Source organism: Nyctereutes procyonoides, unplaced genomic scaffold (assembly GCF_905146905.1).
Source record: "Nyctereutes procyonoides isolate TBG_1078 unplaced genomic scaffold, NYPRO_anot_genome, whole genome shotgun sequence".
NCBI lineage: Eukaryota > Metazoa > Chordata > Mammalia > Carnivora > Canidae > Nyctereutes > Nyctereutes procyonoides.
In genome coordinates, this window is record NW_026575140.1 from 81,104,222 (window position 1) to 81,248,400 (window position 144,179).

The following is a 144,179-nucleotide window of genomic DNA, read 5'->3' on the forward strand; positions in this document are numbered from 1 at the left end:
ACAGCAGCAACATAATAATAATGATAGCAGGGAGGTGGGTGTGAATCTCACTCTATTAAATTCAAATAAAGCTGACTCCTTAATGGGACCCTGTCTCCACCCCGGAGCCCCACCAGAGTCTTCGAGGCTTACATGGTACGAAAAATAGAGAGATGCTCCTAACCCCGGGCCCGTCGTGGTTGCTGCTGACCTTTCACTGGCCGAACTCCGAGGACTTTCCATTTCTCTGTCCTTGGAGGGCACCGGCCTGGCCTCTCGAGGGTCATCCTCTTCCAGGGACCCAGTGACCTCTGACCTGTCCCCACACTCAGGGAAGTCTCTTCCACTGCCACCCAAGGCACGCTCCTTCGTCCTTCTTACCACTACCGCTTCCACAGAGAACACCTAACACAGATTTTTGGTGAGTCCGTGCCTCGAAAAAAAATTAAAAACATTCACTTTGGTGCCAAGCAGCTTTTGCGTCTGCCCTGCAAACATCCTCCAGGCAACACAGAACTGATGACCTGGCTAAAGCTTCATCTGTTTTATTTTTGCAGAAGTCTGGCAAATTGAAGACACCCTTATATCTCATCCCCGAAATGTTTTAAGAAAAGTAGAAAAAAGTAGAAACGTTATCTTCCATAAGCACAAAACCACTATCTTGCAAAACCAGAACTGATAACCTTTGTCTAGTGTTTGTCTCATAAAGAATCAGCCTCATTTGCAGGGAAGACCTGAGACCTGGAGCAGGGAAGGAGCGCGCTCGGCGTCCCTTGGCCGGTGGGCCGCGGAGCTGGGATCTTGAACGCTGACCCGGTCACGGCCCTGCTCTTCCCCCCACACCCCATGTTTGCACAGTGATTTCTGCTGTGCACTGTCCCCTCCAGACCCCCTCCTCCAGCTCTTAAACAGCTCTGAGGAGCTGTAGGGCCGGTGTGACCACCTCATGTCCAGCAGCCGGCGAGGCTGAGGCCGGAGAAACAGGGTGGCCTGCCCCTGGTGGCGTGGGGGGCTGGCAGTGAAGGTGTCTGGGAGTGGGTGCAGCAGACGGAAGGAGGGCCAGCCACCAGTCGGAGCTGGCACGGACACCAGGCCCCCTCCCAGGCCCCCACCGCCACACCCCGGCCGCGTGCCCCCTGCCTCCCCTGCCTCCCCTCATCTGTTGGTCTCCCTTTCTTCAACCCCCCCCATCTAGACCCTCATTCATTTCCTCTCCAAAGAGCAGTTACCAAAGTGACTAAGCGGTGACCCCCGCTGGACCCCCTGTCCCTGGGGCCCCCCTCCTCCTCTCGGCCAGGAACACAGCGGGAGCCGTGTAGGCCGCGGAGCCTCTGGCCGTTTCCTCTCCAGCCCTCGGCTCATGTCCTACCGAGGTCCCCGAGGGCCTGTGGCTGGCCTCGGACAAGGCACACATGGACGCACATGGAAAAGCCATTTGTTTCCAGAAGCATCTGCTTCCCCTGCTCCAGCCCAGCTGTTCCCATTCTGGCCCGTTCCGCTCCCCCCGAGCCTGGGCCTTCAGAGCCAGGACTCAACGTGGTCTCAACAGGCCGGAGGACTCGCCAGGCGCCACTGCTCCTAGTGACGTAGAAGTTTCTCAGAAAGCGAGGCAGCGGCCCGGAAGCCTGAGTGCTCGTGGTCGCCGGCCCACCGTCCCCTCGAGAGGCCCCGGGAGCCCCATGGAGCCTCCAGGTCCTCTCAGAATACCGAGTTCTGTCCAGCCGCCTTCCTGGGCCCGGTGAGGACCCGGGAACGCAGAAATAAACGTCAACCGGACGGATACACAAAACTCCAGCGCGGTACATAACTGAGAGAGACTGAGTCTCCCTGTTGGAGAATCTTCCACAGGCCCCTGGCCAGCCCTGAGGGGACAGTCGAGGTGAGGACCAGCAGGAGAATGCCCCAAAGGGGTGCACCTACAGGAGCGTGGGGGAAATCAGGGAGAGAACCTGAGCCAGCTGGTAAAATGCGGACGGCAGTACCGCCTCGCGGGGCGTGGAGAACACCGAGCACACACAGCACATGCCTGGCCATAAATGGAAACTCGTATTATTATTTCGGTAGAGAATAAAAGGACTGGACGTGCTGCTCCAAATTCCAAATGACTTTCATTTGGAAGGAGGTGATGAATAATTTTGCAAAGTTTTGGTGCAAGAACTCAACCCTGACAACAGAAGCGTCAGGGAAGCAGATTCTAGTTCACCCTAAACAGAAAGAGGGCAAGAAGGAACACTCATTGAGTGTGTACTATGTGCTTACAAGGTGCTGGATATGTGGGGTTGGATCTTATCTGTCCAACAACTTGAAGGTGTCCTTGGATTTTGGATGAGCAGATAAGGAGGCGCAGGGTGTGTTGCTTGCCCGAGGTCATGCAGCTACTGCAGTGCCCACCCCCAGTGTTGGTCCACGAGAGGGGTTGACGGGCCGTCTCTCCAGAAGGCTGCAGAGCAGCCTCCTCTGCTATAAGGCAGATCTCACCCACCTGGAGCCCTCAGCCTGGTTCTCCAAAATTTCAGCTCAAACAACTCAAGACTCTGGATCCCCAAGTCCATCCTTGTAACCTCTTCTCTTCCGAGTTGAGCTGAGAGAACAGTCCAGAGTTGGCCCCTCGTCGCTCCTGACTCCACGCCATCCCCTCTTCTTCCCTCCAGGGTCTCCCAAAGCAATGATGCTGGTGTTGATGTGGGACCCAGGTAGGCTGTCGATGGAAGCCTCCACACTGAGGAGGCCTGCATCCACCTGAGCAGGAGGGGAAGATGGGAAGCAAGCGCCAAAACCTGGGAGGCCACAGCCTCACCTGGCCCTGGGCATAGGCGCTGAGCATGCCTCAAGCAAAGCACAGCACCAGGTTACCTTGGCTCGGCGGATGCTCCTTGGAAAACAGGGGTAGGGAGAAAGGGAAGTGCCCGGCCATATACAGCAAGTGCTTTGCACTTAATAGGTGCTCAAGAAATGTTTGTTGAATAAATTGTTGACATTCTTCAAGTCAAGGTGCATAAATACTTTTTTAATCGCCAGGAGCTATCTATGTATAGCCTCATTTCTCCTCAGGAAAAAATTATATAAATGAGGAAACCGAGGCTCAGAGGGGCTAAGTTACATGCTAAGATCACAGGATAATGAAGAGGCAAAGCTGTGGTCTGACCTCTGTACTTTCCTGTCTTACGAAAGTGGAAGACCTGGCCTCTCCTGGCCCCTGAGCTCCCACAGCATCAGAGACAGGAGGCCTGGATCTGCTCTCCCATTCTGGTCATGGCTCCTCTTCCCTTCCAGGCAGGACCGCAGCCCTGCCCTGGTGGTGGGGAGCACGGGTTAATTTTATGTGTCAACTTCACTGGGCCATGCGGCGGCCAGATATTTGGTCAAACATTATTCTGAGTGTGTCTGTGAAGGTGTTTCTAGATGAGATTAACATGTGAATGGGTGGGACTGAGCAAAGCAGATTGCTCCCCACTCCACCATGTGGGTGGGCCTCATCCAATCAGTTGAGGCCTGGATAGAACAAAAAGGTTGACCCCTCCCCCTAAATAGGAGAAAACCCATCCTGCCTGACTGCTTTGAGCTGAGACATCAGTCTTTTTCTGCCTTTGGACTTGGACTGAAGCATCAGCTCCTCTGGGCTCTCAAGCTTGCCAGTCTTCAAACTGGAACTTACATCACAGCCCCTGCTGGGTCTCCAGCTTGCTGACTGCAGATCTGGGGTCTTGCTAGCCCCCAGGAGCCCATTTCTTAAAATAAACCTCTTTTTCTATATGCACACACATCCATCCAGTTCTATTTCTCTGGAGAATCCTAATACACCTTCTTCCCTGATTATCCCTTCAAGAGTCTCCCTTACTAAAGAGACAGAGTGGGTGGAGGAGCACTACCCATATCTCCTGTGATCCTCATGGGCCTGGGGGAGAAAAGGCTGACTGCAGGGCCCAGTTCCACAAGCCCAAGAGGTTAACGTCAAGGCCAGCATAAAATCTCCCTGCAAGACCGAGTATCCTTTAAAGTTCCCAATTCACCCTGCCCGAGTGCTCATGTTGTCTCCAAAGACGGGCTGCTGCCCACCCTGAGGTGTAAGGCAGTGCCAGATGCCCATCCTTGGCTCCCAAAGGAACATTAAGACATTCCCAGTTTGGGAAGGGGAGATCAAAATGACAGGTCAGTAGGGTCAAGAAAACATGCCATTCCCACCACGTGGGAGCCTGGATCCCAAGGACCATCTGCCATTCTGCTTGAGAAGCCAAGTTAGGATAGGAATAAGGTCGTGACCCCGTGAAGGGCATGGAAGGGTCTTGGCCATGGTTGAATGAGAGTGAGACAGGGGTCCGTCCACCATCCTGTAGGCCAAGTAAGAAACCAAGAGGGCCATGGTGAGCACCTCTGGGCCAGGAGGAGCCTGTGGACACTCAGCTCTGACAACTCCTGTCCTGGCTGAGCCCTGATGAATCCGACACCAGACATCAGATCCCCCCAGCTCACTGGGGTCCGGAAATCTCACCCTACACCCTACCCCAGCAGCAGAGGATGGAAAACTGACCTCACGTCAGGCTGTCAGGGCGCAACAGGAGAGCTGGTCTCCGTTCCAGCACCAGGTCCATGCGTCGTACCTCAGATCTGCCTGGGAGTGTGAAGGATGGCGCACCAACTCCACGTGGGGCCTTGTTCACTGAGTGTGCGCGTGTGTGTGTGTGTGTCTGTGAGGGAGAGAATTTTACCAAGCATGCGAAGAAGTATATAAAACACAAATGTACAGCTTGGTGAGCTGCAACCCTTACCCAGGTCAAGAAACAGGACATTACTAGCACCCGAGAAGCCCCCCATATGCTAATAATATAAAGTTTTCACTTAATACTCACAACAATTTTTACAAGAAAGAAGGTGTTACTATCCCCATTTATCTGCGAAGGAACGAAAGCTCAGAGAGGTTCAGAAACTTCCTGAAGTTTCACAGCCCGTCGGTCAAACCCGAACTCTGGCGCTGTGTCTGACTCCCGAGCTCCTTCCACCTTCTACCAGCTTTTCCCAACAAAACACGAGCAAAACACAAGAGGGGACGGAGGGCATTCGAAGGCATGTTTGAATCTCCTTGTCCCTGAGGCCTGGGGGACCGTGCATGCTGGGCAGGTGGTTCAATTCAATGAGTTTGGGGTCATTTTCGACTCTATGATCAGTTTTATACTATTTCTATATTTATACTATCATTACAATAAAAGTGCAGGGAGCTTGGGGTCCCCTAGATCTGCCCCAGCCACATCTTGCCCTCCCCAGCTCTGCATTATGGATGGAGTGAATCATCTGGTAAATAATTCACTTGTCGTCGGGCCAGTGAGGGTAACAGGAGAGCGGGGGTTGAGGGGGGCAGGGGGCAGAAGGCCAAGGCTGGCAACCCGAGCCAGACCCCCAATCCTTCCAGGGCTGGGCTTTGCTCTGGAGAGAAAGTGCCCGAGCGTCAGGCAGGAGCCCCGATGGGCAGCCACCCAGGGAGACGAGGCCATGGTGGGTCAGAGGGCTCCGCACAGACGGCTCAGCGTCCTGCTGCTGACGCCCCTCTGCCTTCTGCACGGAGGGGCCGCAGGTGAGTGATGCCCAGACCACGTCCCCATACCCCGTTGTTTCTCCCTTTTTCTTCCTCAGGATCCCCCTTTAACACTTGTGTGGCCATTCGATGAAGTCCACCAACTCTGCTTCTCTGCTAGACCTTGACCAGCCCACCCTGAGTCACCTGTGCCAGGCGGGGGAGGCAGGGCCGGAAGACAGAGAACATTCTGGGTTACCCTCAGAAGTCTGGGGTTATCCTGACCAGGCCACTGTCGGGTGGTAAGCATGGAGTGACACGGTCAGATCTGGGCTTCCAAATGTTCCCTCGAGGGTGGATGGTCTGCAGGTGGCTGAGAGCAGTGGGAGACCAGTAGTCTCGGTGGGAGAGGCTGGTAGCTTGGGCCAGAGCAGGGTCCACAGGCTTGGGGGTGAAGGGTTTTGCTTCTGGATCAATGAAACGGCAGAATTTCGCCCTTGGTCCCTCCCCTCCAGCTCCATGCCTGGGTCCCCTTCTGTCCCTGGAGAAGCTGGCAGCAGCGGGAAGAGTCTGTTATTGGGAGCGAGGCTCCCCCAGCTCTACCACCTACCCTGTGGTTCTAGAAGGAGTGACTTCCCGCTCAGTCTCAGGGGGCGCTATTACTGTCAGCGTGCGGGTGGACCCGTACCCCACGGGCAGGGCCTCGCACAGAGGAAGAACTCATGTCAGACCCCCGGGGAGACCGAGCGCCCCCTGAGAGCAGGGATGGGCCTCCTCCCGTGTCATCGCCACCCTGTGCCCGGGACGCAGCAGGCAGCGCCTAATGACCGGCCGACGACTGAAGGCTGGATGGGCGGGTGGCAGGCCGCGGTCACCGTCCCTTCGGGCAGTGGGTCTGGAATCCCCTGGAAGCCTCACACAGACACCCACAGAGCCGGAGCTGCTGGTGGCCGTGTGGATGTCCCAGTCCCGGGCTGATCAGCAGATTGGCTTCTGGACACCCGTTGACAGCACAGATGCCCGGGCTGACGCCCTGGGGACCCCGACTCCCGTCTGGGATGAGGCCCAGGGATGCATACTTGTATCGAGCCTCCACGGCGGTCTGATGGCTCAGGGGGTGGAAACCTCAGCTCCGGGCGGTTCCCAGATCACAGTCAAGGATCCCCCCGGGCTGTCTGCTGCGAGGGCACAGCCAGACAGGAAACCCCAAAGCTCGCTCAGAAACTGGCCTGCCGGGGCCCCTGGGGGACCCAGCGGTTGAGCGTTTGCCTTCGGCCCGGGGCATGACCCCGGGGTACCAGGATTGAGTCCCGCATCAGGCTCCCTGCATGGAGCCTGCCTCTCCCTCTGCCTGTGTCTCTGTCTCTCTGTCTCTCTGTCTCTCTGTGTCTCTCATGAATAAATAAGAACATCCTAAAAAGAAAACCCCACCAACTGTCCTGTCCCCACCATCTCCAGGGAAAAGTAGCAGGGACCCAAGGAGGGGCAGGAGGAGAGCCCAGCACCGCCCAGATGTCCTGCATCACTGCTCTGTCCCCAGGGCAGCCCCAGTGGCCCCAGCGAGCCCCTGACAGAGGCCACGCGGTTCAGGGAGTGCGGGGGACTCTGTGGAGCTGGCCTGGGGCTCTGGCCCCGGCCTCTGCAGGTCTCCTGGAGCTTCACCCCCCTGGGCTCACTGAGGCCCGGCCTGTGGCCGTCACCCATGGAGCGGAGTCCACAGTGGAGGCCGGGGCCTGGGCTCTGGGGGCCGTGAGTCTGCAGAACAGCAGCCTGGTGCTGCGGGAGCTGTGGGAGGCCGCCTGACCACCCCTGGACCAGGCCCTGCGCACGGCGGGCCCGCTGCATGCCTGCTCCCGCCCCCCCGGGCCGCGCTGGGCAAGGGGCCTGCCACGGACCGGCCCCCCTGAGTGGCTCTGCTTGCCATTTGCCTCTATTTGCACGTGTCTCCCATTGCAGCAGGCTGGGTCCACGACCAGGGAGTGGGAAGACCTGGAATCACAAGGAGGGGACGGTGGGGGCTGGGGGGGGGCGGGGCAGGCCAACCCGCAGCAGCCGGTGAGGGCAGGGTTGGGGGTGTGACAGCTGCAGGGCCCCTCCTTCCCCTGGCCAGTGCCCCTATGGAAGCCCCAGGTGAGGCTGAGTGACCCGTTCCCAGTGGAGGGGACCTCCGTGGCTGCCACATGTGCAGTACGGGAGGGCACAGAGCCCGTGACATTCGCCTGGTGACATTAGGCGCCTCAGGGCCCCTAGGAGGACCTGGTGGAGGTGTCAGACCAATGGCTTCAGCTGGACTCAGTCAATAGGACGCACCTGGGCTGGTATGTATGCAGTGCCCACAACGCGGTCAACCAGCTGAGCAGTGATGGGACCTTTCTTGATGTCATCTGTGAGTCAGACTCGGGGGCTGGCACCTCCCTACCCATCTGTACGTGGCCTCCTGACACCCCCAGGGCCCCCAGGACTGTCCCAGCCCTCTGAGTGGCGCCAAGAGGCCAGGACAGCAGGCCACTGTACCCCCTGGTACCAGATACAGACCTAGTACAGGGGCTGTAACCTTTTCCAGGTACGAGCCCCTTTTCCCAGGAAAATGAGCATGCATTCAAAGTTACAACTTAGCCCCTAATGACGGTAAAAGGGGTGACCTGCAGAGCCTGCCTTTGGACTAAGCCGGAAGGCCTCTCAGGAATGAGCGGAACCCTGAGGGACCCTGAGGAAACCGGGAGGAGGGACACAGTAGGGAGAGAGGGCAGCAAGTTGGCCCCATGTCGGAGGCTGAGAGTTTGGAGTTGAAAATCAGAAGTTTGTCTTTAAAGCACAGAGACCAAACACAGATCACTTCTCAGAACTTGCAAGGAACTCCAAAACTAGCAACAGGAGGAAGTAGCAACCAATACAAAAGCGGACAAAAGACCAGAATAGTTAGTAAAGAGAACAAATAAAGCTAATGAACTTCTGCAAATTAAAAAAAAAAATTAAAGATGAAACTAGAAGTTTGTGCGAAGAAAAAAAAAAGAAGTTTGTGCGAAGGAACAAGACTAGGATGGTCTAGAGCTGCCCTGTCCAACGTGGCTGCCATCTGCGTGGCTCCAAGCCCTGGAGATTCGCCAGAACTGAGCAGGTGTGCTCAACCTACCAAATGCACACTGGATTTTGAAGACTGTCTAAAAATATATATATTTATAATAACTCATCAATGATTTTTTATTATACACAAATAATATGCTGGATGTATTTGGTTAAATACAAAATATTATTACAATTATTAAAACCCATTGGTGCTTTTCGGTTGGGTGGGTTTAGTTATTTTTCCTTTTTAAGATTTGGCTGCAAGGGGATCCCTGTGTGCTTCAGCGGTTTAGCGCCTGCCTTTGGCCTGGGGCGCGATCCTGGAGACCCGGGATCGAATCCCATGTTGGGCTCCCGGCATGGAGCCTGCTTCTCCCTCCTCCTGTGTCTCTGCCTCTCTCTCTATGTCTATAATAAATAAATAAATAAATAAATAAATAAATAAATAAATACCTTTGAGAAAAAAAAGATTCGGCTGCGGGCCAATTCTAAAAGATCTGTGGCTCACATATATCTCTTGGACGAGGCAGGGCTAGAGGATTTAAAAAGCCAGGACTAGTGATGTCTGTCCTGGTGGTGGGGGTTGGTCGGGGATTTGCAAACTCAGGACCATGGAGGAGACAGATGAGCAGCTCTTGGGAAAAACGGAGGAGCAGGAGCAGAATGGAAGCAGGCAGAGAATTGTCCTTTCTGGGAATCAGAAAGAGGGGACGCAGGAGAGAAGGGAAGACAGTGTGACCCCAAGAAGTGAGAGGGGCTGGCTCTGGGATCCCCCTCCGGGGCGCCTTCACGCCCTGTTTCCGCCCTCCCCCATCTCGAGGGCCAACTGTGCCAGGCCCAAGAAGCCCCTCGATCCTGGGCAAACCGGGAAGGTCGGCGCCCTACCTCTCTGCCGCCGTCCCCCCAACTCAGGGCCCCGGGGAGCCTCCCACGGCCTAGGCTGGTTGCCCCCATGGCCCCTGAACACCCACCTGGCCTCAGGCCCGAGTTCCTTGGGGGCCTCGCCCAGTGCTTGACACAGTCGGTACGTGATACACGCCTGGCGGACGGTGGGCAAGTCCAGCGAAGATTCTATGAGCGAGCGGAGGGGTGAGGACGGGACAGGGGCGAGTCTTCCTCGCTTGCAGATGGTCCAGTCCGGTGACCACCACGGAGCGGGGCGAGGAGAGAGGTGACCCTGAGCTGCCAGGCCGCATCCAGCCCCCCGAGTCACTAGGTGCGGCTCGTGACCACACTCCGGTCCACAGCGGGCCTCCGTCATCGCCTGCGCCAGCCGCGCCCACGCGGGCCTGTACACCTGCCGCCCCGCAGCAGCCGCCTGGACACCCGCGCCCAGACACCAGGCTCACCGTCCACCGGGAGTGCGTGGGGAGGGCCACGGCCCCTGGGCCGCATCCCCAAGGGGTCCTTCCCGTGGCCTTGGGGACTGAACTAAGGCACAGAGTAAGCTGGGGAGTGACCGAGAGGCAAAGGGCCCAGTGGCAAAGAGATTGGGTGATGAGGAGCCTCCCCGGGCAGGGGCTTCCATGGGCCCCTAGGACTCCTCGGGGATGCCGAACCCCGGCTCACCCCCTCCACCTCTGCCTCCTGACCCGACAGCTCAGCTCTTTGCTCACCAGCCCCCCAAAGGAATCCATCCTTCCCCGCCCACCCACTTCTCCTACCCCTCACCCTGTGGCCTCCAGCCCCCAGCTGGCCCGGGGGTGCTGCGGTGCGCTGGCCGTGAAGTCTCCCTCCAACCCCATCCTCACCCATTTCTCCACCCAGATCCCCCTGAGGGCCAGCCCTCTTGAACTGTGCCCCCCACCCTTGGGGCTGTGATTTTGGTCTGCACCTGGCCCGGGGGGCTTTCAACTGCCCAGCTGCCGTGGGAAGGGCCCCAGGGAACTGGCCCTACTGCTCTCAGCAACGTCACCTGGAGTCACCAGCCGCCCGGCTCCCCAGCGGCAGTGTGTTCACCTGCACTGGCCAGCACCCGGCCCTGGCGCTGCCCACCCTCTGCAGGATCACGCTGTGTGAGAGGACTCGGGACACAGCCGGGCTCTGATGGTCCAGGCCGAGGTGTGGGTGGGGGCCCTGGGACCTGGGGTGGGGCTCCGGATCACAAACTCCAAGACTGGCTGTGGAACAAGGAGGTGGGCCGCACTCAGCTCAGACCCTCCCTCCCAACGCCTCCTCGCTCCAGCCGGGTCTCCAGCCACACCGCCCTGGCCCCTGCAGGTCGGGCTTGGAGCCCTGTGACAACCTCCTGTCTCCCAGCTCCTAGGGTCAGCAGGCTGTCATCGACCTTACACTACCACTGCCCTCTTGCTTTTAGCCTTCTCTCTGCTTTGTAAACTCCTATCCACCCCCCAAGACCAAGTTTGAATGCCATCCTATCTTCAAAGTCCTCCTCCCTGAGGCCCCAGAGTTTGTCTTTCTACCTATACTCTGGCATTTATCAAATTATATTGTAATAGTTTGCTTGGCATCTGTTCCCACAATTTCTCTGGCATGTGGTTAGCCCTCCGTAAATGGTGAATGAATGAATGAATGAATGAGTCACTGAAGCAATGAGGGAATGAGTGAGTGAAGCAATAGATGAAGGAAGGAGGGGTGCCTGGGTGGCTCAGTCAGTAAAGCATCTGACTCTTGGTTTCAACTCAGGTCATGATCTCAGGGTCATGACCTGAGCCCCATGGCAGGAGTCTGCTTGATATTCTCTCCCTCTCCCTCCGCCCCTCCCACTTGTGCTCTCTCTCTCTCTCTTTCTCTAAAATAGGTAAATAAATAAAATCTTTAAAAAACAATAAGGGAAGGAAGGAAGGAAGGTAGGAAAGAAGGAAGGAAGGAAGGAGTCCTCCTATAGGGCCATGCTGAGCCATTATTCCCTGTCTAGGGGACCCCCCCGCCCCGGAGCCCTACCTGCTGGACCACAGCCACTGTGGGAGACCAGTTCATCATGCTGAGCTGTGAGTGGCCTGGAGGCGAGCCCCCTGCCATGCTGAGCTGGCAGGATGGACAGCAGCAGCCCCTCACTGGCCGGCCGTCCATCTGCTGCAGGCCCAGGAAGACCTGGCTGGCTGAGAGTTCACCTGTCGGGGTACTCACCCCCTCAGTGTCCCTGACCCCCACTGCCAGCTCCAGCTGGGTGAGTGGGGGCTGCTGGCTTAGTTCTGAGGGCTGAGGTGGGACAGCAGCCCTTTGGAACCCGGATGAGGGGCTCTGGCGGCTGTCTGTGCTGGAATGCAAAGTGAGTCAGGAGACGGAGTCATCTCATCTCCTAAGGATCCAAGGTTTTTTTGATCCATGAAATTAGGGGGTTTGGTCTGGGTCTGTGTTGTCCAATAAAAATATAATGTGAGCCATTTATATCATTTAAAATTTTCTAGTAGCCACATGTGAAAAAATAAAACAAGAGAAACGTTTGATTGAATTCAATATATCCAATACATTATTACCTTGATGTATAATAACAGAACATTATGAATGAGGTATCCTATTCTACTGTCCTCAAAATCTGCTGTAGTTACAGCACATGTCGACGTGAGCTGGCCACATGCAAGCCTTCTAGGGTCACATGTGGCCAGGGCGACCGCTGTGGGACAGCTCCTGTCCAGCTGGCCAGGGATTCCGTCTCCTTCATTTGCATCAATCTGCATGAGAGATGCCTGATTATTATTCCTGACCTGCATCCACGGTTCTGGTGTCAGAGGCCTCTGCCTCTCTCACTGCCTGTAGGGTTTGGGTCCGGTTTCTTTCTCTCTCCATCCGGCCCTGTCAGTCCTATTTATCGCCAACTCAAGAAAAAAGGTAATAATTTAAGTGAAAGACAGGAGAAAAGCTCACAGAGGAGCCGCCCCTATGACGGTTCCCACGAAATGATTTCCCTTTGGTCTCGGGGGCTGGGTGGCAGCCTGCACGGCCCAGGCCCTCCACTGGGAGTACTTCCCTCCCTCCCTCCCTCCAGTCTCGGCGCTGGAAATTCCATCCTAGGAGAGTCACTGACACCCGAAACTCTGGGTCTTTGGGACTCAGTCCATAAAAAGAGCACCTGCTCTGGGGCCAGCCTGGGTCCCCGGGGGGCAAGGAACTGGAGGGCCATTAGGGAAGAGGGGGCCGCTCGGCAGGTGCCGGCAGGGAGGCGCTGGACACAGAGGTGAGTAGGGCAGGGGCGCACCTGTGGGCGGGGGGGGGGCAAGGGGCAGGCAGGCGCACCGGCACCCTCGGGAGATCTGGAGCCGACTGGGTGGGCATCCGCCCTCACCTCCTCTCTCCCTCCTCATCCCGGCCACCTCGGGGACCCCCCCCCAGCCTCCCCAGCAGCCGGGGCGCGGGGGGCCCCCCAAGCCTTGCCCTCTGCGTCCCCGCAGAAGCCCCGCAGCTGGCGGTGGCCCAGCCCAGGGGCCGGTGCCGGGAGGCGGAGAGGCCAGGCTGGGGTGCGCCCTCCTGGGGGACACGCCGCCCGCCCGGCTCCTCTGGCAGGGACCCCGGCGGCGGCTCCTCCTCGGCACCAGGCGCTGACCCCGCGTGCCCCGGGGGAGCCCACCCACGGCGAGCGCCCGAGCGCCCTGCGGGAGGTGCCGCGTGGGTCCAGGGCGCGGGCGCGGGGCCCCCGGGGCGCCGACAGAGCGAGTGTAGACGCGAAGGCAGCGGGCTGGCGGGCACGGGAGTCGGGGCACTCCTGGGTGCAGCCTAAGGGCCCCGTGCTGTGGGCAGGGCAGGCTCTCCGCCTCGCGCAGGGACCGGACGGGGTAGCGCCGTCGGGACCCCCCCCCGGGACGCCCCCTGCCGCGCGTCCACAGGACCCAGGCACCCCCGTGGCGGGGTGGGGTGCAGGTGCCGGGGCGTCCGTCCTCCGCCAGCGTCTCCATCCGCCGCCCACCTGCGGGCGCCCCTGCGGCAGGTGCGGTGCAGGTGCCCAGGGCGAGCCCGGGAGCCGGGGCTGGGAGGCGGCGGCTGGGGACCTCGCGCCGCACGGCAGGGCCCCCCAAAGCTGGGGGGCTTGGACCCCGGCGCCCGCTGCGCCTTACGCGTCCTGGCCTGACACCCCTCAGAGGTGCAGGTGCAGGCCGCGCACGGACTCAGCCTTTCTCTGCAAAACCGACCCACCCGGTTCCTCGTCCTCTTTTATCATTTTTTAAAATATTTTATTTATTTATTCACGACAGACACACACACAGAGAGAGAGAGAGGCAGAGACACAGGCAGAGGGAGAAGCAGGCTCCCTGCGGGGGGCAGGACTGGGGACTCCATCCCAGGACCCCGGGATCACACCCTGACCCAAAGGCAGACGCTCTGAGCCTGAGCCACCCACGAGTCCCTTCCTTTCCTCCTCCCGGGGAGTCCCTTATCCCCCCTTTGCCTCCCCCCCCCACTGTCCGCCCGTCTCTCTCCTCCCCCCGGCCCCGTGCGCTCTGCTGCTGTCTTGACCTTTCCTCTCTGGGAGGCTCTGGAGGCCCCAGGCCTAGGGTCGGGGCCACAGGGGGTGGGACGTGGTGCTGGTGATCAAGGAAGAGCAGGGGCCCAGCTCTGTGCCTCAGTGTCACCCCCCCCCCCGGGGGGGGGCACAGGTGGGCTCTCAGCTCCCCGCTGCTCTCCCTCCATCCGGCAACTCCTTGTCTCAGGGCGTTCTTCCCTTCAGCCCCAAGCTGCCGAGATAACTGCCCTGCCACCTTCTGGGCTAGAAATGGGGGGCTTGGCTGGGGCCTCGAGAGCTCGAGAGCAGAGGCATGCCGAGCACCTCTTTCCTTGGGAAAGACTTGACCTTGGTCGCTGTGGGGCCATCTTGCTCTTGACTCCCACTGCAGGGCCTTGCCTGCTCGCTGCCCGCTGAGCCCTTGTTTCAAGTTCAGTAGTGGCTCCAAAGCCATGTAACCAGCACTGTCCCCTTAGCGGAGCCCCCCTTCAGCGCCTATCCGGAAGTGCTGGGTGCAGCGGGCACAGGAGTGGTGGTGGCAACGGTGGCTTCCCTCCTGGTGTTCCAGCATGCTGCCCAGCACCCCGAGACTTTGCCCTGTGAGTAGTAGCCAAAGGGCTGGGTTGCTGGATTCCAAAGGGGGCCAGGTCTACACCTATCCAAGGAGAGATGCAGACTCTCCTGGGCAAGGCATCTGGGCTCTTCCTTAACTGTGACCTCTTCCCAGTGCTAGCTGTCCATCCGGGCTCCAACTCTCAACTGCAGGCATCTGGGGCCATCCCCTCTGGGTGCTAGGGTCTCCAGTGGGGAGCCTATGGGGGAAGGGAGGGTTATTGTTGCCAGATCTATGGTGGGTCACTCAAGTAATGTGCCTTCTTTTCTTCTTCCAGGCCTTGGTCAGTTGCTTGTTCCCATTTGAGTGGAGAACCCCAGTCATTCTGGGGGTCGGGATTCTCCAGTAACTGGAAAGGCGGGCTGGGGAAGTGTGGCTATCATTGACTTCTCTCCCATTTCACCCTCAGGGAGCAAAGTCACCAATACAGGGATTCAAGGGAAGGCCTGGAGGCACCAGCAGGTCAGCACAGTTTTATCCCAAAAATCACCCATATGTTAAGGGGAGCAGTCCTGAGTTCCAGGCACTATACTCAGTGTCTTGTCCTGTGAACAACCCAGGACACGCCCGAGGCGTCTGTCTCCTTTGCATGTGTCTGTTCTTTATAGGCCTTGAACCACCACCCACCACCCCAGGCTCAGATCCTGCACAAGAACCCACAGATGCCCTAGTTAATGTCACCATCACTGTGACCACGACCTCATGAGGCCCCAACAGGCATGCATAGAGGGGACAGGCAGGAGATGGAAAGATCCTTCTGTCACACTTGGCCTTAAGGCCAAGATGGCCAAGACACCGGCCCTCCCTCCCTGCCCCTTAACACCCAGCCTTCCCCACGAGGACAAGGTAAATGGCCTGGTTACAGGAGAAGTCCTGGCCCAGCTTGGGGAAGAGGGAGGTGGAAGGATAAGGAAGACACACAACTGGAGAAAAGACTAGTGGGTGTCCAAGGCCAAGGGAGGACGGTTCTGGAAACGGTGCCTGGTGCAGTATGAGCGAAGTGGCCGCTTCCACACAGAGTCCGTGAACTGAGCAGTTGCTAAATAAATCCTACTCGATGCTGTCACTAGTAGAGGGTTATTTCAATTGCAACTCCCACAGGGAGAGGCTGACCCCAGGGTGGGCTGGATCGCAGGTTCTCCTACCACAGGAAGCTAGGAGGTGGGAAGGAAGACATGGAGGTATGTGCTCCCTTCGTTCCACTGTAGCAAGAAACGTGCTCTTCTAGGAAATCTCAAATTCCTTTCTGAAGAGCACAAGCTTCAATTATGGGACCAGCCTAATCAGAGGGGCAGGGGAGCCAGGTGCTCATCCCTGGGCCTTTGTCTTTTACCTCTGGTGTAGGAGTGTCACTGCGTCTGCAGTGGTCAGAGGGACACACAGTTACTAGCCTCCAGGAGTCTGTGCCAACATGACAGAGCAGAGGTGTTCCAGATGCAGCTTCTTGCCACCAGGCTGGGGAGCTGGCTGACAGGGGACCGGGGCTGTTCCAGAGTCATACTGTCAGCTGCCAGCATGACTCACTGGCTCCAGAGTGTGAGTGTGAGTGTGTGTGTGTGCATGTGTGTGTGTGTCTGAAATCTGGGTGACACACAAATGAATGCTTGTTCAACTGACTAGAAGAGTCAGGACTCAGAGCTGCCTCGGCGGGGGACTCGGATGAGAAGCAAGAGCAAGACAGCCAGGGGACGAGCTTGCCAGGACTAAGTGGCGCCTGAAAGGAGATGGGAATCGGACAGAAACTGAAGTTGCTTCTTAGGTTCTCACAGATTTAGACTTTATTAGAGAAGGGATTTCAAGTTCTCTCAAGGCTCTCAGGACTGGAGCTAAGGTTTAAGGGAGGCTTATTTCAACACGGGAAATAAAATATAACGAGGCCCCACCCCGCCCCATGCCAAAGACCCTGTTGGCTTTCTGGTCAAAGCAGCCTTGGTCGGTTTGATTAGGTTTTTTTTTTAGGGCTGCTTCTTGAGGAGGCTAAATGCCTGCCCAGGAGTTCCCACAGATGCAGCGCCAAGCTAATGGTAAACCCAGACAGCGGGCGAGAAGGGCCCCCCCTCCCCACACTCCCCAGCCCTCCCCCCTTCCTTCCCGAGGGGCTCGGCTGCTTGGACACAGCCTCCCCACGAGACACTTGCTGCCCTACGGCCTGGCCTGTTCCTTCAGGGCCTGGATCTCTGCGGTCCGAACAGAGGGGATTAACTCACTTGGCTCTGGGACGTGCACTGGGGATGTCCAGGGGAGGATGAGGATGGAGATTCCAGAGTTTCAGAGTAAGACGAGCACCCGCCCCGACCACAAGCTATCAGCAGCTTTATACAAACAGGGAGTTATCCGAGGATCCCCATCTTCACGTGCTACTCTCCAGGAAAGCAGCGAGCTCTTTTAATATAAAGTCACATCAACCAGATAAAACCCGTCAACGCTACATCATTTAGAATATGTACAGTTCCAAACATGTTACAACTTAAAGGAAAATAAAACATACTTTTCAATAGGATACAAAAACATGCATCTCAAAGCCATTACTTTAAAAACAAAACGAAACAAAAAACAGAGCAACACAGGTGAAACCCAAAACCATGAAGTCAAGGCCCTGGCACTAGGGCATCCGGAGGGAGGCCTCTGGGACGGGGTGGGCCCCACGCGGACGCACTGGTCTTCGCAGACTCGCTCCAGGGAAGCCAAACCCAGAAGGAAATGCTTTTGCAAAAGCCCACACTCCAGGAGGGATGAGACACGGCGAGTTAGCGGACATCCTTACGGCCCCTGTCACCAGACTACGTGTGCGCAGCGGGACGAAGGACGCAGCAGAGGCTGCCACGGGGCAAGGGGTGGGGACAGCGCGATGCTAAAACCCAGAACCACAGAGAATCCTCAGAGGAGGGCACGATGGGGCCTGGCCAGTGAGGTGCCCACGCAGCCCAGGGAGGATGGCGTCCCCAGGCGGGGTGGGGGCGAGGGCTGGCACAGGGAGACACGGGGACCTGGCCAGGCGCCTAGGACAGAGGGCCGCTTCCCGCGCTGGGGGCCGGGGTGCAGCCTGGACGGCTTCCCTCGCAGGAGCGAACCGCGCGCCTTCAAAAGCGGTGCAGAGAAGGGGAAGGAGGCTCGATTCCGGCTCCAGATAAATCAAGTGGAAATGCAGGCTCTGTGGTGGCGGCTGCTTCGCAGACTTGTCGGGAGGGTTAAGGAGCAGCGGAGACCACAGCAGTCACTCCACAAATGCTGGTGCCCTCGCCCACCCTGTCCCGTGTCCTCTGACCTCCCGGGGAAGCGACATCGGGCAGGACTGTGGGCGGGTGGCTGTGTAGGTCATACACGTTCAGAGCAACTCCAGGTTAGGGAGAATGCACAACTCCTAAACGGTCAGGCAATTATATATATATATTTATATATTTATATTTATATTTATAGGTCTCAATATATAAAGGCATTTTTTATAAATAAAATACAATAAAAGGGATAACACTTAAAACAGCGTTACTAATCACATAAATAAAGCAGTCCACAACGAGATTGCCCTAAAGGAAAGGCGTCTTCTCTTCCTAGTGGACAAATCCCATATTCAAACTCGATCTTTAAAAGCAGTTTATGACCTAAGGCTCATGCTAATACACCTCTGTTTCCTGAATCAGAATGACTGCCCACAAACATCTACCCCCTAGTTTTCTAAACCTCCCTTTGTGACAGCATGGCTGTATCTTGGTTGGCAAAACACAGGATATGTTTTCAGAGTCTGTGCCCTAGGACTCCGTCCTTTGCTAGTCACAAAAGTATAGGGATGCAGCTGTTCCCTCCAAAAGCTAAATTGCATCTACACCACATGAAGGATAAATCCAGTATACTCGAAGTATGGACATCTGAAATGAGAACTTGATTCTACTACAACATTCCTAATACCTGACCCGGAAATTATATTCACTACATCCTACTCGAAGGCCTTCTTGCATAGTGACCCAGCTCAAACAGCATATTTCACTAACAGCTCTATTCATAAGATACGTAGACATATATAAGGGAATACGGATGCGTTTACAGACGGTTGATTAACATAGTATTCTAGTCTATTTCACTGCAATTTCTGGGAAACTGAACTTTTTTCATTTAGGCTGAAGCTGCTTGACTCTTCATGAAGAGAATCACGAGCAATGATCCACTGAGGCTTGACTGAAGCTATTAAAATAGCTATTAAATAGGAGTAGTGTGTTTTGGGTTTTTTTTTTTGGTGGGATTTTTTTCTTTTTTAGAAGTGGAGAAGAAAAGCCTTCCAAAGGCAGCTGCAAATGTCCTTGTCACTCAGAGGGAGCCGTAACTGTGATTTACGGGCTCTGCTCGCCAAAGCTTCAGGTGCGTGTTTACAATGATGACATTCTGAAACAAGTCAGGAAGTTTCAAACCATACCCCTTTCCCACCAAACTAAATCTTTTCTGACACTCACATCTTCCAAGTATTGCCCATGTTGGAAGCTTGAAAAATAACTATCGGGTGGCAGGATACTGGGAGCATGATGTGAGTCTCTCTTTCCAAGTCGCCACCTTAAATTCATTTTTGTTCCTACTCTTAGAAATAGTCAAAAAGAGCCCTATAGTGACAATATAATAAACCAATCTAATTTTAACGCCGTGGGACTAGAGGGCTATCTTTTTCTCTCCAGCCTCGTTCCCTGTCTGTACATGGCAATAACCCCACAGATCTTAACTTCAACCATGTTCATAACACCGTCTGTGACGTTACTTGTGCCTAGACAACTGAACATCATTTGTGCCCATGTGCAGACAGTCAACAGATCACCTGTCACTTTTGTGGAAGACACTCATAAAATTCATAAGACACCTGCTATTACAAATACTAGGTTAACAACTGAGCGTGACTTCCAATGTTCTCAGAAAGTCTGATCACACAATACATCATCAAAAGACAGCTTTCCATCTGAAAACTTCAGTTTCCTCTTAGCCAAATTGGCCAATAGGCTGGATCCTTGCAGAAGGAGCTCTTACAGTCACAGAGGTTCTCGGAAACATGGAACGATCCCACCGCTCTCAGATGATTGAAAACTACGCAAAACTAGGTTGGTTCCTACTCAGGGAGGGGTTGAGAAGAGGGAAATTTTAAGGCATAAATAATATAAAAGGGCACACATTTTAAGATACATTCATAGGACATCACTACTACAAAAAATAAATAATGATTTTCTCTGATTGGAACTCCTGTCCTTCACACAGTCCATCCCCGGGCCTGTTTTGTGCAGTTACTGGCTTGAAGTGGGAACATGACTGGTCATTTGCATACTCTTGGGTTTCTTAGTGTCACTGAAGGACCCCTGCAGGGCTGTCTAAAGGAATGCCAGGAGGAGACCAAGTGGCCTTGTCAGTACAGTCCTTGGACACGTGTGGCAAAATAAGAGGATTCCAACTCAAAATTTTGTTCTCTGTTTCTGAATGGATGCAGCTGTCTCCTGAAAAACACAGAGATTTGGGAGCATTATGAAATCAGAAAGATGGATTTTTACAAAACAGTCTCACAACATTACTTTGAGCAATAAAGAAAGAATAATGGGCAAAGACAGAGCCCTATAGATACATTGAGTTTGACTTTGAGAAAGTAGGTTTCAAAGACTCAAAATAAGGTTGAGCTCTCATGAATAGTTGTACAATTCATCTGAGGGGTTTAAGCAAACCCCTTAAAATCCCACAAATAACCACTTTAAGGAAAGGCTATAACCCCAGAAGCACCTCAAATAATAAAAGAGGCCCACAATCACAAAATACATTCTTCCAGCAATTCTACTGTTGAAGCACAAACCAAATCAAAGCCTATTTGGATTTATTCTCCAAAATGTAATGGTATTATCAGCCTGAGATGAAGGATGTAACAGAATTTCACAGAATTCCTTAATATAGTCATCTTTTTTGAAGTACCCAATACCCCCACCCAGTATTTAAGAAATACGTCAGTTGATCACAGAATGTTCTGAAAGCAACTTCCCTCACATAGGTCTCAGCTAACTGAACACTAGCTAGAAACTTAAGATTTATTAAGGTATCCTGGGGGGCACCTGGGTGGCTCAGCCGGTTAAGCATCTGCCTTGAGCTCAGGTCATGACCCCAGGGTCCTGGGATTGAGACCTGCATCGGACTCCCTGCTCAGCGGGAGCCTACTTCTTCTCCCTCTGCCCCTCCCCCCTGCTCATGCTCTTGAGTGCACACGAGCTTTCTCTCAACTAAATAAAATCTTTAGAAATATACACACACATATATACATAATATATATATGGTCTCCCAGTACCTCTATTGAACTCTACTGTATCTTCTGTGTACTCAGAGTTGATCTCATGTCTATTGTCCTGACAGCAAGTATGCTCAGCTGGTCTTGGTGCCATGTCGTCTTTGAAGCTCTCCTCGGGTGACTGGCCACAGTCAGGGACTGTGGAAGCCAGACATGCAAGCATCTTCATGTGAGTGAGGGGCTTCATTTCCAAACCTTCCTGGGGATAAGGTACTACCGCTGGGACTGCAGGAAGGGGGCTGCTGCTGAAAGTGCTGTTAGTTTTGGTGAAACACCTACAAAATACAACCAAAAGAAACAGAACTGTGTCTAAAGGGGTCAATAATTAAAACATGCCTATTTTGAAATACCATTTAGTATTTTGTAATCATAGGTTCTTAAGAAAGATTAGTGCTTAAAAGTAAGGAAAGGACTATGATTTGAAATATCAAGAGCTCAAAATTACAGTTAAAATGGACTATAGCAGGAGAGTTCACCACTTAAGAATAAAACCGTACATAGGGTGCCTGGGTGGCGCAATTGGTTAAGCGTCAGACTCTTGGTTTCAGCTCAGGTCATGATCTCAGGATTGTGAGATTGAGCCCTGCGCCCAGCTCCATGCTGGGTGTAGAGTCTGCTTAGGACTCTTTCTCCTTCCCCCTCTGCTCCTCAGCTCCCTCTGATAAATAAATAAATCTTAAAAAAAAAAAAAAAAGAAAAGAAAAGAAAACGGTATGTGAGGACCTATCTCACAGGCTTCCTTTGCCTCAGTCCACTGTCTTAAGTTGTCTTCCATTTCATAATTAACTGCTTTCTGAATATAGCCCACAGAAGAAAAAGGCCATTGACCACTGGAAGGAAGGGGGGAGAAAAAGAGGAAGAAGAGAACAGAAAGCTAAGAAACGTATGGTCACATAAGAGGACTAATCTTATGAAAGCCAACAGACACCACTTTGAAATCAGATAATATGCTCCCTCTCACCCTTGAGAAAAACACTACATGGATCAGACATTCAAAATCCAGGGTTCGTTTATTTAAAATTTTTTTCAGGGATCCCTGGGTGGCGCAGCGGTTTGGCGCCTGCCTTTGGCCCAGGGCGCGATCCTGGAGACCCGGGATCGAATCCCACGTCAGGCTCCCGGTGCATGGAGCCTGCTTCTCCCTCTGCCTGTGTCTCTGCCTCTCTCTCTCTCTCTGTGTGTGACTATCATAATTAAAAAAAAAATTTAAAAAAAAAAAATTTTTTTCTTTGCAGAATTAGTTGCTAGAATTTATTAGCACTGAGCATTTCAATCCTGCCCTACTTTTACTTCCTGCCCTTATCTAAGATATGTGTTTTCTTTTTTTTCTTTCTGTTCTTCATATTGGATCATTTCTATTGATCTTCTAGTTCACCGATTCTTTCTTCTGTTGTCTCTGACCCGTTCTTAAGCTCATTCAGTAAATTTGCCATTCCAGTTAATTGTACTTTTCAGCTTTGGATTTCCATTTGGACTTTTTTATAGTTTCTATTTCTTGGCTGCAATTCTTTATATATGAATTGTATTTATCTCCTTTAGGTATCTGAACATATTTATAATAACTGCCTTATGTTACTGCCTGCTAATTGTGGTATCTGTGTCACCTCAGGGTCTGTTTCTATTGACATTTTTTTTCACATGTATCACATTTTCCTATTTCTTCACTTGTATAGGTTTTTGTTTTTGTTTTTACTGGTTTTCCCTCTAATTTTCTGGTTGTTCATGAACTCCATCTTCTGACACCTTCTGTTTGGGTCCTTGATCCGAGATTGAAGAATGCCCTCCAGCAAAAATCCATGAACGAATGCCAGACATTGTCTTTCAAGGTTAGCTTTATTCAGTTTCTGCCTGCTTTTGGTTATTCTCCAAACTTTCAAATGGTCCAGATTTCATCATTATTACCTGTGGATGATTGAGCTATTCTATCATTAACAGAAACTGGAATTACAAAAATGTATTTTTTATTTATATAATTACAAGAAGAGTCTCAGGAAGATATTTTATTTGGTTTTGATTTGGGCATGCTAGGTAGAAAAGATATAGCAGTGACTGCTAGTATGATGGAGCTACACAATATCAGGGAATAAAGATAAGAATTCTTTGTATTTCCACCTTTTTAACATGGAATGAATGGTGCCTCATTTCTGAGGCACATGAAAATCAGTGCCAGTAAAAGGAAGTCCATGCAACTGTTACTAGCATCTTTGTTGGTTCAAGTTATTAGAAATACCGAATGCTAGGCAAGAAGAAAGATCTGAACCTGAAAGAGAAAAAGATAATCTGTTAGTAAACCAGATCCTTAATTTAAATAAGTCCAATATTAGTTTAAAATAGAGAAATATACTTACTATACATTTAGTGGAATTCAGATACTTGTCACCTGAAATGAAAACAAAGGAGGTGAAGAATTTGTATAGAATAGTTGGAGTACAGAATTTATAGGACTATATTTTAAGTTTCAATAATACAGAAGAAGTATATACCTGATTAAAATAAAACCTAACCATTCCTATGCATGTCTTCAGTCAATAAAAAAGGAAGGAAGCACTATTATAGAAGGAAGTTTGCTGAAGGCAGAGACAGAGCACTGGGCAGGATAGATCATGATTACAGGAGAGTACAGCATTCCTTATTTGTTCCATTCTCCATTTTATTCAACTCTGAATTTTAAAAAATGTTTTAATGTTAATGCTTTTTTAATGTTAATGCTCTCCTTTGCCAGCACCCTAATGCTGGCAAAGGGGAGCACTAATCTCCTGACAGCCATTTAATAATGTCTGTGTTACTGGGCTCTTTCCTTCTTGGATTTTGTCAGGTCTCTTCCATTGTCCCTATACCCAGGAAACCTGAGATTCCCCATGAATGCATTCAATTCATGGGAATCAAATACAAACTCTAAGTAAGGTATTTACCCAAAATGTGGGGCATGGTCAGAGGCAAAAACAAAACAAAACAAACAAAACAAAACAAAACAAAACCAAAAAACCCACTAAAAACCCCACTTTTCTGAATTCAGATACTACTAATGAAACTTTAATAGATATTATCCATTTATTTAAATAACCTTACCTAGAAGAACCTTTTATCCTAAAAGCATTTGCTGAACAACTTCTAAATGTCAGACACTGTGGCAGACACTAAAAATATAAAGGTAAATACAGCAGATTTCTAGCTTCCAGTCAAGTGGAGGAGACAGACAAGTAAACAAATGGTTACAGTGTGATGCAGTGTTATATAAGAAGATATAAAGGGCGCTGTCAGCACTCACCTGGGAGATGGGTAGTACATGTGTGGCTAATGAGAAAGAGCACTTCTCATGTGACCAGCTAGAGGCCAGTGTCTATTCTTTCCTACTAGTTCAGACTCAACTGACTTATAGCCAAGGAAATTACATTAGGTAGCAATTATAGAGTTAGAGAATAAAAAGGATTCTGATTTCCCAGAACCAGAAATATCTCTGGTCAGGAGAATCTATATGGCTACCATGATTTGTTAGAAATAACTTTTAAATTAAATTAAATTAAAAATTAAATTGCTGGTTTCTGGCTATGACTGATCAGTTTATATCAAGACAGCTCTCCTCCCAAGGACAACTAAAAAGGATGGAGACATTTTTATTTTACATCTGTTGAAGTGATCTGAGGGCAACTACCAAAGCAAGCAGTTGAATAGCTGAGATTCCAAAGAGAAGGTAAATGCAAACCTAAGTTTCAACATCACTTTTTCTCTTGCGGCATTTGCCCATTTCAGTGCAAAAAGAAAAGGCTGAGACGTCAAGCTGAAGGTGGTGGCTGCAAAGCTAAGGAGCCGAGCAGGACTCCTGGTACTTTCATGGTGCTCAGAAGCTAGAAATTGGCATTCAGAGCCTCCTAAAGAGAAAAGACTTTCGGTGGGACCCTTGAAGGCTTAAGCTATAAAAATAATGGTGAAGCAGAAACAAGACAACGCTTTTACAGATGCTGAAACTCAGCAGTAAAACAGCTCTGTCCCTGATTGGGTGAAAGTGATCTGCCCCTTGCCAAATTGCCTGCTAAAAGCAACCCTTTCTGGAGGAAGAAAACCTCCTCCAGAGCCTCTTGTAGTTTTTATATGCAATTTCCAGAATTCATAAAAAATTACCAGGCATATCAAGAGAAAGGAACTAGAGAAAAATAAATGATGCATATACTAAGTTAGAAGACAAAAACTTTGAAAGAGCTGTATGCATATATTCAAGAAAACAGATGATAAGACAAAGAATTTTAGTAGAGACCTAGACTCTAGTAATAATTAATATTTGGGATTTCTACACTAAAAAGTAGAATAACTGAAATTTAGAACTGCATACATGGGGTAAAGAGCTAACTGGGCACAGTTGAACAGCGGTCTGCTGCACATGAAGCAGGAAATGCACAACATTTAGACTGCAGTACAGAGACAAAAAGGATGGGAAACATAGATAGAAGCTTAAAAGACATATGAGGCATCACGAAAAGCTCAGAAATATATATAGTTGGGAGTCTCTGTGAAGGAGAGAAAATGAAATGGGACAGAAGCCATATTTGGAGACATAAGGGCTAAGAATTTGCTAAAACTGATGAAAGTGCCAGCACAGATTCAAGAAGTCCGATGAACCCCAAGCAGAATAAATACAAATACTATTACACTTTTGAATGTGATTAAACTGTTGAAAGCAAAATACAATGTGAAAATCATGAAAGCAGTCAGAAGAAACAGATATTATTACTCTGAAAGGGAACAATGCTAGCTGCACAGATGATTCTTCACCAGAAATGACAGAAGCAACAGTGCAGTGTCATTAAAGTACCAAAGAAAGTAACTGCCAGCCTAGAATTCAATAAACAGTAAAAAGGATCCTTCAAAAAGGAAGATGAACTGAAGACATTTTAGACCAAAACACTGGGAGGAAAATCTGTCACCCTTAGACCTGTACTATATGAAACATCAGAGACAGTTTTTCAAGTTGAAGGAAATGATTACCAGTACACTCAAAAAAAGAAATACAGAAAGGAAAACAAGGAAAAAAGATGGTGTTGGGAATTCTGAATAAATATTGACTTCAAAAAGCAGTAACTGTAATGTCTTAGGGGATTTTAAATATTTGTAGAATGAAAACCCCTGACAAAAATAACACAAAACCCTAGAGAAGGAATGGAGTTAAGATGGTTTAGAAGTGGTAAAAGTAGTAACGTATACGGGATTCTCATTAAAGTCATAATCTCCAGCACCAAGCACACAGTTCATGGCACACAGCAGGACCTCGAAAATGCTGAACTAATAAATGTTAAAACATTAGATTTTTTAAATACCCTTTTTCCTAAGCTGGTAAATTCATTATAGTAGGGGTAAGGGAGCAATGACTAAACTAACTGGAAAATACCTCGTAATACCTTGTTAATACCCAGTACAAAGGTAAGACATGTCCATTAAAGTGAGAATGAAGAGATACACTTACCCCTGAAGATTCCTGTATCACTATCGTTGTTATTTCTGTCCTTGTTCAACACTGGCTCTGTTGTCCGGGTTTTCTTTTATCTGTTGGTTTCAAACTTGTCTGATTTAAACTTCAATCCCTTGAGGACAGTCAATGACTGTCGTCAGTGTCAAAGCTCTTAAAATAGTGAGACACACAGCTCGCACAGTCAGGTCCTCAAAAAAAAAAAAATTCCTAATGGTGATGGTGTAAAACAAACTAACTGAGCGTCTGGCTTGCTGCCACATTTCTCTGCAAGAATCTAGGACCACAGAGCTCCTAGAAACCCAAAAGACCAAAAAGTGTTGTCAGGTCAGAAAGAAGAAAGTTTTCATTTAAAAGAAGCAAAGTTCAACTATAGGAAAAAAATAATTATAATACTTGCCAGAATTAGAAAAACAAGGAAGTTCCCTAAAAACAAAATATCATAAATTAATGATTTGTTTAGGGCGATAGAAGATGAATGAAATTTCATAATGTTAACATAAAATAACGAAGACTCACCGAATGATAGTAAGAAGCCTTCAAGTCTTCTCTTTCTTTCCTTTTAGTTTCTTTTTTTCTGCTCATTTCTTTCATTCAAAGCCAAGGATGAGATTTTAAAATGAGGTGTGAGGGCAGCCTAACAGTTTGAGTGTAAGGCACCCCTGCAAGGCAGCAGTGGTGACTTACATGCGTGGGGCAGGAATGAAGAGGCGGCCAAGACAGAGGAGCATGGCCAACCGTGATGGATGATAACCTGGCTCTCTGCACTGGAGTCAACACACAGATGAAATACACAGATGTTTTAAAAGAAATGACACGTATTTAATAAGAAAAAAAAGGTACGAGTGTACTATTCCCATTTCTTTGATATCTATTTTTTAGATAACTTGAAACAGATGACAGCAGCTGTTTACTGCTGTTCTGAATCGTGATTCTCTCCATTAACAGAATGGTGTTGACCGTAAGATCACACTTTGAGTTAGATTACCCGCTTTTCAACAGGATAAACCAAACTGATTTAAAATTTTCTAGTATATCAAATCCTAACTCCTAATCATCAGGAATTTAGATAACCACATGCAAATAATTTTGTTCTCTGCCAGGTACCTACATGTGTTGTGGTATAAAAATGGCTTCAGCTTGCAGATTACATGTTAAGATACAAGCACAGCGGACAAAGTATATTAAAAAAAAAAAAAGAAAGAAAGAAAGAAAGAAAAAAGAAATAGGGGCACCTGAGTGGTTCAGTGGGTTAAGTGTCTCAGGTCACGATCCTAGAATCCTGGGATCGAGCCCCATGTCAGGGTCCCTGCTCAGTGGGGAGCATGCTTCTCCCTCTGCCCCTCCCCCCTGCTCATGTTCTCTCTCTCTCCCCTTCACTCACTCTCTCAAATACATAAATACAAATGTTTATAAAAAAATAAAATGTAGAGAAATAGAATACCTGTTCTGAGGAGAATCAGGAATATAGCATGTGAAAACAATTTTACTGATTAACACTTGAACTAAAATTTCTAAAGCTGTCAGGGAATCACACGAAAAATATCTGTATACATGTAAACCTCAATGACCCAAATCTACACACAGTGAGAGACGGAAGAGGTCAGATGAGTATATCTGCAAATACATGACATTCATCAAGATGCTCTCACAGTGCACATTTTACAGTTCATGCAGCCACAAAGAGTTTGTAATTTCACTGCCTCGGGCTTCTCAAATAACCCTTCAATTACAGTTATTATTGGCTTAAGGTAGAGTGAAAGTTTTCACTGAGTTGTCTCTGGCTCAATGAAACTACTTTTCTTAATTTTAAGTTTAAAAACATTGAGTAAATAGAACTCTGGGCATCTTGCCATGTACAAAAATGTGTGCTAAAACGAATTCAGGTGGTCTGGGACCTGTTAGTTTACTAAGATACCATTCAGTTAACAGGACAGACCTGACAAACCTGTAAGAGAGAAAAATGACTATTCTAGTGTCGTAAGAATAATATTCTTTAACCAACCATCTGAATAGCACACACTGGGAAGTCAGAGATTGGAGTAGTGGCATAGGACTGTGCTTGCATGAATATGTTGCTTTAGTATTTGACTAAATGTATTTTGGACTTCCCAGTAAAACTATCTAGGACCTCTGAAATATCTCCTAGCCAAGTGTTCCATTTCTGTTTACACAGTTGGGTATTTGTTCAGCTACATAGAGAATTGCTCCGATTAGACACTTGTGTAAATTAGTTTTCTTCTTTTGATTGTCCCCAGAGGGCAAAGACTCACTATCCATCACTCTCTTGGGTGTGTGATACTTATGCTCATGAGGCTGTTCTTGAGACTTCTGAAACAGTCACATCTTGGTGGTGGTTTAATGTTCAGCTCATTTCTGTTTCCTCTTGCCTCAGTGTCTCTGTCATTTTGCTGACCCAGCCCTTATTTCTGGAGGTTCATCAGTTACGCAACAGAACCTGAGGACACTCCTCCAGGGCCATGGCTGTCCTCCATTCTCATGGTATATTCTTCATCGGATGCAATGACCCCAGTCTCAGAGTGGGAGTTGCCCCTTGGGAATTAGTTTACTGGTAATTGTCACATAATAGGTGACAACAAATGAGTGCATTCCTGAATGTGACAAGCGCACATGCACGCTCTCTTACAGATAAAAGACTAAAAAACACTACCCTAACCACCGGATTCCCTGACAACAGGCCCTCTTTTCTCCATCTTAGAAGTACAAAAAACAGAACTTCCCCAAAAGGAAGGTACTGATCAATTTTAAAAATTAGACATAGTGTTTTGAAATTTTTTCCTTAGGGAATTAGGCAAGATTACCAGAGCTGGAAAAGAAACCAAGTCTTAGGTTTTGTGTGTTTTCTGCCTTTGGTTTTTATGGCTAGTTCTCAAGTAGCTACGTGATCAGCAACAGGAGATGGATGAAGTCATAACAAATTCACTTGCTAGGGGAAAGAATTTAGACGTACTCAACAAGTAGTCATTTTCATACTTAACAAACCAGCTGGGTAGCTCAACTCGCAGGCCAGAAAGAGCAAGTACTATAATGAAATGTTTGCATGCTCATCTCTACACACTATTTTTATCTACATAGATCCGACTGATGTGGAAGGTTCCAAGTTGGTGAAAGAGTGTCCCCAAGCGCAGTAACACACAGGCTTTCCAGGTCCTCATCAGGCAAAACTTTGGAGATCATTCATAGTATCTGTGCTTCCTAGGCACTAAGTAATTTTATTCCTCCTTTTGACCATCAGTGAGGTATAGCTTGCACTATTTTCCCCAGATGGATTATATATGCATTTTTCCAAGTTGATTTTTACTTAGCAACTTCCTGCCCACTTCCAATCTCTCTAGGACCCTTCATTTCTTGTTCCTTCCTGATGGGACCTCTCAGTTCATGGGTCTGTTTATTCCATCAGTGTCCTCTACTCTTTTACAAATTATCAAGACTGATGGTAAACAGGTGGGATTTAACGTCAATCCTTTCCCATTAAACTAGCCAAGTAACTGACAATCTCCAGCTGATTACATATCCAGAACTGCGCCACTGCCTCTTAAATTGAGGAGAGGGGGAGAGGAGGAGGATGGAAAGCTTTTGATTTATTTCATTAAAATCTGTTACATTCTTGAGATGCATGAGTATTTCTCAATTAAGTCTTTAGTGTAGGGCTCCCCACAAAGCTGCATTATGTATGCCTCCTTCTAGCTGTCATGGTGAGCTAGTACATAACACTCTTAAAACGTGAAAAGGAAAACAAAACAAAACGTGAAAAGGGTTCAAATTAACTGAATACGGTTGAAGCAGGCAGTCATTTACAACATGCCACAAAAGTGCTAGAATCGAACAGAACTCCATAGATTGCTGGAGTGCACATTCCCCTCTCTTCCTTGTTCTCAAATTTTCACACCAGTACTCCAATTTAGATGATAAAGATGTTTTCTCTCCAGATAGTTATTATTGCAACAGAGGGATGATAAAAGGGGTCTAAGGCTGGCACTGACTTGTTCCTTAAGAGCCCACTCCCCAAAATACATTTAAGTTTAAACCCAAGAAGGCAGGGCAGGACACTGTGCTAGTAAGACTGTGTGGGGCACAGGCCCCAAGCAAGACTGCCTCAGTTCCTCAGTTCTCAGGCATCTGTGGAAGATGACAGCCACCCAGGGTAAAGGTGAGTTTAATAAGGTGTCTAACAGGATGACTCCCGGGACACCTGGGTGGCTCAGTGGTTGAGCGTCTGCCTTTGGATCAGGGAGTGATCCCAGGGTCCCGGGATCGAGACCCACACTGGGATCCCTGCAGGGAGCCTGCTTCTCCCTCTGCCTATGTCTCTGTCTCTCTCTATGTGTCTCTCATGAATAAATAAAATCTTTTTATAAATAAGTGTATATATATATATATATATATATATATATAGAGAGAGAGAGAGAGAGAGAGAGAGAGAAATAAGTATTTATTTGAAAGAGGGAGAGAGTGAGCACAAGGCGGCAGGTAGTGGGGAGGTGGGCGCAGAGTGAGAGGGATAAGTAGACACCCCACTGAGCAGGGAGCTCAATGTGGGACTGGATCCCAGGATCCTGACCTGAACTGAAGGCAGATGCTTACTGACTGAGCCACCTAGGTGCCCTTAAGTTCCTTGTCTCTATGACTATGACCATGGCAATTACCTTGCCATCCATGCTTGAAATATTTTATTCATTTTTAACTTTCCTTTTTTTCTAGATTCCTATCAGTCAATGGCCAAATCTCCAAGACCGATCACTTCTGTCTTTTTTTTTTTTTTAATTGGCACTTCCTAAATCTCTCAAACCCATCTACTTCTCTCTACCTCTCCTGCAATCATCCTAGCACACAGTTTCTCCTCTGGACTACTGCAATTAGCCATGTCACTGGTCTCCTGTGCTAATTTATTCTCCAACCTCCATCCAGAATGTTCTAGCACAATGCTGTGCTACTTAAAAATCTCTTGCTGACTCACCATGGCTCTCTATGACCCGCTTTCAATCATATTTCACCTCTGACCCCTTTCCTTGCAAGGTTCCTAAATACTCCCACTCTAGGGGCACCCCAGTGGCTTAGTTGATTAAGAATCCAACTCCTGAATTCAGCTCAGGTCATGATCTTAGGGTCATGGGATTGAGCCCCATGTCAGGCTCCAAGTTCAGCAGGAAGTTTGCTTGAGATTGTGTCTCTCCCTCTGCTCCTTCCCCACCCCTCTCTAATAAATACACAAATTAAAAAAAAAAAAAGATTCTCACACTGGAGCCTCCCTTGTCCCTTCCTTTCTACATCCATTCCTTGCACAGAAGTAAGGTCTTCATTATATTTTTTTTTCTTTAAATCTTTTTTTTTAATTTTTTATTTATTTATTTATGATAGTCACAGAGAGAGAGAGAGGCAGAGACATAGGCAGAGGGAGAAGCAGGCTCCATGCACCAGCAGCCCGACATGGGATTCAATCCCGGGTCTCCAGGATCGTGCCCTGGGCCAAAGGCAGGTGCTGAACCGCTGCGCCACCCAGGGATCCCAGGTCTTCATTATAGAAACCATCAAACTGGTTTCCTACCTGCAACCCCACCTGTGTACAGCTACCACTAATCAAGTCTAAACACATCTCTTGGAAATACGGCTCCCCTTCTCAAATATCTTCCAGAGAAATATGATGCAATTATTAGTCCATTGTTTTTCAACATTTAACCAATATCCCCCACTTTTGATTAATGTAAAAAAAAAATCTCATATCCCTCCCTGCACCTTTACTATTGAAACAATAAGGATCTTTTCCATTCCTTAAATGTAAAACTACAAGATTCAATGTGCTTCCTTAAGCCCTACTCACTGTACTTGGAGCTCTGTTGTGAATCACTACGATTAAACTATGGGCTCTCTGCAGGTGGGACCTGGGTCAGCACCCTGTATATGGCAGGCGCCCAACAAATGTTTATTAAATAAACTATTAAACCATGACATTCAGGGTCATCCATGACATAAACTCTGTCCAGCTTTCCAATTTATATCCTGCTACCCTATTCTTGAACTTCACTAGCCCAATTATTCCAGTGGTTCTTAAAACATCGTCCCATGACCAGCAGCTGCAGCATGAGTGGGAATTCATTGGAAATGCAAACACTCAGGCCCCACCCTGTACCTACTGAATCAGAAACTCTAAGGGTAGAGCCCTGTAATCTGTGTTTTCACAAGCACCTAATTGATTCTAATGTATGTTGAAGTGTGATAACCATTGAACCACACTATCAGCATACCTTGGGGATAATGAGGTTCACTTCCAGATCACTGCAATAAAGCAAATATCACAATAGAGGAAGTCAAATGAACTGGCTGGTTTCCCAGTGCATATGAAAACTTATGTAAAAAAAAAAAAAGAAAACTTACGTTAACATTATACTATAGTCTATGAAGTGTGTAATAGCATTATGTCTAAAGAAACATGTACATACTTTGATTAAAAAATACATTATTGCTAAAAAATGCTAACCATCATCCGAGCTGATAGTGAGTCATAATCACTGATCAGATCCCTATAAACAGATATAATAATGAAAAAGTTTGGAATATTGCAAGAATTACCAAAATGGGACAGAGACAGAAAGTGAGCAAATTCTGTTGGAGAATGGGCGCTCATAGACATGCTTGGTGCAGGGCTGCCACAATCCTTTGATATTTGAAAAAACACGATACCTGCAAAGTGCAATTAAAGCGGAGCACAACAAAACGAGGTATGCCTGTCTTCACCCGTAGGTAAACCCTCATGTAACTTAATTGAAATTATGCCTCTTTTTGTGTATTCATTAGTTTGGCATTAGGAAATGCAAATTTATTCTTAGTAATGTCAATATTCTAAAAGTGTAAATTGACTAAAATTGTGCATATCCTGGGAGTAAATCATGTGTCATCTACCTCAGCATTCAAAGATTACAGATTTTGCCATTTGGGGGTCTTGAGGAAAGACACCTGTTTTCAATTTCAAAGTGAAAAGAGTTAGACACTTTACATTTAATGATGCCAATTTTCCAGAGATGAAGGCAGGTACTTACTGATACTTATCGGGCCAATCATTAAGTATCAAAATCACATAATGGCTCCTGGGAGCCAGGTGTGATGTCTGGCTAACCTTGGAGGCAATGCAGACAAGCCAAGACTTGCCCTAAACAGGTAGACTCTCATGCAGGAAAAAGTCAGTTTAAGCCAGGGAGAAACAGAAGCTGGGTTTCTCAAGCTAAAGAGAATGCACCTATGTTCCCAGATAAAAGTAAAAGCCCCAAACATAAAATGCAAGAAGTCATCGACTTGAAAAATTAACAGAAATACAACTTTCCATTTCCTTAAAGGAAAAAAAACCCTGTGTAACAAAAGCCCCCAATACTATACACATATATTCACTCACACACACTCATACATACACACACACAAACACACATATACACAAATGGCCATGATCGTATATGCAAGATGATAGATACTGGTTATATAAGTTCTTTTAAGGAAATGGGATGTATTTTTGGTACCACAATGATAACTTCATCATAAAGACGTGATTAGCAGCAAATTATCAAAATCTATCATCAGAGTATGTCGGGATGATTTTTACATTTCCTAGGGCAATTTTCCATTTTTCAGATCAGGATATAGCCACAGAGAGATTATATAACTTTCTCAAGATCACAGATTCAAGCAATGGCAAAGCCTCTTTCTACTTATTCTTAGGCCAGAGGGGCCCTTATAACATCTAACACCAGCGTTGATGGAGATCAGCTGATGGTCACAAGAACCACAAAGGAAAATACATGATATTTTTAGGTGATACCATTTGTTTTAATTAAGTCTATTTGATTACTTACCAGGTGTATGAAGCATCTTTAGCATGTTCCTAACAAACAGTGATAAAGTCTACAACCGGCTCAGGACAAAAATACGACTTCCATGTTATAAATATCTTAAAATTTAGCTAGGGTCAGAAAGAATTTTTAGAAATGTAATGAACAATCTTAGTATACAAAATAGGTGGATGGCTCTTGCTAACACAGACCCCCCTAAGAGGGGCTAAATAAACGATATAGACAAATCTCCAGTAAGTTTTATTGCTTTTGCTCTGCAACTCTCAAAACACATGTTGAAAAATGTACTGTTAATTCTATAGTTAACCTGGCTATTTCCAAGTTCTGGTTTTGATAACCTCCAGACACAACACTTAGCCTTGTCATTAATTAAAAAAAATATAGGTCCCACCCCATTTCAATAATGAAATAGCCAAACCCCTGTCCATACTCATTATTTTATGCACTAACTCTAACACAATTTTTAAATAGTAGAGTTTTAGAGCTGGGGAGGGCTTCTGAGACCATGTAACCCGATACCATTGTTACCAGAAAAAAAGAACTAAAGTTTCTGATGGATACAACTTTAATACAACAGAAAATCTGAAAATCTTTTGGAGTTACTATATATATAGAGGCAGCCTGAAAGCTTCCTGGATATTGTCAAAATTTAAGTGGAACATGATACTCCACATATTTCTATCTTGTTTGAAATACTGTGAGTACATATGGCTCTTATGGTATTTTAAAAACTCCTCAAATTAGAAGAAAGTGGGGGGGGGGAGTGAGATTCTGCTACTTAATTATCACAAGGATTTAAGAATAATAAAAAAAAGTACCATAATCCGGTAAGAAAATTTCAGTAATATTACTATATATACATTCCTTTATCCACAGGACTTGCCCCCTAACATTCAAAGTGCTCTTATTCATAACACGGAGCAGAAAAGAACAGGTGAGAAAAGATAAAATCTGTATACAGAGAATGGCTCTCTTTTAAGTACTTCATAAGCATCAAACCTTTTAATACCATCTCAGTGAGAAATGACATCTTTAATATTGTCCATCCACCTAAAGACACCAAGGCCCAGAAAGCTAAAAATTGTAAGGCAGGGGGCGCCTGGGTGGCTCAGTTGGTTAAGCATCTGCCTTCAGCAAGGGTCCTGATCCTGGGGTCCTGGGATAGAGTCCCATGTCAGGCTCCCTGCTCGTGGGGAGCCTGCTTCTTCCTCTCCTCCCTGCTCATGCTCTCCCTCTCACTCAAAAAAATAAAATCTTAAAAAATTGTAAAGCGGGGCCAAAAAAATGGTAATGACCTTACACTTCAGTCTCCATATTCTTTTTTTTTTTAATAAATTTTTATTTATTTATGATAGTCACACACACAGAGAGAGACAGAGGCAGAGACACAGGCAGAGGGAGAAGCAGGCTCCATGCACCGGGAGCCCGATGTGGGATTTGATCCTGGGTCTCCAGGATCGCGCTCTGGGTCAAAGGCAGGCGCCAAACCGCTGTGCCACCCAGGGATCCCAGTCTCCATATTCTGAGATTTATGTCTTTTAAAATTTCAAGAAAGTCCTTTGGTGAAGGTGGGGTGGGGAGATAGTAAGAGTCCTACCAGGCTGTGTTCCCAACAACCTGAGCAAATACAGGGCCCCGTACCTGTTGTTGTTTCTACAGTTTCGACAGTTAACGCACTCCAACGGGTCTGTCTGCGGCACTGCTGTGTACATTCCACCACCCTGGTCAGGAAGGGAGCAAAAGGAAAAAGAAAAATACACGTCGTGAAGATATCACACACCAGTCACCCAACAGCCCCCAGTGGAAGAGCCAGGCCAGGGAGAAATGGGCTACACGGCCTATTTTAACCATCCCCTGAACAATGCTGTGCTGGTCGCTATTTACCAATATTCACAATTGAGTTCTGCACAATGTTAAAACCATACTCTACACACTAACTGCCATGCTTTCGCTCCACATATTTTCTTCCTGGAAGGAGCCACAGAAATGGAGAAATTTACTCACTTCCCTTTCAGGCGTTCAAATCTCCTGGGCCCCAAATACACACTGTACATTAGAACCTCCTGTCCATTTTTACTTTTCTAGCAGTCATGGAAGAATTTTACATGATGCCAGTTGGAGAAATGGGGTGGAAATCTGTTTGAATGATGTCACAAGATAAACCCATCTTCATTTTCCTGTAATTATTTCGATTAGGTCTGTTCACTTGACTACACTAAGTTTTAAAACATGTTATATTTTTCCAGATGGAGTAGATTCTCAGCCAGCAATGACTTGGAGGGGAGGATTAATATTTTGATGTTGCTTTTGGCGGAGACTGCCCAGCAATTAAGAAAAATGCCTGGATTAACACATACCTCACTGTAAAATGCTTGCTTGACATATACAATGGCAAGAGTTCTTCAAAACTCATGTTCAGAATTGAACCAGCCTTTTGGTCAGAGGAAAAATTCTGCTTTCAGAGGAAAAACAGCAGAATCGAATTTGATAAGCGGGGGAGAGGTTGTCACACTGCACCCAAGCCCAGAGCAGCTCTTCAAGGTTAAGGAAAGTTCAGGCAATTGTTTTTCCCAGAATACTTTCCATTTCCATTCATCTCATAACAACAGCCAGAATCTAAGCAAACCAAAAGCACTGAAAATGTCTCTCAACATTCCTGATCCAACTAGCAACAGGAATTTTTAAGGAAACATTGAGAGAAAGAAGATCCTCTGTGACGTTCAGTCTGTGAGCATAAGCTCCAAAGCTTCACAAAATGAAGTTAACCTACGGGGTAATATGCTTACTTGAATCACTAAACACATCAAAGTGTTTTCAATGATTCTTTTAAGATCGCCAGTATTTTTTAAATTTCTCCATTTCCTCCCACCCAGAAAAGACAAGTAAGAAAACTAGTGAGTATAAACCACAGACGATAACCTCTAAAATTGTACACCTAAAAAGGGCAACTATTATTTAAATAGCAATTCTTTGTTCAAAAAACCCCAAACTGCTGTGTCCAAATCCTCGATCAAATGTCAGATTTATTTTTTTCTTCTTATGGAAACAGCAAGTGCTACTCAAACCTTAAGCTCTCTCCTTTAGTTTCTTGGACAATGTCAGTAGTTTGGACTAGGAATGGTGACAAAAACAGTTTAGAAAGTCTGAATATAAGCCATGTCCTTCCACATAAAATAATGAAATCATTATTCTCTTTTGGTAATGAGACACACTCAAGCAAATCAGGTATTTTTCTACAAAACACTAAGACTAGATCATATGAAATCCCATCAGATGTCCAGCTTTAAGATACAAATATATATTCTAGTTTTTTTCTCCAAATGTAATATTTTTAAATAAATCTTTGTTGAAGTTGAGGATGAAAAAACTCTAAACTTCTAATTTTAGCACCTTGTGGGTTACGGCAAATTTATCTGTAATTAGAACAATGATAAAAACCTCAGCGAGCGCTTAATATGATCAACTAAACATATCACCTATTTGATTGAGAAATAATGTGGATGCATATCCAAACAGCATCATAAATCAAACTTCCTAATGCACAGAACCTCTTTAACCAGCAGAAATGTAAAATATGCTAGTCATTTTATTCCCATTTCAAAAATTAAACTATATCACCGAGTTATCTCTGAAACAAAGTATTTTTCAAGGCCTATCCTGTAGTTAAGAAATACTAGTATCATAAAAGACAAAAATCTTACAGGCCACAACCGTACCACACATTGGATACAACAAACAAAAGAAACTCACTATGGGGCAGAAGTCACAATCTGGTGGCCTGTGGACTTGTTCCATGTGGCCTACACAATGCTTTCAAAAATTGGAATTCATTGCCAATGTGTATAAAATCTGGCAATTTTTCCTAGATTTACAAGATGTTTTGAAAAATCAGAAAACCTGGTAACCCCAGGCCCTCCATTCTGCGTGCCAACAACTGGAGTGAGTTGCAGCTCTCCAGATTGCTATTGCCTCCACTGCTTCTGTCTCATTCTCAACTTGCTTTCCTCAGTTTCATGATCTGCCTGACTCCTCTAGGCATATGAGTTTTCAGACTTTGCTCTAAATAAAGCAAATTTAAGGTATTGGGTCCACTCTACACCCAATGGTATTTCCAATTCTCAAGAATAACTTCCAGCCAGTTTGTTACCAGTATTCCACTTTCACTGTGAAATAATTTTAAAATTTAAACCAAATTGATGATCACCTGATAACAGAAAGCTCAGCAAGATTACTCTACATGAAGGGGTTGCCAGTAATACATACTATTTCCAGTTCAACAAACCCATGAGGTTTCTATGTTGACAAAGGCCAAGCAAGTAGGCCAGCCCTGTTCTTGCTCTCTGGCACCACGGGCACAGGGAGGCCTTATCTATCATTACGTCTCTTACATTTACTAGGTGACGAGGATGTTCAAAATCCATATGCATCCTGGTTAGTGAGCCTGTGTGCCCTGAGTAAAGCCCTCCATTTAAGCTTCCATTCATGATTCCATTGACTCCATTAGGGATCTTATGGTGAAGATGGGAGCAGCCATTGCTGAGACCTCCATTGCTTATGAGGCTTCCATGAACATTCCCATTTATCCGGTTTGTGCCAGGCAGAGTAGTGTATTCTACCATCTGCCCATTAATATCTGACCCCTGGTAGAGATATCCTGGAGGGTCATACTCTGTTAAGAGAGAAAAAAAAAAAAAAGAAAAAGTAAGATAATGAAAAAGACAATCTTCTTACATAGGCAGTTTTATTAATAAACCCCTAAGCAACTACAAATACACTAAAATGAAATGCCTTAAATGTGTTCACTTAAAGTCGAATTATGAGATATGCTTTAAGAAAGTTATTGCTCTTTCCTTATGTGAAGATAGCTAGGAACTCTGAGTTAATTAAGGCTTTGTTAATGGGAAGAGAAATTAACCAGAGAGAAATTACTCAAGAGAATTAATAAATCATGCAAGTTGAAACTATCTAAGTACTGGCAGCACTAAGAAAAAGTATTTAAACTCCCACACACTTCAAAGTGCCGAGAGAACAACAACAACAAAAGGCAAACTTTAGGTAGGATATTTTAAATAGTAATAAATAGCACTTTTTTTTTTTTTTACACAACACTTTCAAATGAAAGGATGCAGTTGTGTATACATTCACTGACTATCAGCTCCTTGGTTAATACAGCCCATGTGAAAGGTGTGGGGTACTGAAGGCCAAAGGCTAATTACTCCATTTCCGTATGTTAAAAGCACTTAAATAGTTGCCTCAATGTCCAATTTCCAGAGGCACACTTGCTAGATATACTTAGAAAAAAAGTGTAATAGCCCTGAGAAAATATAGCACCTAAGTTGTACAGGACTTGTTGGCAGAGTTTTGTTAAATTCTTCAAAGGTATTAGAGCATGTCAAGACTAGATTAGGTGTCCTTCTTCCTATTACTGAACTTCTTGCACAGGTGAGTTATTGTCAGTATATCTGCTTATCTTTTCCATTAAACTATAAGCTGACAGGGCAGGGACCAGGTTTACATTTTTTTACCATTGCATCCCCACTGTCTAACATAGTGCCAGGCACATCAAAGATAGTCCATGAGTAGCTTCTGAATAAATGACTGAATGAATATTCTACCCTAGATTTCCATCTTTGAACACAAGACCAAGTCACAAAGGAAAATGACCTTTGCCAGATAAATCTTGCTCAGAAAAGGAGAGCAACACTTTTCTTTTAATGATTCATCACACACTCACACAATTAAAGTCAATGACATTGAAACCATTTAGGAAAAGACCCAATCAAATGATCTCCAACCCTTTCAGCCTGGCACCACCACCAACACCATCTCTCTCCATATCTCCTAGAAAGCACCAATTCAGTAAAAATAAATCACCTTCGCGCCCCCCGCTCCCCCGCCCCGGGCTGTTAGCTTTGATTCTCTTATTCTGGGGTCAAAGGGGAAACCAAAAAACCTTCTCCCACTAAAGACTAATGATTCCCCTATCTTATAATAGCTGGGAGAACAAGAAAGGGAGGGAGGGAAGGTCAGAGAAAAAGAGGGAAGAGGGGTTCATCATCTGTTTTCATGCAGCACCATCACTGACAGCACCAGCATTCCATTACTAGAGACACTTAGTGGGGAAAGGTGCCAGTCTGGAGCCGTACTGACTTCGGGTACTGAAGCAGGACCATGGTACCTTAATGTGTGTCATTCAGTCACAGTAACTTAGACAAGTATTCCTTTCTCCCTCATTTCCAGCCTTTTCTATTCCTGTTGACAAGACTCGTACCAGTACGAAGGTGTTCTTGCAACAATTCCCAAGCTCATGCTTCAAGAACTCATGCTCTTTGGTGGTCTGACAAAGCCAGAGTTTCCCAGCACTAAGCCAGCTATTTACTTAAGAGACCTGCCTGGTTTTGGCTTTGTTGTTTATTTCTACTGGGCGATTTAATGTGATGCTCCACTTATTCTGGTTGACAGCTAGAACAGTCTTAAAGTCACCTCCCCTGAATGAAGAGTATCTAATGTGTTTTATACCATGACACTAACACACGGAAGTCTTAGAGATCAATATAACAATATTTTCCTACTCATCTTCACAAAAAGACAAGGAAATATTTATGAATGGCTTACTCTGTATGGTGTTTTGCTGGCGGTTCTTCCACAGGCACATTGCAATGAAAACCATGAGAATGAGGACCATCACACCTAACACACAGCCAACTATCAGATACAACATATCGCTGCTCCTGGCGGGGCTGGTGGCAGGCCCAACATTTCGTCCACTTCCTGAAGAACTTGGAGGGGTACTCAAGTCTTTGACAGGATACTCAGAAGCTCCAGGAACACGTTTCACTAGTTGACATATAAAAGAAAACATGATGTCAGAGTGAATACAGACTCTATGAAATGGTTTACTCTCTGAAGGAGGTCTGGTTAGGAATACAAGCCAGTCTGTTTACACTTGTTACTGAGATGATCTGACCACCAATGAGTCACAAAGAGGACTCAAAAGTTTAAAAATCTGATGTGCCAAAGTCTTAGTCCACAAATTCTAGAGAAATCATAAAATCAGAGAAACAAATACCCTTGGTCTAACCCAAACTGCTACATGATAACCTGCTCAGTTGTCCCTGTAGAAGATTCCCAATATTTCAACTTACGGATGAGACAAAAACTCCTTTCTATGTGACGTACTTTGAGCTGAGTGAGATTCAAAATTAGAAATGTATGCCTCTTTTATGTGATTGATATTAAAGGTATGACTTTGGGCCATTCAAATAATTATATACAATTCCAAAAACCTCACACTTAATATTAAGTAGTCCAAAACCAAAAACCTTTGGAGTCCATGTAAATGCAGTTCTTCTACCTAATTCACTGATATTCTGGAAAATAGTGACCACAAAAGCTAATAACAGATGCGACTCAAGCCCCATTTTCTTTATCCTCGAATAACATGTTCTTCATGCTTTAAATGCCAAAGCAGCAGAGCATAGCGGCGGATAGCCCCATCTCTGGAAGCAGACTGCCCAGGTATACATTCGGTTCCACCACTTATAATTAGCTGTATGACTTAAACCTCCAGGAACCAGGGTCTGCATGTGGGAACTAGAGATAAGACTAAAAAGTTCTATCGTAAGGCTGTAATGAAGAATAAATGAGTTAATCATGTAAAGCACTTAGAACAGAGCTTGGCACATGGCAGTGCTCAACCAATTTTGTTACTGTTAGGTATTATATCATATTTCCTGTTATGGCTCTTAACAACCCACTGGAGCAGAGTGATCCGTAAAAAATTCTACTTCAATAAACATTATGTTGGGGTTCAACTTTCTAGCACCTTTATGCAGAATAGAGTTAGGAATCCACAAAGAAGAGCCCACTTTTCAAAGGGAAGAGGTCTTCAACACTGAAAAGTGGATAAATACTTGGCAGAGACTCAAGGAAATTCCTACTTCAGGTGGTATTTTGGATTAGATAATTCCAAGGTCCCTGCCAATTCTAAAGAAAACAAATGACTTTCTGAGGCAACGCGGATGCTGCAGATCATACATTAAAGATCACGATGACCCGTGGGGAAGTCCGTCAGGTTTATTCGCTCTTCATTTACTCTTTATTTATTCATAATTCTACCAAGCTTGCTGATCTTGCTAGCCTCTGCTAAAGCTAAAAATTTCTGTGGTGGATGGTGAGTGAGGCAGATGCATCAACATCAACAGGGAGAGAAAGCTAACTCTAGGGAGAAGGAGAGGAGGAGAAAGAGGAAAAACAGAAGGAAGAGGAGGAAGAAGAAGAGACTTAAGAACATGAAACAAGACTGGTGCAATGAGATACAAAGAGAAGCCAAAGAACTAAAGAAAAACGATGACAGGCTATGATCTGTTAGGGCACGGGGAAATGGGTGGCCTCAACACCTCTGTCATTCCCGGAAAACCTTATTGAATTACTAAAGATAAGACAATCATTGTTCCTAACAAGAACCTGGACTCATTTCTTTAAAAACAGAAATGGTGTATCCTACAATCTCTTTCCACAGGCTGGAAATTGTGTAATATCTTTTAGAAAATCATCCAATATGAATGGTTAGGTATTTTCTTTTTTTTTTTAATTTTTTTTTAATTTATTTATGATAGTCACACAGAAAGAGAGAGAGAGAGAGAGAGAGAGAGAGAGAGAGGCAGAGACACAGGCAGAGGGAGAAGCAGGCTCCATGCACCGGGAGCCCGACGTGGGATTCGATCCCAGGTCTCCAGGATCGCGCCCTGGGCCAAAGGCAGGTGCCAAACCGCTGTGCCACCCAGGGATCCCCTGGTTAGGTATTTTCATCTGTCAGTGACCTGGAAGTCTGTAGGTAGAACCTTTTATTTCCCAGTCAATTAATGAGGCATACTATCACAGACACGGCTAGCCTCCAACGCTATTTAAACAATACAGTTACTACACTGCTGGCTGTGTTTTGTGTTTTGCCTGGCTAGATTCTTAAAGGTCTTGGGGGCAGAGACGATAAATTTCATTTTTATTTAATTTTGCCCCAAGTATCACGACACTCTAGAGGCAAGTAAGAAACGCCCATTAACAAAGCAGTGACTAGTACAAAAAGCCCCTCAAATACATACTAACCAAAGTAAATCTAAAGGTCTGTGCATATGTATGCTTAAATGTGGATTTAATAGGCGGGTTTTGCAGCAGAAAGACACATGACTTAGTGTTAAAGATGAAACTATGTCTTGTCTTTATAATTCAGTTTTTCTGAGCCCTAGTTTCTTCATTTTTAAATCGGCACATAAAATCACCTGGAGCCTGGCCCACTCAGCAGGCTCTTCGTCCCATGCTCCTCAGAGGCCCAAATTCATTCAGCTGTCCACTCGAACCCCACACAACTCGAGCAGCTCCTCACCAATCATTCCATTCTAGGGAATGGTCTGGACTGAGTGCTACCCACTGAGACTAATGGGGGTGGGGGACCAGTGAGGACTCTGGGAAATTTTCTCATGTTCTTAAAAACAGACAGAAGTCGGGGATCCCTGGGTGGCTCAGCGGTTTAGTGCCTGCCTTTGGCCCAGGGCATGATCCTGGAGTCCCGGGATCGAGTCCCACATCAGGCTCCAGGCCCGGAGCCCGCTTCTCCCTCCTCCTGTGTCTCTGCCTCTCTCTCTCTCATTAATTAATTAATTAATTAATTAACTAATTAATTTAAAAAAACAGACAGAAGTCAAAAACAGTCACTTTTTCTGTCAAATTTAACTGAGACGGGACACGAGTTTGTAAATAGCCACATTAGCTGTTTCTATTATTCACATGTACTATCGCCACCTTTAAAAACAGAAGATACTTTACAGTCCATCTACGCACGTAGGCAGAGTTGAGAATTCCAATTTAGCATTAGTGCACTGCGGATTCTGAACTTAACCACCACACTTAAGCAGTAGACAGTGCTATGCATAACTGTCACCAGAAAGTTTCCACTTTAAGCGTACGAAGCACTTTTCCTTAAAATTATATTGTTGTTTTCCAATATTCTAATTCCCGCGCCAATCTCAGAAATTATTCAGCAAATACTTCTACACTCTTCGTAAAGAGAAAAAAGAAGGTAAGTGACTTACTTGGTGTCACATGGGAATTCATGACTACGATCCATGCCTACATAAAGTATGTTTAAGACAAGTGCTCTAGCCAACTTATTATATTTTCTGTTGGGACAGTCTTAATGCCTGCACCTAGGAAATGGTCCAGAGCAGATGCTTCCTTAGGGAAACATATCAAGAGTCAGAAGGAATAATGCAGAGTTTGAAATTCCAGTACCGTCTGGGGAAAAAGGAAGAGCTCCCATTTGTCTCCTACCTTTAGTTTCACAGATCATCACATTACTAAACTCGCTTTCTCCCCCTTCATTGAAGCATTGCATTTTAATATCGTAGGAGGTTTCTGGCTGCAGATGACCAATCATGTGCCACTGCTTTGAACCTAGAAAGGAAAAATAAAAGAGGAGCTTTACATAGCGTACGACCTGAAGGGTCATCTCAAAACGAGGCTGGAACAGCACATATCACTGTAGAGTCAGTCTGTGCAATGAAAACATCCTTAATAGAAGTATTTTGGTAATGCACCACAGATAAATAGCATTTCGGTTACATGCCAGGAAACAAAGGACATGAGGTACAATGATTGGAAGCTGAACCTGTGCATTGGTAGTAATACTGTTTCGTTATAAATAAATAATATGAATAATTAGTGGTGAGTCTTTTATAAAACATGTTAATTTTATGCATAGGTGAAATAAAAAAAAAAACCCTCAAATCCTCTGATGTTCCATTTTAGTCTAGCGAGTCAATCCAGTCTGTCCACCCACCAGAAAGGAATACTTTAAGTGAGATCAGCAAATGGTGCCTTACCCAGGACAAGTGACCATGTAGTTACAAGACAGGTCTTACAGAAACTCTCAATCCTGGGGCACCTGGGGGCCTGGGTGGTTCAGTGGATGAGCATCTGCCTTTGGCTCAGGTCATGATCCCAGCATCCTGGGGTGGAGTCCCACATGAGGGTCCCCCAGGGAGCCTGCTTCTCCCTCTGCCTGTGTCTCTGCCTCTCTCTGTGTGTCTCTCATGAATAAATAAATAAAACCTTAAAAAAAAGAAAAGAAAACTCTCAATCCCACTGGACTGGACATGGTATGAATGGACAGATAAGCACATGCCTGAATAAATGGTTGAGAATAATCAAAAAGCAACTTCCCCTAGTAGTAGGGGAAGCTCTGGGTTCCTGCTCCCACTACTTCTTTTCCTTTGAGTCGGGGTCCCCAAGCCACACAAGTATCTCTAACAGAATGATTCTGTTGTCCATGGCCCACAGCCAATGGTTTCATTTAGAAACACTCTTCAAGCGCACATTCCCATATAAATTGCCCCCCATTTTTACCTCCATGAGCATGTGACGCCTTTAATAAACAGGACACTTCTGCCAGATTCAATTAGCTCTACAAGTACCTCTAATCCCTCTCAGAAAACACCTCTTCAAACTGTTTCCACAGTTCCTTAGAAGCTCAGCTATACCACCTACTGATTTAAGAATTAATTGAAGGGTGCGGAAAAACAAAACCAAACCAAGCATCCAAGTCAGGTCTACTCAGAGGACAGGACTAAGAGTACTAGGTTCCCTTCTAATTCAACACGGACAAAAATACTCCAAACTGGACACACAACCCCTTTGGCAGGTCAGCACCACAAAACCCCTCATTCATAAAGACCCACAGTTTACATGGAAGAGAATCTGCTTGTTCTAGGATCAAGGGACTCTGAAAGGCTCAAGAAGGGAAGAAATCTATGCCCCCTTTATGAGTGTAAAGAGGACCCTACAATAAAGTTGACTCAAACCTTGATTCAAAGACTGAAATAGATTTCTAAATTCCACAAACTTTCTCAAAGACTTCCATTTTCTCCGCTGTCCTTGGGTCTTTCTTCACCCAGCCCTACGCTCACCTACCTATAAACATTTGCCCAAATAATTACCACACTGCAGTTGAAGTTTTCCTTTCAAAGCTCTAGTCAAAACAGAATTACACCACGCTTCTGATATGTTACAATAAAAGAAAATTGTTAAAAGGACACAAATCTGGTTAAATTAATATTCCACTGTTAGGGTGATTCTTCGGAGGGCTAAGTGACAGTAAGTAGGAAAAGAGGGGAAAAAAGTCTTTACTGATCATTGATGAGTAAGACAACTAAGTGTATTATCAGGTTGAAAGTCAACCAACCAGCATATCCTTTGTTTGCTTAAACGGTAATTTTTTTTCTCAAAGGATATTTTAGAAAAGGCAAGAAACAAAACACAGGCTTAAAGATTAGGATTCCTGATACTCTGATTTATTTGAGACTCAACTTAACTTTATAAGATAAAAATATTCATCACACAGGCACTGGTATGCTGGAGACATTTACGGTTTGTCCCAATGTGGAACTTAATATAATTGCTCTTAGCATATTCTTTAACACTGTAATCAAGTTTCAGATTTTTTTTTCCAAAAGCTTAAACAATTCTGAGTCAATACACATAAGTAACCTAAAACTTCACTTTAAAGAAAACGTTACGTGCTAAGGGTAAATACTTTTGTTCCTTGGTTTGGGAGAACAGGCCAATAGTTTAAGACCGCCACAAAAAGAATTTCAAATGCATAAACTTGAAAATAAGGAATAAGCAAATTACACAGCACAGTGAAGCCCACTTAAACATCTAACTGCTCCGTCTACTGAGTTTATAAACAAGTTCTCTGTGAACCAGAAGGCAAAACTCACATTTGCAGACACTACTACTAGATACAAAAGCTCCTGTAAAGTAATTTCCCAGCTCCACAGGCGATATTCACATCACACAAGCTTGCAAAAGTTCAAAGATTTAACTAGAGAATATCCTTTAAAAACTGGTCACCGGTGGCTCTTTCTAGAGAGTAGAGCCAGGAGAGGTAGGGAAAAGAGTGACACATAAAGCGAAACAGAAAAAGGTCTTCACTTTACTAACATTTACCTGTTTAGCACTATTTTACAGCAAATGTTTAAACTCTGTCAAAAGACTTAAAAAAGGGACGCCTGGGTGGCTCAGCAGTTGAGGGTCTGCCTTCGGCCCGAGGCATGATCCTGGAGTCCCGGGATCGAGTCCCACATCGGGCTCCCTACATGGAGCCTGCTTCTTTCTCTGCATATGTCTCTGCCTCTCTCTCTCTGTGTCTCTCATGAATAAATAAAATCTTTTTTTTTTAAATAAAATCTTTAAAAAAAAAAAAGATTAAAAAATAAAAGTCTAATAGCCCCACTTTCCTAACCCAGCTAAACTCGAATAAAGACCCAGGTAGGACTCCAATATAGTGAACAGTTACTAACAATTCTTACCATTTCTTCTTTTGAATAGCCTTTCTAGAAAGTGAAATATGCATATGGAAAAGTACCCATAACCAAACAGTTCACGGAAGTTCACCAACTGAACATATTTCAAGAAAGGAAATATTAACTGGCATCCCAAAAGTCCTCCCCATGCTTCTTTTGGTCACTTCTCCCTCAAGATAGTTACTATCTTAACTTCAGAGAATAGTCTGGCTACTAACAAGTCTCTTACCTCATTTCCTCAGTTCCTCATGTTTAAAGCAGATTTTAGAAACTAATCTGTTTCCTACTTTTCCAGATTAAGAAAAATAATCATTCTTTTATTCAGAAAATATTTACTGAGCACCTACCTAATGTGCCATGTATTAAAACTCAGATGATAACCTTTTACTACTTTACAAAAGTAATTCCACTGGATAAACATTAAAAGGAATGCCACAATATTTAAGGAAACCTGATATCGCACATTTAAATGAATTTATTATATGACTACATATAACAAAAACAATATGCAGTATTTGATGTCAAGAAATCGTAGGAAAATAACCTTGGCCTAGGGCCATTCTCCGACATGATCCATTTAGGATGTTAACAGTTCAAAGAATCAGAACCTTGGAGTGCAAAAAGGCCTTGGAAAGAGCCTTCCTCCCAAAGCAAGAATCCCTTTCAAGCTATCACTGAGCAATAAGCATCCAGCTTTTCCCAAAAAATTAGGGAATTTTTTATTTTGTCAGAGAGCCTTTGTTAAAAATGCTGTTGGAGGGATCTTCCTTACACCACATCCTTTTGGCTGTCCCTCTCCAACTGGCTGAGTTCCTCCTCCACGTAACAGTCATTATATATTCGAAGACAGCTGTCACATTGCTGGCTCATCGTCCTTTTTCCAGTCTGATTATCCCCAGACATTCCATGATTCTTTCTGGACTCCAAGCATTCCTTCCTTCAATAAATACTTAACACTGTACCACTATAGGGGCTTGGGGATACGGCACTGGGAGCAAAGGCTCCTGGCCTACAAAGAGGCTAACGTTTACTGGGGGAGACCAACTAAGTAAATAATTTCATGTATCCACACACATACACATAAACACACACTCCTTACATATCAACCATTCATGAACTCCACGGGAGAACCATAAAGGTCACAGTTAGGAATTACACCAAGGGTATCTCACATACAGCAGTGGAGGTTCTCCGAGGAAGTAACATTTAAGCACAGAACAGAAAAGTAGAGTCCCTGAATCAAACACTGGGAGAGGAGCAGAGGAGGCAGCTGGAATTGCCATGTGTCATAGTCCCAAGGCAGGAGAGATCTTGGTACACACAAGGAAACTCAGAGCCAGTGGGTCACGGAAGACACAGAGAGAGGGGACAGGTGCGTTAGACCAGCAGCGGGTGTAGGCAGGGGCCAGCCTGACCATCTGGAGCCTTCAGACTACATGCAAAGTTGTGGATTAGAATTTAACTGCAGGGGAAAGGTGGTTACAACACCCTTCACTATCTTAGCTGGCTTTTACTCTACGTATACAGCATCTCTAAAAGCAGATAACCTGCCCAAGATGCAATTGTTCTAGTACAGACTTCAATGGAACTGGGACTGAGACATTGTTTTTTAAATATCTAGCTAGAAGTTGCAAGTGGCTTTGATACTCTAGCAGTTGCAGTGGCTACTATTCATTTAAAAAAAAAAAAAAAACAGGAAACAAAATTTTTTTTTTCAGATAAACTACTGACAAATCTTATCTCCCTCAGACTCATAACTGTTTCTCTAACCAAAATATCAGATGCTTCATATATTAAATGGGAAAAGACTTTCTTTGGGAAAAAGTCAAAGTAATAGTGTACATAACATCTCATGCTTTATCTATCTTAAGCTGGGATGATGTTTTCCATAATATTTATAAACCCTCTCCAACCAAAGCTTTTTACGGGGGACTCCAGATTGTCAGGGGGACTTACCTTCCACCACATCCCTCTTGTAATCACTGTCATTATCACTATCTGTTGGCCGGTAGTAGATATAAAATCCTTGAATGGGAGTGTTATTGTTACTTGATGGAATGTACTAAAAAAGAGAAGTGCAGACTTGTCAAAGACAAAAATAAATGTAACTTTCACAGCAATGAAGATTCATTTATCTGTGTGGCTTCATTTTGCAAACATCTTTGATGGCCATTTTCAATTTAATTGGAAGGTAGTCAAAGGTATCAAGAGCATTTAGTTTACTGTCAGGGCTGAGCAAAAATAGAGTATATTTTACAAGGTTCAAAGGCATAAAAGGATATTTGGTATAAAATAAATTAGATCTTGAAAGGGCAATTAAGTTAACACCTAGATGAGAGCGGAGGAGACAAGTTTATTTTTAATCCTGCCCCCCTTACCACATGTGCTTTTAGACAAATATCTGTGCCCTTCAATTTTCCTTCACTTAAAAGTTAAAAACATGATGTGATGAGCACTGGGTGTTATACGCAACTGATGAATTACTGAACACTATATCTGAAACTAAGAATGTACTAAATGTTGGCGAACTGAATTAAAAAAAGTTAAAAACATTTGCTATTCAGGGGCACCTGGGTGGCTCAGTCGGTTAAGCGTCTGCCTTTGCCTCAGGTCATGATCCTGGGGTCCTGAAATCAAGCCCTGCATGGGGCTCCCTACTCAGCGGGGAGCCTGTTCTCCTTCTCCTTGCTGCTCCCCTGCTTGTGCTCTCTCTCTCTCTCAAATAAATAAAATCTTTAAAAAAATTGTTCTTCATAATATCATGTCATCAGAATAGTAAATCAATTCTTAACACGGCCAAACACTTGAAAGTCAAAAACTTTTGACTCTTGCTAATCATAATACCATCTCATGAGAATAGTAAATCGATCGTCAACATGACCAAACTAGAAAATTGTCTCCTTTAGAGAAGACGTCCCACTTACCGTCCACTTGAGCATGATCTGAGTATCACTGACAGCTTCGGTGTATGCGATGTGAGGTCCAGTTACGGGACGGTTAGAAAAACGATTGGGGAACCCAGCCACTTGATAAGGACGAGACGCTGAACTGCGGAAACTCTCACCATAATGGTTGATAGCGATGACCCTAAATTTGTACGTTGACCCTTTTGAGGGAGGAAAAAAAAAACAGTTTTTAAAAAACTGCAATACAGCGACTGAAGGTCCAATATTCAAAATATGACAACTGTGCTCAAGTATCTACACTAACAAACATGTGCTCTGAGGCCTACATGGTAATCAGATTCCAACCCACTTGCCAGCTTCTGCCAACTGGCAGCGCCTGTCCAATATGCTCCGATCCAGATCCCAAGAGCTTATGCATAGCCACCGGGAGACAATGCCATGAAGGATTAATGGTGTCTGTCATCGAAGGGGCGGGTAGAGAACAGGAAAGAGCACGTGTGCTTTTTTCACTATCATCTTCTAAAGTCATAACCATCAAATACAGTATTAGTTAAAGTATCTGTGCTCGAGACTAGGTTCTTTGCCCTTTGAAAGAAACAACTGAAGCGAAGTTTAATAGGGCGAATACACTTATGAAGGGACACTGTGTGGATGACAGCAGATGTCACTCCAATTTCACAAGAATAGGACAAGAGGGAGCAGATTTAAACTACAACAGAAGGTATTTATTTGTATTACATATTTAGAACTTTTTTTAAAAAAAACTAAGGGTTGTGAGTTTCTGAAGTTCTGAATCTAAAGAATAAATTAGACTTCTACAGCACGTTTCCTGATGGCTCAGAAATAAGCACTGGGCTTCTGAAGACCATGTTTTCTGCCTATAAAATGCTATTTAGCTTCACCCATATTTAAAACTTGTCACCTTCTTCCAACTATACCTACAGGCTACTAGGCTCATGTTACCTGTTTAGACAAACACAGGCATTTATCACTAAATACATCTAAAAGCCCATAAGCAAAATGGTCATGAAACCTAAACAAATAAAATCAATGAGAGTATGTTTATGGTTACTGCTTTTCTCTTGTTATGGTTTAACTTCTGGCATACAGCCTCAAGATATTGGGGTGGTGGCAGGGATGGGGGGTTCCTTCTGCTAAAACAAAACTTACAAAGCAAAGAAGCATTAAGTGTTCTCTCATTTCCATAGACCTAAGTAGGATTCATCATTAGATCAAACAGTTTTAGTCAAATAACAAGCAGTTTTCCTCTTAAAACATGGAATCATAGCAAAATACCTACACATGCATACACATGAAGATGTCACTACAATGCCATTTCTACTTATTGGCAGTTAAAAAGAATCCAAACCCCAGGAACATAGGATGGGTTAAGTAAAGTATACTATATAGATATATAGTTATGAAAAACTGAATTTCTGAAGAATTTCTAACATCATTGGAGAGTGCATATGATATAGGGAAAATTAGGTCAAGAGACATTTTGGCATGATCCTGGTTTGTATTAAAAAATCAATAAAGGGGGACGCTTGGGTGGCTCAGCAGTTTAGCACCTCCTTTAGGCCCAGGGCATGATCCTAGAGTCCCAGGATCGAGTCCCACATCGGGCTCCCTGCATGGAGCCTTCTTCTCCCTCTGCCTGTGTCTCTGTCTCTCTCTCTCTGTGTCTCTCATGAATAAATAAATAAAATCTTGAAAAAAAAATCTATAAAGGCCACAAAAAAATATACCAAAGGGTAAACAATACTTAATTCTGAATGGATGGGTGGGTTTAGGGTGACTTCTCTTCTTTCTAGTTTCTCTGTTTTCAAATTTACACACAATAGGCTTGCATTACTCTAACAATTGGAAGAATAAAACATCATTAACAAATATGCACCTAAAGTCATATAGATGGCATAGATGGCAAAAAAGGAAATGTGTGAATATTACTACCGGGCTCTAAGCTACGAACTTCCACAGAAAGTTTGGAAGGAGGGATATCTTCAGCTGCCACCAGCCAATCACTAGTCCTCATCCGTTTGTATTCAACCTTGAAGGCAGTGATTGGAGAACCCCCGTTGGCCCGAGGAATCCAAGTGACGTAGACGGAGGTCTCCGATGCCGTGGAGATGGTCGGCCGATCAGGTGCCTCTGGAACTAAGCATGGAAATATCCACTCCAATAACCCATGGTGTCAGAAATAATAACTCAAATAACCCAAATAATAAACTCAAAGGGATAAATCCCAAGTACCATTTTATTAAAGGTTTATCACCAAACTTATTGCCAGGGTTAATAGTATTATGACTATCTTCTCGTCCTGTGTTCAAAGCTAATGGGCAATGAAATGGCCAAAAACGGAAAATAAAAGGAAGGAAAAGCAAAGTCGTCTATAAACTTGATAATTAGCTCTAAAAACTGAAAGTTAAACGATAACAGGAATAGTGACCATGCTACTTTGGATTCATAGCCCAACAGTGTATAAGTAATTATTACTTGGTGCTTCAAGTCTGATTGTGGTTATAATTTACAGTAAATTTTCACAATTAGGTATTATTTTATTTAAATGTTCTTTTTATCTGTCCAAGCTACACAAAGCACATTCAGCAAGCAGTCTACAGATTATTAGCTATTATTATCATATTGTATCTTAACATACCTCAAGGCTACAGGAATGCTACTCAAAAAAAAAAAAAAAAACAACTGCATGCAATAGAGATAAAATTTGAGGAATAAATCAACAGGGATATTAATGGGAAGAGAGGATGCTGTGCGGGATGAATGCAGCAATATGAACTATGTAGTTAAAGAAAAGTGCTATCAGCAATTAGATGATCCACTTGATCATCCACACAAACTTTAGAAAAAGGGGGTGAGAGAATCAATGTCTAGCACTTTCAGTTCGCACTACCAAGGGTAGGGGATGTCCTGGCCCACACTAGACTTCGGTGGCAGGTAGAAACATCAGGAGTAAGTCCATCTGCCATTTAAACCATGTACCTAACTCTTCTTGCTGACCAAGCCATCTTGTGGTTATAGGTGGCTTCCCACTTGGTTCCTATAAGGAAAGAATGCTGAGAGAAACAATCTGGTGTGTGTGACAGTTACAGTACAAATGAGAACTCATCATGCTGGTTTACATTAATCCTCTATGAATTTTGTAGAAGTGAGCTGGGTCAAGAGACTATCTTTTGGCTGGCTAACAATCCAGTGTCCAGAGCTTAAGGAAGTGGACCAGCTCTGGGCCATGGTTACACTACTTGGCTGAAGTTGCTAAGGGAGCCCTGTGTGTCCAGCCTGTGCCACCCTCCTTAAGCAAGACTACTCTGTCTCAACATCTCTTTAACCTGAACAGAAATACATAGGAAAGAACGTAATAATGTTGCAGATGGTAGAAATGGAGAAATGGAGAAAACGGTGGCATTTTAAAAACAAATTGCATAATGGATAAAAAGAGGAAAGTAGTCAAAGCAGGCAACTTTTGAGTGATACTTACTGTATTCCTTTCGAGTTAGAAAGCAATGAAAACAGAATGAACAGAACTGTTAGTGAATCTCTTTTTTTGGTACTAGACCACCAAAACTTCCTCCTATTGATTCACAGAAGGTTAAAAACTCATCGAAGACCACCAGAGATCAAACAGAAAAAGGTTATTAGGGAAAAGAATCTCTGTAGAGAAGAATCTTCAAGATCTAAAAGAAAGAGCACGGGACAGTTAAGGAATAAAAGAAAGACTGGCTGGAGTTTAAAAATCGAAATGTGAATAGCAGTTGCACATCTGCTGGATGACCTCAGGCTAAGCTGTACAACCTTCTCGAGTCTCAATTGCCTAATTTGGAAAATTGATAGCTATCTTCCTCAGAGGGTTGTCTCGAATATTCAAGAAATCACTTCTCGTGGCTATCTCTGCCTGGTTAACTCCAAACTCCTGGCTTCTAGAATGGAATCCATAACCTGCACCTAAAAATCTTGATCATTCATCTTGGTACATGGTCCCTGGTTGCCGGAGCCCGAGTCTCCACCTTTCTCCCTCTCCTTCAGTGTGCATTCAGTTCCCTTTATCTGTCACCTATGTCCTCCTCGATCCACAGGGGCACTCCTCACATTATTTCTCTAGCCTCATCTTTGGCCATTCACCCTTTCCCCCTCCTTAAAGCTCTTTAGGGTTCTTCATATCTTTCAGGGAAAGATTGAAATTTTAAGTATATCATACAAGGTACCCACCTGCCCTGCTCCCACTCCCCACAGCTACCAGTCAAACCATCAATTCTCTAACCTCCACATCTCTAAATGAAATACAACATATCGATCATTCATCTCTTTGCACAGGAGCTGTCTCTCCCTAGAACTTCTTTTCCTGTTCCTTCATCCATTCTTGTCTTCATAGCTTAGCTAAGGGAGCCTCTCTTACCACCACCTGCCTCCCCCACATATTCCTCTTGTGAATCTCAGGCATAATTAATCAAAATCATTGCTACGGGTTAATTTGTCTATATTACCCCCATACTGTCATTGACTCATTGCCTAGATCATCCGCTATGCTATAAACCTCCTGAAGACAAGATTTATTTTACCTCTGCTGCAACAGCATTTAGTCCGTATCTACCAGAGTATGTTAAACAAATCATAAGGTTTTCTTTTCAGATGGCAGCTTTATTCATACAAAGCTGATACTTGAGCACCTGGGTGGCTCAATCGGTTAAGGGTCTGCCTTTGGCTCAGGTCATGATCCCTGGGTCCTGGGATTGAGTTCCACATCAGGCTCCCTGCTCAGCAGGGAGTCTGCTTCTCTCTCTGATCCTCCCCCTTCTTGTGCTCTCTCCTTCTCTTACTCTGTCAAATAAACAAATGAAATCTTTAAAAAAAAATTTTTAAAAAAAAGCTGATAACAATGTAAAAAATCTGCTTAAGGTAGGTGAACTATTCCTCAGAAGTGAAAGTATTCAAGCAGAAGAGGCTCGTGATATTGAAGAAGCAGAGGGATTCTAGAGGGTGTTCAAATGTCATGACTTGCTTTTGTCAGAAACCACTTCATGAATGACTATAAAAATAGGGAAGAGAAGCTTGAACATTCTAAGAGCTCAGCAATGAAATTTTAAGCCCTCCCTAGATGTCCTGCTAACACATATTAACACAGTCACAGGAAGTACATTATGTTGTAATTGCAGAATTGTTAAGTATGAAATTTAAATACTAAAGAGAAGTCTTTTGAAACCTGTATTGCTATGACATGGAAACACCATACAGTTGAGGGACCCCTGGTGACTCAGTTGGTCAAGCATCCAACTCTTGGTTTAAGCTCAGGTTATGTATGATCTGAGGGTTATGAGACTGAGCCTTTTGTGGGGCTCCACACTCAACGGAGAATCTGCTTGTCCTGCTCTCTCCTACTCTGCCCTTCACCTTCTCTAAAATAAATACATCTTTAAAAAATAAAAATTAAAGAAATTAAAAATGAAAACCATACAATTGGCAAAGTACAACAATAAAATAGAGTATGACATTGACAAGATACAGCCATAAAACAGAATATGATATGTAATCGTTTGTTTAAGAAACTAAACCCCCCCCCCAAAAAAAAAAACTAAACCTAAAAGAAACCAAAAACTAAACCTTACTATACATACCACCATACATTTTGGTAAGTCACCAAAAAAAAAAAAAAAAAAGTCAGACTTTCAAAATATAAATTTGGTTTCCTCGCCAGAGAGGAAACAGAAAAATCTTTTTTATGAGTGATAAAACCTAAGTACCAGAACATTTTGAACCTGAGTTTATTACCGTAAACACCAATCATGACACTGAGTTACCGAGATTTGAATATAGGGCATTAAAAAAAAATGGTTGAGATTGGACCTGGAAGATCTATATGATAGGCTATAATCTGAATGACAAACACCTTCTTCCACTCCATCCCCCCAATAATTTGAAACATGTCAGTTACATTTGTAAACAAACAAAATCAATAAAATGAAGATTCTCCACTCTACCTCCACTATGCCTGGATGAATCTGTAAGCACCACTCCAAAGTTGTCCACAGTCTCTGAAACAACAGGGCGCCTAGGGATGCCCATGGGTGGAGAGGATGCCTGGGTGTTTTTTGATGAGGTTGTTTTTTCTAAAAAAGTTAGAAGACATATACTCATATACTGCAACATAAACTTCTGTGTATATGCAGAGTAAGAAAAACTACAAAACTCAACTGGTATATAGGTATAAGAACTTCTCTATTACAGAGGCTAGCTAAATTTAACACCTACGTTGTAAATACTTAGTTTGAGGAACTGACCTTAAAAATCACTTTGTCTTTTTCAGTAGCTTTAAGGAAAAATGAAAATGGGTCTTTCTTCATCAAGGTAATTTTAATTTACACACAGAATAAACACCACATGTTAAAAAAGCCAAATGACGAGAGTAAAGGCTTTCAAACTATTCACCCATTTTTCTTCTTACTGTACCTATTTCTTAATTCTAAAAAATAAAATTCATGCTTAAAGAGCTTCTGTTTCTTTATGGGGAAATTATTATGTTGAGTTTTAAAATCCCAAGAGGCAAAAAGTGAAAATGGGTATTATCATAAAACTGAAATACTTGCCTATTAGTCAGTATTTATAGATCAGATTCTACAAACAACTGCGGAATGATCATGCAAATTAACCCGAAATACAGTTCAAGTAAGAAATACTCATTATTTTTCTAGCTACACTCAGTAATTAGCATGAAAGGGTCTTTTCCAAAAGCCAATAAATAAATTTCTTCTTGATCATACCTTTTTATTTTCATACCATACTAAAATAGTCTTCCACCCAAGTCCCCTCTCTGCTCACTGATCTTTTTGTCCATTTCTGGCCAAGCTATAATGGCATCTTTTCAATCAAGCCTACCCTCAACAAGTTACCCCACAGAAAGAACATCCCTTTTTTGTACTTCTCTGACATTTTCTAAGTCTTTTACTTGTATATTTTGGCTTCTTTGCTGACACCTTTGCCCTATTCCAGTCTATCTTTACCCTACAGCCAGTCTCCCGTTGAAGCATACAGTAGATAGTGTCACAACTCAGCTCAAACTTTCCAATGCTTTCGGCTCAGAAACTGCTTTATTTGCTGGATTAACTGTATTTTACTCTCAAAGTCAATGTCCTTGCAGGGTGGGCAAGGCACTATGTGGTCTGGCCACTCTGTCATCTCCCTGAGCTTTCTCCCTACAGCCTCCTCACTTTGCTTCTTTCATAATGGCACCTTCAGTGTTCCTAGGGTACACCAAGCACACTCCACCCTGGGGTCTCTGCACCTGCTACTCTCTCAGCAGGGATGTTCTTTCCCCAGATAGCCACATGGCTTTCCACTTCATCCTTGACATTCTGTTCCACTGTTGACTGCTGAGGACTTCTCTGGCCACCTTGCTTAAATTGTGACAACTGCTACTCCCAAATACTTCTTATATCCACTCCCTAACTTATTTCTCTTATCAGTGCTCATAACTTTTTACTGTACTTCTAACTTAGGGGTAAGTCTCTCCCAACTAGAATATAAGCTCCATGAGTTATATCTATTTTGCAAGGGCAAGGAGTTTTGTCTATTTTGTTTATTGCCTAGCACACAGAAGGCATCCTGTAAATATTAGAGGAACTGAAGTCTTGCCTTATGGTTGGTATTTATTTATGTGTCTTACCCTTCTTGGCAAAGCAAAAGCACCATTAGGATGGATCCTGTCTTGATCATCTTTGTTTTCCCTGCATTACCTACTCTAATGCCTTACATACATACCATGAATTCCCCAAAATATTTATTGAACATTGATGGGATGGAATAATACAACATGCATGGCCAAAAAAAGCACTACAATAAAAATTTTAAATGAAATTATATATAAGAATCTCCATGACCCAAAAGGACATTTACTAATAAAGGGACATCAAACCAGCCAGCTCACTCCTCTTAAGGAAGATTATACTCACCTTTGCTCGTTCGGAAGGTAAGCATGGCAGGTTGCCCTTCACCTGCTGCACTTCTTGCTACCATCAAAACTTCATAGAGACTAGATGGCTCCAGTTCTGTTAAATGGAGCTCATTTTCACTTCCTGGAACTCGAACCGTGTGCCAGCTTCCCACCAGGCCAACTCCATCATCTAGCTACTCCAGAGAAAAGCCATTAAAACAAAATAGGTTAAGAGCAGAGGAACCTTCCATTCAAATCTAAGAAAATCTTCAATTCTAGATAAATTTTGGTATGGAATAAAGCTCTGGAAGTAAAAAAGGAGTAATATTTAATCTAAGGAGATGTGTAGCAAGAACTTAGGAATTTTCAGGAATAAAAAGACTCCTATCTCTGCTATTTTTAGCACTAATTTATAGCCTAAAGTGAGTTATCTCATCTCCCAGAGTTTGCTTCCTTTACTAGTAAAGGAAACAATACTCCTTTCTTACTGGGCTAATAAGAGCATAAAACAAGTATATAATAATCTGTATTAATTATAATACATAATAAATTAGAATATGTATGCATATTTGAATTACATAATTATGCATTATGTATTTCCAGCATTCTTCATGTCTCGACACTTTGCACATGCACTAGAGGAAATAAATTTTAAAAAGATCCAATATGCTATGTCTTAGTTAATGGAAACCAGAGAACGACATCACATGGAAGTTTTTGTGTTGGTAAGAATCCCAGTGAAAATTTCTTCATCCAGAATCATCAGGTTAGAAACAGTGAATAAACTTTCAAATATCACCATGTTAGTTTTTCCAGATATTAAAAATATTACTATTAAATGATGGGTACCAAAATGTCTTGGACAAAGAAAAAGTATTTTAAATATGAGAGCATCTTTTGTTCATTTACTAGTCTCATTAAACAGAGGAGATTTTCTCATTTTGCTTTAATATAAGCCTCTGGAGGGAAACACTGAAAAATCAACCGAGAGGATTAAGAGTAAACCAATAAATCACCAAACAATGTAAGATCCAAATACAATGAAGAAGACAACTTGAAATCAAAATAATTGTCAGAGATTATGCCTGAGGACTTTGTTCAGTGTTTCTAATAAGAAACTGCTTTATTTGCTAGATGAACTGTATTTTACTCTCTCAGAAAGGGAAGGGATGACTTTTTAAAAAGTAGGCTCTAGAGCTTTACACCCAACGGGTTAAAATGTTTGATAAGAAATGTCAAGGGGCGCCTGGGTGGCTGAGTCGGTTGGGCATCTGCCTTCGGCTCAAGCCATGATCTCTGGGTCCTGGGATCAAGCCCAGCAGGGAGTCTGCTTCTCTTTCTCTCTCTCTGTCTCTCAAATAAACAAATAGAATCTTAAAAAAAAAAAAAAGAAAAGAAAAAGAAAGAAAGAAAAAGAAAAGAAATGTCAAGAAGTCACTGGGTTCTTGGAATTTCTATTTTGGGAGAAATTATATATACTACATTCTTACTGCTTATATTTTTAAGACTGGTAACTCCAGCATGATTGCTAGGATGGCTCCCCCAAAGTCACAGCCCTGGAACACTGCTATTCTATTTCCTGCTGCTCCATAAATGTCAAAGATAATAAGCACATGTTATACACACAATGTCAAGGTGTGTGAAGAGAAAGCTGATAAATGAGAGGACATTACCTTTCGATACTTCACGAAATAGGCATTGATGGGCAGCCCACCATCCTTCCCCGCCCTCCAGACCAGGTTGTACGTATCGGATGTGTAGGTCTGGGGAGGGCTCAGAATGATGGGGGCATCAGGGACGGAGGCACCACTCGCATTTTTCTCTGGTGCCGAGTCCACCGCACTGGAGCGTTCCTTCACTGGAAACGAGCTCAATAGTCCAGCTTCTGTATTATCTCCTTTATCATTCTGAGGAGGATCAGAAGGTGTAACTGTTTCTGCTTTTGTGTTTGTTTCAAAAGGAACTGCAGAAGAGGGGAGAAAGAGAAAGAGAGAAGAGAGAGCTTGAGGAAATTCATCATCTCAGTGCCTTCTACACAGCGATGGAACTGCCCGTGTGGATACGGAGAATCTGAGCCCTGGAACTGAAAACAGGTAACACTTCAATTTGTAATTCATGGAAACATCTAACCTCCAGGAGCAACCTCTTATTGAAAAAGAAGATGTGGTATCTATATACAATGGAATATTACTGAGCCATCAGAAAGGATGAATACCTACCATTTATATCAACATGGATGGAACTGGAGAGTATTACGCTGAGAGAAATAAGTCAATTGGAGAAGGACAATCATCATATGGTCTCACTCATACGTGGAATATAAGGAATAGTGAATGGGACCATAAGGGAAAGGAGGAGAACTGAGTGGGAAAAGTTAGAGAGGGAGACAAACCATGAGAGACTCCTAACTCTGGGAAATGAGCAAAGAGTTGCAGATGGGGAAGTGGGCGGGGGGATGGGGTAACTGGGTGATGGGCACTGAGGAGGGCACTTGATGGGATGAGCACTGGGTGTGACACTAGATTTTGGCACACTGAATTTAAATAAAAGGAAAAATCAATTATATGATGCAGTAGCTTAGCGATCTGAAGGATGTTATTTTTCCTCGCTCTACACTAGTCTTCCCTTTTACAATAATTTGCTAGTTTAACTTCCAAGTTAAACTTGGAACTTAGATTTTAAGTTGGAGAACACACAGGCTTAACTCCAGTTTGTGATGAAGCGATACATTCCCTTGGGAAGGCAAAAGTAAGACTGTGTTCTTCCAGCCTTGAGTCTTAAGAAGGCCTGGTACTTCTACTTCAGTGTTGCCGCATACAGACATCCCAGCTAGCCATGTAGAGAGACTACATGGGTGTGGGGGGATGGAGGGAAGGAAGGGCAGGCAGGTGGTGATTCCAGCCTTCACAAAAGCACCACACATGGGAGTAAAGCCACTTTGGCTGTTCTAGCCCCAGGTGCCAACTGATCACAACAGCATAAGAGACTCAAAGCAAGGCCAGCAGAATTGCCTAGCTGCATCCAGTTAGCCCACAGAACTGCAAGAGATAATAGAGGGGTTGCTGGAGGGGAGCCTGGGTGGCTCAGTCAGTTTAGCATCCAACTCTGGCTTTCAGCTCAGGTCATGATCTCAGGGACACAATCTCAGGCCTGAGATCAAGCCCTCCATTGGGCTCCACACTCAGCGGGAAGTCTGCCTCTCTCTCCCTGCCCCTCCTCCTGCCTATGCGCTCTCTTGCTCTTGCTCTCTCTAAAATAAACAAACCTTTCAAAAAAATAAACAAAAGGGGGCTGTTGGATAACTAAAATACTTATCCCACAAGCAAAACAATTTATATTCAACAAGAGGAAAGAAATGAAACAAGACTAGCAAAGATAAAAGAAGAGTTTACTTATTTCCAAAGTAAGCCCTCTTTCTGGATAGAATTGAAGGTCGGCTTAAGAAACTGCCAACCTAGTATATTTTTTTTTTTTAAAAAAGAAACAAATAAGAGGGAAAAAAGGAAAGAAATTGTCAATCTAAAGAAAAATAAAACAAGCTGACAGTCTTAATACTAAAAGCATTCAGAACACAAGAGAAGGGAAAAATACTTTTTTTTGCACTGAAAAAATAAATAGCTTGCGTAAATCCTCAGTAAATGTACTGAGCACATATTACGTGCCAAGCATTGTGCTAGACACTTAATGAATATGATCGCATTAAATTCTCAAAACAACTTTCTTAGGTAGATAGTAATACTCCCACTTTTGCAGATGAAGAAATCAGGGTTCTGGGAGATGGTGACAACAGCTAGCAGAAGAACATGAGCGGTGCTGCTGTCAAAAATGAGAGAGCGGTCCATGAAAACAAGTATGCCGCCAGTACCATGAAACCTAAGCACTGACAGCTTGATTTCTCTAAAGTGCTATTCACACTGGCAACAAAAAGGTCTCCTATTTTTGACCACGTCTGTGGAAGGGTTGTGTGTGGGGGGGAGGGGGGGGAGCAGAGGAAACAATGCAAAAGTGTTTCTTCTGCACAATGAGGTCAGATTCCTGGTTAAAAATAAATTCAAAAAAAAAAAGGTGGGTGTGTTTTTAGGACAATCACTGCAGTTTAGGGGAGAAGCAACAAAAGACACAGCCAACAGTATAAGGTCAGTTCTCTGTTTAAAAAAGAAAAGGTGTCCCAGATGCGTCCTTCCCATTAAAGAAAACAAAAAGGCATGAGAAAATAGTATAGGAGAAAACTAATTAAGTTCACTGAGACCAACTGCAAAATATTGCTCCTGGAGCAGCCGTGTTTACCTAGTGAGTCAGAACGTGGGCTGGCTGTGAAGGGTGTGAGCTGGTGCCTGCTGCCACGGACAGATGGACTCAAGGAAGTGCTGGTAATTAGCTGTGGCTCAGGGTAGTGGAGAATGACCTTTTTATCATTAGCAGTTTCATGGATCCTCTGGGCCGGTTACCACTGGAAAGTGGTATGTGGCTGCACAAGAGTTTAAAGACCAGATGCCTCAATTTATACAGAGGCATGAGACAAATTCATGCTACAGCCAGGGTCTAACCGTACCAGGGTCAAAATCCTACTTCTGCTATTCAGGATGCAATGAGACTTCTCTGTAACTTTTATTAAGAAGGGGATTCAAGGGATGCCTGGGTGGCTCAGTGGTTGAGTGTCTGCCTTCAGCCAAGGGCATGATCCCAGGGTCCTGGGATCGAGTCCCACATCAGGCTCCCTGTGAAAAGTCTGCTTCTCCCTCTGCCTATGTCTCTGCCTCTCTCTGTGTTTCTCATGAATATGTAAAATCTTGAAGAAGAAGAAGAAGAAGAAGAAGAAGAAGAAGAAGAAGAAGAAGAAGAATGGGATTCAATTCCTTTCCCTCTATTTTCAATGCTATATCTTGAGTGCTCACAAGATACGAGACACAATGTATGAGACCTAGGTGCTTCTTTCAAAAGTTTGTTTAATATACATTATTTCAACTCATCTTCAAAACAACTCTGTGAGTGAGCATTTTTAAAGGTAGAATGCTTTTTGAGATGAAAAAGAGATTGATAAAACTCTGCTTTTTTAAGTGCTCTAACTATGGCAATGAGCTTAATGACTCGGAGTCGAAACTAATTAAACAAGGAATATAACCAAACTTGTCAAAGCCATTCCCACTGTGACCACTTATAGCAGTCACCCCTCCCAGACTATCCCAGGCCAACTCCCATTATAGTGCTGAAGAGTTACAACCCACTCTACAAATATTTGTACATCCAAGACCTCAAAACCCAAGGTCTCTGGAAAGAAAAAAGGAGGGGAGGGGAGTAGTCATCTCTCTCTTTGACCTTGCTTACTCCCCTCCTCACAAAAAAAAAACAAGGTAAATAGCTCTCAGTATGCTAGAAATTTAATAGGGCTCAGACTCCTGTAAAAAGAAGTGGGTTGTTACGTATTGTGAGCTTCAATAAACTTGCCTGCATCTTAATAATTATAGACCATGCAAAAGAGGAAATGCAGGACCACTGAGATAGGATGTAGGTAATGGGGTTACTTACTATACACGAAAATGGTATTAATCAAGATTTATAGAATTTATAAAGATTTATAAAATCCTGCAGGGGGGCAGATCTTAAAGATCTAAAAAGTTCTAACCTAAACAAGTTAGCTTATGTATCTTCTAAAAGATTCAGATCTTTCATAGATCTGAAGTTAGACAAAATACCTAGTTCCATCAGCTATGACTATCACATCTATCCCTCCTGCTATGCTATACGTACAGGAAGCAATCACTTCAGCCAAAAACTAACCAAGCACTGCCTGGGTTACACCTGTCTTACAGTTAACAATTTTGAGTAGAGTCACTCTTATTTTTGCTTGGCAGAGTGGATATATAAACACACTCATGGGGCCGCCTGGGTGGCTCAGTTAAACATCTGCCTTCAGCTCAGGTCATGATCTCCAGGTCTGGGATGGAGCCCCCCACATCAGGCTCCCTGCTTAGCAGAAAGTCTGCTCCTCACTCCCTCTCTCTCTCCACCCCCTTCCCCATCACTCATTCTCATTCTAATAAGTAAAATCTTAAATACATAAATTATAAAATAAACACACACAGGTGTACATACACACACACATTTACACATATGTATAAATTTATACAACACTCACCCACCTTCTTTATTTGAGGATTCATTTTTTTTAAAGATTTTACTTACTTGTTTGAGAGAGTTTTAAAGTACCGGTATGTAGAGTATCAATATTATTAAAAGTAATTCAAATTTTACTTAATTCAAATTCAAACCTTATGTCAGTATTTATTTATTAAAGATTTATTTATTTATTTATTCTTTTGAGAGAGAGAGAGAGAGCGCGCAAGCGTGCGCACAGCAGAAGGGGCAAAAGGAGAGGAAGAAGCAGGCTCCCCACCGAGTGGAGATCCCAATATGGGGCTCGATCCCAAGATCACGACCTGAGGCAAAGTCAGATGCTCAACCACCCAGGCGCCCCTGTTTGAGGATTCTTCAGATGACCAAAATCAGTATTTCTTCCTTCCCTAACCACTACATGGGATAAATTATCATTAGATAATAATTATATAGTAATAATTATAACCTAATACTTAGAATTTACTGAAGGATTTCTATGCCAGACACCAATCTAAACACTTCACACATATTAATTCCTTAAATTCTCACATCTATCTGGTGAGTAAGGCCTTCACTATCCCTGTTACGCAGATGGACGAACAAGCACAGACGAGTTCCATGGTTTGCCCCAGGTCTCAAAGCTCCTAAGTGGCAGAGCCAGGAGTCTAACCCCACCTACCTGCTTAACCGCCACATCATTCCCACCTCTAGCATTCAGAGTAGCACAAGAATATAAATGGAAGTCCTTGGCCTTCCCCACTTCTCGTCTGACCTTCAGCTTCATCTAGAGCTAGAGTGTCCTTGTGTACATATGAATAGAAACATGTGTACACATCCAACCTCTGTCCACTTCACCTTCACTCCTATGCAAAAAACCACCCCTTGGCTACTCTTCTGGCTTAAGGATACCGGCACACCAGGGGTGTGCCCTACACTCTGGAGGATAGGCCAGGGAGAAAGAGCTGTGTGGAACTAGACTGTGAACTAATTAAAGCAAGGGATTCCAAAAACTCAGTCCTGCTATATAGAAAGAGGAACATGGGCTCCAGGCTCTGGGTAAGCACAACCCCTTAACCCCATGGACTATGTGACCTGTGGGATCTAAGGACCCAGGCAGAAGAAAGCCACATGAAGCCTTCTAAGGCAGCAGCCCAAGGCGTGGACCTCAGTTGCCAAAACTAAGCACAATTCTGCTCTATGATTCTCCACCTCTTGCATGACAAATAAGGTGACAGTCTCTAATCAACTACCTGCTGGGGAATGCTGCTCTAAATACTCACTGACATAAGGTCTGAATTCGAATTTGAATTCATTTGAATAATACTGATACTCTATATATTAGTACTTCAAAAACTGCATAAAACTTTTAAGATATCCTCACCAAGAATCAGGAGAATATCAAGAATTAATGTTATACATTCCATTAGAAAAATAACTTGGTGAGAGGTACTGTTAGCACCGTGATTCTACTTTCTCAATGAAAACCAACTCTTTAGACTTTGGATTCTGTACCTATTAAAGGCTCACCCGAAAAATGTCTGCAACGACCACTTTCAGTAGCTTAGAAAACCAAAAGCATTAATCATGAAAAGAGGTCATAACTTGGGCTTGCTCCCACATGAGAGCTGTCCACAGGACAACTACAACCCTAACAAAAAGATCAAAAACGGACATTAAGGTTCATCTGGGTCTTGTTAAGGCCAAATACCAAACACTAGAGTTCTATATTCCACTATCGTCAGGAAACCATATATATATTTAGAGACTGCTGGACTCATGAAAATAACATACTGCAAAGCACTTCCTCCCCTACTATCAGAGGAAGCTAATCACCTGAGAAAAAGAACTAATGGCAACTCACCAACTGTGAGGACTGCCTCTGACTGTGTGGTGCCATGTTCATTTGTGGCTTCGCAGGTGTATTTCCCAGCATACTCCTGAGTGACAGCCTGAATATACAGAGAGCTTGAGCCAGCTCGGGACATGATGAAGTAGACAGGCTCCAGGTCAAAGCCCCCAGGCCGTAAGTGTGATTTCCGGGATTTAGATCTAAGCACTTGCGATGGATGGCTGGTTATCAGCCCATGCCGGTCATACCAACGCATGATGGGGACTGGCACTCCGATGGCATTGCAGGACAAAGTAACAAAGTCTCCATCTACCACCCTTGCACTTGCTGGTGCTGTAATTATAACTGGCTTGAGTCCACTGTCTATTAAAAAAGTAATTCACAAACACAAAAAAATAAGAACATTGTTGTATCCATAGTGCAAAAGTATATAAACTCATTTTATTGCATAACTGTTCTCAATGTCATGTCCAAGTAGCAGTCTTACAGGCATCTTTTATCCATGTGTTCCTTAACAGTGTTTTTTTTTAATTGAAGTATAATCGACATAAAACCTTAGCTGCAGGTACGCATCATGATTCAACATATACACACACACACACACACACAATTGGTGAAATGAGCCCCACCATAAATCTAGTTACGCTCTAAACAATGTTTTACGTGCACAACAGTACAAAGAACACGTTCATTCATTGAAAGAACAGTGTTTGCATAGTCACATGCAAACAGGGAGACAATAATGATAGTAATAATTTAAAAAAGAAATAACTCCTCGTTAGCTCCCTTCTCAACTTTTAGCAAGTAAAACTGTCCACAGAAAGAATTCAGGGCAGCCCAGGTGGCTCAGTGGCTTAGCACCGCCTTCAGCCCAGGGCATGAACCTGGAGATCTGGGATCAAGTTCCACGTTGGGCTTCCTGCTTGGAGCCTGGTTCTCCCTCTGCCTGTGTCTCTGCCTCTCTCTCTCTCTCTCTCTCTCTCTCTCTCTCTGTGTGTGTGTGTGTGTGTGTCTCATGAATAAATAAAATCTTTAAAAACAAAAGAAAAGAAAGTAGAATTCATCATTGTAGACTCCTAGACATTTCCTACTTAGACTTCTCGTCCTTCAAGAAAAAAAGGAATGCATATAAAGGAATGTGTTGAGAGCTTTCCAATATGAATTCTATACACATCTGACCACTATAAGTATAGAACAAAACCCCAGACTTTAAACATGGAAACAACGTGAAGTAGCACAAAACAAAATAATACTCCTTCACAAAAAATAGTTAATTCCAGGGAAAACATCTGATTACAAAAATCCTAGGAGAGAACCCCGTTCTGAGTAAAAGCTGATGAACGTATTTCTTTTTTCTTTTGTTAAATTTTATTTATTTATCCATGAGAGATACAAGGAGAGAGAGGCAAAGACAAAAGCAGATGGATAAGCAGGCTCCCTTGCGGGGAACCTGATGTGGAACTCGATCCCAAGACCCCGGGATCACAACCTAAGCCAAAGGCAGATGCTCAACCACGGAGCCACCCAGGTGCCCGAAGAATGTATCTCTTACCATATACACGAACAATACCTTGTCTCCAAACTACAGTGACACCAATTCTCTTTCCTTTTGGCCCCCAAATATTCATTGCCTTGAGTTATTTTTTTAAGATTTATCAATTTATTTCAGAGAGAGAGAGAGCGCACACACACACAAGGGGGAGGAGCAGAGGGAGAAGGAGCGAGAAACTCAAACAGATTCCACACTGAGTGCAGAGCTGGACACGGGACTCAATCTCATGACTCATGAGATCACGACCTGAGTTGAACCAAGAGTTGGGCACTTAACTGCCAGGTGCCCCTGGAACTATTTTTAAGTGCACCTACAAAGGAATATTGATTACAAATGGCATTTACTCCACCCTTTTCTTCCTCTTGTCCTACTTCCTACATTCGATAAAAATAACATTTCGTATGATTAGATTTCTAAATTTTTGCCAGTCTAACAAATGTAAGATGCTGTCTCACTGGTCATAACCTGCACTTCCCTGAGTACTAACAAAGTTGAACATCTTTTTACCTGGGTCACTGGTATTTTTCCTCTTCTGTGAAACGCCTTTTGTACATTTTTCCATGGGGTCATTTATCTATTTTGTAATGGTCCAGAGTTCTTTGCATATTCCAGATACCGTTTTTTTATTATTCTATACGTTACTAGTATCTTCTCATGGTATATTGCGTTTCTTTTCATTTGTAAAGGTATCCTTTAAATAACAAGGATGTTCTGATTTCAATGTAGTCGTAACAATCTTTTTTTAAAAATGAGCCCCAAATGTCTTCAGTTTTGAAACCCAATCAGATAGATACTTTCCTACATTTTCTATAAAAATTCTGCCATCTTTGGATGTCAAATTAGCTCAGTTGGTTAAGTAGTCAACTCTTGATTTTGGCTAAGGTCATGATCTCAGAGTCATGAAATCAAATGCCACAACAGGCTCCGTGCTCAGCAAAGTCAGCTTGGGGTTCTCTCTCCTCTCCCTCTGCCCCTCCCCCTGCTCATGCTCAATAAATAAATAAATAAATATCTTTTTTTTTTTAAATCTGCCATTTTGGCTTTCATAGATAGGTCTCTAATCCACTATGAAATTGTCTTTGTATACATTATAAGTCAGAGATTTATTTCTCTCCATTTTGATAGCCAATGGTTCCACATCAAAACTTGAAATGGATATCCTCCTCTTGCTAATCTGCAATGCCACCCATGTCAAGTCCTTAGCTGCGAGTGTCTTTTTGAAGTCTCTGTCTTGTTCTAAGAGTCTATTTATTCCTACACCAATATATTTTAATTACCACAGATCTTTGTGCACTAATCTCTGTAAAAAAACGAGTCCCCCGTGTTCTTTTTCTTCTTCTTTTAGTATGTCTTAGCTATTCTGGGGCCTTTGATCTTCCATATAAATTTCAGAATCATTTGTCAAGATCCTCAAAATATTTTGATAGGATTTTAATTAGACTTGCATGAATCTACAGAACAGTTTTTGAAAAGATCTGACAGCTATATAATACTGAATTCTGGTATCTACCAACTGGTGTACCTTTCTAGATTAGCTAGGTCTTCTGAATGTTGCTAATATTAAAAGTGACTTTGAAATTATATTTTCTGTTTGTTGCTGGTTATAATAGTTAATCTTATGTGTCAACTTAATTGGGCTAAGGGAGGTCCAGACAACTGGATGTGTCTGCAACAGTGCTTCCGGAAGAGGTTAGCAGATGGCACTGCCCAACAAGGATGAGCACCACCCAGTCTGCTGAGTGCTCCGCAGAATGAAAATTCAGAGGAAAGGTGAATTCTTTCTCTCCTTAAGCTGATCCCTCTTCTTCTGCCCTTGGACACTGGACGTCAGCACTTCTGGTTCTCCAGCCTTCGGACTTTGGTCAAGATTTAAACCAACAGCCCCTCCTTCTCCCCACAAATAATTACACTACTGGCTTTCCTCCTTCTCCAGTTTGTAAATAGCAGACTATGAGACTCCTCAGCTTCCATAACCATGTGAGCCAATGCCTATAATAAATCACCTCTTATTTTTATCTTGTATGTCCTATTGATTTTGTTTCTCTGGAGAAATCTAATATATACAGTGGTATATAGAAAGACATTGATTCTTGTTTATTGGTCTTCATCCAGCCATCCTGCTAATTGCTTTTATTATTTCTAGTAATTTTCCAGCAACATGAGAATTCTCTGTGTTGATAATCACAGTTATACATTAATCATTAATAATGATTTGGTTTCTTTCTCTCTTGCCCTTACATATTTTATTTTTCTTGTCATTCTGTGCTGGTTAGAATCTCAGTATGATGACAAATAAGAGATTCTAAAGAGAATGTTTCCAACATTTCACCATTAAAAGTGACATTTCCTGTAAGTTTTTGTTAGATACTCTTTATCAAATTAAGAACATTCTCTTCTATATCTGTTTTTCTAAGAGTATCTCACATGGGGGCACCTGGATGGCTCAGTGGTTGAGCATCTGCCTTTGGCTCAGGGCATGATCCCAGGGCCCTGGGATCGAGTCCCACATCAGGCTCCCTGTAGGGAGTCTGCTTCTCCCTCTACCTGTGTCTCTAGCCCTCTGTCTGTGTCTCTCATGAATAAATAAATATAATCTTTAAAAAAGAAAGAGTATCTAACATGGACACTGAAATGTATCAAATTGTTCTGCCTCTATTGATATAATTATAGTGTTTTTCTTCTTTATTCAATCAAAAGGATGAATGACACTTTAAATTTTCTGACTGATTCCTGGGATGACTCCTTAGTCATTTCCTTTCATATATACTGATGGCTTGTCCTATTTTATATAGGATTTTTGCATCTCTTTGTTCATAAATGAGACTGAACTTTAATTTTCCTTTCTTATTTCATTCTTTTGTGATTTTAGAACAAAAATTATACTAACTGGAGAGTTTCCATTTTTTGCTTTTCACTGGAAGAGTCTGTGTAATATTTGAAATGGTCTATTACTTGAAAGTGTATTAGAACTCTCCATAAAACCAGCTGGCAGGGATCCCTGGGTGGCTCAGCAGTTCAGCACCTGCCCTTGGTTCAGGTCGTGATCCTGGAGTCCCAGGATCGAGTCCCACATCAGGCTCCCACCATGGAGCCTCCTTCTCCCTCTGCCCGTGTCTCTGCCCCTCTCTCTATATATATATATGTCTACCATGAATAAATAAATAAAATCTAAAAAAAAAAAAAAAACAGCTGGCCTGCTATTTTCTCTGTGGGAAGACTTTTCCTTCTGATAGTATAGGACTATTCAGGCTTTTTAATTTCTTTTAGGTCACAGCCTTACTAAGTTGTATCTTTCCTAAGAATTTGTCCATTTCTGTCTATATGTGTAAATTGTTGGCATAAAGTTCATCCCTGTCTTATTATTTTTAATCTCTATAAGACTTTTACTTTTTATTCCCATTGCTTATTTGTATTTTGCCAAAGATTTGTCCATTTTATTAGTTTACAAAGAACCAACTTTTTCTTTACTGATCCTCTCTACGTTATCTTCCTTTTCTATTCAATTGATTTCTGCTATTTTTATTTCTTTTCTTATGCTTTCTTTAGATCTCTTCTGTTATTTTACTTAGGCCATGAATTTTCAGTCTTACCAATTTTCTTTTATAAGCATTTAAGGCTATACCTTGCCTTCTAAGTTCCATTTTTGCTATACACTGCACAATTTGATCTGTGGCATTTTAACTTCTGAAATAATTGCACCAAGGTCAGAGAATGGGTCTGCATGACACTCATTCTTTGATCTGTGAAATACTGATAATTCATAAACAAAAGATTGATTTCCCTAATATATAAAGAACTCCTACCAATCCACAAGAAAGAAGACCAACAGTCTAATTCTTAAAATGGACAAAAGACAATAAATAGTCAATACACGGGAAAGCAAATTCAAATGGCTCATACACATATGAAAAGAAGCCAGATTCACTCAAAATAGAAGAAATATAGATCAAAAGGTACTTTCTTTAACCTATCAGATTGGCAAAGATTTAAAAAGCAATTGACAACACCCTGCCTTGGTGAAGATAGGAGGAGAACAGGCAGTTACAGGTTGCTGGGGTCGGTAAGAGTATAAAGAACAGTAACAATTCTGCAGAGCAACTCAGTGATATTTATCCAAATTACCAATGCTTTTATTCAGCAAGTTCATTTCTAGGAATTTATTTTATGGATATTCACACCCATGTAAAATAATATATGCAGAAGGACATTCATTATAGAGCTCCTTAAAACAGCAAAAGATTAGAAATAGCCACCAATAAAGTACTAGTCAAATCATTACAACCATATCATGGAATACTAATAAGCAGCAATCTAAAAAAGGAATGAAACACTCCTTAGTACGGGAAGATGTCCAAGATTTGTTAAGTGAAAAATTCAAGGTAAAGAATACTACCACCATGTAGAGGGGAAACTCCCAGATGTTATTAAATGCATACATACACATTATGTGTAAGTGATCGTAAACGTACATTCAAGGATATTCAAGAAACTGATGAAACTAGTTAGTTCTAAAAGCAATATGGTTGGTCAGGGAATAGGAATGAGAAACTTTTATCACATGACTTTTAAACTATGTAGTAATGTTTAAAAAATATATATACAAAAAAATTTTCAAATGAAGTTGATCACATATTTGCTTCTTCATGGAAATGCCTACTTGCAGCTAGAAAGGAACATGGAAAATGGGCATAGTTCTGTTATGGTAATAGGATTATGTTTCTGTAGTGAGAATGATTTAATTTTTAACCAAAAGAAAAGCCTATCTGTAAAGTGAAACTTCCTAGGATTGGGGGACCCAAAAGCCTACCTTTTATAATTTCAAGTCTCCCAGTAGACTGTGCAAATCCAATCCTATTATTTGCTACACACTGATACAGCCCAGAATCTTCCAGGGTAACACCACTGATTTTCAGTCCGTTTCCTGTGGTTAGGTGTCGTGGGGAAGGATGAACAGGCTGTGCATTATGAAACCAGGTACGGTTTGGAGTTGGGTTCCCATGAACCTCACAAGTGAATTGTACTGTGGCACCCAGAGAGACTGTCTGATCCTGTAGTCCTTTAGAAATTGAAGCATTTTCTGAAAATAGAACATATAAATTAAACTCCAGCCCTCAAGGGGTACCTCTTTAAATGATCACATGATACATAAAATCTTCCCTCTATCAATAACTAGTTGAAACCAAATTTTATTGTTTACTCACATTCTCTCACCTGCTGTGGTCATCAAGAAAAACATCAGAAATATTTTGAACTTTCTACTAATAGGATAAACCGTATGTTACTAATATGTCATAGTCTCTTTTTCTAAATCTCTCCACCCACTTAACTCCTGCCAACATTCATTCACACACACACACACACACACACACACACACACACACACACACACACTCCCTTGGCTTCTCTAAGCATTTATTTCAGGTGATTTGTATAAATTAGTAGTTTCCCTGGACTTCCCAATGAACAAGAGCCAAAACAGAAGAATGTCTATTCGTTATTTTCAAGTTAAATTCCTTCCATGATCAGTTCTGCTTTAAGGTTAGATGTACAGTGGGCGGAAAACTTTAGTGTCCATTAAGTTACTTTAACCTAGACAAAGCAGATGATCTACCAACATTTGTCACATATGCCCAAATTATAGGATTCTGCATATTAATCTAGACCTGATTATCACTGCACTTTAAAGCTCACTTGTCATTCCCTAATTTTCAATGTTACCTACATCAGGCCATCATTGCAAATAAATACATGCAGAAGTTTATGAAAATTATTTTTACTATGAAACCACTTACTACCTACTTTTTCTGGCTTTCATGAAAATCTGTTTTGATAAAGGAAAACATTTTTTGCTGCTAGACGTGACAGTGAGATAGGTAGCTGGAAGAAAAGAAAGGAAAAGCTTTGAGATAAAGAGTGTATATATAGAAATGTAGGTGGAAATAATGCAAGGTTGATGAGCCAGATCCAATGAAAGCATTCCAAAAGGGAAAATGATATGAAATAGATTTTTTTTGAGATGACATTTTTTAGTTAGCACTCTTAGCTACTATTACTGGGTAATACACACTGAGAGAGCCCAGAATCTTCCATCCTATTGAACTCCCATCTCTTCCCTCCATGTCATTAGGAAGGAAAAACAAGCTCTGTATTATATAACCAGGGTGGAGGTATGGTACCCAAGAACATCCCAGGTGAGATGTTCTGTGCCACCAAGAAATACTGTCAAATTCAGCAGGTCTTTCTGACTACTGGCATAGGTGTTTCTAGCTTGTCCCTATTTTACTTATAGTTCCCAAAGAGATCTCCCATTCCATATATCACTTAGACCAGAAAATTAGCCTGACTTGAAAAACAATTTAATATATAACATCTTACCAAGTACATTAACCATGTAAGTCACACGTTTGATGTCTCCAGTCTTGTTTCCCACTATACAAGAGTAGTTTCCAGAGTCCTTTGGGTCAATACTATCTATGGCAAGATGAGAATACAACCTTCTCCAATTGCTTCCCAGGAGAGCGTCCCGATCGTCCTTCAGCCAGTACACTTGAGAGGCTGGGACCCCACTCACCACACACTCCAGGGTGACAGGGCTATGAGAAAGGACAGCCAATGCCTGGGAATGGGTGGGGTGAAGAATATGGAAATCATCTGAAGAAAGGCCTGGGAAAAGAAGAGGAGAAGAAAAATTGTTATTATCATATATTCACTTCCAATCGCTTCCTTAGCCAATCTGTGAGCCTTCCCATCTTCCCATTTATTATTCTTTACACTACAAGGTCCTACTTGGTAGCTAAACCATTTTTAGCTGAGAATTAAAATCAAGACACTTTGTGATCCTTTAGGACTATTTCTGAATTAGCAGTTTAGAAATGTAGAATTTCTGGCAAGTCCAGAAACAACTACTTTGTTGTGCTTTGACTATTGGTTCTATCCCAGTTCAGCTATCATAATCTGATAAGAGAAAAAGATATGTATTTTTTCATAATTCACAGTTAGCCATCAATTTAACACTGATATAAAGCTCTATTTCCTCTACAATTTCTTTTTATTTGAGCAAAGGCTCATGTTTTCCATATGCTCTTCACTCTGTCAACCTTGACCAAAATTCTCTTCTAAAAATTCATCGTCTTTTAAAAACATGTACAGTACTATTCTACAATGCACTTATATATTTAATTTTTTCATAAGACTTTCTTATGATAAGCAAACAGGATAGGAAAGAAAAATAAACTCTGACTTCCCAATGTTTTAGAAGGAATGTTCCTGAGGACTCTTCCTAGTGATCATTATTCTCCCAAATACTTACGACTCACAAGAAGCTTTCGGCCAATGGGTTCAACTTTTAATTCATGTGTGACAGGATTAAAAGCTGCACATTTATATGATCCCTTGTCCTCTAAAGATACATTCAAAATCTGAAGATTCCCTGATGGAAGGATTAAGTAATTCTCTGGGGAAAGAAGGGAATGCAGTTAGGCCTCTATTAGAAGGACACCAATTAAAACAAATGAAAGGTGATGGTTGTACTTTAAATTTAGACATAAGACTAGCAGCCAATAAGCAATCAGGGAGGATGTATTAAATAAAAGAAAAGGCAAGTCAAGGAAGGAAAAAAAAAGTCAGCAGTACTAGAGGAACAAAATTAAACCCATCAGAAACATTTGATAACAGATCATTTGTTGAGAACATTGAACACACAAGCGTATTTAGAAACAGAGACAATGACTGTAGCAACCACCTGGAGCAAACCTCTACCTACAAGACAGATCATCCAGTGTCCATTATTGTCTTTCCACTTATTTTTTTCTCAACAAATACTGCCATCGAGGGCCCAAACACAGGTGATAGAACAATAAAGAGAGCCGACTAAAGCCCTGCACTCACACAGCCCATGTTCCAGTGGGGGAAATGGGGGTGGCAGAGAAAGGGGTAAATAAGAGACAAGCAAACAAGAATGTGCATAACACAATGCTATGAAAATTGAAAAGGAAGTTAAGTAAAGGGGATGGAGAGCAACAGGGCCTATCATTTTAGATGGGGCCATGAGGGAGGTCTATCTGAGTGGAGACCTGAGTGGAGGAAATGTGGGACTGTAATCACATCTACAGTGTAGCCATCTGTGCTGGTCTCCACTTGACTTCTGAGAGTAGAGACAATATATCTTAAGCATTTTTTTTTTTTTTTGTATTCACAGTCCCTAGCACACAGAGCTCCATAGTAGGTTAATGACATTTGGCTTCCTGTAAAAAGTCTCACCTGTGGACTGTTTGAGCCACTTTCCCCGGATTTTATAGCGCACCTCGGCCTTGGGGTTACTATCTGGAATCTTGCAGCCAATGAAACCAGTACTTTTTTCTTCTGCTGTAACAACATGCTTTGCTGCTGAACCGAAATCACCAAGAACTAAAATAAATAAATAAGTAGATAGATAAATAAATAAATAAATAAATAAATAAATAAAGGCAAACTTGAACTCTCTTCCCCCAAAGGAAATATAAAATCTAGAAGCCACATCTGCAACATGGCGGTTTGTGGCAGCTAATCCCAGTTCACAGAGTAGCGTGATTATTCTTTTTCAATCTCAGAAAAGTAGTTGGGAGTAGGGGTGCCTGGTTGAGGGCTAGAGCTACATCATGGCACCCTTTTTCCCTGAAGTCAATGCTTCCAGAAGAGTGCAAAAAAAAGCAGGCTGATCAGAAACAACAAATACCCATCATTTGCTTCAACGTGGATGGAACTGAAGGGTATTATGCTGAGTGAAGTAAGTCAATCGGAGAAGGACAAACATTATATATGGTTTCATTCATACGGGGAATATAAAAAATAGTGAAAGAGATTATAGGGGAAAGGAGAGAAAATGAGTGGGAAATATCAGAGAGGGAGACAGAACATGAGAGATTCCTAACTCTAGGAAATGAACAAGGGGTAGTGGAAGGGGAGGTGGGGGGGGGATGGGGTGACTTGGTGAAGGGTACTGAGGGGGGCACTTGATGGGATGAGCACTGGATGTTAAACTATATGTTGGCAAATTGAACACCAATAAAAAAAATATACAAAAATAAATTAAGTTTTAAAAAAGGCAGGCTGTTCTTAAAACATCAGGGAGAACTGTAAAACATCATCCTTCCCATTCTGTCAGGATAAATCCTTTTCAAATCCAGTCCCTCATCAAAACGCACTTTCCCTATGCATCTTCATTCTGCATGTACCTATTCCCACTGCAATAAAGTGGCTTATAGGCATGAAACCTAGGACATCAAGAAACCAAGCAATATATCATTTCTCTCTCAACTCCTCTCATTATTGGGGCACCTGGGTGGCTCAGTGGTTGAGCATCTGCCTTTGGCTCAAGTCATGATCCCAGGGTTCTGGGATCAAGTCCCACATCAGGTTCCCCTTAGGGAGCCTGCTTCTCCCTCTGCCTGTGTCTCTGCCTCTCTGTGTGTCTCTCATGAATAAATAAATAAAATCTTTATTAAAAAAAGTTCCTCTCACTACTTAAAAGTTAACTACAGATGGAGCCTGCATGGAAGTGCTCTTTATTATCTCCAGTGCTGAAAGCATTTAACCGCCTGCCACTAGGAATTTGGCCTTCCAGTGTGTGTCTTGGAGCTGTCCATGGGTCACAGCTCTACAAAAACATTTACTCTTCTCAGTTATGACAAACTCACGACTCCTGGGGAATCCAGATTTGTTCTGTAAATAGGGGTGCCCTTACAAAGACATTTTCCATTACTGGAAGCCATCACCATTTGAAAGGCAGATGGCTCAAACCTACTAAGAAAACCACCACATTCCAGATTTTCCATAAGTTCAATCCTCAACATTCCTTTCTCTACAGTCAATTATTTTTTTCCTGCTTCCTTAGCCTGGTTTCAATTACATAAATTAAAATCACTCAGTAATCAAGACAAATAAAACAATTAGATATGAAAGATAAAGGACTGCACGAAACTACTGAATGCCAAAGCAGACAACAGCTTTTTTGCTGCTGGTGATGTTAAGGTCTTCTATATACTCAAAAAGGAATTCAGAATTTGCATTAGAAAACGGTCCTAACCATGTAAAAGTTATTTCCATGCCTCTCTTACAGGTGAAAACATGAGACTAGGCTCACAGAGGTTCAAGTACATCTCCCCCAAGTTAAACACATACAAATCAAGGCTGGAATGAGTATGTGTTTACTCCAGAGCCCACATTCTTCCTTCTATTCAAAAATGCAAGTACTAACAGTAATTCTACGAAAAAAGCATAGATATTAGGGACAAAATTAAACTCACCAGCAGTGGATACTGTTGCAGGGCTGCTCACAATTGCACCGATGCTATTGTTGGCAACGCACTGGTAGGAACCCGAAAGGGAGGGATTAAGAGACAGAATAGTCAAAGTCCCCTGATGAATCTTAATCTGTTCCATGTTTCTATCCAATCTTTTTCCATTATGCAACCATGAGATGTGAGCGCTCACAGGTTTAGCAGAACAATGTAGTACTACAGGTCCACCAAGTTTCTGGACAGCGGATAGTGGCTCAGAAATAAAATAAGGTGCCAAGTCTATAAGGAAATGTTCCACATGTGCAAAGGGGTGGGGGGGGAGGGGAGAAAGGAGATGAGGGAGAGAGAGAGAAGAGTATGTTGAATACATTTCATCTGAAACTATATAACTAAAGGCAAGCTCTTATTTCAACATACCTTACAATTCCTAATGCTTGTAAAAGTTCTAGGAATATTTTATACGCCCAGTTTTGGAAGGAAAGAAGGGCAACACATTATCCTAGAACTTAACAATTAGGGTACAAGAGAAACTTTACAATCGGGCACCTGGGTGACTCATGGGTTGAGCATCTGCCTTTGGCTCAGGTCATGATCTCCAGGTCCTGGGATGGAGTCTCACGTCTGGCTCTCTGCTCAGCAGGGAGTCTGCTTCTCCCTCTCCCTCTCCCTCTCCCTCTGCCCCTCCTCCCTGCTCATGCTCTCATTTGCTCACTTTCTCTCAAGTAAATAATAATAATAAAAAAAAAATCTTAAAAAAAAAGAAACCTTAAAAAAAAAAGAAAGAAACCTTAAGGTAGAAATCAGACAACATACCAATTCTCCAAGTGAGAAATGGCAAATGGCTCTTTTTATGAAACAGCTTCTAAGAAATGCAAGTTAAGAATCTGAAAAAGTGGGATCCCTGGGTGGCGCAGCGGTTTGGCGCCTGCCTTTGGCCCAGGGCGCGATCCTGGAGACCCGGGATCGAATCCCACGTCGGGCTCCCGGTGCATGGAGCCTGCTTCTCCCTCTGCCTGTGTCTCTGCCTCTCTCTCTCTCACTGTGTGCCTATCATAAATAAATTTAAAAAAATTAAAAAAAAAAAAAGAATCTGAAAAAGTGAAGATAACTTGCAAAATAAAAAGATTGCTCTCTTACATCACCAAGGATTTGATTTTAAGAGTGAGTTATCCTATGAGTAATGGCTATGGTCGTTATTACTTACCTTTACTATAAAATAACATTCAACTTTTGGGAAAGCAGAAGTCGAACGTTAGGAAGCCATGCTGAAATACAGAGTCTATCCTTTTTTGGATATAAGACTAAGTAGAGTGTCCACTTTAATAGTTTTATTTGGTGTTGAGAATAGTTTCATTTGTGATGTCATTTCCTCAGCAACTTGGAGGAGAGGGTGGGTTCTCACACTAACGGATCAAAACGATTCCTCCCCCAACATCCAAAGAGTTGGGGCGGAGGGGCGGGCAAGGATACTGTTAATCTGGGGGAATAAAGTACTTCAAAGGAAAAACTCGCCAATAAATCGTTGACTCTACTTTCACAGGATATTTCACCAGAAATGAAGACTGAGAGGCACTTGATGGCTCAGTTGGTAGAGCATCTGCTTTCAGCTCAGGTTGTGATCCCAGGGACCTGAGATTGAGCTCCGCACCAGGCTCCTCACAGGGAGCCTGCTTCTCCCTCTGCCTGTGTCTCTGCCTCTCTCTCTGTGTCTCTCATGAATAAATAATTAAATAAAATCTTTTTAAAAAAAAAAAGAAGTCTGAGGAAAGTGTCTCTCTTGACTAACCCCGAGGTGGTTGTTCAGCAAAAAAAAACAGAAATAAAACCAGCAAATCAGCTTTTTTGCTTACAAATCCAATACAGTCATATAGTATTCTTAACAGACATAATAAACATAACTTAATGAGTAAATATCACTTGTATTTCTATATACTTACATAGAAATCTGTACGTGAATCTAAAATTAAAAGAAATGCACGCAGGCCATACACTGGGCTTGGGCTTATACACACATTGAACAATAAACACTTTTAAGCTTTTCAGTAAGAGAGAAGAAAAACTCAGACAAGTCATGTGAGAAAGTGGCAGATCTGGGATTTGAACCAAGTGCTCTCCATGCCGCATACTAATACATGCTGATTCTAAAATTTCTTCAGTGGTATGTAGTCAGCATTTTATTCCTGGTATGATTTTCTAATCCAGACATTTGGAACATATCCTCTTGTTGAAAGAGCACGATAGGACAATGTTTGTTTTTAAGGCTACAAGAGGAATAAATTATAAGGACAATGATGGGAAGGCCTGCCAATGCCTGGAAACACTACCAAGAGATCCTGAAATTGCTGAATTAATCAGTTTTTAAATCATGCGCCTGGGTCAAACAAATCTTAGAGATGTCTTTGGAAACCATTGTTATCAGCGAAGATTTGAAGGTCAAGTTTGTTTTTTATAGGATTAAGGAGACGAAAAGCCTCACTGAGTTTAGACCTGACCATTCTTGGGGATTAAAGGGCACACTTAATGATGCTGAGCACTGAGTCGTGTATAGAACTGCTGAATGGCTGTATTATACTCCTGAAATTCATACAACACTGTATGTTAACTACACTGGAATTAAAATTTAAAACCTAAAAAAAAAAAACAAAAAACAAATACGACCATTCTTCAGCTCTTACCTGAATTCACAGAAGGGCATAGAATTGTAAGTGTAACAACATACAGCAGTGTCTGTAAGGGCCAAGGATCTGGATGCATAGCGCCAGATTACAGAAGCAGGCAGGACAGACTTCCGGGCTTTGGCTCACTAAAAGACATCCAGGAAAAGAAAAAAAAGATCATCTAAAGATCTTTATCCCACAAAAGAGCTAAAAACCTTGTGTCTGAATAATCACAGTTGTGAGCATGATGGCCGCCATCGATTTTGGAAGCTCTAGACAGAGTGTGGCAAATACAAGACACCGGATGATCTGTATCTCCCCAATTCACAAGCTGATCTCTAGACCCTAAGTTAACGTTGGAAGTTTTGTTCATCTTTCCAAGGCACTAAGACACCTCCAATTATACAGAATCAATCATTTCAAGTGAACACATTCAGCGGCCGTTAGTGCATTTGTTTGTACATTTTACAAGCATCTGAAACTCACCATCCTCAAAATGCACACACACACCCTTTATGGTCCCAAAATAGAAATGGTAACAAAAACAACAAACATTTACATGGTGCTTAGCAGGTGCCAGACACCATGTCAGTGCTTTTTGTAGACCCAAAGACCACTGTGGTGAGACCAGATGAAACTATAGCAGGAAGGGAAGAGGGAGACCAAGTAGGAGGTAATGTAACCACTCAGGAGAGAGATGAGCACATGGTGGGTCAGACCAGTGAGTCAACTGTGGAGGTGGTGAGGAGTAGCTGGACTCAGAATGTACCCCAAGGTGTAACCAACAGAATTCCTGAAGACTTGGCTCTAGAGTATGATGGAAAGATGTGTCAAGGATAATACTTAGTTTCTGGTGTAACAGAATCCATGATAGCTCTGTTAACTAAAATGGGGGGAGACTGGAAGGAGTGAGACGGATTGAAGAGGCTAGTCAGCCAGTCTGGAAAGGTAGGTCTGAGCTACCCATGAGGCACCTGAGTACGACGGTCAAGTCAACAGCTGCATACAGCGGTGTGAAGTCAGAGCTGGAAATAGAGATGTCAGAAATACAGACGTCAGATCTATGAAAGCCCTGGCACGGGGTGAGCTCTCAAGAAAGGATGACAGAGGAGAGGAGCCTTGAGATACCGCAACCTTTAGAGACCAAATAGAGAAGGAAGCATCAATGGAGACTAAGAAAAAGGAGCCAATGAAATAAGAATTCCAGGAGAACGTTGTGTCCGAGGAGAAAAATGGAAAATTATTTCTAGAAGGAGAAAAGGAACAACTATTGCAAACACTGCTGACAAGTAGAGTACGGTGAGACACCAACAGGAAGGCATATGGGGCGCAGGTGATACCGAGAGGAGTGGTTTTGATGGTGGAGTATCGGATGGTGGGTTCAGGACAGAATGGAAGGAGGGAAATGAAGAAAGCACAGAAAATTCCTTCTAGGGCCCTGCTATCAAAGGGCAACAGAAAAATAGGGAATATTGCTGGAGACACATGGCAGTCAAGAAGGTTTGGTTTTGTGTGTGTGTTTTTTTAATGTGAAGACAGTATGGCACATTCAGGGAAAGCTAAAAAAAAAGTTTCACAAAACCCAGCACTGGTAAAGCTGTGGGTAAAAATGGCTATCACCCACTGTTGGTGGAAATACAATCGGTAAATTCTTTTTGGAGGGAATTTAGCAATAGCTATCAAAAATCATTTATCAAAAAAAAAATCATTTATCCGTGCGACAAATACTTATGGAATGATTATTACATGCCAGGTACTATTCTAGAAGCTAAGGAGAGAACAATTTAAAAATATATAAATAGGGGATGCCTGGGTGGCTCAGTTGGGTAAACATCTGCCTTCAGCTCAGGTCACGATTCCAGGGTCCTAGGATTGAGCCCCATGTTGGGCTCCCTGCTCTGCAGAGAACATGTTTCTCCCTCTCCCTCTCCCCCTCCCCCTGCTTGTGCACACTTCTCACTTGCTCTCTCTTTGACAAGTTATTTTTTTAAATAAGTAAATAATAAGTATTTTTTAAATAAGTACTTTTTAAATAAATATATATATATATATATATATATATATATATATATGAATAAGTAACAGGCAAAAATGTACCCCTAGTGGGAATGATGGACAATAAACACAATTACTAAAATTAACAATGTCCATGCCACCCTCCAGATACAGTCCATTCCTCCTCTATGCTGCCTCTACGCCTTGGACACATATCTACCACTGCACTCATCACTCTGTTCTACAATTTATCTGGTTACATAACTATGTCCTCCTTAAAGGCAAGAACAAGCTCATATTTAACATTGTAAGTGCTAATACCTAACCGAAAACAGGCACTAAATAAATGTTTTTTGGTGGTTTTTTTCTTTTAAATGAAAGGAATACCTTAATATAATGCAATTCCCAGAAGTACCTTAAAGGGTAGTATTTAATGAGAACTGTCATCTCGTGTGATTTCAGTGTATTCTAGCTATATTTTTTATTCATTTGTTTCATATATATATATATATATATATATTTCATGCTTTTTAAAATCAGCAAAAATATAATAAGTGCCTACCACATGCCAGGCACCCTACTAGGCTAGAGATCCAAAGATTGGTTACTACGTCTGCAAATTCTGCCCCATATTCCTATTTGGCCAGGGCTGGCCACAGAATCCCTGACTACGGAATACAACAAAATGTACCAAAAGAGCAACATTAATGACATTTTAGAAATGGGAATTTTATGTTCATGTTCACTTACGCAAAGGTTAATTCTAACCATTGATAAAATTGGGTAGAAATACAAAGCAAGGCACCTTAAGTATGGCTTCTATTAAATCAAATAACGTCTCCCGGGATCTGCTCCCTTCTCTATGCCATGCACTCCAAAATCTGAGTTGCAAACTCAAGTTTATCTAGATCACAGATCATCAAATCACAGGCTGCCTTTTAAGTTTTTTTTTTCTTGCTGACCTCTTTTAAAAAGTGGGAGAGGATATTTTGGTACCACTCACTGGCGGAAGAGGCCAGCTGTGTGAAAATCTTTTTTGGTTTATTTGAATTCTCCTTTGGTTCAAGGGCAAGGACTGACACACCACTGGTAAGCAGTCAAGGCAAAGTAAACATTGAAATAATTTGTTAACAGGAGCCGCTGTCCTCAGAGAATGAGGACAAGGAGGGGTGCTCTTCCTTTTGCCAAATCTTTCCTCGACTATTTATTTATCAAAAAGCAGTGAAACAAATACCAGAGTCAACTTTAACCCTAGCACATGATCTGCTGAGTAACTTTACAGCTGTCCTTTAAAACTTCACAGCTCATTATTGCTACCTAAATGATCCCACAGGACCATCCTTTATGAATTCTATCTTTCTATGAGGTTACTTGTAATATGCTGTCAGTTGATTCTGGAGGTTGGAAAGAACTTACGACCATAACATAAATACTTGTTGACTTGGTTTATATTTACCCAAGGAGAGCCTGCTGGGTTTGTTAAAGAACCGTGATAACAAGAACAAGGACCTGGATGCTACTCCAAGAGGAGCCAGGGAGCTTGAAATTACATTCAATGGCCACAAACAGTAACCTAGGTCCAATCTCACAAATAAACATTGCTGACAAGGCAGGTGAGATGATGTATAAAGCAGGACATATCCATTAGCACTGATGGAAAATTGTTTAATGCTGTCATTTCCAAAAGTACTATCTTTGTCCAAAAAAAAAAAAAGAGACTCTTAATACTAGGGTTACTGTTATTGAACTAAGAAGTCATTGGAAAACAACAACTATATATATTTACATTTACATATAATGTAAATATTTGAGTATTTCCCCTGCATTGCTATAGCAAATGAACAATTTTGTTTGCTTGGCCAAGTTTACCACACCTGAACAAGGCTCCTACCATCTTTGTACCAACAGGCCAGTGGCCTTAACATGTTTCTTTTCTTACTTTTCTTACCTACAGAAATTTACCTTGGCAAGGGAGACAACAGCCTTAGTTTCGTCTGCACAGAAATTGTTATTATTGTTATTCCATCATCCTCTTACCCTCTCTTCTGATCTGGAAACAGCGGGCAGCGTGGTAGGATCACAACAGCCCACTCCACCACACATCGTTTTTGGCATATCACTTGCCAAAGGCCATCTGACCTGTTCTAGCATATGCAACATTCAAACATTCTCATGGAAAAATTAAAAACAGAATTCTGATCTAAATTATATCAGATGGAGTAGAATTCTGATTCAAATTACAATGTCACATTTTAAACTTCAGTGTTTTTCTCATTTAAAAAAAAATTTAAAGCACCCAATTGTGGTTAACATGCCAGATGATATTTTAAACAAAATATTCAAAGTTTTCTTCACACATTCTACAATGAATATGTTACTTTTACAAGTAGAAATTGCTAACAGAAAGTTTCTACAAATATTCATTGATAAACTCTACAGATTTCAGCACAGAACAAAAGCAAGTAAACACAATTTTACCATCTAAACATAGCACATCAAGGTTTTGATGCATGTCCTTCTAATCCTTTTCGTATATGTATATATACAGAACTGAGATTATAACATACATGCTAATATAGTTTTAAATCCTGCTTTATTCATTTTTTATCTAATAATCATTTTTACTCATTAAATAATTCAAACACAATTTATAACAGCTGTTATATGATACAGATACTTTACTGAATAGATATAATTTACTTAGCCACCTCCTTTTGGGTAATTAAGCTATATTTCTTTATATGTGTGTGTATACATGTGTATTTGTCTTGCTATTACAGATAATGCTGTTATGACTATCTTTTTTTTAAATTTATTTATTCATGAGAGACACAGAGAGAGAGAGAGGCAGAGACACAGGCAGAGGAAGAAGCAGGCTCCATGCAGGGAGCCTGACATGGGACTCGATCCCAGGTCTCCAGGATCAGGCCCTGGGCTGAAGGCACACTAAACCACTGAGCCACTGGGCTACCCCAGGATAGATTTTTTAAAGTGGAATTACTGAGTCAAGGAGTATAAATTTTTAAAAAAATATTTTGTTTGCTTTAGAGGGAGAGACAGAGAGAGAGAAAGCATGTGCACAAGTTGGGGGACAAGGACAGAGGGAGAGAGAGAGAAGCAGACTCCCTGCTGAGCACAGAGGCCAAAACGGGGTCTGATCTCATGACCTTGAGATCACGACCTGAGCCAAAATCAAGAGTCAGATGCTTAACCAACTGAGCCACCCAGGCGCCCAGTACAAACATTTTTAATACTCTTAACATACATACTGTCAAGTAGCTTTCCCCATAAAAGGCAATAATGTACAACCTTATCCCCAATTACTTCCATCAGCATAGTGGGGGGTAGACTCCCAGTCACCAGAGAATGGTCTACATCCTTTTACTGTGGTGAGCAAAACATAGATGTAAAACATGTGTTTGAGCAATTAATTAAAATATTTGATAAGGCACAGAGTAACATTTCCTGTCTAATATATTAGGGACTTTTTAAAACAATAATCTAAATTTACATAAAAATAGGGATGCCTGGGTGGCTCGGTGGTTGAGCATATGCCTTTGGCTCAGGGCGTGATCCTGGGGTCCAGAATTGAGTCCCACATCGGGCTCCTTCCAAGGAATTTGCTTCTCCCTCTGCCTGTGTCTCTGCCTCTCTGTCTCTCATGAATAGATAAAATATTTAAAAATAAATAAATTTACATAAAAGTAACTACAAGGTGCACCTGGATGGCTGTCAGTTGAGTCTGACTCTTGGTTTGGGCTCAGGTTATGGGCTCTGGGTCCTGAGATCGAGCCCTGTGTCAGGCTCCAAGCTCAGCACAGAGTCTGCTTAAGATTCTCTCTCCGTCTCCCTCTGTCCTTTCCCCAACCCCAACATGCATACTCCCTCTCTCTAATAAATAAATCTTTAAAAAAGAGAGAGAGAGAGAGAACTGCAAAAAAAAGTAAAAGGAATGGACAATGCGGACACTTAATCTAAACTTCCAATTACAAAAAACACACAGACACAAAAATCTCTGCTTTTTATCCAAAATTTATTGTAAAGTAGGATGCAGGGTCACTGTTGTTATACTGGGTGATTTTAATTTATAACATGCATTTCTCCAAAAATAAATTTGTATACAAAAACTGCTGACAACGCCTTTTTGCCAATATTTGCTAGCATTCAAAATAGTAAATTATCATTCATTTCAAAACTTTATTCTCCCTTCCCTTACTGCTTTTCTTGTCCATAAAGCATTTAAACACTTCTACTTCCCTAAACTACTACAGGTAATAACTCCAGGCACTGGATCTTAAATTGGGTTGTTCTTGTCTTCCTATTGGACGTTAGCAAAGACGTGATCAATTCCCTATGTGAAAATCAGAACTCCTGAGACTTATCCAACCCACTGGTCTCAGAAGAAATTAACATGAGCATGAGGAAGTTCTTCTATCCCCTTCGTATCTTCAGAGGAAGTTAATGGACAACATAATTCTATTCTTTTCACTGCAGTTCTGAGTGGCTGATTTAAGTGAGACGATGCTCCCAAGAAAGCACCTGGTAGTACAATCTCTCTGGGAAAAAAGACTCTAGAGGGTACAAAAAACCCAAACCCAAAACAGAACAGCTACACGTAGTACCCCACTAAACCTATAAATTGAGGGACAACTCTTTCCTCCAAAAAAAATCATTGGAGGGCTCCCCACTTTTGCATGGGATGAGTGCTGCTCCCTGAGTCCTAGCCTGCTGTTCCTGAAGGTGACTGGTGTAGTCATGGGGCGTCCTTTAAGCTCTCCTTCACATCTATGTAGAAGGCAATTTGTCTTGTATAACAAACTGTACTTTTATGCCAGCCCAGGCTTAGCAGCATTTCTGTTGGCAAAAGCAAGCTAAAGGTATGCCTGGTTCTAGGATAAGAAAGGAAATACTTCCCTAACATTTACTTAACTTATTGTTCAGGTTATGAACTTAATGCTTTTATAACCTCTTTTCAACATGCTGCCAGAATAATCCTTTGGGAAAAGTCTTTCCTGAATTTCTAGATTTGATTCCTTTGTTTTTGAAGCAATGCCTCTGCTTCCCTAAGGATGATTAAAGCCGTCTCTCTGAATTATCCCCCTCCCTAGACTCCTATATCAAACTTTCTTCTAGTTTCTTTTCAGTTTTGGGGAATAACTGTGATTAATCTGTGAATAAAAACTCTACTTAGGATCCATGCAAGGTTTTCAAAAGAGAAAATTCTTTAAGTTAATTTCCTTTTCTAAAACCATCTTATTCGGGGCAGCTAGGTGGCTCAGTCGGCTAAGTGTCTGCCTTCGGCTCAGGTCATGATCTAGGGGTCCTGGGATCGAGCCCCACATCAGGCTCCCTGCTCAGTGGGGAGTCTGCTTCTCTCTCTCTCTCCCCCTGCTCATGCTCTTTCTCAAATAAATAAATAAATAAATAAATAAATAAATAAATAATCTTGAAAGAAAAAGAAAAAACCCCACCATCTTATTCTGCATGATAATTTTTCTCTAGAAACAAAAGATTGGCCTTTATTTTCAAATAATCTATTCCATAACATGCTTTTTCTCCTGTTGCCTTAAAAAATGAGTCTTCTGGGATCCCTGGGTGGCGCAGCGGTTTGGCGCCTGCCTTTGGCCCAGGGCACGATCCTGGAGACCCCGGATCGAGTCCCACATCGGGCTCCCGGTGCATGGAGCCTGCTTCTCCCTCTGCCTGTGTCTCTGCCTCTCTCTCTCTCTCTCTCACTGTGTGCCTATCATAAATAAATAAAAAATTTAAAAAAAAAATGAGTCTTCTGCAGTAGCTAAACAAAAGAAAAAAATAAAACATGTCTACTTAAAAATTTTTGAATAAGTGCTATCAAGATTAACTCAGCACAATTTCCATTAGGGAGGTCAAATATACACCTTTTTTTTTTTTAACTCATTGAGCTACCTTGACCTTAAATTACATCGAATTGTAAATCTTCTATAAAAGTTTTCCTCATTTTGAATATTTTAATCATTTAGCTAAGAAGCTATGTTTTCTCCACAGACTTCTCAAAGATTTCTTCTATTTTTTCCAGAAAATACTCAATTAATGCCATACACAGGGCATTGACTTTGGTCAATATATTTGTGAAATATATTCAGAGTTCACAACAGGAATCTATCTTACATGTGCTGGGCTCTGCTAGGAACTCAGCCTCCGACAGGATATTTGCCTCCCTAGGGCTCGAGGTCAGATGAGGGAAGTGACAGAGAAGCCACCCAAACATGGACTCACCTGTCAGAATGACTAACCGTCTCGCCACAAGGGTCCCTGCAGTCATTCCACTTTTGGGATGGCTTATTTGGCATCATGACTTTTTCAATCAGAAATGAAAAAGCGGTATTTTGATATTACAGCTTTAGGCAAAGATAAACCCACCAGTTTCCATGACCCCATGGTTTTTATCCAAAAAGCTTCATCTAGGAGAACTGGAATGGCCCGCTGAATTTGGATGAAGCCCAAACCCAGTGCTCTGTGTACAGGTGCCAAGTGAGTGGGAGGACAGGGAGCACATTCCGCTAATCTCTCTGCACTGTGGGCACCTTTTCTACCAGTTGGGGAGCACTCCTGTGTCCAACCTTTGTTTTGCCATCAGGTGTTTTTCTGTGTGGTCAGTCTGTTTTTAAGTTAAATGTGAATGCAGATCACTCCTTAAAAAGACCTGCTGTCTGCAGGCCAAGCTCCTGCCTCTTCGCCATCCTGGGAGGGAGGAGGACTTCCTCTAGGCACTCCTCCATCAGCCACCAGCCTCAAGTCTTCTCTTCTTGGTTGAGCACCATAACTTCACCATACTGTATTTTCCTTCAAAATACTGTTTATCACCTATACAAATTGTTTACAAATTTGTTTTTATTGCTCAGTTGACTCGTTTCTCTATGAAAACTGTGGCTAAAAAAAAAAAAAAAAGAAAAGAAAACTGTGGCTATCTTGGATGAGGATGGAATACATCATGACTTTTTCCCATCAGAATTGACAGAAACAGTTTTCACTAAGAGGCAATGCTTTTAGGAAATAAAGGTTCTCGGGAATTCAAGTGGTTAAGGGAGAGGGGATGGGTGAGCCACAAAATAAAGCAAAGCGCTATAGGAAACACAGAAGGGTCACTTTTTTTTTTTAAAGATTTTATTTATTTATTCATGAGAGACACAGAGAGAAGCAGAGACATAGGCAGAGGGAGAGGCAGGCTCCCTATGGGGAGCCTGATGCAGAACTTGATCCCAGGACCCGGGGATCACGACCTGAGCCAAAGGCAGATGCTCAACCGCTAAGCCACCCAGGTGTACCACAGAAGGGTCACTCTGCCTGGACTTAGAAGTTTTAAGAAGACTTCTCATGGAAACAATGATCAGGTGAATCTGAATGGATGAGTCTGGGAGACAGGAGGGAGGAAGGGAGGTAGAAAAAGCAAGGGGAGGTGATGTTCCAAAGAGAGGAGCTGTATGTGCAAAGAATTAAAAACAGCAAGGATGTACGGCTGCAGAGCAGAGTATGAGGAGGAAATAAGGGGTGGGGAGGAAGGCGGCATAGGTGAGCAGAAGCCACAGCATACAGGATAATATGAACCAGGTCCGGGTATTTGGCTTTTATCCTGAAAGGGGAATATTAATGGCTTTTAAGCAGGTAAAGGACAAGATCTGACTTGTGCCTTTGAAAAATCACGGACGCTGCCATGTGGAGCATGGCTGAGAGGAGGAATAGAGATTAGAAGGCCCTGGAGAATGAAGATCGGAGCCTATAGCAGAGAACTAGCAGGGGATAGATTTAAAAGATTAAAAAAAAAAAAAAGACATGGACATATTGCCAGATGGTATTATAAGGTGGCATGGATAGGACCTGGATACTGAATGATCTGGACCAGGAAAGAAATGATCCCTTAAGACACCTTTGGAATATATCACCGTCCACTTCCGTTCCCCCACTGCTTTCACCTTCAATAGAGGAACAAGGCTGCTGTCCAGATTTCTCCTTGGACAAGTGAGTGTATGACGTGGGCTCGCTAGATACAGGGAACACACAAGGAGCAGCAGGGTTTTCCATGGCTTCTTGTCATTGTTTTGATGGTGGCAGGGGATGGGGAGTGTGGCCTTTAAGGTGTAGAGAAAATGAGTTGAGTTGGCCATAAGTGGAACTTTAAGAAAGAGATCGAGGAGGCAAATAGAAACCTGTAGTGCTTCAGAGATTTGAGGGGAAGAGATCTGAGGGGACAATGACAGATGAAAGTGTTGCTCTCTTTTGAAGAGGGGAGAAGCCTAAAGAAATTCGCCACGTAGGAAGGCCTAGCAATTGCAATTCCTCACTTAAAATAATCCACGCTATCAATACTATTATTTAAAAACTTTCAAAACAAAGAAGGAAAGGGGGATGAACTAGGGACGAACACTCAGCTTTCTTAAAAATGAGTTTCAAAATGTCACTGAATTTCATACCCATCTACCTTTTTTAAAAAATATATAAATTCGGGATCCCTGGGTGGCGCAGCGGTTTGGCGCCTGCCTTTGGCCCGGGGCGCGATCCTGGAGACGCGGGATCGAATCTCACGTCGGGCTCCCGGTGCATGGAGCCTGCTTCTCTCTCTGCCTCTCTCTCTCTCTCTGTGTGTGTCTATCATAAATAAATAAAAATTTAAAAATATATATATATATATATATATATAAATTCAACTAGCCAATACACAGTGCATCATGGGTTGCAGATGGAGAGTTCAGGAATTCAGCAGCTGTGTACCTAACACCCAGTTTAGGGTAATCGGACACATTCCTTAACTGTTGACTCCTTCGTGATCACTCAAGCCTTTGATCCACAACAGTCCTCACGCTGTACATATGGGCCTCAAAAAATGAGAGTAACAGCTGCCACACATCTTTCAGGGACTCTACCGGAGGAGTGGGTAGGGGCAGGAGGGTGAGGAAAAGCAGCAAAGTGCTATCATGAGTCCAGTTGCAACAAATATACCATCTAATAGCACGTTAATCTGCGGGGGTTATTCTCCTTCTTTGAGAAATGAAAGAATCCCTTAAAGCAGGCATGTGCAGTTGACAGTGATGCATGCTCTGACCTGCCAAGGAGCTCGGAGGCTGTAGGAGGAACATAATAAATCTTCTAAATGTAGAGCTGTAGGACATTAAGCAGCCAGATCCACATCAGTAACTCGTGGTAGCTCTCTCCTTACGGAGTGTCCATTTGATGAGCACATAATGATTGCACAATCATTCAGATCGACTCCTTAAAAACTGTTGACACCTACAGACCTCACAACCCTCCCCCCCCCCCCCCCCGTTACCACCCCCCCCCCCAGGCTCAATCGAGTCAGCCAAGCATACAGACTGATCCTGCTGCCTGCAAAAGCATTTCCTTTCACTGTGGACCGTCAAAAGTAGAGGAATAAAATGGAAGTGACGTGGAGTTATGGCACCAAAAAGGCCAAATGAGCAAAGAAATAATCAACTCCACATGAGCCACTTCGGCTCCAACACAATGAAAAGGGCCTAGGACTAACCCCAGGAAAGGTCACTGGGATCAAAGGTCACCAGCAGAAAAAGGCCACAGTGAAGAGCTGCCAGCTGCAACAGGAGTCAGTGTGGTCCTAATTACACACCAAAAGCAAAGGGGTCTAAGTGCCGAGTTTGTTTCTATTCACGATATTTGCATGTTTAAAAAAAAAAAAAGTCAAGTGTTCCTGTTCCGCTGGCTTTCAAAGACACTATTTCATCCTGCTTCTAGAGCACAGGAAACCAAAAATCGTGGAGATAAGATGATTCTGGCATCCACCGTGAGGCGTACAGGCACATTAGGAATATTTTAAAACATAGCTGTGGACAAAGAGCAAAATTCTACAAAGTAACTCGGGATAGATTATTAGACAAAATACAGCAAGTTTCAAGAGTACTACTCTGCAGGCACCAAAGAGTCAACAATTTGCCACAAATCAACACTCTGGAGATTTTCAAGGTTGCCACTGGGATTGGCTTCACAGGGGGAAAAAAATAACAGGGTTATGGTAACCGAAAAAACAAAAGCTAGCTAAGAGCAAAAATTGTTAAGTTTGCTAAGAACTAGTTAAACTTGAATAGAGTGATCTTCTAAAGATCCAGACAGACATTTGGCAAACTTTTTTTTTGATGAAGGTTGAGGAGGAATATGAACAACATTTGAAAAGGGGCTCTAGATAAGTGTTAGGTAATAAATTTAATATAGTTGTTATTATGTCCAGCTCATTGCTGAGACCTTACCAAATGAAACAAAATTTTCCCTGGCTGTTCCAAAAGACTCACCCTCCTGGGGTTTGGTTTAGATTTCATTTTAATAACAAGGAAATAAAACCTCAAGGAGAAACTCATTTCCATGAAATGTATTCTAATGTATACAGCCAAACATTTAGGAAAAACGCAAAATAAGAAAAAATTAGAAACCTAAGAAAAATATCTGTGCTGCAAATAAACTTGAATCAATGTTAGCTAAGCACTGGACCTCCTTTATGATGACTTTTATATTATGTTACCTGCTGAGCTAAAAGTTTCCTGGAACATAGTAACATTGGTTTCCAAGGACTTCATCCACCTTTAACCATGGCTGCATAAAATAATAAAAGGAGTCTAGAATTCTTAGGCGCCCTGCTTTGTTCAGCTGGTGATGGGAATTAGGTCAGGCACAGCTTCATCAAAGCTGTCATAGTGCCATGGAAGAGTGGCCGTGCATTGATAATGGGACTCTTCAAGCACATTCATAAATTGACATACAAGTCAATCACAGATTACTATGTAGTCAGTACCTAATCACCTCAAATGGACTGTTAAGTCTATAGATTTGTAAAAATACACACTGGCCTGTACAAAGAAAACTTGCACCCCAGAAAACTTTGCTCCGCAGTTAAAGAAATAATCAAGATCAATGCCCTGATGAACTAGAAAATAGGAAAATCAATTAAAATCCCAGTATCTTTGCAAACACAGCACAATATAGCAGGTCATCTTTAATCCCATTGGGAGAGTCAAAGTAGCAGCTTTGGCATGAGGTCCAGCCTGTCTACCAGAAAGAAATAAAGCAAAGCTTGCTGGAACAACTCTGCTACGCTGCGTGTGTATGTAGCAAACAACAGTGGCTGCATTTTGGCATTACCTTAGGCAACAATAAAAGGATGGTCAGAAGACCATTCAAGGACACACTGACGCATAAGACACACACACACACACACACACACACACACACACACACACACACTAGAAACCACAGGAGCAGACTGGCCAAGCTTGGAAGACACAGAAACTTACTCCACTGATAATTCCTCTGTGCAAAAACTTCTCTGAAAATCCTTTGTTAATTATGTTCATGGATAAATCAGGCATAAAAAATCATTTTTATTATGTTAGGATTACACCTGATTTTTAACACCAGTGTCTTTTTTTAAAAAAGATTTTATTTATTTATTTATTTATTTATTTATTTATTTATTTATTTACTTGGGAGAGAGTGTGCGTGTGTGCACACCAGCGGGGGGAGGGAGGGTGGAAGCAGGCTCCCCATTGAGAAGGAAGCCCAACGTAGGACTTGATCACAGGACCCTGGGATCATGACCTGAGCCACAGGCAGACCTAACTGACTGAGCCTCCCAGGCACCCCCCAAACACTACAGTCTCCTAACTCCAATGTTATCAACCAATGTATTCATTAATGGCTTTTTCCCAACAAATTAAGAACACCAAGAATTTTCTTACAGTGCTATAACCAGTAAGGATAATTCCAAAAGGACTCCACATTTCTTGGCACAGTAACAGCAGTGTGAGATTGCATACACAGCTTACAGATTCTGACATATATATATATATGTTCTGGCACATTTAAAATTTTTTGTATTACACGATACTCCATGTTTCCTACATATACAACACTAGTCACACCTTACATCTACAGAATACACTCTGTATGTTGAAACATCTATATACCCTGGTAGCCGGACTCTTCTTGTAAAGACTTGTCGTCATTGGCTTCTATAAACATGAAGATGTTTTTGTCTTGTTTTGTTTTGTTGTGTTTTGTTGTGTTTTGTTTGGTGAGATTTACGGAAACATTACAGCTTCATTCTTTACATAATGACATAATTAATGTGGGTCTTGGAATTTGAAGAGTGCTCTGGGTTGTATCCTTAGCTTAATATTCTAAAATCTCTTCATTAGACCCATTTTCTAAGCCAGATTGTGAGTACAGTTGGAATTTGCAGCATAAAAATACAAAAAAGCAGTTTCTCATTCATTTACACAAAGCAAATATATTGTGCACTTATATTCAAGGTAGCTAGGGGAAAGAAAGAACGGGGGGGGGCGGGTGGTGATAAAGAAGAATAAGACAATAGAGACACCACGATCTCATTTCCTAAGTCTCTGACATCTTTAACTCTTGGATTATATATAAACAATAGCACTTAAAACTATTTTTGAGGCATAATAAAGTTTCAAAAGGTGACAGGAGCCCTCATTTTAAAAATATTTCTTAAGATATTATAAATGTTTAAATCTATTTTAATAATCAAATATATGCTAAATATATTTTTAAAAAATAAGTTAGTAGTCTAAATGGATATATTTCTTTTTCCTAGAGAATGTCAGTCAGATAGAACATTTATTCATTTAGTGTAGCTTAGGTTCTGTCTCTAAGGGAGGCAAAAAACTCCATAATTTTTTCCAGCTTTATGACAAATATTTTACAACTGCTGTGTTTAAGTGAAAAACAAACAAACAAACAAACAAACAAACCAAGACTTAAAAGCTCAGGTGCACCTCTTACACAAGTTTTGCCTCATCTTTGGCAAACTCCAAAAAGGACTGTACTTAATTGAAAGAGGGAATGGCAGGAAAATCCAGCAAATGTATCCAAAATCAACACAATTTCAGTTCTAAAAATTAAGTCAAAAGCATGCAGTTCATTTCAGTTTGCAAACAGAAAAGAGAGTATTTGTGTTAACTCAAAAAAAAAAAAAAGCCAAGTTGAAAAGAAAAAATAAGTCAGAGACTAGTTTATGATTTCATTGTAAAAATTTGGGAGAGGTGGCCCCTCTGCTTTATATCTAAGTTAAAAAAAAAAACCAAAACAAAAACTGGAGAAATTACCTAGCAAACTTTCTTGCATTGAGAAAGCATCATCCACCATTTTACAGCCAAATTATGGCTGTAAACCCCCAAAACACTGTTAGAAACACATGTAAAAGACATTAGGAACATGCAGAACAATGGAAAGGATGGGTCTTCTCATGAAAATTCTGTATTTATCTTCAAGAAAAGAACCGCTGCTTATGAAGAAAATGGCATTAACAATCTAAAAAACTTGGTTATCAAGCTTTCCAAGAATTTACGTTTAAAACATTTCATAACTCTACATAATCATCTCCGTTTTTTTCTCTTCCTAGCTTCCTGGCCAACATGAGTGTGCCTTAAGAGGAAAGGCCCAGATGGCAGGTGTGGGTGTTCCAAAACATCAGATATTATTTTGTTTATTTGAATTACATTCTTTGCTTGAACAGCCTCAGGGCGCACATAAAACATACTACTAATTAAAATAACCAACAGCAGTACTAATAAAACATCTAAAAAGCAGCCTTTATATAGAGAGACTTTAGGTTCTTGCCTCCTGACCTCAGTACATGGAACAATGAAGGTGCACTTAACACTAAGTGAGGCATTTCCATTTCTGTTGGAGGAGGAGGAGAAAAAGCCAACATAGGCTGTGGCAAGGAAGAGAACCCTTCTTGATAATGATGCATCATCAACATGGGGGCATAAATCTCACATCTGGACACACAGCTAGCAGGACAAACTGCGGAGGAGCCATATCCCAGTGTGAACAACTGCATACTGACAGTTTGCTAGATTTAATCTACAGCAGCGGTTCCCAAACATCTGCATGTCAATAATCAGGAATGCTGAAAAATAAAACAAAACACCTGTATGTCCCATGTAAGCTTGCCAACAATTTGCCAAGTAAGAATACTTTTTTAAAAAAATTGAAAACTGGGATGACTGGGTAGTTCAGTGGTGAGCGTCTGCCTTCAGCTCAGGTTGTGATCCTGGGATCAAGTCCCACATCGGACTCCCCGCAGGGAGCCTGCTTCTCCCTCTGCCTGTGTCTCTGCCTCTCTCTGTGTCTCTCACAAATAAATAAATAAAATCTTAAAAAAAAAAAAAAGGAAACTGCCATCTACTATCACTGTCTCATTAGAACAGAATGGAAAAGTAGGCAAAGCACCATTTCAGAATAAATTTGGCTTTTGGAAGCAATGACTGCATGTCTTTTGGCTGGTTGTTCATTTTACTCCAAATATAAAATCTTCAAATATAATATGCGGCCTTGAAGATCAATGTTGAGAAACAACTTATCAATAGATCCAAGTTTTCATTGTCTTAAATCAGTATATCTATTATTATTATATATATTACACATTATACATCTGGATACATATATACTATACATGCATATATTACATGTTATTGTGTATCATATTACACACGATTATATAATTAGGCATTATAATTACATATTAATATATGTTATATATTACACAATACGTATTATAAAAGCTCAATACCAACATTTGGTTTCAAAGTAGGCTAAAACATGTGCCCCCTAAAGGACCATTAAATACAGACATCCCTTAGCTTTTCATACTGAATGTGACCAACAAATGTCCCTACAGCAGCATTTTTAATATTCTTGGTATTGACGGGTTTCTGCCACTGAACAATACCCAACTGGTCCCCGAGTGCCATCCCTACTCCTCCTTAGTAACATTCCCCTCCAAATTAGGCCAAACTTTTCGACTTTGCTGGAAAACTGGTATTTTTTTTTTTAACTGGTATTTCAAAGGCAGGAAAACGGACACAGCCAGCTCTACACGCAACTAAAAAAAGTTCCCATACCTCTCTCTGCACTCACCACTCTGAAAACCTCATGCTTTAAAAAACCTCCTTTCCAAAAAAAAAAAAAAAAAAAAAACCCTCCTTTCCTTCCTTGGGGATGGCGTGGATTTTCATTTTAGCCTGATCTCCCCTGGGTAAAAATTATAGCCAAGGAGGAGCCCTTAAGAGAAAGTGCAGAATCTGATTTCACCTGACTCTCCATACTGTAGGGAAAAAAGAACAAGCCTGGATATTCACCGGTCACAGAAATGTAAAAAATTCCCACCAGGCCTGGATTAACCACTGAATGTTTGTCAGTTCCGCGGAGGGAATGAACCATGTCTATTTTGTTCACCGCTGTAGACCCAACACCTGGAGGTTTCCTGCACAAAATGAGCGCTTAATAAGTGTTGATAAAGGAATAGACGCACATTGAGAGAAACCCAGCAATTCTCCTGGGAATTACAAGGTTATTTCACAAACGACTAATGTACTATGCTTAAAAACACTGTAGTAAACCAAAAGAGATCATCTGAGAATGGTCTCACATCACCAAGCAGCAGTTTCAGAGAATCAGCAACTAGCGCTCTCTGACCTGTTTACTATCTGGTCTGGGATGGAAGCGAACACCCAAATTTAGTGATGTCTTATTATGTCAATTTTTTAAATCAATGACTAATAGTTATGTGCTATATAATTTAAGACGTCCTTAAGCCAAATGATTAACAAAGTGCATGATGCAGCATCACAGAAGAGCCACAGGCAAAAAATAAGAGTTTAAATAACAGATGTTATAAAAAAAAAAAAACAACAACAGATGTTATCAAAAAGTCCTTTAAACGTGAAGGGAGGGGCACCTGGATGGCTCAGTGGTTGAGCATCTGCCTTCCGCTCAGGGTGTGATCCCGGGGTCCTGGGATCGAGTCCCGCATAGGCCTCCCTGCATGGAGCCTGCTTCTCCCTCTGCCTGTGTCTCTACCTCTGTGTGTCTCTCATGAATAAATAAATAAAATCTATAAATAAATAAATAAAATCTATAAATAAATAAATAAATCTGAACAGAAAAGGGATACTACATAGAACACCAAAGCACTAATTTGCTCACAAACACAAATGACCCAGTAGAGTCTGCAAAGCATTTGTCATGATCTTGAAAGTTCTAAAGGCATAGGATCACCAGTGGGTAAATAGAAGTCTCTGCTTTTAGGATTGTTATAAAGATTTTGTAGCTAAAACAATAGACTGACTCTTCATACATTTATGACAGAGATTGGCATCACAGACTAAAATATCAGGGTTTTTATTGTACATAGTCATCTTTCCTGCAATGTGATATGGATTTTTGTAAGGCCAATATCATGTAAACAAAATCCTACCACATAAAGCCTCTATTAAATTTAGGAAGATAACTCTCAAGGAGGAATTTCAAATACACTCAGACTATTGGCCAAGCTAACTGGGTCAAACCACAAGTAGTTTTATAAACGTCTTTAAAACTATCGAGTCAATCTATCCCATCTATTGGTAACACTGTTTTTAATGTCCTGAATGTGGTAAATAAATCTCTAGGGAAAACAAGCACATTTTTTAAGCCAAATGCCACAATACTAATTTATACATACACATGAGGTGGATTAGTCACTCCATTTTGTCTGTCGGTATCAGACAAAATCAATTTGCTAATTTATTTGTACAAATAAGTCCACCTTTGTAAGTATTTATAAATTAGGATTTTATTTTTTTTTTAAGATTCTATTTATTTATTTGAGAGAGAGCGTGAGCAGGAGAGGGAGCATGACCAAGGAGGAGAGGGAGAAGCAGGCTTCCCATGAACAGGAGCCGGACATTGGGCTCGATCCCAGCATCCCAGGATCATGACCTGAGCCAAAGGTAGACGCTTAACCAACGGAGCCACCCAGCCCCTAAAATTAGGATTTTAAAAGATTATACAAGTATTTAAATCAGAGTTACCAGGGAAAGATTCAAATGTTTCAGTCAGTAGCTCTGTCACCTTTCTGCCCCAGCACCAGAGAGCAATGATCCATTCCTGGGGTAATGGTGGGTCTCTTGGAAATGATTTAAGGAGGAGGGACTCTACATGCAGCAGCATGAAAAATCTTGCCAAGTCTGATACTCCACCCCACCCTTGCCTCTTGCCTCCACTAGGCAGGGAAGAATTTGTGTGGAAATATATCTATTTGTACATCTTATCAAACACCTGTCTTACGAGATAAATTATTCCAAAGAGTAAAAACAACTACCATTTGTTAAGTTTATAGGTGAAAGATTTTACATGTATTTTACCGATCCTCACAACAATCCTAAATATAGGTGCTGTTTCCATTTTACCGTTTACGATGGAAGGAATAGTAAAGAAAAAAGCTCTGATAGCCTGCCCACGATTCTACAGTTAATAAATGGCAGGGATAGCATTTGAACCCACGGCAATCCCAGGCCCAAGCCTATCCCTTTTATTTTGCTAAATAGAGACCTTTGAGTATAAATCTGTTTTTATGTCCACTGACTTCAGTGTGAATCCACAGCCACTTCTCATTCTGGAGGGATTCTCAAACCTACCAGGTTTTAGCTCTTTTTCCATTTTAATCTGCAGATGGGTTGTTGGAGGCATGAAAATTATTTTCTTTTTTTTAATAAATTTCACCGTTTCTGAGCTCCTGCATCTTCATTACTGTAAACTTACCAGGGGATCATCTGCCAGACAATGAAGACAGGACACAAGGTATCAATGCCCAACTGGCATTTGTGTTTTTGGATCATGTCTACGACATGCGAAGGTCAAGTGATGTTAGAGAATACAGAGTACAAAGAAAGTTTTGGAATCGGTAAGAAGAAAAGTAGATGTGAATTATCTCCTAGCCCATGGAAGCATAAGTGTGACAAATTTGAAAAGCATGTGACATAGCAAAGAGCCTTATACAACTTTGCAAACACACGTATTACAAAGATCCCATATTACTCTGGTTCAGCAACAGTAAGTATTAATACACTCAAACAGTTCATTCAATGGCTTTAAAGTTCCCAGTACTAAAAGAAACAAAAAATAAAAATAAAGTTCCCAGTACTATACATACAAGTGCACTCCCGAAGTGACTGTCCGCAACATACTGGGCTGGTAGTTAAAAGCAAGCTCATTATTTAAAAAGAAGAAGAATATTAATCATGCTTAGCATCAAAAGAACCAAATCAAATAGGCAAGTGAAATATAAAATAAGCAAAAGTATCTTTCTGTTAAACAATACAGACAACCTAAACATTTCTGAAGATTTTAAATTTTTGACTTATACTTGTTTTGTGGTTATGTATTTATTTTGTAAATTTTAGTTTTAGAAGAAGTCCACATCTAGTTTACTTTGTACATAATGAACAGATTAGTAATAAAAATTATTTCATCCACATTAGTTTACAAGAATTTTTCCTTTTGAAAAAGTCATATATTACCCAAGTTTGACTGCTAACCCCTTTTTAGCAAAATACTAGCCATTATCATCTCAGTTAAGACACTATGTTAACTAATCAAACACACAGTTATTTCTTTGATCACACACATCCCTACAAATCTGAGCTGAGAGTGAGGGCAAAGGAAAGGACAAGAATAATAGTTTCAAACACAAGATCCACAGTCCCCCAAATCAAAACAGTTAAAAGCATCCTATAAACATTACCTACCTCCAATAGCCACCAAGACCATTACCCTAAGAAAACACTATAAATGCAATACAATCAAGCTTTATCCTCTACTTTATAGGCCCCAGAAGGATTATCTTAAAGTCTGTGCATTTGTAGAGTTGTGGCACTTTTTCTCCTGCAAACCCATTCAGTATCACTATAAAAATTACCGTGCTTCCCTGAAAAACCGGATTCCAGTGATAAAAATCCAATAATGGGGCCACCCTATGGGATGGAAGAAAAAGATGGAATTCTCAACACTTAACTGATTCCACAACTCCTATCTCCAGTTCTTTGGATCCCCCCTCCACTGTAAAATCTTAATCTTCAAGTCACTTGAGGGCAACATACTTGTGTTGGCCAACTAGAAGCAAAATAGGGGGAGTTGCCCGGGTGGGGCTCACAGTGTGCATAAGTGGCCCATCTCCAAGTCAAATATTTGCATCTGATGATTCCATGTCTATTCTATTTCTTTTTTGGAAACAACTTGGGAATGGCATTTTACTGGTGATCTCTAATGCTACCAGCCCCAGTTAAGTGTTTATGTGTCCTGACCTTGTATAAGCCCAAAAGAAATTTAAAAGGACCTAAGATTGAAGCTCATTATTTAAGTATACATATAAGAATTCTAGAAAGCACTGGGATTTCCCATAGATGACACCACTCGTTGGGGAAATTATCAAGGGAAAAGTCAGCAAGGGGTTCCGAGAACAGGGGGCTCTTGCTTCTAAGAACGTGTCTATAAGGGTAGATAGGAAGTACATCTCTCACAAAATAAATTTGATTTTTCTGGTATCAAACTGGTATGTTTATATTAAGTTTGGGGAGATAGGACGGAGGAAGGGGGAATCACAGTTACACCACTGAATGGGTGAAGCAAGAAAGTCAAGTGGTGTTCAGTTATACGGAGATTCACAGATTTACCCAAAAGTTGCCCATTAACACGGATAGCACTCACCTAACAGCTCTCCACGCTATGCGTCAGATGCTAACTAATCCAAAAACAAAAACATATCATCAATTCTAGCTTATTCTCACATCTGTAGCTCCCTAGAGTTTAATCCCCACTCACTTTATTTCAATTTGACAGTCTAATTCATCTATATCACAAGAACATCATATTTTGTGAATACAAACCCCCCATCGCAGAGACAACAATTTTAACAGAGCAGCAACTCTCACCCTCCAGGAGCACCTCCCACACTCTGACCACAAGGAGGCTGTGTCACACGCTATAGTGAAATCTGGCTTTGACACCAGGTACTCACACTCGAGCTTACCCTCATCCAAACCCTTACGATACGAGCCTGAAAATTCCCAGGTTAAGAAAAATCTGATTTACAGAAAACTAATTCACTCTCAATTTAACTGTTTCATTAATCTAGAAATTGCACATGTTAAGTTTACTTTAAAACAAGGTGTAGGGGCAGGGGAGGTGCCTACCAGTCCTATACTAACCATCTACTAAGCAACATATGAATGATAAAAATCAATGGTCTTCATCAGTTGACCTCGTTTAAAGTGTAGCAAGAGCATTGGGTACGTTCAAGTCACATTTAGTATCAATTTGTTGGGAATGAGAAAAAGAAACAAATAATGCAGCAAAGAACTGAGCTAGGCGTGTATGGCTAGCTATGACAATTGTCCAAGTCATTTTCACACAGAGAGCAAGGGGTTGAAAAAAATTTTAAAAAGCCAAAGACTTTTCAAATAACTCAATTTCATAAGGGAACAAGGAGGAAAACTCTTATTGGTTAAATTTTCCACTAAAGAATATCAAAGAAACATCAAAGAAAACCACGTTTAAAAGATGTTAAAAATAGGAGGCAGGAACTCTAGAATTTCAAGAGTATAATCACGTAAAAGCCAAATTAACCTGCTGACATAAAACTATTATTTTGAAGCCATTCAATCGTTACCTAAAAAGCAACATGCAAACTAATACATATCAATCGCGATAGATCAACTACATTATAGACTTGGCTTATACTTGGTAATTAGAGATCTGAACAAGTATTCATTCTTGTTCAGTTTTTCTCCTTTAAAAAAAAAAAAAAAGACCTTACAGACAAGCTTCATCAATCATTAAGAGGGCCTGGTTCTGATATTATATGAGCTCTGTCAACTTTAATCAAATTGCTTGCCAGATCGTAGATAAGTAATGACTTGCTTAGGTTAAGCAAGGCCAGAGTTTTCCTTCTGTAGTATATACATCTCCAGAGTGAAAATAAACAGCCTCACACCTCTTACTGGGAGCTGGTCTCTGTTGCTATTACAACTCACTCTTCACCCCAATGAAGGAGGAGGGGCATGAGTGGCCTTTAAGAATACCTACGTTTCTTTCTTTCCTTCTCAATCTGCTCATCAAAACCATTTTTAAACTATTTCATTAGACAGTTAACAACTGGTTTGATTTTCACCAAAAGGATACAAATTAGCTGTCATTAAATGCTTTAGCATTAACATCTGTTTTAGCCAACACTACAGTGATACAAAACGAAAAAGAAATAACAAGTGACCAAAGCAACATTAAAAGGATCACTTAAAATTAACTGCAAAGCTTGAATTCATTTTCTAACAAATCCAAGAAATGAAAAACCACATTATGTCTCGATACCATCCGTCATGTTTTGGATACAGGACAACTGTTAAGAGAAAGAGCGTATCAATTTAGATTTTACATTCATTACATAATCAAAGACACAAATATAAAAATGAGATTTCTTTCTAAAAAAGCTCCCTTTGCTATTTTCCTTACTTTACATAGAATTGGAAAGGGCTGGGATCCCTGGGTGGCGCAGCGGTTTGGCGCCTGCCTTTGGCCCGGGGCGCGGTCCTGGAGACCCGGGATCGGGTCCCACGTCGGGCTCCCGGTGCATGGAGCCTGCTTCTCCCTCTGCCTGTGTCTCTGCCCCTCTCTCTCTCTGTGACTATCATAAATAAATAAATAAAAATTTAAAAAAAAAAGAATTGGAAAGGGCTTCCAAACTTCATTTTCAGCTGGGACATTCTATTAAAGAATTTCTAAGCACCCAAGTACCTGCTCTGAAGAAATGTGCTAGAAAAAAGCAAGGAACCCTGTGGCTAGAAATAAAAATAAAGTGACCTCTGTAAAGGAAAGAGTTTAAAAATCCAAGACACCAGGGAATCAATTTTACCTTAGGCAAAATTCACTTCCATAACTTCCCTTAGGTCAACAGAATGTATAATGCAGAGTCTGTGGTTTAGAAATATCAAAGAGAAAAAAAAAATTTAGAAGTATTTTATTCTATTACTAAATGTGCAATTACAACCTAATTTACGCTTAGAAAGACTACAAAGAACCTCCTTTCTCAACATTAGAGAGACTTTTCAAGTTCATCCAACTTTGAGCTACCTTAAAACTCTCGTGTCTGATACTAATGCTCAATCACGTACTGTCTTCATGGCTTCCATTCCCAGGAAAATTTCACTACTTCATATGCTTAAGCAGAAAAGCAAACACACACCAAAACTGTAAAACACTGCAAAGTACAAAGGGCTGCATAAAAGTTATGTAAGAAAAGATCAACATCAGAAACAGGAGGAAATTACTCTGTGTATGGAATACAAAGAGCCATGAGACAGGAGGAGGAGTAATTGTTGGACCGGGCCCCTCCTCAGCAAGGAGCTAAGGGAGCACAGGGTGGGGTGGGGGGGTGGGGGGGTCGTGGTTCACCCATGCAACACCAGGCGAGCCAGCACTTTGCTTCCCCAGTCCTCTGGAGGCACCATCCTTGCAAGTCTGCAGAGTCCCACTCTGCAAAAGCAGTAACGCCAGCCCTTTGTCACCACATCACTTACTGTTAACTGGCCCCAGTAATACTGGCGGTACGTCCACTCCAGGTGAATCAGACACAAAAGCAGTTAGTATTTCTCACCGAATTAGAAGAACTTTTACAAGGAAATGGGGACTTCGTATGCCTACTAAATGTCAAGTGGAAGGATTTTTTTGCCAGAAAACTCACATTTCAGTATGGAGGGGGGAAAAAAGCTTCAATTGCAGAAATGAGTGAAAAACTCAAAACTCAGTTTCTCTTTCTAGTGTGTTGTGGGCCTCAGGAGTTTGAGAGGAGGTGCCTTGTTGATCTGGTTCCGCGACCAGCTGACATCTATGATCACAACCAATTAAGTATTTTGTACGTATGCATGACTAGCTAAGAAAACACAAATCTGATCTTTGTCCTACAGGGTTAACCACTTCCTTATCTTTTCCCTGATCATCTCCTATCTCAGAGAGAGATTCCAAAAGAAGGAAACCTTTGACAATCTCTCTTTAAAACAATTTATGTTATTTTCATTGCGGTGGGATACAGCCCAGACTTGGAAGGGTCACATTTAGAAATGCACTCTGGGAGTTGGCTACAAGAACCCCTACTGACAATAATAAGATATATGTAGTGAAATCCCAGAGCTAAAATTTATTTGATGCCACAAAACGTTGCTATCAATCTCTGCACAAGCTGTATTGTATGATTAAAAACCCCACTGTGGCTGCTGTCATAGTAACAAATGTGAAATTATTTTAAGACCTAACCACTATGACAATAGATTCTTTTAAAATGCATCCTCAAACACAAAAAGGAATAACAAATAATGACAACTATGTTTGCTAGCCTAATAGGAGACCACAGTTAGTAACTCATAATGACTCAAAATTGGCTTTAGTTAGCCATGGGATTAAAAACACACACATACACACACACACAATGTATGATGAAAATTATGTGAAAGACCTATACAGGTCTACAGTCAGAACATGAGTATTGCAATTTCTTTTAAAAGAGAAATCCAATAAATAAACAAACAAATAAATAAATAAGAAATCCAACTAAAACACAAAGCAATCTAAATCATGATGACTAGAGCTTGGAATTAGAAATTCAGGGTAGAACTGCAATGTCTTTATTTTAATCTCAGAAAAGGTTTTGATCATAAAAAATAGAAACTATGCCTCACCATCATAAATGTGAATCAAAAGTTCAGATAAAGAGATCTGAACCATTCTAATCAAACTATAATATGACTTGAAAACATCTGAAGTAGAAGTATCTACTTAGAATTAGGTTTGAAATATACTTTCACCTATCAGAACTATAGTCCTCCTTACTGTGACACTAAACCTGTAATTCCATTTCGGGTGAATATTCAAAATTTAATGGAAGAAATAAAATGAACTTTTTTAAAAAGGTGATCACAGCAAGATGAACCCATGAGGTAAATCATGGACAGAACCTAACAGGCTGTAGTATGGCTCTACTCAAGAATTTAATGATCTATCAAGAATGATAAAAGTATCTTCTCATTATTTAGTAGTCCTTGGGTCTACTGGACCTACTGCTCAGATGCCTGGACACCAAACTGGTATATGAGCTGTCATTAAATCATGGTAACATCTAGGGCGTCTGGGTGGTATGGTCCGGAAAGTGTCCGACTCCTAGTTTAGGCTCGGGACCTAATCTCATGTTCTGAGATCGAGGCCCTGCACTTAGCACAAGCCTGCTTGTCCTTTTCCCTCCCACTCTGCGTCCCCCTAATAAATAAATAAGTCTTTAAAAAAATCACGGTAACATCTAAAAATCTAATTTCACAACAAGAGTGAACAGGGCAAGACAGGCAGAAAAACACGCTACATTCAATCAAACTGAATTAACTGGTAACACGATGTTATTTTATGCATGATTATAAAAAAGGATTAAATAGCACCTTTTCTACGTAAGTGTACTGTCACATTTGTAATCACACCCAGACACCCACCGTCATGTGACGATTTTATAAGCCAATCATCAAACTTTTTCAACATATTGCAAGCTAGGTCATATCAGGCCAAATCATAAAGTTTAACTCCACTTTATGGATAAGGATCCCTCATACCCACACTCACACTCTCCTAGTCACCAAACTGAAAGGAACAGTTTAGGGCAGCCCCGGCGGCACAGCGGTTTAGCTAAAACTATGTTCACTCCCCAATTCTCACTGCCTATTACTCACTGTGTTATTTTGTTATATACACACGCTGAGGCCAAAACCATGAAAATTAGCCAAAACAAATGGACAAGAAAAATGTCTTACCCCTAGCTTATGATGCTATTTTTGTTTTTATTGGAATAAAAGAGGCTGCCAAGTTCTGATGTCACTAGAGTAATTTCATGGCCTGATGAAAGTAGTATTTTATCCATTAAACATTCATCCCCCTTGCCAAATTTACCTCCAACCAGGCAGTGTGTACAATTACTCGTTGAACAGACATCAAATTATAGTAAAATAGAGAATACTAATTACTTTTACCGTGATACCATAAAAAGCCAATAACTCTCAGGCATTTCCCTGGCAAGAGACAGAAGCCAGAATGCACTTTTTAGTACCTATATATCCAAGAGAACACCTGCAATGCTGAGTATTTAAAAAACAGACAAAACTTAACATCAAGCTCTCTCTCTAGACACCAAATGTTGCACAGAAGAAAAATACACATTTTAAATATATATTCAACAACTCATCCATTTAAAATGTTAAAAAGAAAACCATTTCTAAAATAAAATTGTTAAAACATCACACATGAATTCTAGTAATTATGTGACATTTAAGTATGTTTTTCTTTATCTAAAGCATTCTTTTATCTTCATGGTTTGAAGTTGTGCTCAACATGCAGAATCACTTTAACTGGGTTTTTAAGAGCAGACTGTAGGAATGCCTAGATGGCTCAGCGATTGAGCGTCTGCCTTCAGCTCAGGACATGATCCTGGGATCCCGGGTTTGAGTCCCACATCTGGCTCTGAACAGGCAGCCTGCTTCTTCCTTTTCCTGTGTCTCTGCCTCTCTCATAAATAATAAATAAATAAATAAATAAATAAATAAATAAATAAATAAATAAATAAATAAATAAATAAATAAATCAGAGCGGACTGGATGTAGAAATCACAACGGATCTTGAGAGGACAGTTTAGCATCTTGCCACTCAGTGGGCTCCACTCAACATCATCAACATTATTTGAGAGCTTGCTAGAAAGGGACAATCTTGGGATTCTCCCCAGACTTACTGAATCAGAATCTGCATTTTTAACATCCCCCAAGAAATCCAAATCACAGGGACACCTGAGAAGCACTGCTATGGCACTGATTCATTCAGCCGTTTGGGTATTTACTACTTGTTAGGCACAGCACAGCACAAGTAAGAGGGTGAGAGGGATAATCACCTCTCAGGGAAATCACATTGTCTGACCTTAAGGAGGAAGATAAGGCTAAGCAGACATGTAAATAATGATGACACCGTACCAGGACCACAAGAGACAGACACAGTCCTGTTCCCAGCCTGCAGGAAAGAAAGCAAGGTTCATTCCAGTGATTCCAAGTAGCCACAGAAATATCCAACAGGGAAAGAACCCCATACACCCCACTGAAGACCTGGGCCCTAATAAGTGAGTGAGTGATTCTGGCAGGGGCCTTAGAGAAACTGATTTTAAGGACAGCATTCATATGATCAGATTGAGGTTTCAGGACAATCTTTACTCCAGCAAAATGGAGAAAAATGGATCATTTGGCGTGGAGGCCAAACCAAGACTGAAGATAGGGAGACGATGTACTACTAACAGTTTAAGCAGAAAAAAAAAAAAAAAAAGTTTTTTTTTTTTTTAGTCTCATATTCGAATCTCCTCTTATCCGCCCCCCCCCCCAAATTTTGAAAAGAATGATGGAGGGTAAAAAAGTAAAAGGAACAAAGAGATGAGAGAAACCTGCTTATAGCAAAGGAAGGCACAGACAGTTTATGTGTGTACATAAACACAAAATGGTAAAAAAAAATTCAATCTACTATACTTTTCTGTTTTATAAAATAGGGAAGATACGGTTTTGGTGATTCAGGATTCTATCCTCCCTTCAATCATTCTAAATGTCAATTATTAACACACATTTACAGATATAGGATGTGTATGTTGGAGTCAACAACTATGGGCCTCAGAAAATGTCCCAAGTATAGTTTTGTTGATAGAATAAGTCACTGGTATCAGCCTTTTCCCCCCAAGTTATCTCTCTTGAAAGTCAAGAATAGGAAAGTATGGTGGCGGAGAAGGCACAGAGCAAAGACGTATATTTATTCATTTTGACGATACATTTGTTGTAGGAGTGAATAAATAAATGGGCCAGTGGATGGGCCTCAAGGAAATTCTCAGATGTGCACCTACATAAAAAGGTAGCAAACACTTTACGTGTAAAGCATTATCATCTCTGACACATACACATTTAGAATATTGGAAAAGTCCCAATTTTCTCTTTAAGTATGAAAGATGGGAAGAATATCTGGCATTTAACTTATTAGTGATAAACAAAGAATTACATTTAAAGGAAAGAGCTGACAAGTAGAGGTGGTCCTCAACTTTAAACTAGGATTAGTTTGAGAAAATTTATTCAATGGCCGTCTGGAATTTTTTTAAAAAAATTTTATGTATTCATGAGAGACAGAGAGAGAGGCAGAGACACAGGCAGAGGGAGAAGCAGGCTCCATGCAGGGAGCCCAATGAGGGACTCAATCCCAGGACCCCGGGATCACAACCTGACACAAAGGCTCAACCAGTGAGCCACCCAGGCACCCCCGTTTGGAAATTTTTAACACATTTTTCTCTCTCCAAAATTACACGTGGATTGGTTATCCAGAATCACTCTTTCATAAAAGCCCATTTCATGGAGTCTTAGTCCTGCAAGGGCCCTTAGAGGTCATGTGGTTCAATCTGCCTTCCACAGTGTCTTCAGCAAATGTCTAGTAACAGGAGCTCGTGTCCCCTCAAAAGAGCATTTTCTATCACGAGGCAGCCCTATTTGTCACAGTTCTTCCTCCTTTTGAACCAAAATCTGCATCTTTTGAGTCCCCCTACAGGACAAAAGATGAATCATATATCACTATTTCAACTCTCCCCACCCTCCCCGAAAACTGGGCCACCAGTGGTCTGATTTAAGAAGAAAAGCGGACAACCTGCCTCTCCGGGGTCCAGGGGAAACCATCCCTGCACATGGCTATATGTGAAGAATGACCCTGTGTCCAGGAGTACGACATAATAAGATCTAATGAAATTATAAAGCTGAAAAGTACAATGTCTCCTGACAGAGAAATGGCTTGTGTTCAAGCAGAACATCCAGAAAATCCTTCCTTAACATTTCCAAACACAGAAATAGAAGCTATTTACCCCAGCTGCAACCCCCTCCAAAATTAAAAACAAAAAACAAAACAAAAAAAAAAAAAAACAAATAAGCAGCCTTCTAATTCACTGACATCATCTCGTACTCGTTTCACTATTTGGTGAAATAAACTTTATTTAGCACATTAGGGAATTCCAACAACACAGACAGGAATTTTAAACATATAGGCATTGTCTGACTGCAAGTAAGAAGCCAAAACTCTTCTCCGTAAAGGGTATGGTCCTGTTTCTCAAAAACTTTCCGTAGCGTAACAACATCCTAGCTCCCCTTTCTTCCACTTTGGGGTTTTTTGTTTGTTTGTTTGTTGTTGTTGTTTAAAAAGAACATCGTGTTGTTCTCTTTTCTTCTAAAAGAGTATCACGTGAATGCCAGGCTAGTGGTTTCTTCTGTACATTTGTAAATATTTATTATGCACAAAAGATACAAGCTACCTGAGATGGCTTTCTCTGCTTTGAGGTTCTCTTCCTTCCCTTCTAAAACACACAAGGGGCGCCTGGGTAGCTCAGCCAGTTAAGCATCCAACTCTTGATTTCAGCTCAGGTCGTGATTTTCAGGGTCATGACATCGAGCCCCATGTCAGGCCCTGGGTGTGAAACCTGCTTAAGATTCTCTCCCTCCCTCCCCTCTGCTCACCTCCCCACCCGGCCAGCTGGTACATTATCTCTCTCTCAAAAAAAAAAAAAATTAAATTTAAAAATTAAAAAACAGGGGATCCCTGGGTGGCTCAACGGTTTAGCGCCTGCCTTTGGCCCAGGGCGCAATCCTGGAGTCCTGGGATCGAGTCCCACACTGGGCTCCCTGCGTGGAGCCTGGTTCTCCCTCTGCCTGTGTCTCTGCTCCTCCCCCCCTCTGTGTCTATCATGAATAAATAAATAAAATATTTTAAAAAAAAATTTAAAAATGGGGATGCCTGGGTGACTCAGCGGTTGAGCATCTGCCTTTGGCTCAGGTCGTAATCCTGGAGTCCTGGGAACAAGTCCTGCATCAGGCTTCCTGCAGGGAACCTGCTTCTCCCTCGGACTTTGTCTCTGCCTCTCTCTGTGTCTCTCATAAAAAATCAAAAATAAAACACACGCACACACAAAAGAACACAGTTATCAGTGGATTTGCTTTATGTAAGTGTGATTAAGAGTAATTATATTACCTTCACCCAGTTTTATGTACAAAAATAAGGTCCTGATAACTTTTCTAAGCTAACCCCTAGGATCTGATTGTCAAAAAATTTAGGAAGAAGTGCTGGTTTTTCTCCCCAATGGCTACATACTCAATGTGCCAATAAAATGAACTACTACAAAAGATGCTATAACAATTTTAAAAGACCGTAAACAGTAACATAGATGAATCTCACAGGCATAATGAACAGTACAAAAAAAAACAGATATAAAAGAGCACATACCATATGAATCCGTTTGTATAAATATAGTTTAAGAACAGGCAAAACTAATGTACAGTGAGACTAGTTAGAACAGTGTCTGCCGGCTGGGGGTGGCAGGGTTGTCTGGGAAGGGGCACCAAGGAGCCTGATCTGGGGAATAGTTACCACGCACATGTGCATATGCAAAAACTGAATCTGGCTGTTCACTTAAGTGTCCATTAAGTGTACATTCTTACATTATATGATCAATTAGAAAAACGCAAAATTGTTTCCAAGCGCCTCTGCAGTTCAACTGCAAAATTAAGAAAACTGCAGCACACCACAACAGCTGGGTGTCCCCACACTGTTACTGGCTTCTGAGAATTCCTTTCTAGCCAGTATTTCAAGGAAATTACTCTGGATCAAAGGAATAAACCAATGTGTCCAGGAGGAATTACTAAAAGTACAGCAGCTAACTCAGAGATGTTTCAGTATATCCAAGCGAAAGATTTACTTTCAATATCCCATGTAATCCCCACGACAGCGGTAGGAGATGCTGTTGTTATCTCCATTTTCCAGATGAGGAAACCAAGACATTGGTCAGGCTCAGTGGCCCGGCTCACATAAAGGAAAAGAGGTGAGCCAGTCTCCAACAAGAATATGCAGCTGAGGGGATCCCTGGGTGGCGCAGCGGTTTGGCGCCTGCCTTTGGCCCAGGGCGCGATCCTGGAGACCCGGGATCGAATCCCACGTCGGGCTCCCGGTGCATGGGGCCTGCTTCTCCCTCTGCCTGTGTCTCTGCCTCTCTCTCTCTCACTGTGTGCCTATCATAAATAAATAAATAAATAAATAAACAAAAAAAAAATCAAAAAAAAAAAAAAGAATATGCAGCTGAAAAGCAAGCTTTCTGTGTCAAGTTTTTAATTCTATCTGTGGTGCGATCGTCTAAAAATAAAACGGGCCATGCAGTTCTAAGCAACAAAACGGTAAGGGGAATGTATCTCAGTTCAGTCATATAACCTGAACCAAGAAAGGCACAGTGCTGACTTCAGTGTTTACTCCAATTCATTCAAGAGTCCTTCCTAGGTGGCTGTCCTGGAGAAGGTATACCCAGGATTAAGGTGGGAAAGGCTTAAATGTAGTCTCTAAAAGGCTTCTTTATTTTCTCAACACTCTGTATTGTGAGGAGAATTTGGTAGAGCACTACATGGTGGCCAGACGGAAAGGACTGTGACGCAACGTGATTTTAATCAGGGACAAAAATACATGAAATTAACCATCGGATGAGCCACCGCATCACGCATCCGTTGAAAACTAGCACTGGAATCCACGTTCACGTTTAACTCTTCTCGGAATACAGAAATCAATTAACTCTACACTCCAAGACCCAGAGCTGCTCCTCCTGGAAAAGTACACAAGAAACACACTGGACTAATATCCGGAGAAATGCTTGCATCCAAAGATTATTTGGGGCAGCTGGGGGTGGGAGGGAGGGGCCAGGGAAGGAAGATACACTCATGCTTCTCAAACACTTTGCTCCAAAGATTTTCACAGGATATTCCTGATAGACCTATTTTCATTTACTTGCGGCTGTTGGCAAGTCTGCAGAGCAATGCCTTCAAAGACCCTAACAGCCAGAACTCTCAAAAAAAGACAGCAGGAAAGAGACGTATGTACCCTACATGAATTTAAATTCTCTAAGAATGCAACAAGAAGGCAATAAAATCACATAAAAAACTAAAGAGCACACAATTCGAAGGAGCACTTCATTTCTGCTCCTGAAGCAATCTGCTTCACCTAAAGTCTGATTTTGCTCTCAGCTGAAGGAGTTATTAGAATACATGGGCCCTTGCAGGCAAGACCAAACTGTAACACAATTTCACATCTTTATCAAAAGATCATTCAGAGAAAACTTACCGAGTCCGCGACGTGTATATGCTTGCGCTTCAGAGGGAAAGCAGAGAAGTGACTTTCTGTACTTACAGTGGCGTTGGGTTCAGTGCTAAGAACACATCCCCACACAGTCCTGCTTGCAAGAAAGTTCTGACTAGCAATCTGCCTTCGGGTTGGGCTTTTCTCTTACAAGATAAGCTGTTAAGTCATGCCTTGATTTTAGATCTGCTAACATATGGAGTCTTCTAATGCAGCCTCTCTCCGCCCCCCTCCCTCCACCGCCCCATCACCACTCAGCTCCCCCTCCCTCTCCACACACACACATACACACATACAAAAAAGGCACTGCAGGGCAGAAATTCCTCAGGTGCTCGCTAATGGAATTCCCAGGGTCCTGGAGCCGCTTCGGGGATCAAGAGATCTCATAGCCCCTGCTGGGGTAAGGAGCAGCGAGTCTGTTCCATTTAATCAAATACAGAATGAATTTTCAGCTCTATTCACTAGCTTGTCTCCCGGGCTCTCAAAAGGCACCAGGCAGCTAGAATCACACACATGTGGCTCTTTTAGGCAAGTATAATTAGTTTGATTTTAAAAAGCCACATTAATAATATCACCTCAGGACCATTATTCAGGGGACAGATGACAATGATACTGTATGTTTTAAGCCTGACAATGGGGGAAAGAGCACAAACAATGACGAGAACCTTGAAGGATTAATATTAAAAAAAAAAAAAACCAACAGTTTTTCACTTAATTGTAATCCAATATTTTTTTAAATGACATGAAGGATATTCCATACACCATCTTTTAATTTTCACTGAGAAGACTCAAAGCCCTCCCTCCTCCTCAGCCTCTCAAAAGTCAATTAGTGCCATATACACAACAAAAATTTGTAAATGGAATGTTTATAAATAAATGGAATGTTTACATACAATATAAAACCTTGAATAAAAACAATAAAACATTCTCTAATTCAATCCAAGGCAACAAAAGTTCTTGGGGGCGGGGAGGGAGAGAAGAGGAAGCACTAATCAAAAATCACCATAAAATCGAGTTCTTCAAAGCAATCTATTTAGCAACCAGACTCCAAATTCTCTTTCTAATCTAATTAGTTCCTATTAAGTAGTAAGATCATATATCTAAAGAAAGACTACGTGGTACACAACTCATCTGCTCTCCTGATGTGTTGTCTTATCTATCCTTCTACATAGTACAAATGCTAATTACAAGGCCATAGCCAATGTAATTACGTGTTATAAATAGCCAATTTTTCAATTAGTTGTTTTTAATTTCCTACCCCAGCCTAATATCACTAAGATCAGGTTGAATTCCTAAAATCATTTCCCCAAGATATGCTTAGACACAGTCACCAATTTTTAGTCCCAACTTTGGCAAAAGAAACATCTCTAGAGAAGAACATTTTTACTTCAACTTATATTTTGACAAACTCATAAATGAAATCATCTAGAAAGCTATGAGGGCATAAGGGTAAAGTGGAAAACAGAAAAGCAGGAGAACGAGTCAACAAATTTTACCTGACCTCTTTAGAGCAAAGCCCCATGACAGAGGTTCCTATTCCCACATGAAGCCTCCATCTACATATATAGATATATAAATATATATATATAGACAGATATATACATACCTTGCTGATGGGGGGTGTGGGGGGGTAGAGGGGCCCTATCTTAAAGTGAACTTAATTCCTTTCTTGCAAAGAAGGCAAAGGGTAAGATTGATTTAGAAGCCAACCTACACAAGCTAGATCAGTATGCTCCAAGTCCTAAGGGTTCTTTGTACTTCCCGGCTTGAGAGTCAGGGCTGTTTAAGTACTTTCCACAGAAGAGGAGGTTGATGAGAACCACAGCAATCAATCAAAGCATCCCAAGTGAGTTACTACACAAACAATAGCACAGTACCTCTAGTAACTGATTTTCCTGGTTGACTAAACTATTCAAACAAAGACAGATTTCCAAATACTATATCCGAGTTTTCGCATGACAGTTAAACAATATACACTTGTGTGTGTGTGTGTGTGTGTGTTTATAGAAACATAAATGTTTCTGCTCTACCCACTGCCAAGCACACACCCAGGGCACGTCTTTACAAAATGAAACAGGTTTTCTCCATCCTTCTCATATAACTTCAAGTATGAGGCAGTTTATTTCAACATGTGCATAACAGAAACTACAGTATTTGGTGCCTCTCTGGGTTCCTAAGAATGCTTTCTAGTTAAGCACTAATTTAAAATTTCCAGAAAATTTTTCTTTCATCTTGTCCTAAAAGCTGAACCACGACCCCACCCCACCCCCAATTTCAGCTAAAATAGACTACTTTTCAAAAATGAGCTACGAAATGTCCTAGCGTGCTTAGAACTACAGTGAGAATAATCCCATTTATTTTGGGGCCCCGCTTCCCACCTTTTCCTCCTTGACACTGCCCTTTAGGTATATGCCAAGTGTCAGCTGGGGAGGCGCAGGGCCACGGTATCAGCGAGGCACGGAAACAGAACTGGCTTCTCTCACTTTTGTTGGCCACTGACCGCTGAGAACGAATCTCCTGTTAGCTTCGGGGTTCAACTTTCTGTTTCTCAAAGTGTCTGCTTTAGGACACACAGAGGCTGACCTTCCGTTGATGAGGTTCCCCTAAAGTCTACTTCTCCATCGGAAAGCACCTGCCACCCTCCGGTCGTCCTGACCAAGGAAAGGCAGGCACTGCTGGAGAAGAGCTCCTTTTGCAGAGCCTTCCACCTGATTTGGTGGGGTTAGGGAGAACAATGAAGGCGAGGGCGAGAGTCATCTATCCTCCTCAAGTGATTTATTGCTGAAATCCCTAGATGCGGAGAGAAAGCAACAAAGGTCTGGAAGCTGCAGACCGAAATAAAGAGCGAGCTGTAATGCATTTAGCAAATGATAATGCAATCCACAGAAAGCCTCACGGAGGGCAAGGAAAAATGCACTCCCTGGGGCTGGGAAGGCGCTGGGTCTGTGAAGGCAGAGAAAGATACATTGTGCAGGAAATTTCTCTCGCTTCTCCCCGCACATAAATCACTGTCTCTCGCGGGCGCGCCGCGGGATGGAGGTGAGAGGCGAGGGACCCCGCTCCCTCGGGGAAACGTGCTGGCGCCCCCACTCGCGGCGCCGCCGGCCCTCACCTGCCTGCGGGCCTCGGTCAGGGGGCGGGAGCGGGCTGCGGACACCTCGGCCCGCCCTCCCCCCGCGCGGCTCCGGGCCCCGGGGCGCCGACCGCCGCAGCCCCCGCGCCGGGCACCCGTCGCCGCCCTCCCCGGCCCGCGCCGAGCCCGGGACCCCCGCGGCCGCCCGCGCCCCAGCCGCGCGCCCCGAGCCCGGGCCCCCCGGGCCCCCCGGGCCCCCCGCCCTCCCGGGCTGCGGCGCGCCCACCCCCGCACCTCTCGGCCGCGCGGACCCCGTCCCCGCACCTCCTGCGCGGCGGCCGGCTCCCAGGGCCACCCCCAGGTCATGCCCCGCGCGCGGGCGGCGGCTACGGCGGCGGCGGCTGCGATCCGAGCGGCGCCCTCCATGCACCGAGCGGGGCGGCAGGAGCGCGCGGCGCCTCGCACGCCGGGGCGGGGACGCAGGGCCGGGCGGGCGGGCGGGCTGGCGCCGGGTCCCCGCTCTCCGCGCACCGCGCCGCGCGAGCCGGGCACCCGGGACTCGGGGGAGGGGAGCGGGGGGGGCGGAGCCACCGGGGCGCGCCCCCGCGGCCGCGCTCCTCTCCGCCCAGGCGCGCGGCGCGTCCCCGGCGGGCGCGGGGCCAGCGAGCTGCACGCGAGGAGCGGGAGGAGGGAACCGGGCCGGAGGGTGCGCGCGCAGCCTGCCAGATCAGCGGCGGGGGGGGGGGGGGCGGGCCGTACCAACCTGCGGGGGGGGCTCTGCGCAGGACCGTCCCCTTCCCGCGCGCTCCCGGGGAGGCCGCCCCGAGGAAGGTCGAGCGCGGCCTCGGCCTCGGTTTCGGGTAGTCAGTTGGAGCCGCCTGGGCCGCCACGGAGGCTCCGGGATGCCCGCGCGCTCTCCCTGCTCCCCTCGCGGCCCCCCGGGAGAGGCGGCACTTCGGCCGGTCCGCGGGTGTCTCCGCGCTCCCAGGCCCCGCCCCTCGCCCCTACCTAAGGGCTCGGTGGGGCGCGCCCGTCCAGCCCGCTCTTGGCGGCCGCCTGGCCCCTGCCTCCGGCTCGCAGCCGCCCGCGCGCCTGTGGCTCCTGCACCTTTCCAGCACGTTCTGTGCTTACCCTCGTGGGCGGCCTCGCACCGCCCTGCATCCCCATGCACGCGAGCAGGTAACAAAACCCAGAGTCCAGGAGAGGCTCAGTGTCACCTGCCGAAGCTCACGTGGCCTTTGGCCCGGGAGTCTGCCCAGCTCGTCCTTTGGACCGGCCTCAAGTTATTTGATCTCACTGAACCTCAGTTCAAACAGAAAAAGGGGAAAATAATTTCTGTTTAAAGGTCGTTGGGAAGCATAAGTAGGATACTTGGTGAAAAACACCTGCCACTCACTGGGCATTGGAGGACATGTGACTTCTATAAAATTATTATTATTATTATTACTAGCAATTCCTTCTTTTAAAATCACTATTATTACTTATTATGACTTTAATTATAAAAGGAGACCTAGTGATACTTGAAATTCAAAAACAGTACCGGGGTGCCCGGGTGGCTGAGTCTACTAAGCTACCGACTCATGATCTCAGCTCAGGTCCTCATGTGCAGGTTCAAGCCCCTAGTTAGGCTCAACGTTGGAGGTGGAGCCTACTTTAAAAAAAAAAAAAAAACCCTCAGTGCTGAACTTCAGGAAAATATGCCGATCTCCCCAACCTTCTTCCTTAAATTCCACAAAGAAATGCTTTGAAAGCAATGGTGTTTTCAGCTCTTGCTCTGCCTAGGCTCTTTGTAAAAGCATTAGATCCTAAGAAAGTCATTTTAGGGGGAAAAATGAGCTGTGACTCTAGTTTGTTTCCCATTGTCCTATTTTTTACTTCAAATCATAAATCTATAGGTTATTAACTTAAGGTATAGCAAATGAGTTTTCATTCGGCAAATAAAACTTATAAACACTGAAGGTTAAACTGGGAGCATTTTGTATGAATAGAATGGAAGTCTGGCAGGTTTCTGGCACTCTGTAGGAATCCTAGCTGTCTGCCACCACAGCACTTACAACTACAGACACTTCGAGATTCCTCTCGCGGGGCCCCACTGACTCTGGGCACCACTTGACTATCGTTCTGCCTATTGTTACTCATAATCAGATTGAGAAATAATCACGATGTTCGTTGATATGGATTACTCTCTGGCTTGTTCATAAAGTGGAGAAATCATTTTAAATATAAAATAGTATTTTAGGGCACCTGGTTGGCTCAATGGGTTAAACATCTGCCTTCAGCTGAAGTCATGATCCCAGGGTCCTGGGATCAAGCCGCACATTGAGCACTCTGCTTGGAGGGGGGCCTTCTTTTCCCTCTCCCTCCGTGTGCCGCTCTGCCTACTTGTGCACTCTCTCCCCCTGTCAAAAAATAAAATAAAATAAACATAAATAAATAAATGAAATAGTATTTCATTAATGGATCACTCGTTTACTTGTTCAACATTAAACATTATCGAGCACCTCCTCTATGCCACTGCTAGACAAAGAGGTACAAGGAGAAATATGACACAGTCCTAAGCTTCAAAGAGCTAGCAATCTAATTGTGATCCAGACACATAAATGGGTAAATACACTGGGATGTTTTCAATGCAATGAACAGAGAGCTGTGGAAGCACAAGGGCAGTGTTGCTAATGCTGCCTGGAGTTCAGGAGAAGGGGAAGATGGCTTGTCAAGAAAGGCTTCCCAAGAGAAGTGACCCATGAACTAAGTCTTAAAGGATAGGAGTTGGCCAGATAAAGGCAGAGGAGTGGAAGCGCAGTTCGGTAGAGGGGACATTATGAGTAAAGGCATAGAGTGAGAAAAACAAAGCAGCCCACAGGAACTGCAAGCTCTTCTTTCTGGTTGGAGCATAAGGAGCTCCATAGGGATTGGTAAATGAAAGCACTGCAGAACGAAGCTAATGCCAAATCACAGATGGCCATGCATGTCATGCCAAGAAACTGGGACTTTATCCTGTAGGCAATGGAGAGTCAATGCAGGATCTTAAGTGGGAGTGTGATATGGTCAGATTTGTGTTTAGAAACATCACCTAGCTAGCAGCAGTGATGAGGATAGATCGAGGGGGCCAAGTCTGAGATCAAAAAGTTTGGAAGCTTCAGAAACTACTATCAGGACAGTCCAGTTGGGTCAAGAGACTGCACTAGGACAAGGAAGAGAAGGGAGATTCTAGAAACAAGAAGAAAGTTTGGCAGCACTTGGAAACTGAATCCATGTGGAAAGTAAAGAAGAAAGAGAACTCAAGGATGACATCAACCTCTTAGCTTGAGTAGATGGTGGCCATGCCTCCTACCCCCATGGTGCCTGGGAAGAGAAGAATGCCCTGCAGGAGATATAGGTCTTAGGGAAACAATGATGTGTTCAATTTTGAACCTTTTGAATTTGAAATCTCTGTGGAACCTCCATAGACACGGGTCTTCAAGATTGAGAAGTACAAGCTAGAGATATAGATTTGAAAGTCATCAGCATGGGTATATTTATGCCATAAAAGTAGAAGTGATCCCTCAGGAAGAATATGGAACCCTATAAACTTGTGACCAAGGGTGGATTTCTAAAACTCCAATAACTAAAGCCCTCGATTATCCTGATGAATTTAGAGGGAATGTTGTCTACTGAATTCAAGGAGTGGAACGTGAAAAAGATGCTTGAGGAAGGTGGTGAGGATTTGGAACGGCCATTAGGGAAAATGAAAGCTGAAAACTGAAAATTAAAAATCAATCATGGGAGTAGTAAGTGATGCTGAGAGCATGGCTGAGGTTGAGGATCATGAATTTGTAGTGGAGGAAACTGCATGATGTTTGATTTTCTGTATCAAAATATAACCATTCGAGGGTAAGGGGAAGAGCTAACACTGATCCAAATGTGGAGCTTTGCTGGGTGATGTGCAAGGAGAATAATACATGGTATTGGTAAGAACTTAAATCATCAATCAATTAAATCAAATTGGTAATAACTTAAATCAGATTGGTAATAACTTAAATCATCAATCATAGGATCCATGGAGTGAGCTGGAAAGGAATGATAAACTAGAAGAAAATGTTAAATAGAAGAAAAGGAGATTTCTGTGAGATTAAAGAGTGGTTGTTGCAGGATTGAGGAGTGAAAAAGCCACCAGGTCTTTGGTTACGATCACCATATCCAAAGTGGAACAGTTCCAGGTAATGATTAGGTCTAACATACTACTAGATGCTGGTGGAGGAAGATTCCAGGTCATCCTGTTTATGGGATCAGGGCTGGAGAGATGAGCAAACATTGGAGAGACAGAGAGAAATGTTAAGAGAAATACCATGAGCCAAGTGCCCAAGTCCACAATGACTAGAAGGTTGATAGATGCTTAAGTGACACGGATGTTTGTTCAATGCATTATAGGCCTGAATTGGGTGCTTTTATAATAGTAAATGTTAAAACTGGTTCTCCAAGAATAACATGATAGACTGACTAGAGTCCAGCAGACCTACATCAAATTCTGACTTTACCTCATTTGACTTGGTCAAATTATTTAAACTCTTAGAGTCTTTTTTTCATCATTTCTGAAATAGAGATGATATTAACATCCCATAGAAGGTTGATATGATAACATGACTTCCTTTTGTAGAGTTGCTGGGGAGATTAATTGAGGTGAAATGTGAAGTACTTAGTACTTGGCAATAGCAAACACTGAATAAAAGTTAGATATTATAATAAAAATAATAGTTAATGCTTACATAGCACTTGTTACGCCAAGTATTATTTTAAGCATTAGTCCCGTATTACAAATGAGAAAACTTGAGCAAGCAACATGAGGTGTCCTGACCAGCATCACACACCTAGTCAGTGTCAGAGCTTGTGTTCACACCCAGGGACTCTGGCTTAAGAGGCTGGACTCTTGATTACTGTATATTAATGTCTCCCCACGATAAGAATATTTATCTTTATTAATAACTTCAAATGAGGGGTGCCTAGGTGGTTCAGTCGGTTAAACCTCTGCCTTTGGCTCAGGTCATAATTCCAGGGCTCCGGGATAAAGCCCATGTTGGGGTGGGGTTCCTGCTGAGTGGGGAGCCTGCTTCTCCCTCTTCCTCTGCCTGCTGTTCCCCCTGCTTGTGCACTCACTCTCTCACTCTCTGTCAAATAAATAAAATCTTTTTTAAAAAATATCACTTCAAATGTGTCAATTAAAAATTTTTCATTGAGCACCTTTTAGGCATAAAGCACTAAATTAAAGAGGTGTAAGAAAATGCCTAGGGGCTCTTGGGTGGCTCAGTTGGTTCAGCATCTGCCTTCGGCTCAGGGCATGATCTGATGGTCCTAGGTTGGAGTCCCACATCAGGCTCCCTGCTCAGCAAGGAGCCTGCTTCTCCCTCTGCCCCTCCCCCTGTTCATGCTCTCTCTCTCTCTCTCTCTCTCTCTCTCTCTCTCTTTCAAATAAATAAAATCAAAGAAAGAAAGAGAGAAAGAAATGCCTAGATTTAAATACATCTATGGACCTCCACAAGGATCCCTTGGCCTCACCTGTCTCTAGGACCCCTGGCTACCACGGTGACCCATTTGGTGCTCCTCCCACTGTTCCTGGACCCTGCAAAGCTTGGGATCTCACTCACTCCCCCAGCATCTGCTGAGAAGGCCAGGGAACCCAACCAAAAGTGTGGCTGTGTCTCCCCCCATGAACCTTAGAGGGACACGAAGGAGGACAACAGATTCTGTCTCCCTTCCTCCACCCAGCGGCATGATATTTCAGTAAATCTCGTCTAGAGACATCCCTGGTGGCTGAGTCGGAGCATCTGTTGAGTGACCAGCTGTGACCTTGCATTTGTTTCCTGACTTTTCCTACCGTATTTCCCTTTTCCCTCACTCTCACCTGGCACTGACTTAATTGCCCCAATTTCTGTTTCCTAGAGAGACTTTGAACATCAAGACTTATGTTCATAAAGCTTTAGAAGGACTGGGCCCATCTCTACATAAAATAAGTAACAATACAGACAATTATATGATTAATACTGAGTCCCCACCTGAATATTAACTGCATGATCTTATATTTTTCTGGACTTCGGTTTCCTCATACATAAAACAAGGATAGTGGGATGCTTGGGTGGCTCAGTGGATGAACATCTGCCTTTGGCTCAGGGTGTGATCCATGTTCCTGGGATCAAGTCCCACATCCAGCTCCCTGCATGGAGCCTACTTCTCCCTCTGCCTGTGTCTCTGCTTCTCTGTGTGTGTGTGTGTGTCTCATGAATAAATAAATAAAATATTTTAAAAGAATTTTTAAAAATATAAAAAATAAAAAAATAAAATGAGGATAGCAATACCTATGCCATATATTCATACGCTGATGGTGAGAATAAAAATGTTACAGCCTCCAGGGAAGAAAATTTGATGACATTTACCAAAATTTCACGTGTTTTTACCATTTGATCCAGTATTTCCAATCTTAAAATATATCCTACAGGTACTCTTGTACTCACATAAAATGCTGCATTCAAAGGCCCATTCACTGCAACATTATGCCAGATCAAAAACAACCCGATGAGGGTTCCTCATGTTCCATCATGAGGAACCATAGCTGCACAGTGGAATAGTATATAGCTGAGAAAAGAAAACAAAAGAGAGTCTAAAGAGCTGCTATGGAAAGTACTCCAGATTCTACCATTTGCAGCAAAATGGATGGATCTTCATGCCAAGTGAAATAAAGCAGACACGAAGAGACAACTGCTGGACGACCTCACTTGTGTGTGGAATCTAGGTAATAGAACTAACAGAGAACAGATTGGAGGTTACCAGAGATGGAGGGGGAATTGGGTAAAGGTGGTCAAAAGGCACAAACTTTTAGTCATAAAATAAATAAGTCCTGGGGAAGTAATCTATAGCCCTGAGACCATAAGGAACAACACTAAGTTGTGTATTTGAAAGTTGCTAAGAGAATAGATCTTAAACGTTCTCATCATCAGAAGAAAAATGGGATCACTTCTCGGCCTTTTGGCTAAGATCAAGTGTAGTATCAGAAGAAAAATGGTAACTATGTGAGGTGACACATGTTAACTTATTGTGGGGACCTTTTCACAATATATCCATCTATCAAATGGAGCACCTTCAACTTATACAGTGTTACATGTCAATTGTATCACAGTAAAACTGGGGAGGGGGGCGGTGTGAGGGGGCTAAAAGAAAGTACTCTAGGACAGGTCCTGAAATGAAAGGCAGGGAGCCAGATATAAATGCAGAGTGGTGCATACGGTGTCATGCCCTATTATAGAGAGTTAGGAGGGAGATGCTAAGAACATCTATTTGCTGATCTTTTGTATAAAGAACCATTGGAAGGATCCAAAGAATAGCATAAAAATTATTACCTTTGATGTAAAGTGTGTAAATAGTATTGACAGGAATGGAGATAAACCTGAGACTTTTTAACTTCTAGCTTTTTATAATACTTTGTAAATGGGTTACATGTAAAAAACAAAACAAAACAAAAATTTAAAATGAAAATAGTAGCCGCCTTTCAAGGAGTAAGTGAGATAAAGTGTCCAATTCGTAGCATGGTACCTGAAGGACAGTAGGAGCTCAGTAAATGGTCCCTACAAAAACAAAAACAAAACAAAAAAAAACAATAAAAACAACTTTCAACTGAAATGGTGGAAGAAAGACTTCAAGAAGGAAAGAGAGTGGGGCTCCTGGGTGGCTCCATCAGTTAAGCATCTGGCTTCAGCTCAGGTCATGATCTCAGTGTCCTGGGATTGAGCCCCATGTTGGGGGGGGGAGGTCTCTCCTCAGTGGGGAGTCTGCCTCTCCCTCTCCCGCTGCCCCTCCCCCTACCCGTGCACACTCATGCTCTCTCCCTCTCAAATAAATAAATGAAATCTTAAAAAAAAAAAAATAAAAAGGAAAAAAAGAGAACTTAACCTCAGCTCAGATGCTGGGGGAAACTCAGAAAGTAGAGTCTATCCCCAACGAGGGTCCATCCCCTCCTTCCTATGAAAGTAAGATTGCAGGTAGAAGACTAGACAGGGATGTCCCAGGGGTTAGAGCTGAGGAGCAGTGGGAGGTGGAGTTAATGAGACAATGGGAGCCACATAGGGAGGGTTTGAACTGTAAATAAGACCTTGAGACTTTATTCTTTGGGTCATCATAATAACTAATCTTATTGTATCTTATGTTAGAAACTCAAATCTTACTGTCTGGATTTGATACCAACTCCCCTTAATATTATAAGCCTGTAAAATATCCTTTGGGTTAGAAATGATCTAATAGACGTGGCAAATGTCAAGAAGTGTCCTTTTTGGCAACAGCAGGTTGGTCAAAGTGGATGATCATCAAACTGGCTCAGTTTGTTGAAGGATTTCCAACTAAACAGTGATTTCACATGTTTTGCTTTGGGTCATGGCTTTGGATTTTATTTGATCTTGTTTGCATAAGAAAACCATTAATCCGTTTAAAACTGACAAAGAGAAGGGAAAATGACCATCGAAAAGTCAATTGGTTTAGGGCCTTTCATTTTCCTCTCTGCTAAGGGTTCCAAAGTTCAAAACAACAACTAACCCCCCACAATATGTTGGACCCAGGGGGTTCAATAATAACAGAAGTCACTTGTTCTATTTGGATAATTTCCAAATTTATACAACAAAGTTCCCATTAAATATGCAGGAAGTTCTGATTATTTATGATGTAATTTAATATTGACATGTAATTGAATGACCCAACCCTCCCCCAAGCCTTCAGAGTTTTACATCTGATGCCTGCAAGGTAGCTCTCCTACCATGACCAGAAGGCTGGTGATCAACAGTTTGCCCCTGTAAGACATTTTTTTCCTCCAAGAAGAAATTCCAATAGCTTGACTGTATTCTCACTGTCTTGTACACTTCCTGAATTACGTGCAAGAGGATTTCATGGAGAGGGAGATTTCTATGGCCTTTTTTATGCTGAACAGGCTAAGCCCCGGAGACTCACTGCCTAAACCCATTACACACAGATCACCTAACTCTGTGACTGGGTCTGTGATGCTAGATTAATTTACCCACACACCAGGACAGAAGAAAATGACTTTACACATCTTCTTTGCACTAGCAAAGAATGTGGAGATCATTTTACAGGAAAGAGAAAGACAGGCCGGCGCTGAGCAGATATGGACACCAACGTTCCGTGTCATTCGGTTACATGCAGCAAAGGAGCCCCTGTCTGAGACATGAAAGAGAACGACCAGTTGGGGAGATTTGCAGAGGGCAGCAGTTAATGAATGAGTTATTTGAAGCTAGATGGTCTCATCGAAAAAGCACTCTACTAAGGCCCAGGAAACCTGTTCGATATAATTTATTCCCAGATCCCTCCTAATCCTCCCGTCCGCTGTGTGAACTTGAGCCAATGACTTTGTCTCTACGGTAGAAATTCCCTCCTTCCTCTTGAAGTACGGTATGCCAAGGTCTCTAAGAGGCTGGCATTGTTAGAGCAAATTCTGGCAACTTCGAGGCTCTAGCATGGGTTGGAACACAAAGATTTTGACTTAATGTCTTCTTAGCTGCTGCTTGAAGGATTGGGTTTTAAGTCCCCTGTGCACACCTAACACCTAGGGCAGTTCTAACTGGGCTCGTCCCTGGAGGTGCTGAAGGGCTTCTGTTTGGTCCTATTGTCCAGAAGCTATACTTGGGTGAGTCTCTTCATCAGCAAAACAGGTATCAATGCAACAGGTAGCCAGGTTGTTCCAAGGATTTAAAGTATACGATACCGGTTGTCTAGTGGTTGACACACAGCAGGCAACACCATACAATGACCGCTCTTACTTTTCATCAGCTTGGTTTAGACAACCACCAGTCCTTAACAGTTGTGGATATCCCTTAGACCAGCTGCAGAGAACGTTTTGAAAACTAACTTGCACCTAACCCGCTTTGTGCATCTGTTTTCTCGTCAAAATGAGAAACAGGAATAGTACCATTTGCTAAGACTTTGTGAGGGTTCAGTGAAGTAATGCATGTAAAGAACTTGGCCCAGAAACAAGGACATAATCAAGAATAAAGATGAACTAGTCTTATTTTTATCATCATCATTGTGGTAAGAATCATTGTGAATTCCTCTCCTACAGACCAAAGCTGTCTCTAATTGCTTTAGCTGTGAGCACCTATCAGGTTACACAGGCAATGAAAGATGGAGCACACATGAATTACTGGTTTGTGTTATATAGTCTTTTACAGATTAGTAGTAAGGAAGGACAATGCTTGCTGTATATAGCATGTAGGTATTTATCCATAAGTGACATAAATTTAGGAGACTGGTAACCAGACAAGCTAGGCACCTGGTAAGCATTTCTTTGTGCTTGATAACAAAATAAACACGTAATATATTTAAAAAGGAAATCTCATTAATCATTAGTCTTAGTCTTGCTTTTGCTTTATGCAACCAACTGTTTTCTTCTGGTTAATTAAAAGTACTTATCGGGAACCCTCTTGCACTGTTGGCGGGAATGCAAGCTGGTGCAGCCACTCTGAAGAACAGTTCAGACTTTCCTCAAAAAGTCAAAAATAGAACTACCCTATGATCTAGCAATTGCACTACTCAATATTTGCCCAAAGGATACAAAAAGATTCAAAAGAGTATATGCACCCTGATATTTATAGCAGCAATTTCCACAATAGCTAAATTATGGAAAGAACTCAAATGTCCATCAACTGATGAATGGATAAAGAAGACGTGATATATATATATATATATATATATATATATATATATATATATATATATATATCTCACACACAATGGAATTTTACTAAGCCGTCAAAAAAGAATGAAGTCTTGCCATTTGCAATGACACGGATGGACCTAGAGGGTATTATGCTAAGTGAAACAAGTCAGTCAGCGAAAGACAAATATCATATGTGGAATTAAAAAAAAAAAAAGCAGATGAACATAGGAGAAGAGGGAAAAGTAAGAAAGGAGATAAGGACAAGCCATAAACGACTCTTAACAAACTGAGGGTTGATGGAGGGAGGTGGGTGGAGGATGGGCGAGCTGGGTGATGGGTATTAAGGAGGGCACTTGTGATGAGCACCGGGTGTTGTATGATGAATCACTGAATTCTACTCCAGAAACCAATATTGCACTGTTTGTTAACAAAATAAAAAAAAAAAAAAGAAACTTATAAAGTGCATTAATCCTGATACCTCTTAAGACAATGGTTCTGAATGGGGTCCTCTGCGTGGCCACCCCAGCCTTATCAGACGTGGGAGGGCGGGGTAGAGAGACCCTGGACCAGAGCTCCGCAGGGAGAGGATACCATGAGAGGGGACCTGGAACGCTGGCCCGTGGGAAATTTATACAACCCTTCCCCTTCCAAATCCACTCCTCTCTCTCTCTCTCTGATGAGCCATTATGCTGTTAGAAAGTTGTTCCTCACTGCCCCTGATCTGCTCCCAGTGGGACTGGAACTTCTCCAGGCTGGAGATGCAAACTGGCTATGGGTTTAGGGGCACGTTTCCGGGCTGCAGGGCTCCCGTGAACGCACTCAGTCTAAGGTGGTCAGGAGCTGATAGCAGCTTTACAATTAGTTCTCCCAGGACCTAAAGGGATGGCTCTCCAGGTGTAGGCCTTTGGAACCTGTAGTAGATCCCTAGGGAGATAGTTTGGATTTGGGGGGCCTTCTGTCTCCACCCTCCAGATGGCAGCGCTCCCTGGTGACAAGCAGGGGCCCAAGATTAGCAACCATCCCCCCACCTGGTCCCAGGCTGGGAGGGGGCTTGGGAAAACCTGTAGAAGAGCCCAGTCACAGGTCCCCTCCCATTCACTCAGACCCCCACCTGCATTAAGGAACACCTCTCTCGGCTCCTCTGTTGTATTCATTTCAGGATTTGTCAGAAGCTCATCGCTGAGCCAATTAGCCTCCCCTGCCCCCCAAGCTTCTCTTGGGCCCCTTCACAAAGGGCTTCCACCTAGATGAAAGGACCGTGCCAGAGGAGATACCGTGCTTAACATTCTTCACAAGTGCCCGAGGGGGAGGGCAGAGGCCTTTCTGTAGATGGGAGGAATCGAGGTGGGAGCCTGGGGGACTTAAACTTAAAAAAATCCCAAACCACACAAAGTGTGGGGACTTAAGCTTTTTTCCCAGAGTGAGATCATTTTCTTTTTTTACCTACCCTCTGGAGCCATGACTTTGGGACCTTCATGTGCCCTCTTAAGCTCACCAGGCCCCATCTCTTGCCTCCACGCACGAGGGTGGCTCAGAGACGCCTTGTTCCTCTCGGCAAAGTCCAAATTTACACACACACACACACACACACACACACACACACACACACACACACCCTACGCGAGTCAGCCTCTTACCCTCCTGACTAGGAGGCTTGTAACCTGGAGGCCCCTTCCAGAGCGAGAAGGCTGGCTGGATCGTCCTCTAACATGGCAAAGATTTCTGGGCCTCTTTGAGATGGTCAGCCCACCTGGATTCCCGTCTGCGAGCCACGTGACCTGTCTGTCTGCCGAGGAAAGTCACCAATGAGATGGTTGTTCCCTGGCTTCCCCTCTGTCCCCATCCACAGCCACAATTGGGAGATTTAGCCCTTTCTTTTCCTCTAGTGCCTGGGTCTGTGCATACTTCCACCCTAAGGACACCCTAGAGACTTCAGCACTTGGGAAAGTGAGCCAAAGGCAGGAAGGAGGGGGGAAGGATATATCACCATCCTGCTTCTCTCTCTTCCTCTATGTCTCTCTCGACCTTTAGAATGCTAACATTGCCATTGTTCTCAAAGTTAATGTTTGCTGATTTTTTAAGTATAATAAATTTATTCAATGACGTTTACTAAGCACCTACAAGATAGTATCAGGCCAAACAATGTTTTCCCCCTTCTTTGTGTCTGCCTCCTATTTTGCTGCTTTCCTGGGCAAGGTCAGTATATACCTTCCTACCTTTTTTTTTTTTTTTTTTTTTTGAGCCGCCAAAGACCCAAGCAAGTCAACAAATGCTTATCAAGTTTTTTCTCTTTGTTCATCACTAGCTTGCCAGTAGAAGGACGTAACAGCATCTCAGCTCTTGAGGCACTTAGTCTTTTTTGATGAGATAAAATGTGCACTTATGTAGTCTCTATTAAGTGCCAGGCACAGAGCTCTAAGCATTGTCCGTAGGCACTTATTTACCATTCCTGTGACGTAGGCATTCTTCTTCCTACTGTATAGGTGCACAAACCAAAGTTCAGAGAGATTGAGTAGCTGGCCCACGGTGGCACACCTAGAGAGAAAAGAGCTGGATTCGAATTCCAACAGGTGAGCTTCACAATCCACACACATAATTCTCTCTCTTTTTTTTTAAATTAAGTAATACCTCATGCAGAAAGCTTTTCCTTTTTTTTTTTTAAGATTTTATTTATTTATTCATGAGAGACACAGAGAGAAAGAGAGGCAGAGGGAGAAGCAGACTCCATGCAGGGAGCCCGATGCGGGACTCGATCCCAGGTCTCCAGGATCACACCCTGGGCCAAAGGCAGGTGCTAAACCGCTGAGCCACCCAGGGATCCCCATAATTCTTTTGAAGAATTTTTTTAAAAGATTTTATTTATTCATTCATGAGAGACACACAGAGAGAGACAGAGACACAGGCAGAGGGAGAGGCAGGCTCCCTGTGGGCAGCCTGATGCAGGACTGGATCCCAGGACCCCGGGATCATGACCTGAGCCAAAGGCAGACACTCAACCACTGAGCCACCCAGGTGCCCCCACACATGCAACTCTTATGCAGCCTTTCAAATGTGTCTCCATGACAATGAGGGAAGCCATGCAAAGCAGCCTATGAACAAACACTGGTTCATTATGGTGTAGACTTGAGGTTATAGGTTTAAAAGGCAAGAGGCAAATGGTTCTTGGAAAAGAACCACAGAAAGGGACAGGTTGAACTGATTCAGAGCTGATGGAAGACGTTGCTCTCAGGCGGGATGAGGGGGACACCCTGGGGGTCCAGAGAGAAAGCCAGAGATCTGGCGGGAGCCTTGTCTGATGTTAGAACAAGGGAACTAGCAAAGATCCGCAGCAAAGTACCAAAATGATGGCAATAATAGCACCTTCCTCCTGGTTTTGTGAGGATTAAAACAATGCCTCGCACGTACCAAGCTCAGTCTGAAGTGTTGGCTATACTGTTACTATTATTGTTCTTGGATGAACTTTCACTTGGGGACTGGCTAGAGTCGGGGAAGGGGAGCCTGGCTTATATTATGGTGTCTTGGGTTAGTGACTGGAATACACTGAAAACCTTTGTTCCTGGCAAAGCACCACCATGCTCTCATTTCAAACCCACTTATAAATTCTGCAATGGAAAAAACGGGGCCGGGGCCGGCCCTTAGGGAACTCACTGTAAGGGCCTGAGGCTTGGGCCACACTCTCACTAAATCCACTAGCAGAAGACCTTTGGGCCAGCCAGCCCCACCTGGAGGTGGAAGGAGATTAAATGGGTGATCTCACCACGTCCCCTTTGACCAAGGAGAGGGCCCGAGTCTGTGATCCTGTAAACAGACTCCTATGCATTGCAAACCATGGGCGTTTTTGTGGATTGTTCTTTGTTCAGAAAAAGCCAGAGCCGTCTTGAGAAGTCTGCAGAATGTTAGAGCTGTCACTTCCAAAGTAACGTAATTTCTGTCTGTTACCCAGCCGATCAGCAAAGCAAAGCAAGGTATGTGTCTCCATGAGTCAGGGTTTATTTAATATTTGCAACCCTGGCAGCTTTTTGACTGATGAAAATGTTTTGCAAACAGAACCTGGGCCTGTTTTTCTCCACGCTCCTCCCCCCCCCCCCCCCCCCCCGCCAAATGTCGAGTGAGAGGTTGGCAGAGGCCTCACTAAACTAGTAGGGCCGATGAGATACTATCTCTGTCTCCTTGTAACACAAAACATTTATTTTGCAGGGAGTGAACACAAAACTGAAAGGGCTCCAAGATTTCTGGGAGCAAGAGGCTTGATCTTCCCTTAGCTAGACCGCCTGGTTTGTTGACTTTCCCCCTGTCCCCCAGGGCAGGGCACAAGTTCCACCTGACACACAGGCCATGAGGAAGACGGTTCTAGAAGCACCAGCCAGCCCCCCACCTCGGGCCCCAGAAGTTAGGAAAACTGTCCAGGTGGACAAGAGGATGAGCAAAGGTGCAGCAGAAGGAAGCAGCCGTGATGGGCAAAACCAGGTGACTCCCCCCCTTCTGGCCTTTGCCCTCCGGGGGTGTGGCGGGGACCCAGAGCCCTGAATGCAGGCATAGCTCAGCAGTCCCACGGTCCCACGGGGCACTTGGCGGAGGGGCCTCATTTCGGTGCAGCCGGATGAGGAGAGCTGGAGATCTGTGCCGGCTGAGACTTCATTCCCGGGCTGTCCCAGCCTCCGACGCAGCCTCAAATGAAACCCTGGATCTCACTAGGCTTGGGGCCCCGGGCAAGTCCTTTAAAGTCTGTGGCTGCAACCTGAGGATGACGATGGATCGTTCCTACCCTCTGGGCTGATGAGAAGGGGAAGTGCAGTGTGAGCGTGAGCTCCCCTGTCACCCTTAGCCTCGGGAGTGAGGGAGGAGTCAAGGTCAGGGTCACAGTCTAAGGCCGCTTCACTCTGCCCCAGCCTGGGCCCTCCCTGGTGCCTCTCCCCGGTCTCTGGTCACTGGAGGGAGCACCTTGCTCTTCCCTCCGAGCTGGCTTTGTGTTGTCTCTGAAGCCCCCCAGCTTTCATCATCGGTGTCCTTGGTCCTGCTCCTTGCACGGGGCTCCCAGCACCAGCCTGTACCTCTCAGTCTCATCTGTTCAGTTTCTAAAAACATGATCATGGGCCAAAGGCCGCCTTGAGAAACAAGAAATATCCCCCAAAGGGTCCATTCGTCCTGGAGGTGATTTATGACCACACCGCTACGGTCTTGTTCCAGAAAATGTACCCCCTCCTTTTTGCAGTTTTTCCTTTAACTCCCATTTATCAAGTGTTCTTTACAGCAGAATTTCTCAACCTGAGCACGATGTGGTGTTTTGGACTAGATAATTCTTTGCTGGGGGGTGGGAAGGGTGGCCTGTGCCTTGTAGGACGTATAGCAGCCACCCTGGCCTCTCCCTGCCAGATGCCAGTAGCACTTAGTCCTTTAGTGGTGACAATGCAAAATCTCTCTAGCTATTGGCAATGTCCGCCGGGGATAAGGTTTTCCGATTTAGCAAATAAAAAATATAAAGATTGCAGCCTTACTCCGGGGCAGATGACCCCAGGGAGAGAACCACGGGGTCCGAGGGCAGGCCCCGTGCCCGTTGCCTTCACTCTCATCCACCGGGTGGGGGCAGCTACCAGCGGCCCAGGAAACTGGGTCTCGGAGCGGGAAGCAGCTCAGCCCTGGTCACCCAGATGCAGGAGTGATTTCATGCGCTTTCCGTTGTGTTCCAGCAGATGAGTGAGGCTTGACCTTCTGTGGCTTCTTCCAAGTGTCTGAGTGTGGAGGAGCCCCGCTCCCACCCCCGCCTCCCCTTCTGCGCTGAAGCTCTGATAATTGGGATGCTGATTGTGCAAAGGGCCAAACAAGACACTGTCCTACAAACCTCTCCACCCCACACAGCCCTGAAAGCCTCTCTTGGGGAGAATCCCAGGGAGGGGAGGTGGGTCCCTGCCTCCCACCGCTCTGCAGCCAAAGCCCGGAGAGACAAAGACAGCGCGGGGCTGCGGGGCCGTGATTATTTCCCTTGCTCTATCACCCAGCTCAACGGGGCATTCTGCATCCCTGCCCTCCAATGCTCAGGGGCCTTATTAACAGACCTCAGCTGTTGTCCAAAGCCCTTACCTCACCCAAGAGGGCTCTATTTGCATGATAATGCCCTCTTTGGGGGAATTATTGCTTAATTAAAGAACAGCAATCACTTTAATTAGCATGTCTCCTTGCTCCCTGGTACTTTCATGGATTCAAATGAGCTGCTCATTAGGTATTGGCACTTAGACAAATCTGGGGCTTCTGGCGGCACAAGGGAGGCTCCCAGGGCAGGCGGCCCCAGCCAGGACCTCGGAGACCGGGAGGCCCAGCCCTACCAACAGCACAACCCAGGCTTTGTGAGGAGAACGGCAGACAGGGCCCGGCCAGCACCCCTCAGGCCGGTGACCCAGGGGAGGGCCAGGCCCTGGACGGTGGCATCTGCAGGCTCTCTTTACCTTTGTTTATCCTTCTCTTTTCAGCTGCTTTGCCCTTCACTTTTAGCTGCTTTGCCCATCCTTCTCCTGTGAACGAGGTTGTTTCTATCACCTCGACCCATCTCTGTCTGTCTCACATACATGTGAATGAATGTCTCACATACATGTGAATGAATGTCACATGTCTCACATACATGTGAACGAATATGACTCATTCACACCCCACACCTGTCTTAATCTCAGTGCACCCCCCATTCTTCACACCCAGTTTTGGAGGGCAATTTTCTCTTTTGACTGGTACTGTAGGGGGCTAGCACATGAAGAAAACAAACAAACAAGATTAAACACCTGTCCTGGGGTCTCGATGGCTCAGGTGGTTGAACGGGGAGCCTGCTTCTCCCTCTCCCTCTGCCCCTCTCCCTGCTCGTGCTCTCTCTCGCTCGCTCTCTTTCTCAAATAAATAAATAAAATCCTAAAATCAAAAAACAAAAAACACCTGTCCTAACCCAGAGCTGGTCTCTTTCCCTGGGCCAGATCACTACCTTTCCTTAGCTTCTCTTCCCTGAGCTCTAGAAAGCTCTCCAGGGACTACTCTGTGCCCTTGAGTAAGATTTCCAGAAATATGGACCAATGTGGGTTCTTATTGCCACAGCTCCCCTTTTCCTGATTATTAACAAATGTTATTTTGTAGACACTGGACAACCACTTTTTATATACTCTAGGTAATGTCAGCCTAACTATACTTTGATATTTCTCTTGATCTTTTCTAGGAAATCTTTTTTTTTTAATTTATTTATTTATGATAGTCACAGAGAGAGAGAGAGAGGCAGAGACACAGGCAGAGGGAGAAGCAGACTCCATGCACCAGGAGCCCGATATGGGACTCCATCCCGGGTCTCCAGGATCGCGCCCTGGGCCAAAGGCAGGCGCCAAACCGCTGCGCCACACAGGGATCCCCCTAGGAAATCTTTTCCAGGAGAAGGACAGTGGCATCCCCTCCAGGAAAAAAAAATAAAAATAAAAAAATCTCTCTTTGTCTGGATTGTCAGGGTACCAAAAATCAAATGACCTTTATCCTCCTTCCTACATCACACACATTCTCTCTCTCTCGCCACCCCCACTCCAAGGCCTGTATCTTTAATATTCTGTTGATTGCCAATAAAGGTAAAAATGCATATTTCCAGAGTGTTGGAGTAGAAGTCGTCCTAGATTTGCACTCAAGAGATCTGTCTTCTTGTGTAAGCTTAGCTCCAGGGCAGAAACGTCTCTTTCACCCACTTTCTGGGCCTCTCGAGACGAGAGGAAGAAGAGTTCTAGGGCTAAGGCCCCAGAGGGAAGCCAAAGCCAGCCTCCTGTCAGTTCAGGACTGTTCCCCTCCTCCCCCCACCCCCCACAGCCTGGCGTGCGCACACCCAGCCACTGTGCCTCCTCTAACACACTTTCCTTTGTGCCCCCAGAGTGAGCAGCCCAGGGCTCCCCTCCCCGCAGAGTCCCCCCACCGACTATGCCCAGTGGAGGAAAAGGTGGCTTGGAGAGAGGTGGGGGATGGGCAGGGGGCCTGGGGAGAAGGGGACCCGCTGGCCCTCACCCTCCGCATCCTCCTGTGGAGAGAGTAACAACAAATCAGAGGTAAATCCACTTCCTGGCAGGAAGCTGAGCCTGAAACTCGATGAAGCCACAGCAGTTCAAAGGGAGAGTGACACCCAAACAAGAGAGCAGCTCTTAATCCCCCACAGAAAGATGGGAATGGAGAGCTCAGGCCCAGGGGGGAGACCTCCGCTTTGTTTAAGCAGGATTGAAAACACAGCCCTATTGAGAGGCTGGGACTTTGAGACACAGACTCCGAGGGGCAGTTGCCAAGTTGAAGGCAGCCCAAGGCTGCCAGCTTTCACCTCTTTAGTTCGAGGCTTGGCAGTAATGAGACGAAGAGCCAGGACTTTTAACTGGCTAGGTCAAAAAGGTTTCCTTATTAGACGAATGGGGGGGTGTGGGGGAGGGGGGGCATTTGAGTCTCAGCATGAAACCACTATCATCCAGAGAAGACCCAGAGCCAGAAGCATGCTGGGTTGTGTCCTTCCACACCCAGCCCCTACCCCTGAGCCCCTGGGCCCCTCCTGCCTGCACAGCCCTGCTCCTGCCATCTCACTGCACCTTGAAGGGGACCGTGAAGAGGTGTCAAGTGGTCCAGAAAGAGGCCCAGACAGAGAGGAAGTGGTAAACAGGTGGCTGGGGCAGAGGCTTGCCCTGAGGCTACTCCTTGATCTGTGGGTCAGCCCCTGGTTTAAGATAAACTGAGACAGGGGGACCCTCAGCCCCTCAGCCAGTGGCCAGATGGGGCTTCCTCTCTCTTGAGTGGTAGCACAATGTCTCCTTGGCCCTGGGCTCTGGGGCCCTACACCCTGCTGCGTGTTCACTAGAGCTATTAGTCAACCTGGGCTCTGCAGAGACCTTGGGCTTAGGAGGTGGCGTCCAAGAGCCAAGGGGAGATGGAGAAGGGGATGGCCCAAACTGCGGGAGGGGTGTCCTTTGTCCTCCCACCCACACTTCTCAACCAGAGCAGCTTTTTGAAAATTTACATGGTATTCATCTCACATAAGATTTCATTTGAAGAAGCAATCACAGAGCCTAGAGAGTTTGAAAAGCTCTGCCTTAAGGAATAAGAAGACATTGTAGAGGGGAGATTCATGCATCCCTATTTTCATAAGAGCATTTCTGCGTAGTTGGCATCCAAATGTAATTCATTAAGTGAATGCTCACGTGACACCTTATTTATAAGTCCACTAGATCCACAGAAGATTTGAAGCTGCTTTCAAAGAGGTGTGTATAGGGGCACCTGGGTGGCTCAGTTGGTTAAGCATCTGACTCTTGATTTCAGCTCAGGTCATGATCTCGGGGTTGTGGGATCAAGCCCCCCCCCTCCCCCCGTCGGGCTCTCTGCTCAGCAGAGAGCCTGCTTCTCCCTCTCCCTCTGCCTGCTGCTCCCCCTGCTTATGTTCTCTCTCTCTCAAATACATAAATAAAATATTAGAATAAAATAAAAACAAAGGTAAGTATAATTGGGAATAAATTACCAGGACTAGAGAAAATACATGAAGTGAAATCAAGACTAGAGAAGAGAGGGATCCCTGGTGGCGCAGCGGTTTGGCGCCTGCCTTTGGCCCAGGGCGCGATCGAGTCCCACGTCGGGCTCCTGGTACATGGAGCCTGCTTCGCCCTCTGCCTATGTCTCTGCCTCTCTCTCTCTCTGTGTGACTATCATAAATAAATAAAAATTAAAAAAACATAAAAAAAAAGACTAGAGAAGAGAAGCACACATATGCAGGTGATAAAGTTCTATGTATTTACTGTTATTGGACTCCAAATTAGCTTCTGAACTTCCTGTAAGGCAGGGAAGTCGGGACAAGGAGAGAGGGAGAGACAGAGACAGAGAGGTGAGAGAACCTGGTACCTAATTCTCTTTACCACAGTAAAGAAAATACACCAGCTTCTCAGGCTAAGCAAGATTCTCTTAGAAAAAATTTTAGAAGAAATTCCTCACAATGAATTTCATATAGGAAGGGCTGAGTCACAGAATTAGGTCTTTAGCTGCTTCCTATGGAAATAGACCCCTGTGGCTGATGCTGGGCATGGCCAGTAAAAACCAAAGGCATTAACACCAAAATGCAAATGTAAAAAACAGGTTGGTGAAGACACAAGATAAAACAGCCCCAAAGAGTGGACTGGTACTGCTTGGTTTGCTCCTAGCGTAGCCCATTCGTTTTAGCGTGGGTTCCCCTAGAAACAGACCTTAAGAAAAGGATTCAAATGCAAATCATTTGTTTGAGATAGAACCCAGTAAACACTGGTAGGGGAGTGGGTGAGAGACAGAGGAGGATAAGAAGGCCCCCAAAAGGGTGCTATCAGGCTAGTCAGTACTAAGAGAAATTAGAGTTTACCCCCTGGAGAGGGGGTGCTAGGAGTATTAAACAGCCTGAGTTATTCTGAGGGGTGGAAGCTGAGGCATTTATACTCCCATCAGGCATTGCCTGAAGGCTGCTCCTGGGGAGCATTAATACCTGGCACTTCCAGCTGGCCTTTCCCGAGGAAGCCTGCAGGAAAGAGATGCAGATGCCAGCTGGGGAAGATGGGCCAGTGTGCCCACAGGCAGAGTGCTGACAGCATCTACTACACTATCCTGCTTTGGGCACATCAGACAGCCTAACACCAGTCTATTCAGCTGGCTCTTGCTCAGATCTGCTAATGAAGGACTTCCAGTTCTCTACAAAGTCTTCCCATAATTATTCCTAGGAGAATTCAGGGAGTGGCTCTCAGGTGCTCATAAACCAGCCCCGTCAGCTAGGCATCTACTGGGCACTGCTACCTCTGCTGGGAACCACTTGCAGTAAGTCTCAGGTCAGCCGCTTTTTCTTTTCTTTTTTTTTTTTTTTTTTAAGATCTTATTTATTTATTTATGAGAGACACAGAGAGAGGCAGAGACACAGGCAGAGGGAGAAGCAGGTGCCATGCAGGGAGCCCGATATGGGACTGGATCCTGGACCCCAGGGATCACACCCTGAGCCAAATGCAGACACTCAACTGCTGAGCCACCCAGGCGTCTCCCAGCCACCTTTTCTGCTGGGCCCTGAGAGCATCACAGGTAGCACCAGGCCTGTTCAGTACCACGGCCTTGGTGGACAATGAGACCCTTTCCCTCCAGAGTGAGCTGGAGCTCCCAGAGGCCCTCGGAACACCACACTGTGTTCCCAACTGGAAACCAGAAAATGCCTTTCTCTCCACTTAACAGGATTTTCTATTCAAGGTCCACTAAAGCTAGGTAGTCTTATGTCCCGCGCCCTTCAACACCAAGATTTGTTACGGGGCCAAAACTGTCACCCTCTCTTTTCCTTTGGTATTATTCCTGCAAGGCTCCTTGGTCCTTCATGCAAATAGACTTCTCAAGGACTTAGCCTACCAGTTTGCCAAATTTGCTTAGACATGTCTCAGATTGCCTTGGTACATACAGTTTCGACCAGACCTGGAACCCTTGCTTCAAAAAGATAGAAGTTTAAAAAAAAAAAAGTTTTGAAATTTGAAGAAATGGGTGAAGTCTATGTTCTTCAGAGAAACTGTCATGAATGTCACCTTTGGTGACAGCCAAATGGCAGATCGATCAACATTATATTCCATGAAGAGACCCTAATGCAGGTTTGTTGGTGAATGAGAATAGATCCATATGCATGGAAACCAGCTGAGCAGGGAATACTTTTTTGATCTTGTTTTGAAAGTGTCTACAGGACTCCTACCTGTGTGAGGGGCCATTCCAGCTCTGTGCAGAGGAAGGCTGGAGGGGTACCCATCAGTAAAGACAGAGTTCTTCTAAGAAACCAATCTCATTTTGTTATAGTCCATGAACAAGTGGTCAGTTAATTCCCCAAAGTTCTACACTATTAAGTGCTTTTCCACCTTCCCCAAAGTATCTTTCATTACAAAGGCATGTGTGCTGGAGTCTCTGTAGTTTCTAAGGCTATGTAGGGAAGAAAAATTTCATCGAGATGTAAAATATTCACTAGAACTACTTATAAAATTGATTTCCTGCTTAACTCTAGAATTCATTTCTATACGGCACCCTCCCCACCTTGTATATCTTGTGCATCTTCCCCTATCAGGCTCTCAGGTGAATACCTGGCAAAACAATGCAAAGACAATGACAAAATTTGGGTGCAATGCAGGATTTCACGAAGTCAAAGAAGTAGTGTTAGGTAAACGACTGAAACACGCACAAAGCCCCTTTAAAACGACAGATCGCTAATAGTTGAAGAGAAAATCGACAATGACTGGGTAAGTGCTCTGCAAGAGAATTTTTGAATAACAAGGATTTAACTCCCTTGAGAACACTGATGGACCTTTGGAACATTCTTGTGAACCTAATCTACTTTATGGTCATGCTGTAAAAGTCAAAAGGGAAAAAAAGATGATGTATCATGCTGCAGGTTTGCATACCGTGGCATGCCAAAAATCTTCCCAAAACATAAATCATCCTTTGTTTTTTAAAGAAATACTGCATGATTGCAATGATAACTTCAGTTCTATTAGACATGGGGTAAAATGAAGCTATCTTTTGTATTTTTAGTTTAATTTCAATATAAAATTCTAATCTACACTTTCTCTCCCTACTATTTACTATGAAATGCTTGGTCTCCTTTTAAGTGGATTCACTTTATTTATTTACTTATTTTTAAGTATACACCGTGCCCAGTGCGGAGCCCAATGCGGGGCTTGAACTCATGACCCTGAGATCAAGGCCCGAGCTAAGATGGAGAGTCAGATGCTTAACCAACCAAGCCATCCAGGAGCCTTTGAATGGATTCACTTTAAATGACCGTTTTCCAGGATCCTCTGCCCTCTAATACTGAGAACCTTCTGTGCAGCCTGAGGAGTCTGAGAGAGGTATCTGAAGCAGCTCTTCCTTAGCATCAAATTCCTAAAAGTTTCACATTTTCTCCTAAAATTTCATGCAAATATGTATATACTCTACAACATATTTCTGATAAATTACTTAGCTGTTAAATTACTCTTTTCACTGAAAGTCTTCAATAAAAAGGATATTCTTAGAAAAATGAACCATATTTATCCTGCAGCTTTATCGACCCCTGTGGCATGTTGCATATTTCCCTCAGGATAAATGAACTCCATTTGAAAAGCCTGGCCATAAAGAATGAGTGAAACTGCTTGGGCCTTGACAATACCCAGAGGGAATGTTGCCAGTCAACCACCATACCTAGGCACAGAAAAATCCCAAAAATGCTCCCTTAGAGTATCTAGCTTAGAGCAGTGGTTTGATCATTCTATGAGGAAAATTAATCGTAAATGTACTTTTAAACTGCTGGATTGATTAACCTGATCTGTGGGATTACGCTATGTGAGCCAATTCAACTTCAGAAGACTTTATCTGCCAAAAATAACAATTATGTTTTAGAACATCATTAAGTTGCTCTTTCTGAGCATGGTGACATGCCAGGATGACCTCCTGGCATGCTCCCAGATCGTGTCAAACAGAAGGTGTATCATATTTCCTTGTAGAGGTCTTACCTTCCTCTTTCTGAAGCAGGAATATCCATCTATAGATCACCCTAATCCAAATGCATCAGGTTATACATTTTTAAAATTTAAAGCGAGGAGCAGGACAAAGGAGAATAAAAGGGGGGGAAAAGGCATCAGAACGGTGTTCCAGTTTAGAATGTTCTAGACTGTTATTTGCTCTGCCAGGAAATGATTCCTGTGGACTTGGATTCTCACGGTGGCATCAAAATGCAGGTTTTATATGAACACCAACAACGAGGGATCCGAATTGTTCTTATGTGGTCCGTCTCCTGTCCACTGAGTCTAGGCAATGAAAGGCTAGTAAAAACCTCAAACCCCAAATGGCTTTGTGATTCCTTCACAACCATAGAGAGAAAATCTGTCATCAACAGGGAATGGCTGTGCTTGAGAACCCCAATTGCTCCCCCACATAAAATATTGGCCTGGGAAACACAAACGTACAATTTGCTAAGAAGACAGTGTGCATAATTTTAGTAAATACAATTTGTCTTACTGTGTGTCCGTAACAGGAAGGATATCCAATTCATCAAACGCTGCCTCTCCACCCAACACCCACCCCAAAAAAGTTGACTAAGATGAAAGCAAAGAAGAATCTATAGGGTCTCCCTCCGATTAGAAGAGAGAACCTGAGCCCTGGACACTCAGGTGAGAGTTGAACGTTGAACGGCCATCCACTTCAGCCTGCCTGAGACCATTGACATTTGAAGATGATGGGCTTGTCACTCAGACCCTAAACCTAATCCAGGCATCACGTAATGTGGTCTGATTTCACAGAATGAGAATGAGCCTTATGTGGATTCCCCAACCTTCCGGCTGACTCCTGACTCTGGGAAATGAACAAAGGGTTGTGGAACAGGAGGTGGATGGGAGGATGGGGTGACTGGGTGATGGGCACTGAGAGGGGCACTTGACAGGATGAGCACTGGCTGTGATACTACATGTTGGCAAATCAAACTCCAATAAAAACAAACAAAAAAAGAGAATAGGCTTGCGGGGGGCGGGGCGCATTCTCTGATCTACTATCCCTTATGCCACCTTCGTCCATCCCACATTCTTACTCCTTCTCTCTGGCCTTGTTTACCACTCTCTATAGAAGAACATCCCTTTTCGCTGAACTTTTGAGGTGCTCCCAGACCTTACAGTCCACAGTGTTCTCCCTGTTGCAAAATTCCATCTCCTGCCCCAGACTTGTGATAGTTTTTTCAGAGTAAACGTCTCACCTTACTAAGTCTGGATTTCTTTTTTATTTGAAAATAGTAATTTACCATAGAAAGGGTATACACACACACACACACACACACACACACACACTGTAATCCATACGTGTATACATTATACCTATATACACATGTTTAAATGTTTCGTGATAACCATATAATAAGGTCAATAGTCTTATCATCAGCCTCAACTTACTAGTGAGGAAATTGCATCTCACAAAACGACTTGCCAGTAAGTGAAGTAGCTATCTGAAGCCAGATTTTTTTGTCTTTGAATCTTCACCGATCTTCTTTTTTTTTTTTAAAGATTTTATTTATTTATTCATGACACAGAGAGAGGGAGAGAGAGAGAGAGAGAGAGAGAGAGAGAGAGAGAGAGAGAGGCAGAGACACAGGCAGAAGGAGAAGCAGGCTCCATGCAGGGAGCCTGATGTGGGACTCGATCCCACTTCTCCAGGATCACACCCTGGGCTGAAGGCAGGCACTAAACCGCTGAGCCACCCAGGGATCCCCTTCACCGATCTTTTTGGAAGTGGACAAGGTATGAACCAACGCTGTGTGCAGAATCGGGGAGAATGTTTCCTTGGGTCTCTCTGGCCTTCCGCACTTCCAGATGCGATTGCTCGCCTGCGCCCTGAATGGCTGTTGCTTATTTGTTTCCCCGGGAACATACAGCTGCTCTGGTCATTGAAGACCATTCTGCCAGTTGAGATGCACGCAAAACATCTCACATGGAGAACTGCATCGAGAAAACTCTATACACATCCCTGGGCACTATGTCGGATGCGTTACTGAAGTTGTATTTCTGCCTGGTTCCGAATGACTTTGAGGTTTAACTTTGTTACTTCACTTAATCTCTCAACCATTTAATGAGGAAGGTTACCTCCACGATCCGGATCCGAAAACTAGGGTTAACCCGTTGGTGGTTCCAATAATGACGGTTACTCTATATCGTAAAGACAGAGCACTATGAGTTAAGTAGTATTATCCTCCTTTGTTTGAGGAGGAAATCAGAGAAATTAAATAATGGAAGTAATCTGCCCAAAATACACCAGAGCCCAGTTTTCACCGGACTCTTCTGAGCTCTCTTCTTTTCCTCGACCTCCTGTTTCTCCTTCTATCTTTCATCATGTTTTTTGTCTAATCAAAATTTTTCTTGCACGTGGCTTAAAGATACGGAGAGTTCTGCAAGCCTTGGTAAGAGGTGCAGCAAGGCCCCTGCCCCTGCCAACTCCTGCTTCTCGGAACTGGCCTCTTCAACTCTTTGCAACGGATTCTTTAGCTTCAGAATGCTAAAGAGCAAGCATATATACGACTTCTACATTTTTCAACGTTTAGGTGTTTCTTAAATTTCCTTAATTTAGACATCATTTGATTCCTTACTGTGGGAGAGGAGGATTTCTCTCACTTTCACCAAGTCTCACTGCCCCCAACACGTACCCACTACACACACACGGTCCCTGCCCCACTCAGCCTCCCATTTCCCCATTGTAATTAGAGCATGATTTTGGTTAGATCACCATTCAACACTTATCTTATCATGACTATAGAAGGATTCTTCACACCAAGTCTTAAGTATATGACGATTATTTTCCTCCTGTGAAATTTCCTCCCAGAGTTAAAAACAATTTTGTTTCCGTTTACTGGTTCGGTGTTCTATATATGTCACTAATTTCGTGCCAAACTCTCCCCAAATTAAGTGATCGCCTCTCAATCATCTCAAATATTGAAACTCTTTAGATGTCTTATCCATCTCATTTTCTTGGAAACACCGTTCCTGGGGCTGCTGGCTCAGCCAGGCCGGACGGGGTGCT

At 43.2% G+C, this 144,179-nt stretch overlaps 2 protein-coding genes, 1 long non-coding RNA gene and 1 pseudogene across 6 annotated transcripts; 2 read left to right on the forward strand and 2 right to left on the reverse strand.

Moving 5' to 3' along the window:
• Positions 1–5,463: 5,463 nt before the first annotated feature.
• On the forward strand, positions 5,464–15,268 carry VSIG10L2 (V-set and immunoglobulin domain containing 10 like 2). The gene is given in 21 exon segments (XM_055305307.1): positions 5,464–5,545; positions 5,667–5,787; positions 6,001–6,451; positions 7,026–7,161; positions 7,164–7,340; positions 7,596–7,875; positions 9,533–9,640; positions 9,707–9,768; positions 9,771–9,803; positions 9,806–9,850; positions 9,853–9,912; positions 10,319–10,474; positions 10,477–10,586; positions 11,430–11,571; positions 11,574–11,681; positions 12,904–12,933; positions 12,936–13,047; positions 14,412–14,548; positions 14,840–14,868; positions 14,976–15,024; positions 15,171–15,268. Coding segments are annotated over 21 exon segments (2,526 nt in total).
• A 1,643-nt stretch (positions 15,269–16,911) lies between these two features.
• Positions 16,912–117,452, reverse strand: CDON (cell adhesion associated, oncogene regulated). 4 transcript variants are annotated; one of them, XM_055305144.1, is made up of 20 exons: positions 117,293–117,452; positions 80,836–80,963; positions 78,167–78,439; positions 76,143–76,289; positions 75,193–75,336; positions 74,259–74,546; positions 72,691–72,960; positions 66,344–66,694; positions 60,042–60,331; positions 58,388–58,562; positions 56,420–56,548; positions 52,383–52,586; positions 50,448–50,629; positions 49,480–49,585; positions 44,492–44,614; positions 40,781–41,002; positions 38,554–38,834; positions 35,807–35,886; positions 20,852–21,126; positions 16,912–20,021 (listed from the first exon to the last, which is right to left on the reverse strand). In XM_055305144.1, exons 2-20 carry the CDS (start codon positions 80,912–80,914, stop codon positions 19,873–19,875), a joined length of 3,768 nt encoding a protein of 1,255 aa, XP_055161119.1. In that variant the 5' UTR covers positions 80,915–80,963; positions 117,293–117,452; the 3' UTR covers positions 16,912–19,872. The 4 variants fall into 4 exon arrangements, with proteins under 4 accessions (XP_055161119.1, XP_055161121.1, XP_055161120.1 ...); XM_055305146.1 differs by having other exon boundaries at positions 117,263–117,452; XM_055305145.1 differs by lacking the exon at positions 117,293–117,452 and adding an exon at positions 113,881–113,998.
• Positions 21,150–26,691, reverse strand: LOC129496812 (uncharacterized). Its single transcript, XR_008661853.1, has 3 exons — positions 26,307–26,691; positions 23,200–23,231; positions 21,150–23,111 (listed from the first exon to the last, which is right to left on the reverse strand). It is a non-coding gene; the product is annotated as an uncharacterized LOC129496812 (long non-coding RNA).
• A 6,493-nt stretch (positions 117,453–123,945) lies between the features above and the next one.
• Positions 123,946–124,043, forward strand: LOC129497995 (U2 spliceosomal RNA; annotated as a pseudogene).
• Positions 124,044–144,179: the final 20,136 nt, after the last annotated feature.

Coding starts and splice junctions, on each gene's coding strand:
- CDON (XM_055305144.1), bottom strand. CDS start 80,914: ATGCATCCAGATCCTTGGCCCTTACAGACACTGCTGTATGTTGTTACA. Junction 50,630..52,382: donor AGTTCGTAGCTTAGAGCCCG/GTAGTAATATTC, acceptor CTCCCTCAAAAG/GGTCAACGTACAAATTTAGG. Junction 49,586..50,447: donor AGATCATGCTCAAGTGGACG/GTAAGTGGGACG, acceptor TCTCTTTTTTAG/TACATTCCATCAAGTAACAA.